Source organism: Oryctolagus cuniculus, chromosome 1 (assembly GCF_964237555.1).
Source record: "Oryctolagus cuniculus chromosome 1, mOryCun1.1, whole genome shotgun sequence".
In the NCBI taxonomy this organism is placed as follows: Eukaryota; Metazoa; Chordata; class Mammalia; order Lagomorpha; family Leporidae; genus Oryctolagus; species Oryctolagus cuniculus.
The window spans coordinates 145,075,055-145,219,233 of NC_091432.1; the positions used below are offsets into that span (position 1 = coordinate 145,075,055).

The 144,179-nt window shown below is 44.1% G+C and overlaps 1 protein-coding gene and 1 long non-coding RNA gene across 9 annotated transcripts; one reads left to right on the plus strand and one right to left on the minus strand.

Moving 5' to 3' along the window:
• Nucleotides 1–18,257: 18,257 nt before the first annotated feature.
• On the minus strand, nt 18,258–116,676 carry PTPDC1 (protein tyrosine phosphatase domain containing 1). 8 transcript variants are annotated; one of them, XM_051859324.2, is made up of 13 exons: nt 116,397–116,676; nt 93,295–93,442; nt 84,977–85,082; nt 80,168–80,255; nt 49,314–49,377; nt 48,657–48,828; nt 46,311–46,391; nt 46,006–46,124; nt 44,610–44,747; nt 39,254–40,509; nt 30,145–30,330; nt 27,850–27,960; nt 18,258–20,584 (listed from the first exon to the last, which is right to left on the minus strand). In XM_051859324.2, the coding sequence occupies exons 4-13, from the start codon at nt 80,183–80,185 to the stop codon at nt 20,459–20,461; spliced, it is 2,271 nt and encodes a 756-aa protein (XP_051715284.1). In that variant the 5' UTR covers nt 80,186–80,255; nt 84,977–85,082; nt 93,295–93,442; nt 116,397–116,676; the 3' UTR covers nt 18,258–20,458. The 8 variants fall into 8 exon arrangements, with proteins under 8 accessions (XP_051715284.1, XP_051715246.2, XP_051715274.1 ...); XM_051859286.2 differs by lacking the exon at nt 49,314–49,377; XM_051859314.2 differs by lacking the exons at nt 84,977–85,082; nt 93,295–93,442.
• Nucleotides 116,677–116,845: 169 nt separating this feature from the next.
• Nucleotides 116,846–120,140, plus strand: LOC138843967 (uncharacterized). The gene is made up of 2 exons (XR_011379221.1): nt 116,846–117,030; nt 119,664–120,140. It is a non-coding gene; the product is annotated as an uncharacterized lncRNA (long non-coding RNA).
• Nucleotides 120,141–144,179: the final 24,039 nt, after the last annotated feature.

Below are 144,179 nucleotides of genomic sequence, written 5' to 3' on the forward strand. Positions count from 1 at the left end.
CAAGGGTGGGCCAGGCTGAAGCCAGAAACCCAAAACTCCATCTGAGCTTGGCAGTAACCCAAGTACTTGAGCGATCATCTGTAGCCTCCCAAGCACATTAGCAGGAAGATGGATCAGAAGTGGAGCAGCCAGGACTCAAAGAGGCCATCTGATGGGGTAGTCTAAATGGCAACTGAATCCACTGTGCCACATTGCCTGCCCTGCCTTTGATTCTATTAAAAGGGCTTCAACAATTTAAGTCGAGCCCACAGCAGGGCTCAGAATAAGCTAGGCATATTTTCACGTGGAAGGGACCAGGAAGCACCACCTCCCTCCGTTCTTTCTTGAGCATTTGCCCCCTCCTCTCTCTCCCATTCTCTACTCAGCTCAAGAGCAGCCTAGGATTGAACATCCTCATCTCGGGGAGGGGGTGTGGCCAGCAGAAGATGAAGACAGAAGATGAAGATGAGAGAATCATTGAGGATGGGTGACAAACTAAACCAATTTTCAAGGGCAGAGTCCGAGGAGAGAGAGTTCTCATCCTCTGGTTTCAACTTTGAAGGTTACTGAGTAATTTGATAGATTGGGCAGCAAGGAAGCATAAAATAAAATAAAAAATGTAATTTAATGCCAGATTCTTGATTTTTCCATATTTTCTACACATTTGAGGGAGCTGGTTTTGCTAAAAACAACAACAACAACAACAACTTAAATGCTTCCTTAAACTTTTCTGATATATTTTCTGCCAAGATGTTCCTCTACCATCCATTCTTTCCCCTTGCAAATAAATGGCCTAAAATGCAAGACGGTACGAGTCTGTGACACATTTCTCACAGCTTACTGCTGCCGCCTCACCTAGATGGGAGATTGAGACTCCCTTCCTGAGCCATCAACACCTCCCAGGGAAAGGGAAATGACTCACGCTGTGTGTGTGGATTATCAACTGTCAAGAAAGTCTACAAACTCAGCCGGTGAGGACTGGGCATTTGACACAGCAGCCAAGATGCCAGCTGGAGTGCGGGAGTTGGAGTGCAGCTTTGCTCCCCATTCTAACTTCTTGCTGATGCATCCCCTAGGAGGCAGCCGGCGATGGGTCCCTGCCACCCACCTGGCTGGTCCAGGTCGAATCCAGGCTCCTGGCTTTGGCCTGGCCCAGTTCTAGCTGCTGTTGCCATTTGGGGAGTGAACCGACAGAAGATCTCTCTGTCTGTGTCTCTCTTCCTTTCAAATAAAATTTTAAAAAAATAACACAAGAAACACTCCTCCAGGTGAAGAGGGAACCTGCTTCCCTGTGCTACAGGAATTTTGGATAGCACCTACCTACCCTGTCTCCCAGAGGAACCCCACCCAGCGGGGAAGACCAATGCTCACAGTCGAGCTGTGTACAGCTGGGGTTGCCGGAAGAGCACAGAGAAGCAGGACTAAGTCTTGCTGGGGTGGTGGACGAGGTCAGGGCCAGAGTCTCCGGAAGATGACAAAGTTGTGTTAAGTGTGTGTTATCTGATGCTTCGATGTCTGGGCCTTGCTGACTCCCACCCCACCCCCACCCCCAGGACTGGCCAATTCCTCAAGAAGGTAGAGGACTCACCATGAACACAGCTTTCACATGCGAAACCATCAGTTCAGAGCCTGCACCCCACCTCCCCACCCTGTATCGCCCCAGGCCAGGTACCAGAGTGCAAGGCACAGCCTCTCTGCCTCAGAGCCCACTGAAAACGGAAATGGCCAGTCCTAAGCCTGTGGCCCTGCCTCACCTGCTCCTGTGGAAACTAGAACAACTCAGCCCTGGAGCTTCCCAGAGGGCGCCCCGCCCCACGGAGGTGCCCACTCCTTTTGGGATCAGTGAGCAATAAACTATCTTTACAGTGGTGGTCACCTCCTGATCTGCTGGCTTCAACATAAGGAGAACAGGACAATATTTCCTTCTCAACCCTTCTCAGAACTGCCCTGGCCCCTCTGAACTGAGAAAAGAGCATGTCTTAAAAGGAGGAAGACCTGGCTTTGAATCCCAGCCTAGCACTCACCACCAAGGGCTCCTGTTGTGGAAATCTCCGGAACTCAGTAGAATGACTACTCCGGGGACAACGTGGCCAGGCCCCCAGTACCGGCATCTGGGATCTGGGCCTGTTTTCTTTTCAAAGAGAGTGTCCCACGGGGTCCACTTGCAGAACTGACCCTGTCAGATGTCTTCCACCCTCCTCTCTTATTCTCTCCTCAACTCAATCATTCCCAAACTCTTTCTCACCTCCGGGAGCCGCAGGTGCAGCCATGGCTCTGCCAGTGTTCTGTGTCCGGTCGCGGTGAGACTTGCCTGGCTGCACCTGCTCAATGCCACCTCTTCCTCTTGGGGCCGCACCTGCACGGCCCCTTCCGCCTGAAATCCTAGTTCCACAAAACCAAAGCAAAGACACCCGTACATCTGTGTGCTCCACAGATTCCTTGTGGGCTCTCAGAGTTGGAGGGGCATCATGTCAATCACCTGGGAGGAGAAAGCCGGAGAGCAGGGGAGGGGATGAGGGCAGCCACACTTGACAAAGTGCAGAGTCAGAGGTCTCTGTGGCCCCCAGTGCTGGGGGAAGTACAGTCACGACTTAAAATCACAACTGAGAAACTAAAGGTCACCCAGGCCTGCTCGGGGAGGGCAGAGGGTGTGAGCCGGGAGGAGATGCCAGCAGCGCCTAACGCTGATGGGTAAAGAAGTCAGTAAGAGGGGCAGGCACTGCACAGGAGTTACAATGCCCAAGTCCCACATCAGAGTATCTGGGTTAAATTCCTGTCTCTGGTTCTGGCTGTTGACTCCTGCGACTTTTGACTCCTGACTCCAGCTTCTTGCTAATGCAGACCCTGGGAGGCACTGGCTATAGCCCAAGTGGTTGGGTTCCTGCCACCCATGCAGGAGACCTGGATTGAGCTCCTGGTTCCTGGCTTTGTTCCCCCACCCCACCCCCCAAGGGAGGGGCGCTGCAGGCATTTGGGGAGGGAACTAGAGTTTGAGAGCTCTTTCTCTTCTCTCGGACAACCACACAAAATTTTTAAATGATGGCGGTAATCCAGGAAAGAACTGGAAAAGGCTGTCTTGGGACAGGAAGAGGCAGGACAGACAACACTGTTTTTCATTATAAAGCCATTTCTTCAATTTACCCTTTAAATTTCTGTGTGTATTATTTTGATGTGATTTTTAAATAAATACACAAATAAGGAAAAATTCCAAACTGAGAACCAAAATAATCCATCCAAGCATCTAGTGTTTTAAAAAAAGTTTATTTTTATTTGCTTATATTTGAAAGAGAGAGAGAGAGAGAGAGAGAGAGAGAGAGAGAGAGAGACGACTTCCATCTGCTGGTTCATTCCCCAAATGCCCCAAACAGAGTTCCATCCCTGGGTCTGCTCTCAGCCCCTGGCTGCCTGGGGAGCGGGCCTGTGTGCGCTTTGGAGGAGCCAGCCCCCAGGAGCAATTCTGTACCTGAGGGAGAAAATATGCTGGATCTCCAGCCTCGAGGGAGGTCTCTGCGGAGCCCAGGGAGGCAGCGAGGGCAGCTTTGGGGAAGGGCTGGCAAGGACCTACCCCAAATCCAGTCCTCCACAGGGTCCCTGACCCTTGGCACAAAGGCGGAGGCCTGGCAGGCCTGGCATCAGACACTGCACCGGCCTGCGGAGAGAGGGGCTTGGAGTCAGCACTGGGTCGCGGTAAAGGAGAGGGGCCGGCATTGTGGCGCAGCTGGTTCAGTCTGGGATAGGCACCTAACTAGATTAGGAAGCCATACCTCCCCCACCCTATGTAATCCTATCTGCCTACCTGTCAAATAACCCTTTCCCAGGATGCACCTCCCCTCACCTGGAGGTCCAGGTATCACCTACCCATGACCCCTCCCAAACTCCGAAGAGGCCGGCAGTTGGGAGGGGTGCGCAGAGCAGTTACACCCCTCTTCTCTCTTCCCTCCCCCATCCTTCCCCCCCCCCACTGTATTCCTGCACAATGCCCGTGTGTGTGTGTGTGTGTGTGTGTGTGTGTGTCCTCTTAAGGCCTGGGGCTGGGGAGGGCGCTCGGCAGATGCAGGCTGAATGAAAGCGGGCTAGCCTGTGGCCCGCTCCGGCCCTCTCTGCGGAAGGCCGCTTTTCCTCGCAGGCTTTCTGCATGACTCAGCCGCTGGGCCGCGGCCAGGAGGCGCTCGGTCAGGATTCCTGCGGAGGCGGCCTGGGCCCGCGCCGGACCCCTCTCAGCTCTCTCGTCGCCTCGCGAGCGACTGGAGCCTTCCAATTAGCCTGTCAGTGCTGACTGTCAGAAAGTCACCTTGTCGACAGCCGATAAAACGGTGGCGGTGGCAGCTGCCTCGCCTCTGTAACTTTTAAATATACAAAGCCGGAAGCCAAACATCTGGTGAGAGAGGTTGTGTTCTGAATGGGCGGTGGCCAAAAACACCCCGGGGGGGGGAAAGAAAGCATTAGTCAGAGTCTAGAGAAACAGTGTTTTACTTTTACCAAGTAATATTTAGAGACAGACCTGAGGACAGAATGTAAGACATCCCTTAAACGCAGCTCTCTCCCCCACGCACTCTTCCCTGTATAAATTCTCCGGAAAAAAAAAAAATTCAATTCACTTAACAGAGATTTTGGATTGCAAAAACAAAGCTCCCAGCCGTAAACTATTACAACTCATGAGGTTTGCTCAGATTCAGAATCACCAAACATCAGAGCTCAACTGTAAGCTAGACTTTCTCTTTTAACTATAAAAAACAGCACAGGTCCTCTCTGGGCACACTTGGGTCATAAAGATGCCAGTAATGCAGTCAGAACACAAGTGCCCCTTGGAAGTAATTGCCCGTCTCAATCCCGGCCCAGAGAAAATCGCCAGGGCTACTTAAATGTTCCTCCCTCCAGAATGCTATAATCTCACAAGCATAGTTAATTTTCTTTATTTTAACCGTGTTACTGAGGTAAAATTGACATGACTGAGGTAAACATGAATATGTATATGAAGTGTACAGCTTGCTAAGTTTTGACATTTGCTTGCATACATGAAAATAAGACCACACTCAGTGCAGTAAATGTCTCCATTATCTCCCTAGTCTTTCTGGAAAGCCTCTCTCTTGTCCCTCCACGCACCTCCAGGCCACCACATAATTGCTTTCTGCCACTTACCGACTGTTTTGTATTTCCTGGAGTTTTATATTAATGTAACCATACAGTACATTCTCTCCCTCTGGCTTTTTTCATTCAGAACCAATAGGTTGAGCTTTGTTCTTCTCTTTGTATGTATCCATAGCCTATTCCTTTGCATTGCTGAATAGGATGCCACACATGGATATAACCCTGCTGTTTATCCCTTTACCTAGCCGCGGTCACTGGTGCTGTTTCTAGGTTTTGGCTATTCCACTAAAGCTGCTGCGAACATTGGTGTCCAGGTCTTTGCAGGGACTAGCATATTTTTTTTCTCTTGGGTAAATGCCTAGATGACTGGATTGCAGAGTAGGTGCATATTTTACTTTTGAAGTTATTGCCACACTGTTCTCCAAATAGACTGGATCATTTTATTCTCCCACTGGCAATATAAAGGAGTTTCAGTTTCTTTTCCTTCTCACCAATACTTGGTATTGTTGGTCTTTTGAATTTTAACCATGATAATGGTATGCAGTGGTATTTCATTGTGGTCTTAATGTGCACGTCTCTTAATGACTAACAGTATTTTTCATGTGCTAACTCTCCAACTGTGTATCTTTGGTGGTCTATTCATTTGCACTTTTTAAAGTTTAGGCTTTTACATTTCTTATTGTTGAGTTTTGAGAGGTTTTATATAGTCTGGATGCATGTCCTTTACTAGATGTAGTCTTTGCAAAGATTCTCACCTAGTCTGGTTTGTCTTTTCATTCTTTTAACAGTGTCTATTGAAGAACAAAAGGTTTTCGTTTAGTGTAATCCAATTTATCAGCCTATTCTTTCACGGGTTACACTGTTGGTGTTGTAGCTAACAAATCTCTGGTTATCCTAAGGTCACACATGTTTTCTCTTAGAAATTTTATAGTGTTAGATTTTATATTTAGCTGCCCATATGGGATGCCAGCGCTACAGGCTGTGGCTTTAACCCATTGCACCACAGCACCAGCCCCGGGTTGCTTTTTTATATTATACAAGATATGGACACAGGGTGGTTTTTTTTTTTTTTTTTGCATACAAAAATCTTCACTTTTTATTACTGCAGCTTTAGGAGGATACCTCAAAAAGTCTGTGGAAAAATAATATTAAAGGATAAATTTATTTTGGTGAAAATATTTTTTTAAATCTACGCATAGTTTCCTCCCACTATGCACCTTCTATGACCATGATGAAGCAGCTTCTGTAGCAGCTCTTTTTCTTTTTTGTACTCCTAATTATATTTTTTAAACTTTTATTTAATATACATTTCAAAAGTACAACTTTTGGGTTATAGCAGCTTTTCCCCCCATAACCTCCCTCCCACCCACAACTATCCCATCTCCCACTCCATCTCCCATCCCATTCTTCATCAAGATTCATTTTCAATTAGCTTTATATACAAAAGATCAACTTAGTATATACTAAGTAAAGATTTCAACAGTTTGCACCCACACGGACACACAAAGTATAAAGTACTATTTGAGTAGTAGTTTTACCATTGATTGGCATGGTACAACACATTAAGGACAGAGATCCTACATGGGGAATAAGTGCACAGTGACTCTTGTTGATTTAACAATTGACACTCTTATTTATGACATCAGTAATCACCCCAGGCTCTTGTCATGAGATGCCAAGGCTAGAGAAGCCTCTTGAGTTCACAAACTCAAGTCTTGTTTAGACAAGGCCATAATCAAAGTGGACGTTCTCTCCTCCTTTCAGAGAAAGGTACTGCCTTCTTTGATGGCCTGTTCTTCTTCCCACTGGGATCTCACTCACAGAGATCATTCATTTAGGTTTGTGGGTTTGTTTTTTTTTTTTTTCCACAGTGTCTTGGCTTTCTGTGCCTGAGAAACTTTCATGGGATTTTTAGCTGGATCCGAATGCCTTAAGGGCTGGTTCTGAGGCCAGAGTGCTGTTTAGAGCATCTGTAGCAGCTCTTAAAGTCAGGTAGTGTTAGCACTCCCCCCTGTTCTTTTTTGAAGTTGTTTTGGCTGTTCTGGGGCCATTGCTTTTCCACCTGAATTTTAGAATCAACTTGTCGATTTCTTCCACGTGGGTGCAGGGGCCCAAGCACCTGGGCCATCTTCCACTGCTTTCCCAGGCCATAGCAGAGAGCTGGATCGGAATTGGAGCAGCTGGGTTTGGAACTGGCATCCATATGGAATGCCGATGCTTCAGGGGCCAGGGTGTTAACCCACTGCCAGCACCAGCCCCTCAATTTTAATTTTGTACTTTTCTTTGTTAGTGTATATTTTCCCCTTGTAATTTACTTATTGAAGAAAATGGGCACGTTGTCTGGTATCATTTCCAAGAGAATGGCCATCCCTGGTTGCATCTCCTTGTTATCTTCAACAAGATTCTCTGTTCCCTGTTAAACAGTTCAGTGTGGTTCAGGTTCTAGTTTTTGACAAATTTTTCAGCAGTTCTGGCATATAGTATCATCAGAAATTCCTACTGTCTTATTGTCTTACTCTGTGGTGTTCTGGTAGCATCTGGCACCCCCACCACTGTACAACCACGTATGTCGTACTAGACAGCCAGAGCAAACGCCGCAGGTCTGGAGGCTGGGAGCCCCAGATTAAGGTCTGGCAGGACTGGTTCCTGGTGAGGGCCCTCTTCTTGGTTGCCTTCTTGGTGTGTCCTCACGTGGTGGAGGAAGCATGTGGATGTCTCTTCCTCTTCTTGCAAAGGCAGCATCTCTATTAGATTAACTTACACCCTTTGTGAGCCCATTTAACTCTTTTTTTTTTTTTTAATTTATTTGACAGGTAGAGTTATAGACAGTGAGAGAGAGAGAGACAGAGAGAAAGGTCTTCCTTCCATTGGTTTGCTCCCCAGATGGCCTCCACAGCCAGTGCTGTGCCGATCCGAAGCCAGGAGCCAGGTGCTTTTTCCTGATCTCCCACGCGGGTACAGGAGCCCAAGCACTTGGGCCATCCTCCACTGCACTCCCTGGCCACAGCAGAGAGCTGGACTGGAAGAAGAGCAACTGGAACTAAAACCCGGCGGCCATATGGGATGCCAGTGCTTCAGGCAGAGGATTAACCAAGTGAGCCACAGCACCGGCCTTGAGCCCATTTAACTTCTATAGCCCCTCATGGGCTGTATTTCCAAATATAGTGGTTAGGACCTTAATATACAAATTTTGGGGAAACATATATTCAGTCCATAACACACATTAAAATTGTCTTTCTTAAATACAGGGCTTTTAAAGAACAGTTTTAGGTTAACAGAAGGGTTACCAAGATAGCACAGAGAATCCCTGTAGGCTCCTGACCCAGTTCCCCTATTGCCAATAATGTGTATCACCATGATACTTTTGTCACAACTAAAACAATCAACATTCATACATTGCTGTTAACTAAAGTTGACACTTTTGTTTGATTTCCCCCAAGCTTTTATTGCTGTCCTTTTTCTTTTCTAAAAATTTCAAATGAAGGGCAGCATTGTGGCTCAGTAGATTACCACTTGGGGTGCCAGCATCCCAGATCACAATGCCATTTTACATCCCTGCTACTCCAGTTTCCCACTAATGCTCACCTTGGGAGGCAGCAAATGATGTCCTAAGTACTTGGAATCCAGTCTTCCATGTGGGAGACCTGGAATGAGTTCCAGTCTCCTGGCTTCAGCCTGGCCTAGCCTTGGCTATTGTAGGCAATAGGGAATGAACTAGTGATTGATAGATCACTGAGTCTCCTTCTCTGTCCTTTGTCTTTCAAATAAATAAATTTTTAAAAAATAAAAATAGGAGTTATTCTTTTTAAAATGTTTCTTTTCATTTTTTACTTGGAAGGCAGAGGGGTATCTTCTATCTGATGGTCTACTCCCTAAATGTGAGCCCAGGAGCCCAGCACTCAACCCATGTCTCTCACGTGGCTGCCAGGGACCTAACTACGTGAGCCATCACACCTCGCAGGGTGTGCATTAGCAGGAAGCTGGATAGGAAGCGGAGGAGCTGGAACTCAAACTAGCACTCTGACATGGGAGGTGGGTGTCCCAAGAAGCAATATAACCGCTGTGCCAAACACCCTTCCCATCACTTTTTTTGGTTCCAGGATGACACATTACATTTATACATGTCTCCTTTGCCACCTCTGGTCTGTGACAGTTTCTTAGCCTTCCCTTGTCCTACTCACCTTGATAGTTTTGAGAAGCACTTCCCAGGTTTTTTTCAAAATGCCCTTCCATTTGGATCTTCCTGGATGTTTCCTTTGTGTTTGGTCTGAGTTTATGGGTTTTTGGAAGACCGCAGAGGTAAAGTATCACTTGCATGGCATCATGTAATGGATATGGGCTATCAACACGGCTTCTCACTGATGATGTCAACTTCCATCAGCTGGCTGAGGTAGAGCTGGTAGGGTTGCCACCCCACCCACGACCCCTGCCAAGCTCACTTCCAGACTCTGCTTTCTGGAAGCAAGTTACTAAGTACATCCCATATTTAAGAGGGGAAGACCGGAGTATTTACTTAATTTGGAATTATTCTGGACAGAAGCTTTGTCTCATCTTCCCCGTTTATTTATTATTCAAGCATTAATTTATGTCAAAATGTACTCATGGATATTTACTTAGCTTTTGTATGACTCATATGCCACAAAAGGAATTGGGCCTGTATTTGCTGGGTTTGGCCTGGAGGCCAAACTTTCCTATCCTTGGTATGGAAGATTCCTCAGGAAGGACTTGGATCAGTTCTGAGACTGTTCTATGTTCATATGTTCATATAGCTTGTGGCCTTTTTATATAAAATGGAGAACCTTTTTTTTTTTTTTTGACAGGCAGAATTAGACAGTGAGAGAGAGACAGAGAGAAAGGTCTTCCTTTCCATTGGTTCACTCCCCAAATGGCCGCTACAGCGGCCATGCGCTGCGCCAGTCCGAAGCCAGGAGCCAGGTGCTTCCTCTTGGTCTCCCATGCAGGTGGCACTTGGGCCATCCTCCACTGCACTCCTGGGCCACAGCAGAGAGCTGGACTGGAAGAGGAGCAATGGGGACAGAATCCGGCGCCCCAACTGGGACTAGAACCCGGGGTGCTGGCACCACAGGTGGAGGATTAGCCAAGTGAGCCATGGCACCGGCCAAAATGGAGAAACTTTTTACCATCTCTGTAAGGAAAGATTGTACTTTCTAGTGGCTGCTCTAGCTCTTACATATATCCAGATGTAACGTAGCGTGGCCTATTGGTATTGATGTTTTATTGCTTTGAGTTAAATGGAGAAGCCTTACTTCCCTAATGTCCTTAGTTCTTAAATATAACTGCCCTATGTATTTCTTCTGTATACGTTAGACATATCAGATGGTGCTATAATTTTTGCTTCATCCAATTATATGATTTAATTCATTCATGAGAATAAGTTATATATGGTCATTCCAAAGTTTTTTTTTTTCTTTCTGAAGTTCCAAATCTTCTGCTATCATTTGGTTCTTACAGAATTCCCTCCAGTCATTCTTTGCTCAAGCAGTTCATTGTGACCATTTATTTAAGAAAAAGTTATTGATTTATTTATTTGCAAGGTAGAGTTACAGAGAGAGAGAGAGAGAGAGAGAGAGAGAGAGAGACAGAGAATCTTCCATCTGCTGCTTCACTCCCCAAATGGTTGGAGCTGAGTCGATCTGAAGCCAGGAGCCAGGGGTCTTCTCCAGGTCTCTCACACAGGCACAGGGGCCCACATACTTGGGCCACTTTACACTGCCTTCCAAGGCCATAAGCAAAGAGCTGGATCAGAAGAGGAGCAGCTGGGACATGATCCAGTGCCCATATGCGATGCTGGTGCCACAGGCGGAGGCCGGCCTACTATGCTACAGTGACAGCCCCTTATAAAGAATATCTTAACATTAACTACTAGCAAACCAAATTCAGTAACATTTAAAAAGTATTATTCAACATAAACAAATAGGATTTATTCCAGAAATGCAAGGATAGTTCAATAGAGGAAAATAAATCCATGTATTATACCACTTTACAGAACGAAGAGGAAAAACTACATAATCATCTTAACTGATTAAGAAGCAGCATTTGACAAGTCAATACCTTTTCATGAATAAAAACAAAAACATAACAAACTAGGGATAGAAGGAACTACTTCAGCAAAATAAAAGCCATATAAGAAAAATGCAAAGCAAACTAAGATCAGGAACAAGATGAGGAAGTTAGCTTAGTTTGCCACTAGAAATTCTAGGCATAGCAATTAGGCAAGAAAATGAAATAAAAGACGTCTAAATTGGGAAGGAAGAAGTAAAGTTATCTCTGTGCAGATAACATGATTTTATATGTAGAAAACTTTAAAGATTCTATAAAAATGTATTAGAACTACTACATGAATCCAGCAAATATCAGGGTATAGTCATCATGCCAAAAAAAAAAAAAAACAATTGCATTTCAATATAGTTAACAATGAACAATTTGAAAAAGAAATTATAAAAATAATTCCATATACAACAGCATCAAAAGAGCAAAACACAATTAAAGACGTGAAAGTCTTCTATAGTTGAAACCACAAAACTATACTGAAATGAAAAATGACATAAATAAATGGAAACATAACCCGTGCTCATATTGTTAAAATGTCAGTACCACCCAAAGTGATCCAGATCCAGATTCAATGCAGTCTCTATCAGAATCTCAATATTTGAACAGAAAAATCCATCCTGAAATTAATATGAAACCTCAAGTGACCACGAATAGCCAAGACCATCTTGAAAAAGAAGAGCAAAGCTGGGGGACACAGAATTCCTCATTTCAAAACTCCCTACAGAGCTGCATTATTCAAAACACTGGCATGGAGACAGGTATTATCCAGACTAATGGATAAGACCACGAGGCACAGAAATGCAATTTGGCTTACACAGATGACTTTGGAAAAGACTGCTGAGACCATCTGACGGGCATCATACAGTCTTTTCATCAACACTGGGTGCTGGGAAAACAGGACACTTACACGCAAAAGAACGACACCGGCTCCTTACCTGCCACTCTGAGTCAAAATGGATCAAAGACTTAATGAAACAACAGCACTCTTAGAAGAAAACATACAGACACCACTTCGATACAGTGGATTTGGCAGTGATTTCTTGGCTATGACACCGCAGGCACTGGCAACAAGAGAAGAAACAGACAGATTGGACTACATGAAACGAAAATTCTGTGCATCAAAAGACACTGTCAACCAAATAAAATGTAACCCAAAGAAACAGGAGAAATGTGTATCATATCAGGGTCCCTCAAAAAGTTTGTACAAAAATGGAATTAAATTAAAAGGTAAGTTTATTTTTGGTGCAAAACATTTTTAAGCTCTATATATAGTTTTTTTCATAATATACATTTTCTATGAACTTCCTGAAATATCCTCATAGATCTACTTAGAGATTAATATCCAAAAAATATTGATACCTCCTAAATCTCAGCAACAAAGAGAAAAACATCCTGACTCTAAAATAGCAAAGGAGAGATACAGACACTTCTCCAAAGAAAATAGACAAACAGGGGGCAGGGGCAGCACTGTGGTGTAGCAGGTAAAGCTGCTACCTGAGACACCAGCACCCCCTATGAGCACCGGTTCATATCCTGGCTGCTCCACTTCTGCTCCAGCTTCCTGCTAATACACCTGGAAAAGAAGCAGAAGATGGGCCAAGTGCTTGGGTCCTTGCACCCATGTAGGAGACCTGGAAAAGCTCTTGGCTTTGGTCTGGTCCAGCCCTGGTCATTGCAGCCATTTGAGGAGTGAACCAGCAGATGGAAGACCTTTCTCTCTCTGTCTAACTCTACCTTTCAAATAATAAAATAAATCTTTATTTAAAAAAAGAAAATACACAAACTGACCATAAGCACATAGAGACTCAGTATCACTAATCATTAGGGAAATGTAAATCAAAACTACAACAAGATAACGCTTTATACCCACAGGGAGGCTACCATCAAATCAAACCACAGCAAGTGTTGGTAAACGTGGAGGAATCAGAACCCCTGTGTGCTGCTGGTGGGAATGTAAAATGGCATAGGTGCTGTGGAAAGTAATACGGAAATCCCTCAAAAAGTTAAACAAAATTACCGTCTGATTCGGCCACAGCACTAGCAGTAGGATCCTAACAATTCACAGCAGGGTCTTGAAGAGACAGTGGTACATCCTTGTCCACAGCAGCATTATTCACAGCAGCTGAAACATGGAAGTAACCAAAATATCCCTCAGCAGATGAACGGACAGGCAACACGTGCTACAGAACACAATGGAGGGTTAATCAGACTTAAAAGGGAAGGAAATTCTAGAATATACTACAACACACATGAGCCTTGAGGGCATAATGCTAAGTAAAAAAGCCAGTCGCAAGAAGACAAATATTTGCGATTCCATTTATGTGAGGTATTTAGAATAGTCAAACTCACAGAGACAGAAGTAGAATCACCGCTGCCAGGGGCTGAGGTGTAGGAGGAATGGGAGCTAATGTTGAATGGGAATTGAGTTTCAGTTTTGCAAAATGGTAAGTTATGTAAAGCGATGATGGTGATGGTCGTAAAACATTACCAAGTATTGGGGCTGGTGCTGTGGTGCAGCGAGTTAAAGCCCCAGCCTTCAGGGCCGGCATCCCATGTGGGTGCTGGTTCAAGTCCTGGCTGCTCCTCTTCCAGTCCCGCTCTCTGCTGTGGCCTGGGAAAGCAGCAGCAGATGGCCCAACTCATTGGGCCCCTGCACCTGCATGGGACACCCAGAAGAAGCCCCTGGCTCCTGGCTTCAGATCAGCTCAGTTCTGGCCATTGTGGTCATTTGGGGAGTGAACCAGCGGAATGGAAAACCTTTCTCTCTCTCTAACTCCTCTGTCTTTCAAAATAAATAAAATAATTCTTTTACAAAAAAAATTATCAAGTATTTAATAGCACTAAATGCACATTTAAGTATGGTTAAGATAGTGACTTTTGTTACGTGTATTTTATCAGAATAAAAAAAATTTTAGAAGACACATAAATGACCAAGAAAAAACCCAAATGCCCCAAAAACTTTTAAGATAACACACTGAGATACTATCTCATACTAACTGAATCTGGGAAAAATCAAGAAGTCAGACAATGTTAACTGTCGGTCAAGCTTGTAGGGCATTGGAAACTTATTTGCTGCTGCTGGGAGTGTGAACTGGGACAATAATTTTGAGAAATAATTTGTCATCCCATAGGAAATTGAACCTGTTCGTACCCCTAAGCTCATAAATTCTTCTTAGCTAGAGAAACTTGCCTGTGGGCACCCAGAGACAAATGCAAACACAACTCAAATTTCCAACACTAATAAAAGTGATAAAGTGTGGAATATCCACACAATGGAATGCTATACAACAGTGAACACAAATCTCACATGTCAATATGGATAGATGCAAGGAACATGCCAAGAAAAACAGCAAGTCATGGGGCTGGCATTGTGGTACAGCGGGCTAAGCTGCTGCCTGTGATGCCGGCATCCCATATGAGTGCCAGTTTGAGTCTTGGCTGCTTCACTTTCAACCCAGCTCCTGGCTAATGTACCCTCAACTAGGGCCAGGCCAAAGGCAGAAGTCCAATAATTCCATCTGGGTCTGCAATATGGGTGACAGGAAACCAAATCTTTGTGCCATCACCTACTATCTCCCAGATGCATTAGTAGGAAGCTGGATTGGAAGAAGAAAACCAGGTGCTCTGATATGGCTGTGGTGTGCCAAGTGGCAACTTAAACACTGTACCAATTGCCTCCCCCTGAAAGAGAACTTTAAAAAATGGTTAATTCTTTCAATTATATAATTCTTTATTCCAAGGTTAGGCACTAAAAGTTTCTCGTTAGAAAGAGTTATATTGTATTTACCTTTATGGTCCTGATTTATACTCTGGGCGCACAGACCATGCATTTATCTGCCCTGGCTGCTGCAGACCTGGTGCTCAGGGTAGAGGGCAGGACTGGGTTGTCATTAGGGGTTAAATCCCATCTAGAGATAATGACATGCAAAGTCAAGTCTATCTGTAAGTTTTGTAAGCGAATGACTGTATAACAGAGAAAAGCAGAGTCCCAAAGTATGAGGGAAGGTTTAAAGTTCAGGAGCAACAGGAAAAATACAAGCCAAGTTTTAAGAAGGAAACGAGCATACATTATTGCACTTCAAGAAAGCACAAAAAGCAGCGTCAGGTAACGGGAGGCCAGAGCCACTGGATTTGGTGACTAGACAAATGATTATAGACAGTCACCAAAGAACCCAAATTGACATTTCCGTGTAAGACGTGTGGCAAGGCCATGGAGACAATGAGCAGCAGCCACTCATCAAGACAGCATCCAGGTTCTCTTGTACTGGAACTCCACTGCGGGCATACAGGACATGCGTAGAAAATCACTGATCATCTAATCTGGACCCTGCCAAAATTGACTCAGGAAATGTCACCTACCACTCCCAGGAACATTAAGTCTAATATCAGCTGGAACCGTAGGACATGGCCAGTATTTGATTTCTCACTCACAAAAACAGTTACTTCATATGGCCCGTTTTGTTAAAGATTTATTTATTTGAAAGGCAGAGTGACAGAGAAAGAGAGAGAGACAGAGAGGGAGAGACAGGGAGAATGCCAGGCCAGGCCAAAGCCAGGAGACAGGGACTCCACCCTGGTGTCCTACATGGGAGGCATAGGCCCAAGCATTTGGGCCATCTTCCTCCGCCTTCTCAGGTGCATTACCAGGAAGCTGGATCAGAAGCAGAGTAGCCAGACTTAAACTGCTGTTTCAAGAAGTGGCCTCGCCCACTGTACAACCGTGTCAGCCCAGTCAGCTTTGAATTTTTAAGAGAGACAATGGTAAAGCAATTCACTACAGCAACACCCGAGGGTACAGGCGGACTGCAACCTAATGGTCAGGGATGTAGGAACATACCCCACAGATGTGATGTCCTCCCCCAACAGGCACTCTTAGAGCAAAACACCTTTTTATTTTGATCAAGAAAGCCAGGGCGCAGGGGCTTAATGATCTCTTGTGAATACATAAAACTTGTGCTTTCATCGTGAAAGGCTCATGACAGCACTCTTACTGAGATGTCGATTTCAGGGACCCGATGGCTTAGGACGGAGGCTCATCAAGCTCCCCCGCTGAATAGCTGCTCTGTGATTCCTTACAAACCAGTCTATTGTCACTCTTGTGCGACTCAGAGATCAGCTCAAGCCTAAAAGCACAACCAAACAATAATAATAACAACGTTCCTGAGGAACACACCTATGTTGACTTTTTCTCCTGTCACTTTACCTGTAAACAGCTCAACCAGCTCGCACTCCAAAGGGCTACCTTAAGTAATGTATTATTATTTTGGGTCACATTCCTAAAAATAAAAGCACCAAAGGGAATGTCCTTTTTTATTTACCTGAACTGAAAGGATATTAATGTTTATTAACTTTGAAACAATAGGGGCTGGCCCTCTGGTGTAGTAGGTTAAGCCTCCACCTGTGGTGCTGGTATCCCATATGGGTGCCAGTTCGAGTCCTGGCTGATCCACTTTTTAATTTTTTTTTAAAGATTTTATTTACTTGAGAGGTAGAGTTACAGACAGTGAGAGGGAGAGACAGAGAGAAAGGTCTTCCTTCCGTTGGTTCACCCCCCAAATGGCCACAATGGCCGGAGCTGTGCCGACCCGAAGCCAGGAGCCAGGAGCTTCTTCTCAGTCTCCCATGTGGGTGAAGGGGCCCAAGGACTCGGGCCATCTTCCACTGCTTTCCCAGGCCACAGCAGAGAGCTGGACTGGAAGAGGAGCAGCTGGGACTAGAATCAGCACCCATATGGGATGCCAGCGCCACAGGCGGAGGATTAACCTACTGTGCTATGGCAGTAGGAAGAAGCTGCTGGCTCCAGGCTTCTGATCAGCCCAGCTCCGGCCATTGCAGCATTTGGGGAATGAACCAGCGGATGGAAGACTTCTGTCTCTCCCTCTTTCGGTAACTCTGTCTCTCAAATCAATAAATCTTTTTTTAAATAAAATCCAAAAAATTATTTTTAAAAAGAGACAGTAACAGTCTTATGAGTGATTTGTCACTTTGAATTACCACCCAACATTATTTGGGGGCCTTTTCATATCAAGAACTTGGGCATACATTCTTGCTACTTTTCAGACATCTAGAGAATGTCTGAAATAACATCTTAGCTTATCAGGAAGAACTTCCCAGTCCAGAGAAAATAAAGAAACATTATCCCACTTGAATTATATTATTTTATGGACTCCAGAGTGATGAAGCACTCAGAAAAAAAAACAGAAAGCTGGTTGAAATTATGATTCAGTAGATCAGCATAGTTTGAGTTATGCAAATGGAATAAGCAAGTGCTACAGCACCAGCAATTTGTCTCCAAGAGCATTAGCAAGTTCTCTGAAGTGGCAACACCCACAAGTGGCAAGAAAGCAGGCACTTCCTCTAAGTGTGACATGCTAGCGATGGTGGTGTGGCAGCAGACAGAGCCAGTTCAGCCTTTCCAGGAGACAGAAGGTTTGGACAATATGCTGCTCCCTAATGCGATCATGGAATCACGTCCAAAGGGATCCTGAGGTCTCCAAGAATGCTGCAGGCTGGGCAGCTCCACATGGCTGAGAGTCCACAGGCAGCAGCGAGGGTGCAGAATAGTTTGTAAGATGTGGTGTCCTTTGCCCCGCTGATATGAATAGTGTATCTTGGTCAGTCTGTCGAAAGAATTAAGCGAGGTAACAGGTGCAGCTGGCTCATAAGAAATTAGTACACGTGTTCTTGATCTTCTGGCTTCAGCTGACCCAATTTTTGCAAACTTCTCCCAATACATACGATTTCTGTTCTCTGAGCTACAAAGAACTCCTCATCCATTCAAATGTAGGAGAGCAGGAATCTTACAGGCCTGGGGATTTTCCTCAACCATTCCCTGTCCAGGGAGACTTCTGTATGTTCATGGAAAATGTGTGCTGTCTTTTAATGACCTATTTCCTCAAACAGTCTGAGCCCCACTCCCAGACCTAGCCTCTCCCCACCCTCACATCCCCAACTCATTCGGACCAAGATGGAGTCAGGACAAGCTAGGGTCCGACACGCTGACCACTCAGGCTACAACTCAATCTGCCCATCAGGGTAACTGGAGAGCCCCACTTGGCCTGTATCTGCAGGGTGTGCACGACGCAAGGGCATCAAGGCAAAGAAGTGCAAGACTAGGGTTATGGGTTACTCTTCACTTTTATTCAGACAAATACAGCAGTTGTATGTAGCCTGACTAATTTCCCCGTCACATCCCCCTTTCAGGCTGGTGTACTTGGAGTTTTCGACATGCACTGGTGGTCACATCAGGATGGTAGAATTTGAAACAGGCAAACAGCTGGCTCCTCAGAACAGAACAGTGCACCTGCCCATGTGAGGCCAGCTGAGATGAGGACAAACATCTGTTTTGTTACCAACTCTGTTTTTTTTTTTTTTTTTTTTTTGGACAGGCAGAGTGGACAGTGAGAGAGAGAGACAGAGAGAAAGGTCTTCCTTTGCCGTTGGTTCACCCTCCAATGGCCGCCGCGGCCGGCGCGCTGCGGCCGGCGCACCGCACTGATCCGATGGCAGGAGCCAGGAGCCAGGTGCTTTTCCTGGTCTCCCATGAGGTGCAGGGCCCAAGCACCTGGGCCATCCTCCACTGCACTCCCAGGCCACAGCAGAGAGCTGGCCTGGAAGAGGGGCAACCGGGACAGAATCCGGCGCCCCGACTGGGACTAGAACCCGGTGTGCCGGCGCCGCTAGGCGGAGGATTAGCCTAGTGAGCCACGGCGCCGGCCCACCAACTCTGTTTTTATAATGTACTTCTGCACAAAATGCAATTGTTCCCTCTGCTTCCTCGCGCCAGGCACTTGGAAAATAAGATATTTCAGGAGACAAGACAGCTCACTAACATCCACTGAATGATTGCCCAAGAAAATTTAAATGGTATGGAGGAAAACTGCATTTAGCATTTGCCACTAGAGTTAATGAGACCAATAATGACTAAAATATTCTTGATGTATAAGAGTTTAAATCAGGGACGTTGGAGTAATTTCATTTGTTCTAAATTAGTCTTGTTTCCCCTGAAACTCTGTCTTTAAGTAGTAGTTTCTTTAGTCTGGAAGTGGTCTGGTTAATATTCCCTTTCTTCGGAAACCTTCCTCTCTATGGCTTGGCCTCTACTATTCCCATATGTTAATTTAAAGAAACGGTATGGCTTCCATTGTTGATTGACAAGTTGGTCTTCAAGGAACTAGTTCAGGTAGTCACTTTTTCTTATCTGAAGCCTCCTAGTGTGAATACAACCTGAATGGGTCAAATTCAATTTAAAAACCATAATCCTCATAACAAGCAGCCAACAACAGAGCCCTGAGATAAATGGGTATGTGGACCTACAGATTTAGAAATACGGGGCCTGGGCCAGGCTTCTTGGCTAAGACCCCGTCAGCAGACAGGGGCCTGATCCTGACTCCCTCCAGCTGCCCCAGTCTGCAATGTGCCAGAGAGTGCAGGGCTGGCGCAGGACCTCCATCCTGCACAGCTGCCCCTTCTGTGGAGTCCCCGGCAGGACAGAGGCAGGTCCTCCTCTGAGCAATGTCCCCCACTGCCTGCCTCTGATCCACATCCTGGGCTCAGCAGCGGCCCGAGGCAGAGGGAAACAAGGCCTGCTGTGTCGAGAACTGCTCCTGTGACAGCCCAGGCTGCTGGTCATCTGGCAGCCTGGCAAAAAGCAACTCTGCTTTCTACAAGTAAAATTCCCCAACCGCTTCACAGTCAGTCCATGAAGAGAAAGCGGGATCACTCTAGAAAACAACACACTTTGGAAATCTCGGTCACAATTACACAAAGAAAAGCAAAAACCAGAAATTTTCAAACAGTTTTTAAAAACCCTTTAAAAATGTTATATCAATAGCCTTCTTAGTAACAAATATAAAATGGTTTAAGACACTTGGTGACTTTCTTAGGTCATGTTTTGCGGGGGGGTGGGGAGGGATGAATACACAGTGAGGTTTTGCTACCAAAATCATCTATTTGGTAAAATATCTAGGAAGCATTTGATCAAGAAAATAACTATTTTGGAAAGAAGAGCTACGACTTCTTCCAAAATGTCAAAAAGAATAAGAATGTAAACACCACATACTTGAAATGTTAATAATATTCATTCAGTCAAATAAATAAAACAAAGTGGCACCAACTCGATGGCAAGTTTTCAAAACAAAAATGTAGCTCAAAGATATTTTTAAATAAATAAATGCTCCAAACAGGAATGATCACTCTCAGCACAAACCAACAGCATTCAAAATAAAGTGCTATGAGAGAAAGTAGCTCCACAGACTTCAGCTTATTCTCATATGAACAGAAAGGTCGTCTGGTCTGAAATACTCATCACGAGAGAAAGTTAGTTTCCTTGGAGGCCAGGCTTTGGGCTATCTTTTGTCATTTTTCTTTTTTCTTCCAATGTATGCTTAAATATTTTCTTCAGGGTGTTGTAAACTACTGGTCCATTTTCAGAATCAAAATTAACCTAGAAACAAAGCAAATTTATATTTAGGACACTGTAACAAGAATTCTAACCAGGTGCTGGCACTGTGGTGTAGCAAGTAAAGCCACCACCTGAGACACTGGCATCCCACATGGGCATTGGTTTGTGTCCTGACTACTCCACTTCCTTTTCCCCACCCCGGCCTGGTTTTTTAAAGATTTATTTATTTGAAGGTCAGAGTTACAGGGAGAGAGAGAAAGAGAAATCTTCCATCTGCTTTGCTCATTCCCCAGATGTGATGGTCAAGTCTGGGCCTGGGGCCAGAGCTGGAAGCCAGGAACTCAGCTCAGGTCTCACATGTGGGTAGCAAGGACCCAAGTACTTGGGCCTGGCTGCTCCCGTTCTGATCCAACTCCCTGTTAATGCATCTGGGAAAGCAGTAAAAGATGCCCCAACTGCTTGGGTCCTTGCACCCATGTGGGAAACCTGGAAGAAGCTCCTGGCTCCTGGCTTTGGTCTGGCCCAGCCCTGGCTGTTGTGGCCATTTGGGGAGTGGACCAACGATGGAAGACCTCTCTTTGTGTGTCCCTCTCCCTCTCTCTCTGTAACTCTGCCTTTCAAATAAATGAAATATATCTAAAAACAACAACAAAAAAGAGGTTCCAACATGGTGGAATAGTGACAGCATGGTCTCATCTAGGCTAAGTGAAATTAATATTAAGTAAGTGGAGAAAGTGCAGTGTCAGGCAAACCTGCAGGGGACGTGCAGTGGGAGGTCCTGCGAAGGCGGTGGAAATGGCCTGGACCTGTGTTAAGGCGCAGACACGCACAACAAGCAAGACCCAAGGACCCAGAGCCGCTGGATCTGGCAAACAAGGTGGAGGCAGACTGCAGGGCCCACACCACTCTTGATAGAGTGGAGGGAGAGCCTAGTGGACTGCACCGTTTCAGTCTGGCCTGGATCCCTCAGGGCAGTAGGACAACTGCTTACCCAGAGAGAGGAAGCAAAGAAAAAAAAAACAAAAACCAGTGGTGTCTGTCTGTCTGTCTGTCTGTCTCTCTCTGTCTCTCTCTCTCTCTCTCCTTCTTCCCCCACAACAGTGACCTGCAGCCAGTGGTGGAAGTGCTGGCACCATTTTTGGACATTAGCAGGTAGCAGCTGCTCCAGCTCTGCATGCACCCAGCAACTATCAGGACCACCCTCCGCCCAGTCAGCAGGGTCAACCATAGCAGTTTAAGAGCAGCTGACAGGGTTGGTCTCCACCACACCAACTGCATTCAGCCATGATGGGTGGGGAGGCGGAGCCATCCCTACAGAAGAGAAGTGCCACCTGCAGAACTCTCCTACGCACCCAGCAGAACTGCGAAGCAAGTGGGGCTGCAGCTGGTGGGTACAGAGCATGCCTGTGTTCCAGAGATCTTACCAGACAGAAAAATCCTCATTTCCCACTGACACTGAGTCCGGCTGCGAGGACTGGGCTCAATCCAGTGGGCTGGAACACACACGAACAGCAGCTCTGGAAACGCCTCAGTTTCCCTGCAGGCAGGATGGGGTAGCGGGGCAGACTGGCCCCACTTGCACTCCTTGGCCCTGAGAGCCCTGGGTGCTGAGACTGAGAAAACACTGTGATCGGGTGAGAGGAGGCAGAGTGTAGCTAGGCTCTGGGCGATCACAGCTCCTCGGCTGCCTAGAGCAGCTCACAGCAGAGGGAACCGTGCTCACAGGAGGGGCTGCGCAGATTATATGAGCAGTTTATACAGTGGTGCGGGTCAGTGTTGAACATGCTGGGGCTAACACCTGAGCATTCCTCAGCTTGGAGGAGACGTGGTGGTCATATCAACATAGGTGACCATTCCTCTCCATCTAGTTAACCAAAGGGGGACTACCACGCCCAACCTGAATGTAAGCCTGGATTCTCGCCCCATCCTGCAGCACTGACCAGAGCTCCCTGACAATACCCACTACACACCTCTTGGTATTCACTGAAAGTGTAGACAATACACTAAGCCACAGAGGCATATCTCAAGGATAAAAGCCATCAGAGGAAAAGAATGTCTAAAAATAAATGCATAAATTCAAGAAACAAGAATAAGGAAGACACTATGACCCCCCATAGAAACACAACATTTCAATATTAGAATGTGAAGATGAAGAGATTGAGAACGTTCAGAAATGGCATTTAAAAGTTCAATCATAGGATAACTCAAAAGCAATCAGAACCAAATCCATGAACTAAAGAAAACCATATGTGATATGAATGAAATTTTTTCCCATGACATTAAGATTTTAAAGAGAAGTCAAAAAGAACTAATAGAAATGAAGAATTCAATAGATCAAATAAAAAAATGCAGTGGAAAATCTTAACTGAGTTGGTGAGGCAGAAGAAAGAATACCTGAGCTAGATAAATCTGTGGAAATTTTAGTCACCCCCCCCCCCAAAAAAAAGGTAAGAAATTAGAAAACTTAAAAACAGTGCTGGAGATCTATGGGGTACTATCAAACGACCCAACATATGAGTCTTAGGAACGCCTGAAGGTGTGGAAATAGAGAAGGGACTAGAAGACCTACTTAGTGAAATAATTACAGAAAACTTCCCTAATTTGGAGAAAGAAAGGAATGTCAAAGCACAAGAAGCACACAGAACTCTTAACAGATATGATCAGAAAATATCTTCACCATGACACACTGTAGTCAAACACTCCACAGTAATGCATAAAGAAAAAGATTCTAAAATATGAATGAGAGAAACACCAGATTAATTTCAGAGGATCTCCAATTAGACTCATAGCTGACTTTTCATCAGAAATCCTACAGACTAGAAGGCATTGACAAGGTAAAGTCCAAATCTCAAGAGAAAAAAACTGTCAACAGTACAGAATACTGTACCCTGAAAAGCTCTCATTTATGAATGAAAGTGAAATAAAGACCTTCCATAACAAACAGAAATTGAAAGAATTTGTCACCACTTGTCCAGCCTTACGAAAGATGCTAAAGGAGGTGCTACACACAGAGACACAGAAAGAAAGCCATCATCAGAAAATCCTTCAGTAAAAGTTCAAAAGACATGCAAAGTAAATGACAGGAATATTCACAGAAAAATGACAGGGCCAAGTAGTTACTTATCAATAATTACCTTGGGGGCTGGCACTGTGGTGTGGCAGGCAGAGCCGCAGCCTGTAGTGCTGGCATCCCATGTGAGCACCAGCTCGAGTTCCGGCTACTCCACTTCCAATCCAGCTCTCTACTATGGCCTGGGGAAGCAGTAGAAGATGGCCCAAGTGCTTGGGGCCCTGCATCCATGTGGGAGACCCAGAAGAAGCTCCTGGCTCCTGGCTTTTCATTGTGCAGCTCTGGCCATTGCAGCTATTGGGGGAATGAACCAGCAGATGGAAAACCTCCCTCTCTCTCTCCCCACCTCTTTCTCTCTCTCTCTGCCTCTGCCTTTCTAAATAGTTACCTTGAATGTAAATGGATTCAACTCTCCGGTGAAGAAATATAGACCGGCCATCTATTTGCTGCCCACAAGAAACACACTAACCAATAAGGATACAGGTAGTACCAACAAGGACACACATAGACTAAAAGTGAAAGGATGGAAAACAGATATTTCACACTAATGGGAAGAAAAAAAGAAAAAAGAAAAAGTCAGACAAAATAGACTTTAACACAAAAACTGCTAAAAGAGACAGAGAAGGACACTAAGTAATGATTAAGGGATCAATACAATAGGAAGATGTGACTATAATAAATGTATATGTACCAAATTACAGGGCGCCTGGCTATTTAAAAGGACTGTTAACAGATCTAAAGAGAGATACAGACTCCAGTACAATAGAAATGCAGGACTTCAACAGCCCAGTTTCATCAATGGATATATCAACCAGACAGAAAATCAACAAAGAAACATCAGAGCTAATCGACACTATGGACCAAACGGACCTGACTGATATCTATAGAACTTTTCACCCCACAGTGGCAGAATACACATTCTTCTCAGCAGTGCACAAAACTTTTTCTTGGACAGGCCATACACTAGGCCACAAAGCATGCCTTAGCAAATTCAAAAAAATCAAAATCATATCATGCACCTTCTCTAATCACAATAAATTGAAGCTTGAAACCAACAACTCAAGAATCTCAAGAACATACACATATGCAAACACATGGAGACTGAACAACATGCTCCTAAATGAACAGTGTGTCACAGAAGAAATAAAAAAAATTCTGGAAACAAATGAAGGTGACAATAACTCATATCAAAACTTATGGGATACCACAAAAGCAGTGTTAAGGAAGAAGTTTATAGCAATTAGTGCCTACATCAAGAAACAGGAAAGTCACCATCTAAATGAGCTGTCAGTGCATCTCAAGGATCTAGAAAAACAACAACAATGACAACAGACAAAATCCCAAATTAGTAGGAGGAAAGAAATAACTAAAACTAAGGAAGAAATAAACAAAATTGAAACCAAAAAACAATACAAAAGATCAGTGAAATGAAGAGCTGTTGTTTTGAAAAAATAAACAAAACTGACACACCATTGGCACAACTAAACAAAAAAAAAAAAAAAAAAGAGGGAGAAGACCCAAATCAATAAAATCAGAGATTAAAAGGGAAATGTTAACAACAAATATCACAGAAATAAAAAGAATCATCAAGAATCATTACAAAGACTGTATGCCAACAAACCAGGAAACCTAGAAGAAATGGATAGATTCCTGAACACATACAACCTACCTAAATTGAGTCATGAAGACACAGAACACTTATACGGCTTCATAACCAAGACAGAGATTGAATCAGTAATAAAGATCTTCCCAAAAAAGAAAAGCCCAGGACTGGATGGCTTCACTGCTGAATTCTACCAGACATTTAAAGAAAAACTAATTCCAATTCTTCTCAAGCTATTAAACACAACTTACCTAGCAAATAAACAAATAAAATCTAAGAACCTCAGTAAAGTGAAAACTCCTTCCCCTTGCTGGGAATGCCCAAGCTCCCTATACTCTGGGTTGAGAGTGATGGTAGGACAGAGCAGCAGAGCAAGCATCACTGGGAAGAATCAGGATCTGGTGGTGGGGCGGTGTGGGGGCTGCAGGGGAGTCTCTCCTCTGATAAACTGACAATGAAAAGGTTGCTCTCCTTCTCAACAACTGTGAAGGATGATTTTGCCTTACTTGCAGGCTAACCTGTGAGCCTGCCAGTGTTATGGACACTGGCAGAAGACATGAGGCTCCTGGGTCAGAGATAACTTTAGTCTTCATAGCACTGTGCACTTGGTATTCATCTGGGTTCCCCTTTCCCCTCAAGTCCCATGGGGCACTCAGGGGGCCTGGTGGAGGCTGTCCAAGCAGGAGGTTTGCTTCACAGCTGAGGAGCTCTAAGGGTAGGAAGTCTGACTAGTTCTACATAGCGGCTCCAAGTTAAACTGCCAATTTTTGACCTGGAGGGAAATATCTCTCCAAGGGAAGGTAGAAAGATGCACCTTCTGCCCTGTAGGTGGAGCTGGTCCCAAACACGATCTGGCAGTGCCTTTGCTCATCACACTGTGCAAGGACGCGACACCCAAGAAGAGCTGTCTTCTACTATTTTTTAAGACAAATTTTGAAAAATGGATATTTGACTTTGCTTTAGTGTCCCCTTAAAAGGCCAAGAGAAGTGGTAAAGAACACCTATTGTTTTAGAGACAATATTAAGATTTATTTTTTCAAATTCAGGAAATTTAATTTTATGTTAACCACTATATTGTATATTTGCAAAAGCTCCTCATTAACATTAACAATGGTTGCAATCGTTTACTTTTTTAAACAATCCTCCTCTTACGCCGGTGGCCTCTAAGTCTATGAGAGCATGTAACTGGGATTGGAGACCACTGTCTCTAGAGAACAGACTGAAAGGCTACCGAATACTTAGTGCCATAAAACGCCGATTAGCAACAGTGAAGCCTGCAAGGAGGACATTGCTTTGCAGAGTGGAGGGAAGGAGACAGGATAAAAACAAAAAAGGAAGACTCTTCAGGACGTGGGAATGAGTACAAAGGGTTGCTATTATCATTAACATTAACCACAGATGTTGTCATTAAAAAGCTGCGTTCTCTGTTTAGTGTCATTTTTGCAGCATATATAAGGACACTTCAAAGAATTCATGAAATAAGAATTAAAAGGTGTTTATTTTAGAATTAAAAATTGAAATCCATAAAATTTTTCATAAATTTTTGATGACCTTTTTATATGCATGGATTTAAAAAATTTTCGACACCAAAATAAATTTATCCTTTTATTCCATTTTCCATAAACTGTTTAAAGTTCCCTTGTATGAAAGATATCATGCAAATTAACTCAAAGGGTAAGGGGAAACTTTTCTCTTAGCATGATCCTGGCTTCTTTCCTTAGCCAGGAAAACTGCAAGCCAAATTGATGTGCACAGAAAAGAGAGATTTTTTTTTAAGTCGCTGCTTAGGATTCCAACCAGGACACAATACTAAACCAGCAATGTGGGATGTTTTATTCTCCATAGAGGGCTTCTTGTTTAAACTCAAGGTGGAGCTAGTCTGACGAGGAAAGAGTCTCTGATTCCCACTAGGCATGCGACTTAAACATACTTCTCAGCACCCAATTGTTTCTCTCTTCTCTTGTACAAAAGCTCTTTGTTCTCTCTCTCTCTCTCTCTCTTTTTTTTTTTTTTTTTTTTTTTTTTTTTTTTTTTTTGACAGGCAGAGTGGACAGTGAGAGAGAGAGACAGAGAGAAAGGTCTTCTTTTGCCGTTGGTTCACCCTCCAATGGCCGCCAAGGCCAGCGCGCTCTGGCCGGCGCATCGCACTGATCCGAAGCCAGGAGCCAGGTGCCTCTCCTGGTCTCCCATGGGGTGCAGGGCCCAAGTACTTGGGCCATCCTCCACTACACTCCCGGGCCACAGCAGAGAGCTGGCCTGGAAGAGGGGGCAACCGGGACAGAATCTGGCACCCCAACCGGGACTAGAACCCGGGGTGCTGGCACCACAGGCGGAGGATTAGCCTAGTGAGCCACGGTGCCAGCCTCATGTTCTCTTTCAAAAAAAAAAAAATACAACCACCCAAGACCACAGTTGAGATTTTCCTAATATAACTGTTTGGAAACAGTGATTTTTTTGGGGCGGGGGGGCAAAAATCTGCAACCACTTTCAAGAACTGTCAGATGCATTTCCAATGAGGGGAAACACAACTACAAGTTTTATTGCAGAGGCAGAGTGAACTCTGGATTCTGATTTACAGTGACGATGACCTGTGTTGTGGAAGCGCAGCAGGAAGGGAGGAATGGTACAACTCACCTTAGTAAATGCTTTAATGGCATGGGCAAGGCAAGCTTCCTCCACCTCCGCGGGAATTGTCTTCAGGTTCACTATGCAATGTAAGATGCAAAGGATAGTCTGGTGCTGTCCCTGTGTTTGCAGAAATTAGAAAAAAAAGTTCTTTGAAGAATGCCTCAAGACATCAACTCAAAATAGCTATAGCTTTAGAGTCAAAGTAAGGAACTAATTTGTGACCGGGTACTCATCATCTCAAATGCTATAATGTCTACCAAGAGCCCTACCAGATATTTTTTTTCACATTTTCCCAAGTTTTATTTAGCAATGATGCCTCGGTAACTTAAGACACTGAGATATTAATGAATACCACACCATTATTTTTAAGGCCAAAATTATATTTCCATGTTTTTAAATAACTGATAATTGAACAGCAAACACAGGCACTAGTGTATGTTAACAACTTTGAAAATATCTTTTTCCTTCCTATCGGATGTTTACTGTGTAATAACATAATTTGGAAAGTTTTCAGGAGATAGAATCAGTTAGTTATTGCACAAAGCACAACTTGAATTGTAGATGGGTCTAAATTAAAACTCAAAGTTTCTCTTGCAGTGAACTAAACAGACTTTTCCATTCTACTTGTTTCTGGATATAATCAAGTCAGTTTGGCTAGTAGATAGAGACAGTCATGGTAATACGTGCACTAACCAGTTAGGCACCTGTTAGCCCAGCCTACTGCAGATGCTGCATAGGTAGGCAGAGGAAGGGAAAGACAACCAGCTCACGAAAGCAGTACTATGCTTAAGGGGTGAAGACCCCTTAAGAACATGTTGTTCACTGATCTGACCTCTAGGGCCATCCACATCAGCAAAGGGAAATTCTATCACTGTGAGCAGTACGTATCCAGCATACAATGTATTCAGACCAGCTAATCTCCCTGCTGGAAACCTCTTCCAAGAGCACATTCTGAAATACAGGAAAACCTGCAAATACAGGTAATTATTGCATTATAAAAGCAAGAACCTGAAACAGTATAAATGCCCCATCCTTGGGAGTTGGGGTGAATTAGGATAAAATAGAGTTCACGACATGATAGAGTGCATGAGCTGGTACGAGAGCACTCCATTCGAATCCTGCTATGTCATGTGCTTGCTTGGGAGAGCTGCTTCACCTTGCCTTGGCCTGTGACACCATCTTCTACCTCACCAAGCCTTACCATAACCAAGGTTAATCTCTCCCTATCACCCTCTCCTGATTTATCTGGGTAATTTAATTGCTGAAAAAAATATATATGAAAAGAATTCTAGATACAGGAAAAACCTCATCTTAAAAGGTGTGCAGTGGATAACTGTGTGTGGGCTCCATGCGTGTGGTTGTCCATGTGTACTGTTTCCATGTGCACACGTGAGTATGTGTGCAAGCAAGTGGGGTGTGTGTTTGTAGTTATAAAAGACTTCTAATGAATTGGAATCCCCTGGTATGTTTCTAACTCTACTGTTTGAGGTAAGTCAGCTTGAGCATGTCCCGAATTGCACATCTCTTCCCTCTGTTATGCCCACTCTTATATCTAATGAAGCTCTGGAAACAATGGAGAGATGCTTCTACTGTAGCACAGTCGCTAACTCGAAGTAGGAAACACTCTTCCTAAGCACATTGCGTGAAAGGATCTACAATTAGAAGTAAGTTCCTCTTCCTTCCCAGATCCACTGACTCCTACTCTCCTTCCCTGAAGGCAATCACCATTCCCAGATTACTATTTTTCCCATCTATGTTCTTCTGTACTTCACGTATACAGATTATCTACACATATGTATGTAAGTGACACACATCTCTTTTTAAGAATACAAATAGAGTGCGTATTCTAATGGGCCTCACAGTTTCTCACCTAGGTATACTCATGGTAAATAAGTAGAAACAAAGAGCTAATTATGGCACATGCCCACATTAGAGCAGCCCACACCTGTTACAGTAATTATGAAAAGCTACACTACTCATGGGAAAATACCCACATTATGCTTTTATGAAATATAAAGTTGTATACATTAAAATGATTTTTACTATTTAATACACAAATTGGGAAGATGAAAAGATTTAAAAAGATTAAAAAATTTAAAGTGGCTCTCCCAGGATTATGGTTAGCTTCCCTTTTTAGATTTGTATTTTCTAAATGTCTATATTGGATATCATTTTCTTCTCTCATCTTAGAGAAATTATTAAATTAGACCTAGATATGGGATTCTGTAGAAATTCCTGCTTTTGTCCTGGATTATTTTGGTACGTGAGACTGACTTGGAGGGCCTTGGTTAACTTCATTACCTTCTCTAGTAAGAACAGTGCTTCTGTGGCGTCCGCCTGGCTGTCAGCCAACATGTCCACATCTTCTTTGGTGAGCACAGGCTCTTTCAGTTGCTCTACCCAAGACCACATTAAGCTGCACAGGATGAAAGGGTCTCTCTCGCCACATATTCTTTCCCAAGCTCCATCTCGGGAATTTAGTTCTTTCTAAAAGGGAAGAGAAAGAAAGAGGGAGAAGAGAGATGTCTAGATGACACTGGATGACCCTTAAACCATCCATGATGGTCAAAGGCCCAGGGCCCCTCCCGGTCCTAGTACTTTTAGCAAGACCTAGGCTAAGACAGAACTTCTCTATGGCTCCATCTGCCACTGTGAAGTTCATTGCCTGCCTCCTGATGTGCTAAGTCATCTTAGTAAGAAGAGTTTTTAAAGCTCTAGCCTGGAGAAGGGAGTTAGTCAACCCAAGTTCTCCACTTCATTCAGAAACCATACTAACAGTTCAGGAAGAGGGAATCTTCATTTTCAGGTTTATGGCGAGCAAAACAGAAATACTGACTTCAATGAAGTAGAATGGCCGATCAAAAAGTGTAATAAGGAAATGTTTATAAATTAATCCAGGAGGGAGTCCCAAGATGGTGGTATAGCAACAGGACGATCTGAGTCACAGTGAGCAAAACAGATAGTTAAAAAAGGAGAGAAGACACACGCCGGAGATAGAGCCATGGGAAATTCGCGATCGAAGTTCAGAAGTCCAACAGAGACTGGGCAGGTCCATGCCAAAAGAGCAAATAAGAAAGGGAAGCGGCGGAGGCTTGGACTGGGGAGGTTGGCGCCAGCCCCCAGTGGACCAGGTGAGATGGGAAATCACAGGTCCATGGAGCTGCAAATAGCAGCAGGAGGGAGAGCTTGGCGAACTGTGTTTGAAGTTCCATGCTGGGGGGGTGGGGTGGGGAGAGAAGGTATAGAGGACCAAACAGTGAGGTCGGGCACCTCCCTGCCCACCCACCTCCCGCCCTCCCCGAGACCTGCAGCTGGCTGGGAGAAGCCATTTTGCTTATTTACATTTTCAAACATAAGCAGGGGACTGCTGCCTTTGCCTCCTGTGCTCATGCCCATCAACTGCGGGAGCCACCACATCACACCCCCTAACCAGGAATGAGGCCAGCATTTCAGAAGAATTTCTTCCCCACCACACAAGCTGTACAAGGAGAAGCCCTGAATATCGAAAACTCGAGCCTGCTCATCTACCACTGAGAAGTGAGCCAGGCTCCAGTAGGTGTGCACGGGAGCGCGTATCTATCTCCCCCACAACTGAGAAGCGAGCTAGGCCCCAGCAGGCTGGGCTCCATGCTTCCACTTGCAACACACACACAGCAGTTCATAAGAGAGGGAAACCTCACGATAAGAAAATCTCCAAAGATTACAGGTGCAGTTCATTAAGCAGGGTGATATAACCCTGAACACACCAGAGACTAACACCGGTGTGTCCCACAACTGTGAGGAAAAGAGTGGATCACACCAACAGAAGTGAACAACCTCTTCTAACCAAAAATCCAGAGGAAAGATACAAAGCCCCATGGGGGTTCTTACATTGGCTACCTCCTCCACCCAGAATACTGAACAGAGCTCCCAGGCCATATCCAGCACACACCTCTTGGAACTCACTGAAAAGTATAGACATCCCACTAAATCACAAAGACACAAATTAAAGAGAAAAGCAACCAGACAAAAAAAGAAAAAAATACACAATTTCTAAAAAACAAAGGAAAAACCCTAAATAAGGATAAGGAAGACACTATGAGCCCCCTAAAAAAACACTACAACTCTTCAATAATAGAAGGTGAAGATGACGAGATCGAGGATATGCCAGAAATGGAATACAGAAAATTAATTGTCAGATTACTTAGAAGCAATCAGAAGAAAATTCACGATCTAAATGAAAAGTTCTCCCAAGAAACTGAGACACTAAAGAGAAGTCAGAATGAAATAACAGACATGAAGAATTCAATAGATCAAATTAAAATATGCAATAGAAATCCTTAACAACAGAATAGGTGAGACAGAAGAAAGAATATCAGAACTAGAAAATAAATTTCTTGAAATATTACAGTCAGGACCCCCCCCCCCCCCAAGAATGAGAAAAAAAATAGATAACTAAAAAACACTGTAGGAGATCTACAAGATACTATCAAATGACCCAACATACGGATCCTAGGGGTTCCAGAAGGTGTGGAAAGAGAGAAATAACTAGAAGGCCTTCCTAATGAAATAATAACAGAAAACTTCACCAGTATGGAGAAAGAGAGAGACATCCAAGTAAAGGAAATACACAGAACTCCCAATAGACACAACCAGAAAAGGTCTTCACCACAACATATTGTAGCAAAACTCTCCACAATATAAAACATAAAGAAAAGTTCTTAAAATATGCGAGAGAAATGTCAAACATTCAGAGGAACCCCAATTAGATTCACTGCAGACTTCTCACCGCAAACTCTACAGACAAGGAGAGAATGGTGAAATACAGTTCAAATCCTAAGAGAAAAAGGCTGTCAACTCAGAATACTGGACCCTGCAAAGCTCTCATTTATGAACAAAGGAGAAATAAAGATCTTCCACAGCAAACAGAAATTGAAAGTATTTATAACTACCAACCCAGCCCTACAAAAGATGCTCAAGGATGTGCTACACACAGAAACAGAGAAACAGAAACATCACTACAAAAGAAGATGAATGTAGAAAATAACCCAGTAAAAGTACAAAGGAAACCCAAAGTAAAAACTTAGGACTATTAATGGAAATATGGCAGGGCAAAGTCACTACTTAACAACAGTCACCCAGAATGTAAATGATCTCAGCTCTCCAGCTAAAAGACAGACTGGCTGCTGAATGGATTAAAAAATAAAACCCATCTATCTGCTGCCTACAAGAAACACAAGAAACACCTCCGCCAACAAAGATGCATGCACTGAACGTGACAGGATGGAAAAAAGCTATTCCATGCCAACAGAAACCAAAAAAGAGCTAGTGTGGCCATCCTAATATCAGACAAAATAGACCCTAACACAAAAACTGTTAAGAGAGACAAAGAAGGACACTATGCAATGATTAAAGGATCAGTTCAACAGGAATGTGACTATTATACATGTCTATGCACCTAATTACAGGGTACCTGGCTATCTAAAAGAAACATTAATGGATTTAAAGAGAGAGACAGACTCAAATACAACAGTAATGGGGACTTCATAACACATTTTCATCAATGGACAGTTCAACCAGACAGAAAATCAACAAGGAAACAACAGAGTTAATTGACACTATTGACCAAATGGACCTAACAGATATCTACAGAGCCTTCCACCTACAGCCACAGAATACACATTTTTCTCACCAGTGCATGGAACTTTCTCTAGGACTGACCACATGCTAAGCCATAGGTAAGTCTCAGCAAATTAAAAAAAAATCAATATCATTCCATGCATCTTCTCAGACCACAATGCAACGAAGCTGGATATCAGCAACTCAGGAATCTCTAGAACATATTCAAATACATGGAGACTGAACAACATGCTCCTGAATAAACAGTAGGTCATAGAAGAAATCAAAAGAAATAAAAAATTTCTGGAAACAAATGAAGATGACAATACAACATATCAAAAATTATGGGATACCACAAAAGCAGTGTTAAGAGGAAAGTTTATAGCAATTGGTGCCTCCATCAAGAAATTGGAAAGGCTTCCAAGTGATCAATTTCAGTTCACAATTGATCATAATGAAAGGACTAAGAGTCAAAGGGAGCACATAAACAAGTCTAGTACCTGCTAACACTAACCGATAGAATAAATAAAGGGGAGAGTGATCCAACATGGGAAGTGAGACACTCAGCAGACTCATAGAATGGCAGATGTCCTAAATAGCACTCTGGCCTCAGAATCAGCCCTAAAGGCATTCAGATCTGGCTGAAAAGCCCATGAGAGTATTTCAGGCATGGAAAGCCAAGACACTCTGGCAAAAGATCTCTGTGAGTGAGATCCCAGTGGAAAGAACAGGTCTTCAAAGAAGGAGGTACCTTTCTCTGAAGGGAAGAGAGAGCCTCCACTTTGACTATGACCTTGTCTAAACAAGATAAGAATCGGAGAACTCAGAGGGCTTCCATAGCCTTGGAAACTCATGACTGGAGCATAGGGAGATTACTGATGCCATAGACAGGAGTGTCAATTGGTAAAGTCAACAACAGGAGTCACTGTGCACTTACTCCTCATGTAGGATCTCTGTCCTTAATGTGCTGTGCATTGAGATTTAATGCTATAACGAGTACTCAAACAATATATTTCACTTTGTGTTTCTATGGGGGTGCAAACTGTTGAAAGCTTTACTTAATGTATACTAAACTGATCCTCTGTTAAAAAAAAAAAAAAAAAAAAAAAAGAAATTATCAACTCCCAACTTGACTCTCACTGGAATTAAACATGACAATAGGTCTGATCTGATTTCATCATCATTTAAAAAAATCATCTATTATTTTTCACTTTATGTTTCTGTGTGGGAGCAAACTGTTGAAATCCTTACTTAATGTATACTAAGCTGATCTTCTGTATATTAAGATAATCGAAAATGAATCTTGATGTGAATGGAAGGGGAGAGGGAGTGGGAAAGGGGAGGGTAGTGGATGGGAGGGACGGTATGTGGGGGAAGCCATTGTAATCCATAAATCGTACTTTGGAAATTTATATTCATTAAATAAAAGTTAAAAAAAAAGAAAAAGAAATTGGAAAGGCACCAAATAAATGAGCTATCAATGCATCTCAAGGGTCTAGAAAAACAATAGCAAATCAAGCCCAAAACTAGTAGGATAAAAGAAATATTTAAAATTAGAGAAGAAATCAACAAAACTGAAACAAAAAATTAGCAAAATGAAAAGCTGTTTTTTTTTAAAATAAGCTAATTTGACACATCATTGGCCCAACTAACCAAAAGAAGACCCAAATCAATAAAATCAGAGATAAAAGGAAACATAACAACATACACCAAAGACATAAAAAGAATCATCAGAAACTACCAAAGAGCTGTATGCCAACAAACAGAAACTTAGAAGAAATGGATAGATTCCTGGACACATACAACCTTCCCTAAATTGAGCCATAAAGATATAGATAACCTAAACAGACCCATTACCAAGACAGAAACTGAATCAGTAATAAAGATCCTTCCAATAAAGAAAAGCCCAGGACCAAATGGATTCAACCCTGAATTCTACCAGACATTTAAAGAAGAACTAACTCCAATTTTTCTCAAGTTATACAAAACAACTGAAAGAGAGGGAGTCCTCTCAAATTCTTTCTATGAAGCCAGTGTCACCTTAATTCCTAAAGCCAGAAAAGATGCAACAGAGAAGGAGAACTACAGATCAATTTCCCTGATGAACACAGACGCAAAAATACTCAACAAAATTCTGGCCAATCGAATCCAGCAACACATCAGAAAGATCATTCACCCAAATCAAGTCGGATTTATCCCTGGTATGCAGAGATGGTTCAACATTTGCAAATAAATCAATGTGATACATCGCATTAAAAACTGAAGAACAAAAACCATATGATTATCTCAATAGATGCAGAGAGAGCATTTGATAAAATACACCACCATTTCATGATAAAAACTCTAAGCAAATTGGGTATAAAAGGAACATTCCTTAATATGATCAAGGCAATTTGTGACAAACCCATGGCCAGTGTCCTACTGAATTGGGGAAAAGTTGGAAGCATTCCCACTTAGATCCAGAACTAGACAAGGATGCCCACTCTCACCACTGCCATTCAATAGACACAGAAGTTTTAGCCAGAGCCAGTAGGCAAGAAAAAGAAATCAAAGGAATTCAAACTGAGAAAGAGGAAGTCAAACTACCCCTATTTGAATATGACATGATTCTATACACAGGGGATCCAAAAGACTCCACCAAGAGAGGAGTGAATCTTAATGGAGAATGAGACTGCGAATGAGAGAGGGAGGAGGAAGAGGTAGAAGGGCGGGAATGGGGGCGGGAGGGCAGGTATGGTGGGGAGAATCACTATATTCCTAAAGTTGTACTTATGAAATTTGTACTCATTAAATAAAAGGTTTCCTTGGGAAAAAAATAAAGAGGATGGTAATGCATTGATAAAGTGGACACGTAAAAAAATTAGCTGGACCTCAACGAACTGTTCAAGGCTGACACTGCCAGTGATTAACCATGTCAATATTACGTATCCCTTGATGTAACTTGAGTAACATGAGCCCTTTACCACCTTGGTATTCTTCGCCAAACCTCTGTCTAATCATGAAAAAAATATCAGACAGACCCAAACCAATCAACAATCAACAAAATACCTGACCTGTATTCTTCCAAAGTGTTGAGCTCATGAGAAACGAGAAGACAGAAAAGCTGTCACCAGTAACAGAGAACTAAGGCATACAATAAGTAAATACAATATCATATCCTGGATTGACTTTGAAACAGAAAAAGGATACTGATGGGAAAAAAATAAAATTTGAATAAACATTTTAAAATTAATTAATCCAGAATCTCAGGAAAAGCTTTTAATTGAAACTGGTTTATACACACACACACCCACACTCACACCCACAAAATGCCTGAAAGTTGGTAATGCTTCTTTCAAAAGACTTTTTTGGAACTGTATGTAGAAGTTCATAAACAATCCACCTGCAACCTGAAAATCTGCTAGAGCGAAAATAAGTATGAAGTGTTAACACTCCAAATTCCTGAAACAAAAGCTTTTAAATCTTTAGCTCACTGGGGTGGGAGTCTGGTGCAGCAGGTAAGATGCTAGTTGGGATGCTGGATCCTCCCTGGGAGTATGGGGGAGTTCATGCTCCAGCTCTGTTTTTGATTCTAACTTTCTGATAATGTGGACCATGAGAGACCCACAGGTCATGGCTAAGTAGTTGAGTACCTAAGACCCACATGGGAGACCTGGACTGAGTTTCTGGATTCTGGCTTCAGCTCAGCACAACACTGCCCTAGCCACTGCAGGTGTCTGGGGAGTCAATCAGTGGATGGGAGCTATCCCTGTGTATCTCTCAAATAAGTTAATGTGTGTGTGTGTGTGTGTGCTTGTGTAAGATAAAGAGGGCAGGGGATGTGAGACATGAATTTTCATTTTCTGACAGGGTTCATATTTATGTTTTAACAAATCAAATGCATTTTTGCAATAGTAGTAATCATAACTGCTACCACTACTTCACACCCACTTAACATTTACAGCACGCTGATAGTGAGGCAGAAATGAACACAGGACTTCTCTCTGAATTCCTAAGATTAAAAAAGAATCTCTATGAATGACATCATCTTACTTATGGAGTAAAACATATGAAACAACATGTATGAAAGGGCCTAGTAGAGGCACAAGAGGTATTACACTGTTCAAAAACGTTCATTTTACTCTTTTCCAGAATTCAACTGATTTTTTTCATTACTCAAAGGACTAAAATAAAATCTAGAAAGTAAAAAACAAAGGTAAACCTATCCTAATGAAAGGTTTGTATTTGCCTCAAGAAAATGCCTTCATATATACTACATGTTGCAACAGCCAGGACCAAATCAAGTTCTGCCCTCATCAGCACAAGTCCAGCTCACGTAGGCTGACCTAGCAGTGAGGACGTGAGATTCTTGGCCTCAAACAGAAGATCCTCTTGCTTGCTAACTACGTTTTAAGATTTATTTATTTATTTACTTAGAAGACAGAGTGACAGGAGTGATGGAGAAAGAAGAGAGTGAGCCAACTTCCATTCACAGATTCACTTCCCAAATGGCAAGCCTGAGTTGGACCAGACCAACGTCCATCCTGGTCTCTCACGTGGGTGGTAGTGGCCTGAGTACTTGGGCCATCCTCTGCTGCCTTCTCAGGTGCATTAGTAGGGAGCTGGATGGGAAACAGACCATTTGGGACTCCAATTGGCACCCCAATGTGAGATGCCAGCTTAACCTGCTGCACCACAACACTGGCCCTGCTTGCTAACTCCTGAAACATAGTATTGCACAGGAAATATTTAGAAAGATTTTTCCAGTTTGGAGTAGGAAATAAAGAAAACAATGTTTTAAGAAAATAATATATTTTGACTATTCATTAGACACAACTATAAGCCTGATGGATAAAACTTGTATCTAAAGTTCTCTACTCTAAGTTGATGTAAAGCTCCACATTTAATTTTCAAAGGTCTGTATGTGGATAGACACTGGCACTCAGAAAGTTTATACACAGTGTTCATCAACAGTGCAATATAAAAGAGCAGCTATATAGTAATTCCCAGATTATGGGCTGACAAGCTAAGCTTTCACTGTGTCAGGACTCTCCATTATCACTCCTACTCTGGGGCAGTTCACCTGCTTCTAATAATTAGGTTTAAAAGGCTTGTCTTTTCTCCAGACCACCTGCTCACTCAGGGCAGAGTGTCTAGACTTAACACTGTCTTTCTAGTAACTGTAAAACAAAAGGGGACTGAAATTCAAATCTCACTTTCTGATGTACATCAAAATCAAGAGGTGGACCCTAAGGACCTACTCTGACATGAAAATGAAGGCACAAGGGGAGCATGTGCCACTCCCACTTGCTTTCATGAATCCCAAGAATTAGACTATCGGAGCAGGATGGGCAAGTCAGCAGGAGGAGACAGAGAAGACAGCATCCCTTTATTTCTAACCTCATTCAACACTAATGCTCATGAGCTATGGAAAACGATTAGTGGTTCTCAGAGTGTGGCTGGCTATTCTTCGTCAGCCTCAAGTCAGCAATACTTCACATCAGTTGCTAGCTCCTCTGCTGGGGGCTAGTTGCCCCACAAACCTGGCAAGAAAGGAAGAAACTGCCAGCATCAATGCATTGTCTGAGTCAAGCGTCAAGCATCAAGGCACACGTTCTTTTTTTGTACACAGGCACTAAAATGAAACCTCACAACCACCCTGCACCCTCTCTCTAACAACAGGTTCACACTGTAGCTGGGAAAACTGAAGTTAGAAAGTTAAGCATCATGCAAACATATCATCACGTTCCACAACAATTAAGTTTGGGAAATGTGTTCTGTTTTTGCTGACACAAATACTTCTTACATACACAGTTAAATGAAATACAAATACCTGCCACATTTCTACCTTCCTTTTCACTTCTTCCTTTTCTACAAACTCATTTAAATTGGCCAGGGCTTTGGCTGCCAGTATTCTCCTTGCTTCAACACTCAATTCAGATGGCAGAGCAGTGTGTGGTGCTGCTTCAGACAGGTCTTTGCTGTCCTGGGTTTCACGTCCAGCTGGGAACTGTGCCAGGGAACTGGAGCCACAGTATGGAGGGCTACGGTAAGGCACGCCCTCCGTGGCAGAGCTGGGGTCCCAGCCACTGTGAGGTTCACACTGATAGTGGGCCAACTGTTGGTGAGAAGAGTTTGAGTTCTTCTGGACATTTGCAAAGTTGGGTGTGACTGGTTCCCCAGGTTCATGTGAACCTGAGACGCCCACAGAGAAGGTTCTACTCCGCTGCACCTCCTTGGCAGTGCTCCTTCTAGGGAAAAGTGGCAACCGGTCCTCTCTGAGCTCTTCCAAGTCACCACACTTAGACTGACTCCAGAAAGAAAATGTACTGTGGACCGAAGCTTCCTTACTGAAGTCGAGCTCTGGAGACTGTGGGATATAACAGTGGCCAACAGCCTTCTGCTGCTTGAGGTTGTGGCAGAGCAAGTCCTGGGCTGGTCCTGTCCACGGAGTCTCGCCTTGCTCCAGGAGAGATTCAGCCCTCTTTAAGTCTGAGTCACTGTAGCTGAGTCGCCTTTTCAGACATGTCAGGGGTTGAAGGCACTCAACATTCCTCCTCTTCCAAAGCGGGTCAAACTCTTGCTCACTGGAAAGAACCACAGGCTGATTCTCAAACTCTGCCACTCCGGCAGGGGCAGTAAATGGGTTGGACCCAACACTGTGGTGTCTCAGTAACTCTTTATCCAGTCGCATCGTGACCATCTGAGACACAGTCTTTTCAATCTCAGCAGACAGACCTGGTCCTCCCAACATATCCCTCATCACCACCGGCCTGTTCTCTGCCAGGTCCAGCAACAATTTGCACACTAGGTGGATAATTTTTGGCACGTGTTTCAGAAGTCGTGCCTCATAACCATGAAGCAGATGACGTTGGCGAATCAGATATTGGGCTAAAGTGACGGCATGTGCTTTTGGATCGCAGCAGGAGAAGATATTGCGAAGGGGAGTCAGAAATTGAGTGAATTCTCGTACACAAAGCAGTTGCCCTCGGGTCTGTATGGAATTGGGCCGCTTTGCCCGCACAAATATAATTGCTTGATCAGCAGTCATTCTCGTTGCAAAAACTAAATAACATGCTATTAAAACACCTGAACATTGAAGAAGAGATAATTAATGAATTGGTCTTTGAGGACTTAAAATTTGAACATGTGACACCTTTAAAGGACAGTTATAATGATAACACAATGGTTACGTTGTAACTTTCACACAGGTATTTATTACTGCACTCTCCTTATTGTATAGAACTTTATTTACATGTCTGAGTGGCATCCACTCCCATGGCCCAGTTATCTCTGTATCTAAACGAGCTAGCACAAGTACTATGGAGGAGACGAGGGATGGCTGAATGAACTGAATTTCTTCTGTCCATCCACCATCTTGCCAAATTCCAACATGGAAGAAGGCAAATACCACTTTTATCTCTCACTCTGAATAGCTCTTGAGAATTTCTACCCAGTCCATGCATCCACTTTGTGTATGGAACTTCCTACCCCTGCCATCTTTGCCGTCAACGGCCAGCACTCTGGCATGCTCCCTACCTGAAAAGTCTTTTTTTTGGGTATGAGTAACACTCATAACCAACTTTTCGTCCTGATAATTCTTTTCCCAGATTTGTGTATATACTTAGCTGTGTTTGTTTCCACACTATAACTTTTTTCCCATAAGCACGTGACATGAAGGAAGCCAGCCTTAACAGTGTAATCATGATGGATTCCTATTAGTTAACATCTAATTAAAACAAGTAACTAATGAAAAGGTAATAATCAATTCATTCAGATGTACTAGTCAACTAAAATTAAAGTAAAAGGCAAACCGAAAAGGATTTGCAAGATGTTCACTCTTGCTGTATGCTGACAAATCACATGCTCTTCGGCTCACGGTTGGGCACAACATACACCAGGCCAGCGCAGATCTTGAGTCTAGTGTAACACATTGCAGGGATTATCACGTGCAATGCCCAGGAGCACTGAGATTCCAGCTCTACCCTGAGAGCTCACAACCTTGAGCAGTGCTACATCCCAGATAGGGGAGAGACACCCCAGCAGATGCCCAGGTACATCAAGGACAATGCTGAGCTGCAGGTGTTTGGATGGACTGGACCAGAGGACAAGGAGAATTTCATTCCTAAGGTGCTCAGATCAGCAATGTTAATCAGAGTCTGTTGATTTTTTTTAAGTAAAATCACTTTTTTTTTTTTTTTTTGACAGGCAGAGTTAGACAGTGAGAGAGAGAGAGACAGAGAGAAAAGTCTTCCTTCCGTTGGTTCACCCTCCAAATGGCTGCTACGGCCGGCGCGCTGTGCTGATCCGAAGCCAGGAGCCAGGCACTTCCTCCCAGTCTCCCATGCGGGTGCAGGGCCCAAGCACCTGGGCCATCCTCCACTGCCTTCCCGGGCCACAGCAGAGAGTTGGACTGGAAGAGGAGCAACCGGGACAGAACCGGCACCCTAACCAGGACTAGAACCTGGGGTGCTGGCGCCGCAGGCGGAGGACCAGCCAAGTGAGCCACGGCGCCTGCCAAAATCACTTATTTTTATACAGAATTCTAGGTACAGATAAAACTCTTTCACAAATTCCTTACACTTCCCAGAGTAGAAAGCACATGGGCTTTGGAATTTGACAGCCATGGGTTTAAATCATGGTGCTGTCATCTACTAAATGTGGCAAATTACTTAACTTCTCTCAAACTTAGGTTTCTTCAACTCAGAGTTGCTGAAGATTTGAAAAGATAGCAAACATAGTGTATTCAGAACACAACATGTGAAATAATGGTTGCTTCTTTCATCGTTATTCTGGCTAGGAAGAGTTCATTTTAAAATATACTAACGTGGGGCCGGCATTGCGCCATAGTGGGTAAGGTCGCTGCCAATGACACCAGCATCCCATGTGGGCAGAGGTTCAAGTCCTGGCTGCTCCACTTCCAATCCAGCTCCCTGCTAATACACCTGCAGGAGGGCAGTGGAAGATGGCCCAAGTACTTCGGGCCCTACACCCAAGTGGGAGATCTAGAGGGAGACCCAAGTGGGAGAACCAGAGGAAGCTCCTAGCTTCTAGCTTTGGTCCAGCCCAGCCCCTGATGTTGTGGCCATTTGGGGAGTAAACCAGCAGATGGAAGACTTCTCTCCCTCCCGCCCCTATAAACTGTGCTTTTCAAATAACTAGAGATGACTTTTAAATATATACATATATTTTATATATATATACTAATATATTAAAATGAGGTATTGAGTATAGATTTAAAATAAAATGTTGTTTGTAATTCTATATTTGATGTTTGCTAAAATGTACAATTTCAGTTACTCATCTCTTGGGCATTTAGATTTAATTGTGCTTGTGTTGTCCTGGAACCTGTAACACAATGGCCTACCCTAATCAAAGTAACACAGTTACTGAAATTCCTGGATGTTCCTAAATGTGCATTGTGTATACCATTTTATGTAAAATTCCTTGTTGACATTCTTCTATGAAGAGCTGACCTCTTGAAATGTAGAACTGCCATTTGTGTGATTTGTTATCTGCAGCTTTGTTTATAATTTATGTTTAAAAATATGAATGCCACATTTATTCACAAAATGTCAAGATTTTCTAGATTTAGATAATTAGAATAAAGCTGCAGACATTTTGAAGCACATGTTATATGTAGTAAAATACTGTGAAAACACTGGTGAACAGTATTTCAGCTATTATTTTAGAGGCCCTTTAGAATTAAATAAGATCTAGGTTCAGGCATAGCCAAGAAAATAGGAAATTAGCTAAGAATTCTGAATAAACATTTATGCAGGAAAAGCTGAGAAAAAATCATGGTTATATTTAGGTTCATGAGAACATATATATGTAAAGCCTAATCCTATGCTAGATATGAATAGTCAGTGAGCTGCAATATTTCTCATGAATGCTAATAATGTTTAAATTTCCAGATCTAAGATCTTAGCACGTGTATATATTTACAAAAACTGAATTGTATGTTTCTTCTATGGCTTGCTATATGTATCTCACCCAGCAATAGGACACTCTCTAAAACATTCACCAGCCTAGTGACTAAATTTGTTTCTGTATATGTGTGAGTGTGTATTTATGGGTATGCATGTTTATCTAACTCGGCACACTTTATCTCAGACATTTTATAAGAATATGTTACATGAGGCTGGAGCCGTGGCACAGTAGGTTAATCCTCTGCCTGTGGTGCCGGCATCCCATATGGACACCAGTTCTAGTCCCAGTTGCTTCACTTCCGATCCAGCTCTCTGCTATGGCCTGGGAAAGCAGTAGAAGATGGCCCAAGTCCTTGGACCCCTGCACCCACGTGGGAGACCTAGGAGAAGCACCTGGCTCCTGGCTTTGGATCGGCGCAGCTCCAGCCATTGCAGCCATTTGGGGAGTAAAGCAATGGAAGGAAGATCTTTCTTTCTGTCTCTCCCTCTCACTGTCTGTAACTCTACCTCTCAAATAAATAAATAAAATATTTTTAAAAAATATGATACATGGAGAACACTTTGCCTCTTTATGGCTCTTAGCTTGTGTATTTACTGCTTAAGCCACTTCATTATGCTTTCTGGATAACCAGTCTAGATTTTGTTATGTACCTGTGTCCCTGTATTCTTTTAATTTAATTTACCCTTCTTTTATTTGTTTATTTTTACTTCCCTCCTCAAAGATCACAGCACCCTGTTTCATTCAGAGACAAAGAAGCTGTAAAATTCATAAATTTCATTCTGTACAACTTTGTGCTCAGATATCTAACTCACCCTTCCAATATTTTAAGAAAATATGAATGATTTATCTTTTGATGTTTTTGTTTTAATCCCACAGATTGTCATCAGACAATAACAGAATGACTGAGAGTTGTGAACACCACTTTAACTTTTTGAGCATTTTTCAAAAATAAATAAAGGTATTGATTTTTCCCCTTTTCACGAAAATAAAAAAAAAACAGGTTATTTAGCTAGTTTTAGAAATCCACCTGTTTACCAAATATGATAGTTTTCAGTCTTAAGTTGTTTAAAAAAATACTCTTACCAACATATGGTCACTGTAAACTACCTGTTTAAGATACTGCAAATATCTTTCATTTACTTCTTCCATTTGGGTAGCATTCTGAAAAACGCTTACCCTTAGTATCAGGAAAGCTTATTTAAATAAGCATGTTTAAATACACCCACAAGGCAGTAAGACCAGCTCGTAGAATTTACCTGTTCGACCAAGCCCAGCATGACAGTGAATGGCTACTTTTCCTTCCTGTAAGGCAAATGTCATCACCTTCACCATGTCTAAGATGGTGGTAAGAGATGCCACACCATAATCCTTCCATCCAAAATTGTAGAAATAAACTAGGCAATGAAAAAGAGAAAAGGAAAAAAATCAACACACAGGAAAAATATGTGCAAAGACACTTGGGAAAAACAAATGAATTAATGAAAAGTATAAAGCTAAAAGGTACATATATCTCATTGGATATACAGGCCTAAAATAACAAGTTTATTACATTTCTACTAGGTTTATGGTTAATATTTCTCACAGCACACATTCTACACTACCTGAGACATTTCCTGCTGAAACTCAGCCAGAAAAAAGTAAAATTACAAGTTAATAAAGTATCAATGATCCACACTAAAGTTACTTAGCTAAGGTGGGAAACCATATACTCTTGTTTAAGCATGGAAATGTGTCCAGATGACTGATAAATGGCTAATGACAGCATTTACAGATTTTCTATCCAGTGTTAGAAAAAAAAAAAAAAGCTAGGGCTGGGGCTGGGGTGCTGTGGTACAGCCAACTCAGCTGCTACCTGTGATGCTGGCATCCCACAAGCCAGTTCAAGTTTTGGCTGCTCCACTTCTGACCCAGTTTTCTGCTAATGTGCCTGGGAAAGCGGCAGAAGAAGGTCCAAGTGCTTGGGCCCCTGCATCCACGTGGGAGACCTCTCTCTCTCCCTGCCTTTCAAGTAAATAAAAAAATCTTAAAAATAATAAAAGCTGGATACAACTTTCTTAAAAAGAAGTTCCAAGAGTTCATGATTATCCTTTCTAGCCTGGTTTGAATGACAGGTGTGGGCAGATTCCATCCCAAAGATCTTGGGAGTGAGTTGACCCTGGGGCTTTCTCAAGAATCCTGGGGTGCCTTTTGGAGGCAAGGCTAGCTGTAGTAAAAGCACGACACGTCTAGGTTCCAACCCAATCCTGCCACCTCTGAGCAGTGGGACCTGTGACGAGTCAGTATCTCTCTGAGCCGTGGTGGCCTCATGAATAAACCAGAAGTAACAACCACATATGTCACTAACTGCTTCAAGGACAAGCAAGACAACAGTGTCCCACAAACTGCATGCAATAGCTGAACGTGAGCTATTATTACTCCAGGGTCTCTTCCAACATCCCCCTTCCAGGAAAACAGAACACCTGTGCCTGAAGAGTCATGCTAAAGAAGAATGGCAGCATTATTTAGAGTCAGAGCTAACTCATCTTCAGTTTTATGAGCCCTCGCTATGCACTGGGTGTCTATTTCTATAGCCTTTAAAACCTAAGAGCTAGGCAGACCCAAGTCTCTGAGTGCTATCTTGATAATCCTCAGACGGGCTGGGAAGGAGCTTACTGCCGGCCTCCATGAAGGCTTCAGGAAGGTATGTGAAGCCGCTTTCCTGCTCCAGAGAACTTCCGCAGCTCGCATGCTCTCCTGGGCGCTGCAGGTTGATTATTGTTTTTATGCCATGGCTTAAAGGAAGAAGAGCAATGAGTCATACTGGGAGCTGAGAAACCAATCATCTTTGGCATTAACAATCATTACTGAGTATTCTCAAAACGGCTACTTCTTAGTTGCATAAGTTCTTCAGTTGAAGTCAAAAGCAAAGAAAGAGACACATGAGTCTGTCTCTCCAGTGTGTGGTGACAGGCACTCACCTGAGGAACTGCTCGATGATCTGATACTTCTCAAGGAGCTCCGAGGATGGGCGGGCCATGGCTAGGATGCTGTCAGTGACCCTGTAGGGGGAGGGCCGGGTGAGGACCATAGAACCTATTCCAGCTACCAGCACTGAGAACCAATTTTTCTAGGAGTTTAACAACTCTGTAATAATATTCCCCAGTTTCTTAAATCTCTGGAAAAAAAATCAGGACATTGAAGTATTTGTGGACTCTCAAGAGAATCTGGCAGACATGATGATTTAAAAAGCTTAGCTGCAGGGCTGGCATTATGCTGCAGAGTGTTAAGCTGCCACCTGTGACATTGGCATCCCACATGAACACTGGTTTGAGGCCCAGCTGCTCCACATCTGATCCAGCTCCCTGCTAACGCAACTGAGAAAGCAGTGGAAGCCAGCTCCCGTCCTTGGGCCCCTGCCACCCATGTGGGGAGACCTGGATGAAGTTCCTGGCTCCTGACTTTGTCCTGGCCCAGCCCTGGCCACTGTGGCCATTTTCGGGGAGTGAATCAGCAGATGGAGGATCTCTCTTTGTCTCTCCCTCTATGTGTAACTCTGCCTTTCAAATAAATAAATCAATCTTTTAAAAAGGAAAAGAAGGGACCGGCTCCGTGGTGCAGTGGGTTAATCCTCCGCCTGCGGTGCCGGCATCCCATATGGGTGCTGGTTATAGTCCCGGCTGCTCCTCTTCCAATCCAGCTCTCTGCTGTGACCTGGGAAAGCAGTAGAAGATGGCCCAAGTCCTTGGACCCCTGCACCCACATGGGAGACCAGGAGGAAGCACCTGGGTCCTGGATTCAGATCAGCACAGCTCCAGCTGTAGCTGCCATTAGGAGAGTGAACCAATGGAAGGAAGACCTTTCTTTCTGTCTCTCCCTCTCACTGTCTGTAACTCTACCTCTCAAATAAAAAAATAAAATCTTTAAGAAAAAAAAAAGGAAAAGAAAGCTCAGGTGGTGGCAAAGGTAATAGTCTGGATTAGTCATCTAACAGCGCGACCAAAGGAAAAGGCCAAAGGTGCACTTCTAATTACTCAACTAACTGCATCTGTTACCGGTGGTATTAAATGGGGATACTACTGCCGCCTCCCAGGGTGGGTGTGACAATTCGATACAATGTAAAAGGAAAGTGCTTCAAATGCTGCTTTCTAGAAACTCTGCAAATTGCTTTCTCTAGAACTCAATTCCTTCACCAATAACATGGCAGTAACAACTCCTATGAATTTTATGAAGAGGAGAGATAATAATTTGAAAGCAGCTGGTACAGTGCCCAGCTGATAGCCAAAGGGATGTTTACCAAGCTAATGACAGAGGCCCAATAAAGGGCTGCCATTCTCACTAGGCCTCTGGGCTCTGGCTGCACTTTGGTTAAGTTTCTAACCAGTAGTCTGGAGAAAGAAATGGAAGGTGGTCTACAGGAAGTTGTGGGTCACCCAATCTCAGAGGAATAATGGAGACATCAGGTTAGCATGGCAGACCACAAAAGACACCTCCCCCTCATGAAATTTAGTACGGACTGACCTGAAAGGTTTGGGACCCCCCAAACTAAATAGTACTTAGCTTAAGATGAGGAGGGTATGATATGAAGCAGCAGAGGTGAAAAGGACTCTGTACACACTTTGGTCAACAATAAAGCAGAAAGATTAATGTGATCTTGAGTGACATTGTTTGAAATGTACTTGTCTAATTATGTCTCAGGAATAATATCTGCTTCTTTACACCGTTGCTGTAACAGTGATAGACCAGAATATGATCTGTGGAGAACAGTAATGAAGGCAGATTCCAGACTGCACCCCTGCAGATATATCCAGCAAATCCAATATGAAAAAGTACAAGTTACAAGCTAATAAACTGACCAAGAAACATCTCCAACAAAAGCTGGCAACTTGTACAAAGGCAAACTGAAGCATAATGGGTGAAGATGTGCCCTTTCGTACAGAACACAGGAACACTATAGAAGTAAGGCTAAAGCTCACCCGAATGTAACTGGAAAACTATACGTATACCTTATCGTTCCCTTTAACTTGCATCACAAAAGTTTTACTATTTCTAGCAATTTTTGAAACTTAAGAGCTATGTAATTGTACATTTAAGATATTTGCACATTTCACTTAACTAAAAAAACCTTTAGTTTTGGTTTCATTATTTCCATTTCACAGATAAGGAAACTGGGGCTCAGTAGTTCAGGATCACATGGCTGGTTGGCGGCAAAGTCAGGGATGGAGGCGGGACCCCTGACTCCAAAGGCCTGCCTGGCTCTTCCCACACTCCTCCCTCACCTCCTTTATCGCGTGTGGCTGCAGGCACCCACATGACCACTCACTCACCAGGATGAGTACACCCCCTTAATGGCTTGCTCCTGCTCGCTCCAACGGGCTGGGTTCTCATACTTGCACGCTCTGCCGCCACATGCCATGGAACACGCCATATGTCCGGGGATGACATGCCGTAAACGTTCGCCCACTTTCGTGTACTTTGGTGTTGGGCGTCCTGAATTTCCTAGAACATACAAGGAAGGAAAGATTCCAAATTCCACTCTCCAAATGTAATGGCAACATGGGAAACAGCTTCCATTTTATCTCAGGATTGAAGATGATCAGCCAGTGGTAAGTCCCTTTCATCAAATCAAGAAAAGAAAACTGTTTCCTTTTCACCTAAGCGCATTATCTATTAAAAAAAAAAAAAAAGCTTTCACTAAATAATCTCCAAACATTACACTGGTGGTGAGAAGGAAGAAGCTGTGAAGGAAATCTTTTAAAAGAGGATATTTTGTTCAAAAATTACATTTCTAATGAGAAAACAGAAAACAATCATTTTACCTCCTTTTATATATTCACTAAAATTCTTAGCACAACAGAAAGTAAGAAGTATACAATAGAATCACCTGTCAATTTTTAGAAAGGCAAAAACAACACAGCCCAGTCCCATTCCCTTAAATTTAGACACAAAGGTGTGACAATGTAAAAGAAGAAAGACGGCTTTACTTTTTCTCTCCGGGAAAGTTGGGTTCCCTTCACCACGGCTCACAGAGGACACAGCCACCATCACCTGCAGAGAGGACGAGGACAGCAGCTTCGTGGCAGAGCCGGAGCCCCGCCGGGCCTGCTGCAGCCGCACAACTGGGTCTGAGGTAGAGTGGCGGCGACCCTGCAAAAAGGCACTGAGGAAGTGCACAGCTGAGGGCCGCCGTGGTGCCTCCTGTACCTGCATGGCGCTGGCCCCGGGGAGGGGAGAGCTGGAGGCAGGGAGAAGACAGCCCCGGCTGCTCAGCGAGGAAGTGTGTGGAGACACGGGCATCGCTCTGTATGATCTAAGAGCTATTCAGGATAGGCTGACTCGTTTCCATAGTGACAAACAAAGAAAGTACTGATTCCCACTTAGATCTGAACAGGCAAAATTCTACACCAACGGATTGTGTTTTGGACAAATTGTTCAAATATACGGAAGAGTAATGTGTATTCTAAGTAGATTATCCCAAATCTAGACTACTTTATTTTCTTTCTCAAACATACTTAAAGAGTTCTGACCACTCAGAATTACCTCCAAAAGACTGTAATGAAATAAGAAATGTTTTCATGACGCAATCACTGCCTTTTACACCTATGAATAGGTTTAAATTCTGTTATTCCTTTCCTAGCTATTCTCTGGATAGTTTTGAAAGATTCTTCCTAGTCCTCCCTGGGATAGAGTGGACAAAAAGTTAATTCTAATAAAGTGGGATATGCTTGATGCCTTACAACATTAGGAAAAAATAGAATTTTCATAACCAAATACACTCTATATTTTCTTGATAGAACTCCTAAAGAAACACTTGGGTAGAACAAGGACATTTTAGAGGGCATGCATTAGCAGAAGACGTTTAATTTCATATTTTTATTTTCGGAGCATGAAAACCCAATTCCTGGTAATGTCTCTGCCGGATGACAGCTACTAGTTGTGAGTCTGAGTAACTGAGAGCAGTCAGCCTCTCACAAACTCAAGCACAACTTCCTGTCTTTTTTTGCTATGAGGCAAGAAGCTGCTTCCATAATGCCTTGGCGGATGTATATGAACAAAACTCACTAAGGATCACATTTTTTAAGGAACTAGATGAGGGGGAGGTTGCAAATTGAGTATAAAGGATATAAAGAAAACAGAAACTGCAACAACCGCCAATGCATTCATTGTCCGCCTCCTCCCTGGTTAATGTCAGGCTGCGCCCGCGCTTGCTCTCACTCACTCCTTCTCTGAACAAACGGTATTTTAGTCGTGTGCGGATGGAACAAACTACTGCCATAGATAAAGCCCTCTTCTGTTTTAACAATTACTAATGCGATAAGCAAGCCTTTTAAAATGCCACCCCCGTGTCCCCAACAATATATACTTTTGTCAAACAAGGCAGAAACACAGAAGCCCAAGTTGGTGCCCAAATTCCTACTCCATGTGTAGTATTATGCCCTTGTTATTTGGTACACAGCAACGGAAGAAGAGTTCCTTTCTTTTCTTTTCTTTTCTTTTTTTTTAATATCACCAATTCAGAAAGCTTCTCTGCCTGGAGGAATGCTCTGAGCAGTATTCTAGGCAGGGCCCCTAAGGGCCACATGGGAACAGCAGCTCACAGAGGTTTGAGTGGTGCAGAGAGCACAGTGGCACCTGATGGCAACAGCACCAAATGCTCAGCTAGGAAGCTGTGCACTGCCCTGTGGCGATGGAAGTCTGAGCCTCCTGGGCACATCTCAGTGCCTCTGAGAGGGTGCTGTTTGGACAGCACTGCAGACACAAAGGCAGGGGGCCTGATGAGGACAGTGGCCACAGGGATGGGGAACACGTCAGCCGTGAACTGCCATGGTGCTGGAGCTGATGCTAGGACCTGTTCACATTGGACCTCACACAGAGGGTGAGAGCAATCGACAGCTCCGTGGCAGACCAAGGCAGTTAAAGCAGTAACAAGGAACCCTTTTGGTCAATGAGTGATGTCCAGAGAACTGGCATAGAATGATGTCACAGAGGGAAGTTCTAAATGGCTCTCTTTCCACTTGTACTGACAGGTAAGATGTTTTTGGACTAAGCTAAGAAGGGATGGTTACGTATTACCTCAAGAATAGTTTCAGCCAGCGCTGTGGCTCACTAGGCTAATCCTCCACCTTGCGGCGCCGGCACCCCGGGTTTTAGTCCCGGTTGGGGTACCAGGTACTAGTCCCAGTTGCTCCTCTTCCAGTCCAGCTCTCTGCTGTGGCCTGGGAAGGCGGTGGAGGATGGCCCAAGTGCTTGGGCCCTGCACCCATGGGAGACTGGGAGGAGGCACCTGGCTCCTGGCTTCGGATCAGCGCAGTGCGCCGGCTGTAGCTGCCTTTTGGGGGGTGAACCAATGGAAAGGAAGACCTTTCTCTCTGTCTCTCTCTCTCACTGTCTAACTCTGCCTGTAAAAAAAAAAAATTAGTTTCTACTGTGAAATATGGAGAACTAGGCTGATCTCAAATAAAGAGAGAACTGAGCTGACCCAGTTACTACACAGTCAGTGACCCTGTGTCAGAGCTGAGCAAGTGGAGCCCAACACAAACAGGAATCTGTCAGGTGAAAGCACTGGGAATAAAACTCTTACCCATCTGGCAGACAAAGTGTGACTTTGTCCATCTCTGGGCCTGACAGACAGGCACAGAATTCCCCATTGCCTGTGTCTGAAGGGCTCCAAAACAAATGTTGCCTAAATGACCAAATCGCAGAACAATCCATTTTTAAATTAATTACTTGGGGCAGGCGCTGTGCTGTAGTAGGTTAAGCCTTCACCTGCAGTGCTGGCTGGCATCCCATATGGGTACCAGTTTGAGTCCCAGGTGCTCCACTTTTTTTTTTTTTTTTTTTTTTTTTTTTTTTTTTTTTTTTGGTGACAGGCAGAGTGGACAGTGAGAGAGAGAGACAGAGAGAAAGGTCTTCCTTTGCCGTTGGTTCACCCTCCAATGGCCGCCGCGGCCGGCGCGCTGCGGCCGGCGCACCACGCTGATCCGATGGCAGGAGCCAGGAGCCAGGTGCCTCTCCTGGTCTCCCATGGGGTGCAGGGCCCAAGCACCTGGGCCATCCTCCACTGCACTCCCTGGCCACAGCAGAGAGCTGGCCTGGAAGAGGGGCAACCGGGACAGAATCCGGCGCCCCAACCGGGACTAGAACCCGGTGTGCCGGCGCCGCTAGGCGGAGGATTAGCCTAGTGAGCCGCGGCGCCAGCCCCAGGTGCTCCACTTCTGATGCAGCTCCCTGCCAATGACCTGGGAAAGCAGTGGAAGATGGCCCTAGAGCTTGGGCCCCTGAATCCATGTGTGACACCTGGAAGGAGCACCTGGCTCCTGGCTTTGGATCGGCCCACCTCTGGCCATTGCGGCCACTTGAGGAGTGAACCAGTGGATTGAAGATCTCTCTATGTCTCTCTGTGTAATTCTGCCTTTAAAATAAGTTTAAAAACTTTTTAAAAATTAATTGAGAGGCAGAGAAACAGAGACAGAATCAGAAAGAGCTCCTACCCATTGGTTCACTCCCCAAATGCCCACATTTGGGAATGGCTAGGGCTGGTACAGGGCTGAAGCTAGGATCTAGGAACTCAATCCAGGTCTCCCATAAGGGTGGCAATTACCTGAGCCATCACTGCTGCCTCCGAGAGTCTGCATTCTCAGAAAACTAACTAGGAGCTGGGGCTGGGAATCAAACCGAGGGAACCTGATGTGATGCAAGGGAGTCTGAATCAGTGTTTTAACCATGCTGTCAAACACTCACCCCCACAATTCATTTTTAAAAAACTGGTTTTTAATTTGTGCCACAAAAAAGCTTTACAGTAGGAAAATCTGCCTTCAGTCCCACCAAAACTCTACAGTAGTTCCCCTCTTGTCCTTGTCTATTTATTTTTGGACTTTCTATACATTGGTAATCATATTGCAAATAGATTTTTCCTGATTTTTCCAGTCACTATAGTAACATTTTCCCATTCTCTTTTGTCTTCTCATAATTTTCATTTAATAGAAGCACAATTAGGACACATAAAGCTGATATATCCTAACCTACTCATTTCTTAGCTGCTGAACATTTAGACTAATATCAATCTTTTTATTTAAAAAGGTCAAGTTGCTTCTTACTACGCTGGCTTCCCATATCACAGCACTGGTTCAAGTCTCAGCTGCTCTGCTTCCAGTTCAGCTCCCTGAAAAATGTGTTTGGGGAAGGCAGCAGAAGATGGCCCAGGTGCTTGGGACCCTGCCATCCATGTGGGAGAATGGACTGAGTTCCTGGCTCCTGGCTTGAACTTGGCCAGCCTTGGCCTGTTGCAGCCATTTATTTGGGGAATGAACCAGTGGATGCTGAGCCAAACACCTGCCCTAGAGGCCTTTTACAGAGGCCACAGAAAACATCTTTAGAACTGTCAGTAGGCCGGCACCGTGGCTCATTAGGCTAATCCTCCGCCTGCGGTGCCAGCACACCAGGTTCTAGTCCCGGTCGGGGCGCCGGATTCTGTCCCGGTTGCCCCTCTTCCAGGCCAGCTCTCTGCTGTGGCCAGGGAGTGCAGTGGAGGATGGCCCAAGTACTTGGGCCCTGCACCCCATGGGAGACCAGGATAAGTACCTGGCTCCTGCCATTGATCAGCGTGGTGCGCCGGCCACAGCACGCCAGCCGCGGCGGCCATTGGAGGGCGAACCAACGGCAAAGGAAGACCTTTCTCTCTGTCTCTCTCTCACTGTCCACTCTGCCTGTCCAAAAAAAAAAAAAAAAAAAAAAAAGAAGAAGAAGAAGAACTGTCAGTAACTATGTTCACTATCTGGTTTCTCCTCCTTCCTCCAGGTAGAACTTACCTATAGGTCCCTAGAACCAACACCACTGCTATTTTACCATTTACCTTCTAAGAACTGATCTATCATTTTCATCCTATGACCATATTTTTCTAAACACACACAAGGGGCTGGTGCTGTGGCACAGCAGGTTAAGCTGCTGTCTGCTGTGCCAGCATCCCATATAGGTGCTGGTTCAAGTCCCAGCTGCTTCACTTCCAATCCAACTCCCTGCTAATGCTCCTGGCAAAGCAGCGGAGAATGGCCCAAGTGCTTGGGCCCCTGAACTCACATGGGAGACCCAGAAGCTCCTGGCTCTATTGCAGCCGTTTGGGAAGTGAACCAATGGATGGAAGATTTCTTTCTCTGTTTCTCCCTCTCTTTGTAATTCTTTCAAATAAATACATCCATTTTTTTAAAAAATTAAGAAACATACAAACAAAAACTCAGTTTTCTATATTTCATGGACATAAAATCATGGAGTTAGGGTTCCTATCTTACTCTCTTCTCCCCATCTCTAAACACGCTGTCTCTATAAAAAGTGCATGCTCCAAGAAAAGTAGGAAAATAATATGCAGGCACTTTAAAAAGCTTGTGAGAAAAATGGAATTAAAAGATAAGTTTGTTTTGGTGCAAACAATTTTGATCCACACATAGTTTTCTCATAATCTTTTTTCATAATAATTTTTTGAAGGCCACACAAGGTAATATGCACACAAAGCCTATACTCCCTGGGCTTCCGTAATCACTGCATTTGAAATGTCAATTTGATGGGTACTGAGCTTTTCCATAGACACAACACCTTTGGGGCCACTGGCCTGTTTGCAGAAGAACAATCAAACAGGACCAAATTCAGAATAATATTTAAGGAACCAAATGAGACACCAATCACTACAAATGTGAGATTACCCATACTTGTAATAAACACCATAAACACAGCAAAGAAGTCCACTGAAATGTATCTGTGAGAATTCAGCTTTTTCCCCTTTCACTTCTATAACTGAACTGTTCAAACACTGAAATCCTAAGCAGACAAGGAACATCACAAATGGGAAATTTCCTTCTATACCCAAGATTTCAGAAAGGGCTATTACTGCCTATTCAGACAAACTCATACACAACAGACCCAAGAATGCAGTGGGAATTGGGGCCCACCAACTGGCATTCTGAAGTCTGCAAGGAGCCATTTCTGGAACCTGGTTTTTCAGTTTCACGATTTCCACTTTTTGTCACAGGATGCTCACTTCTCACAAGGCAATAGTTATTCCACTGTTAGAGTGCTCAACGTGTTCTTGTTTTCTCTCTCTCTCTCTCTCTCTCTAAGATTTATTTATTTATTTGAAAGCCAGAGTTACAGAGAGAGAAGGAGAGGTAGAGAGAGAGAGAGAGAGGTCTTCCATCCACTGGTTCACCCCCCAATTGGCCACAATGGCCAGAGCTGCGCCCATCCGAAACCAGGAGCCAGGAGCTTCTTCTGGGTCTCCCATATAAGTACAGGGGCCCAAGGACTTGGGCCATCTTCTACTGCTTTCCCAGGCCATAGCAGAGAGCCGGATCGGAAGAGGAGCAGCCAGATCCTGAACCAGCACCCATATGGGATGCTGGTGCTTCAGGCCAGGGCATTAACCCGCTGCACCACAGCACCAGTCCTCTTTCTTTTTTTAAAAGATATTTGTTTGGGAAGTAGAGTTAGAGAGAGACAGAGAGAAAGGTCTTTCATCCGCTGGTTCACCCCCCAAATGGCTGCAATGGCTAGAACTGGGCAGATCCAAAGCCAGGAGCCAGGAACTTCTTCTGGCTGGGTCTCCCACGTGGGTACAGGGGCCTAAGCACTCAGGCCATCTTCTACTGCTTTCCCAGGCCATAGCAGAGAGCTGGATCAGAAGAGGAGCAGCTGGGACACAAACCGACACCCATAAGGGATGCTGGTGCTGCAGGCAGAGGCTTAGCCTACTGTACCACAGTGCCATGTGGTACATCCTGCTCAACATGTTCTCTGTCTCTCTCTTTTTTTTTTTTAAGATTTATTTATTTTACTTGAAAGAGTTACACAGAGAGAGGAAAGGCAGAGAGAGAGCAAGAGTGAGAGAGAGAGAGGTCTTCCATCCGATGGTTCACTTCCCAATTGGCCACAGCTGCACCAATCCAAAGCCAGGAGCCAGGAGCTTCCTCCAATCTCTCACACCGGTGCAGGAGCCCAAGGACTTGGGCCATTTTCTACTGCTTTCCCAGGCCACAGCAGAGAGCTGGATTGGAAGTGGAGCAGCTGGATCTCAAACCAGGCACATATGGGATGCCGGCGCTTCAGGCCAGGGCGTTAACCCAGTGCGCCACAGCACCTGCCCCTGCTCAACATGTTTTCTAATGGTGACTCAAAATCCATTTCTTTACACATAATGGTTCTAGTTTCTCCCTCTGAAAATGTAACATAAAGCATCTCTTTGACTTATGAGTTTTTCAAATACTGGTGGAACTTCTCCAAGATGTTCCTTATTTGAACTAAATCTTCCTTACTGGAAAAAAAAAATATTTTCTTAGAAGGCAGAGAGAGGGAATGAGGGTGAGGGAAAGAACAGGTGTGAGAGTGGTCCCATCCACTGATCCAGTTCCTAAATGTCTGCAATGGCTGTAGCTGGTCCAAGCCAAAGTTGGGAATTCAATCCAGGTAACACATGAATGGCAGGGTCCCAACCACTAGAATCAGAAGCAGAGTTAGGGCTCAAACCCAGATACTTTGATATGGAATGTGGTTGTCTTTTAAAGGGAAATGCCTACTTAAGTCAACTGCCCATTTTTGAGTTGGGCTTTTTTTTTTTTTCTGGTTATTGATTTTTAGGCATTTTATATATTATATATAGTGTATAATATCTAATATATATTAACCTCATTAGATATAATTTGCAAATAATTTCTCCCATTCTGTAGGTTGCCTTGTCATTTTACTGATATAGAATTGAGTGTCCGTTGATGCAGTTTTTTAATTTTGATAAAACCCAATTTATCTGTTCTTTCTTTGGTTTCACGTTCCAGAAATCACTGCCAAATCCAGTATTATGAAGCTATCCCCCTAGATTGCTTGGATCTTTGGAAGCCCTCTGAGATTCCTTATAAATCCTGGAATGGCCGGCGCCGCGGCTCACTAGGCTAATCCTCCGCCTAGCGGCGCCGGCACACCGGGTTCTAGTCCCGGTTGGGGCGCCGGATTCTGTCCCGGTTGCCCCTCTTCCAGGCCAGCTCTCTGCTGTGGCCAGGGAGTGCAGTGGAGGATGGCCCAGGTGCTTGGGCCCTGCACCCCATGGGAGACCAGGAAAAGCACCTGGCTCCTGGCTCCTGCCATCGGATCAGCGCGGTGTGCCGGCCGCAGCGCGCTGGCCGCGGTGGCCATTGGAGGGTGAACCAACGGCAAAGGAAGACCTTTCTCTCTGTCTCTCTCTCTCACTGTCCACTCTGCCTGTCAAAAAAATAAAAAAAAATAAAATAAAATAAATAAATAAAAAAAAATAATTAAAAAAAAAAATCCTGGAATGGATTATTTCCTATTTCTGCAAAAACCATTGCTGAAGTTTAAACAAGGATTGCATTGAATCTGAATATCATGTTGGGTTGTACTGACATCCAAACAACATCTTCCAATCCATGAACATGGGGTTATTTTTATTTATTTAGATTTATTTATTTAGATCTTTGATTTCCTTCAGCAATGACCTGGAGTTTCAGATAGTAAGCTGAAAATAGTAAGGCCCCAAGTGCCCTCGCTTCACTTCATTTGCAGGTCAGAGGCTCCACATTTGGGCAAGCAGATACTCAGCTAGCAAAGCAAAAATATCAATCAGAGAAGTGGGCTGGTATCCCTGACTCAAAGTCCTGAGCCATGGCTAGGAAATTTTGCCCACAGGGAGAAGCAGACCTTAAAAACTAATTTCTGCCCAAAGAAATTCTTTACCTGAAACACAGTAGGGGAACCTCAAGCCTAAAGATGCTTTCAAAACCAACAGAGGCTTTGGTGTCAAGCAATTGAGAGGATTCTTGATCGCTTCAAGAGAGCCACAAGGCAACCCGTGGGCCAGCTGGCTTCCCAGAGACCCAGAGAAAGACAATGAGAGTGACTCTCAGGGAGTAAGACAAACCTCAGAGTGACTTCAAAACCATTAGCACCCAGACTTCATTGGATCAGACTATGGAGCAATAGATGCTAGAGGGCTTTGTCCAGCACAACAGAGAGACCCGAAGGCAATTAGTAGCATACAATGGGTTATGTGCTGAGAACTGAAGGAGACAGCTTAACAGACAGATTATTAGTAAAAGACTCCAGATGACCATGTCGACTTGACCGAGGCCAGGGTCACATTGAGGTTTCAAACTATGGAGTGTAAACAGACTTTTCTGATATGGTCTAGTTAGGTCTCTAAACAAACAACAAGTCTGGGTAGGGAGGGCATCAGTAAGTACCTAGAGCTACAAACACATTACCTAAAATATCCAGTTTTCTTAAAAAAAAAAAAAGATTTATTTTACTTATTCGAGAGGGAGAGGGGGAGAGTGGGAAAGGGGGAGAGGGAGAGTGGGGAGGGGGATACAGTCTTATCTACTGGTTTACTCTCCAAATGGCCATAATGGCTGAGGTTGGGGCAGAACAGTCAGAAGCCTACAACACTGTTCAAGACCCCCATGCAAGTGACAAAGGCCCAAGCATGTGGGTCATCTTCTGATGTTTTCACAGGTGCATTAACAGTGAGATGGATTGGAAGCAGAGCAGCTGAACTCAAATTAGTGCTCAAATATGGGATGTTGGTGTCTAGGTAGTGGGTTAACCTGTTGCACTACAACACTGGCCCAAAACAGCCAGCTTTCAACAAAAAATTACACAGAAACAGGAAAATGAGACAAATACTCAGGAAAGACAGCACAAATAGAAACTATCTGTGAGAGGAACCAGGCATTCATTATATCAAACACTTCAAAGCAGCCATTATAAATACGCTCAAAGTAGTAAAGGAAGCTGTGATAATAACACCTCATTGGACAGAGATCAATAAAGAGGAAGAAGCAATAAAATAAGGAAACAAATGAAAATTCTGAAGTTGAAAAGTAGAAAAACAATGAAAAATTCACTTGAGGAACTGAACAGCAGATGTGAAGTGGCAGGAAAAAGAATTATAGAAATCGGATAGAGTTTACATACTGTCGCTCCCCCTCTTCGTGGAGGAACGACACAGGACCCTGCGCTGTTCTTTCGTCTGCTCGGCCCTCCCCGGGTTTGCTGCTGGTTCTTCCCGGGTTGGCTACTATCCCTTCCACCTCCGTGGAAGGGCAGTTCCCCCTGGCCACATTCCCCACTTCCGCAGGGGAGCGGCACACCGCAGGCCGGCTTTCTTGGGGGCTGCACAGGTGTTCCCTCAGATATTCCCCTTAGATGTTCCCCATAGATGTTCCTGGTGCATGCCATCTCTCTCCTCCTTTATAGTCCTCCTCCGCCAATCCTAACTCGGCTGCCCACACGCCGAGTACGCTGCTCTCCAATCAGGAGCAAGTCCTACAGTTTATTGGTTGAACTGGAGGCAGCTGTGCGGAAGCTGTTTACTTCTCTCCCAGCACCATATTGTGGGAGAGCAGATGCATAGAATAAGTCTTAATTCCAGTAACTCAGTATAGTCCGGATTGCTCCCCACAGATCCCCCTTTCTTTTTATTTTTGGCGTTGATACGCGCCTGTCTTCGGTGTCCCGCGGCACACACTCTGCTCTGCTTGCTAGAGTTGCCACAGGTTCTTACAAGTCCTATCAATCAGGCAAACCGAATCCGGGTCCTCTCTTCGCCATGTTGTGAGGAGGTTTTTAGGCGCTGATGCGTGCCTGTATTCGGTGCCCTGCAGCGCATGCTCTGCTCTGCCCGCAGGGGCTTACAAGCCCTAACAATCAGGCAAACCGAATCCAAGCCTTCTCATTGCCGTATTGTGGGGGAGACTTATTAGTGTTGGTTCGTGCCTATCTTCGGTGACCTGCAGCTCATACTCTGGTCGAGCTGCTTGCTGGTGCTTACCGCCTTAATCAGGCAGACCGAATCCAAGCCTCCTAATTGTTGTATTGTGGGGAGGCCTTACTGATGTTAATTCGTGCCTGTCTTCGGTGACCTGCAGCGCATAAGCTGCTAGCCGCCCGCAGGTGCTCATCGCCTCACTTAATCAGGCAGACCGAATCCAAGCTTTCTCATTGCCATGTTGAGGGGAGGCCTTTCTATTTCTCTATTTCTCTATCTCCGGGCATTCCTATCTCTCCCATTTTACTTCTGTCTGCCAACATTCCTATTTCTCTTTTACTTCTAAACTTCTGTTTCTCTTATCCCTGCGGCTTCCCGGCGCCTCGCCCTGCCGGCAGGCTCCACCCCGAGGCTATTTCTCGGTGGCTTTCCGGCTGACCTGCTTCAGCCTGCGTCTCTCTCATCTGCGCGGCTCGGCTTTGCGCGCACACTCCGCGGTCTCGCACTTAACCCTTTCGCGTCTGAACCACGGCCTCGCGCCAGCCCCGTTCCCTATCTATTCACGCCCCGTGCTCTCTCTGCACGCGGCGGCTTCCGCGAGTCACACAGCGTAGCTTGCGTCTCCACCACTAGCATTCAATCCAAGTTCCCCGGGCTAGCCTGGCGAATTCAACCCAGCATACGTCTCCGCCCCACGGTTTGGCTTCCCGTCCTTTGCTCCCCGGGCTAATCAGACGGATCCCAACCAGGCTTACGTTTCAGCTTCTGGTTTCAACTTTTCGCCCCTTATTCCCAGGCTAACTTGAGAATCCCAAAGTGGCTTTCGTTTCCGCCTTGGCCTGCCCCCCGCGGCTTCAATTTCCCTAACATTTTTCTCTACCCGGTATGTTTCCCCAAACTTTCCTCCAACAATACTCCTCCCTCATTTCTCCTGGCCTCTCCCCACAGTCCGCATCCGAGCCTGTTTGTTCTAGGTTTCACTTTCGCTTTCGACCTTAGATTTCTCCCAGCTTCCCCCCGTAGTCCGTAGTCTGTATCTGAGTCTATGCCTAGGCTTTCAACAGCTTCCTCCGGCACCTCTTTCGTCCGGCTTTTCCCTAGGCTGTTTGCTAGTCTCTCTCTCCGGTATTTTCCCAGTTCTTCCCGTTTCTTCCCTCCTAAGTTTCCTTTCCGTCCTAAGTTTCCTATCCGAGTCACGGCACCATTATGTCGCTCCCCCTCTTCGTGGAGGAACGACACAGGACCCTGCGCTGTTCTTTCATCTGCTCGGCCCTCCCCGGGTTTGCTGCTGGTTCTTCCCGGGTTGGCTACTATCCCTTCCACCTCCGTGGAAGGGCAGTTCCCCCTGGCCACATTCCCCACTTCCGCAGGGGAGCGGCACACCGCAGGCCGGCTTTCTTGGGGGCTGCACAGGTGTTCCCTCAGATATTCCCCTTAGATGTTCCCCATAGATGTTCCTGGTGCATGCCGTCTCTCTCCTCCTTTATAGTCCTCCTCCGCCAATCCTAACTCGGCTGCCCACACGCCGAGTACGCTGCTCTCCAATCAGGAGCAAGTCCTACAGTTTATTGGTTGAACTGGAGGCAGCTGTGCGGAAGCTGTTTACTTCTCTCCCAGCACCATATTGTGGGAGAGCAGATGCATAGAATAAGTCTTAATTCCAGTAACTCAGTATAGTCCGGATTGCTCCCCACAACATACTCATGCACAGAGAGAATAAAGAATGATGAAAATTGAACACTGTCTCAGAGATATACATGTGTCACACCACTAAGTGGACCAACATACACATAATGAATGTACCAAGAGAGTAAAAGAAGGGGTAGAAAACTATTAGGAGAATAAATGGCTTAAAGCTTCCCAAATGAGAAATATAAATCTACATATCTACAGACTTAAACTCCAAGTAGGATAAACAAAAAAGAAACCCAAACCATGATACACATAGTAAAAAAAAAACTCCCAAAGAGAAAAATGACTCCTCATGTACAAGGGAACCTCAATAAGATTAACAGATTTTTCCTCAGAACACCACAGACCAAAAAGCAGAGAGAGATGACATATTCAAATTGCTTAAAATAGACGCTGTCAATCAAGAATCCTAAATTCAGCAAGATTATCTTTCAAAAATTAAGGAGAATTAAAGGCATTTCCAGATTAAAAAAAAAAAAGGAATTCATTGCTAGTAGGTCCACTTTATAAGAAACACTAAAGGCAGTCTTTCAGGTTGAAAGCAAGTTTCCCAAGATGATAATGTGAATTCATAAGAGGAAAAAAAAATGGTAGATCACATCACTAGTGGTATAATATAAAATATAAAATGTAGTAATTATATAAAACAGTATAAATGTGTATTCTTTTTTCTTTTTTTTTTTTTTTTTTGACAGCAGAGTTAGACAGTGAGAGAGATACAGAGAGAGAAAGGTCTTCCTTCTGTTGGTTTACCCCTCAAATGGCTGATACGGCCAGAACGCTGTGCCGATCTGAAGCCAGGAGCCATGTGCTTCCTCCTGGTCTCCCATGCCGGTACAGGGCCCAAGGACTTGGGCCATCCACCACTGCCTTCCCGGGCCACAGCAGAGAGCTGGCCTGGAAGAGGAGCAACCAGGAAAGAATCCGGCACCCCAACCGGGACTAGAACCCGGGGTGCCGGTGCCGCAGGCAGAGGATTAGCCTAGTGAGCCATGGCGCCAGCTGTGTATTCTTTTTTAATTTTTTTTCTTTAGAGATTTATTTATTTATTTGAAGGCAGAGTTACAGAGAGGCAGAGGCAGGGAGAGAGAAAGAGGTCTTCCATCCGTTGGTCTTCCATCCCCAGATGGCCACAATGGCTGGAGCCGCGCCCATCTGAAGCCAGGAGCCAGAAGCTTCTCCTGGGTCTCCCACACAGGTACAGCGGCCCACGTACTTGGGTGATCTTCTACTGCTTTCCCAGGCCATAGCAGAGACCTGGATCATAAGTGGAGCAGCCGGGACTCAAACCAGCACCCACATGGGATGCTCGCACTATAGGAGGCGGCTTTACCCACTATGCCACAGTGCTGGCCCCTTAATGTTATTTTTAAAAGACTGTACAGAACAATATGCATGTCATTGTACTACTGGGCCTATGACATGTAAAATATCATCTATATGACAGTAAGTACAAAAGAGGTACATGAGAATGTAGTCATACCAGATTAAGGAAGAAACACAAATGACTCAAATTTACAAGAACAAATTTAGAAAACCAGGAATAGCAATAAGCATATTAATATAATAAATTTACATTTAGAGTATATAGAAAACTCCTAAAACAACAACAAAAAAATAGTCCAATTTAAAAAAGGGTAAGGGCCGGCGCTGTGGCGCAGTGGGTTAAAGCCCTGGACCGAAGCGCCAGCATTCCATATGGGCGCCGGTTCTAGTCCTGGCTGCTCCTCTTCTGATCCAGCTCTCTGCTATGACCTGGAAAAGCAGTAGAAGATGGCCCAAGTCCTTGGGTCCCTGCACCCACGTGGGAGACTCAGAAGAAGCCCCTGGCTCCTGGCTTTGGATTGGTGCAGCTCTGGCCATTGTGGCCATCTGGGGACTGAACCAGCAGAAAGAAGACCTCTCTCTGTGTCTTTACCTCTCTCTCTAACTCAGTATTTCAAATAAATAAAATAAACCTTTAAAAATAAATAAATAAATAAAAAGGGTGAATATTTGAATAAATTTATTTTTCAAGAAGATGTACAAATGACCATCAGATACATGAAGAGATACTCAATATCACTGGTAATTAGGGAAATGAAAAATCAAAGCCAGAAGCTTCTTCTGGGTCTCCCACGTGGGGGCAGGGGCCCAAGGACTTGGGCCATCTTCAGCTGCTTTCCCAGGCCATAGCAGAGATCTGGATTGGAAATGGAGCAGTTGGGACTAGAACCGGCAGCCACATGGGATGCTGGCAGTTTCTTAAAATGTTACACATAGAATTACCACATGACCTAGCAACTGCACTCCTAAGTGTATGCCCAAGAGCAATTAAAAATACACCAACGGAGGCTGGCGCTGTGGTGCAGTGGGTAAAGCCGCAACCTGTGACGCCTGTATTCCATATGGTCAGCAATTGGAGCCCAGCTGCTCCACTTCCAATCCAGCTCTCTGCTAATGGGCTGGGAAAAGCAGCTGAAACATGCTCGAGTGTTTGGGCCCGGCTACACATGTGGGAGACCCAGATGAAATTCCTGGTTCCTGTTTTCAACTTGGCTCAGCATTGGCTGTTTCAGCCATTGGGGGGGGGGTGGGACTAGCAGATGGAAGATATCTCTCTCTGTCTCTGTCTCTCTCCCTCTCTATAACTCTTTCAAGTAAATAAATTAAACTTTTAAATATTTAAAAAATGTATTTATTTGAAAATCAGAGTTACACAGAGGCAGAGAGAGAGAGAGAGAGAGAAAGTCTTCCATCTGCTGGTTCACTCTCCAAATGGCCTTGATGGCCAGAGCTGGGCCAACTGGAAGCCAGAAGCCAGAAGCTTCTTCTGAGTCTCCCATGTGGGGGCAGGGGCACAAGGACTTGGGCCATCTTCCACTGCTTTCCCAGGCCATAGCAGAGATCTGGATTGGAAATGGAGCAGCTGGGACTAGAACCGGCAGCCATGTGGGATGCTGGCACTGCAGGCAGCAGCTTTACCCACTATGCCACAGTGCCAGCCCCAATAATTAAATCTTTAAAAAAAAGTATGTGAATGTTCACAACCATATTGTTCATAATATCCAAAAGCAGAGACAATTCAAGTGTACACCAATCCAAAAAGATGAACCAAATGTGTTGTAGCCATACAATGGAATATTATTCAGCAATAAAACAGATGAAGTATTGATACGTGCTAAAACATGGATGAGCCTTGGAGCCGGTGCTGTGGTGCACAGGTTAAGCCATCATTTGCCATGCCAGCATCCCATGTGAGAGCCAGTTTGAGTCCCAGCTTCTCTGCTTCAGATCTAGTTCCATGCTTAAAGCATCTAAGAAACCAGTGGGAGATGGCCCAATACTTAGGCCCCTACCGCCCATGTTGGAGACCCAGGCTCCTGGCCTTGGCCGGGACCAGCCTCAGCCTTTGTGGACATTTGGGGAGTGAACCAGCAGATAGATCTCTCTCTCTCTCTGAGTGTCATTTTGCCTTTCAAATAAATAGATCATTAAATAAGTAAACACGGATGAACCCTGAAAACATTATAACACTATGCTATGTAAGGCAAAGTTGACACAAGGCCCCACACAGTATTATTCTATTATATTAAATGTCCGAATAGGCCAATTCAGAGGTACAGAAAGTAGACCAGTGATTGCTAGGGACTAGGCAGAGGGTGGAAGGGGAATTGGCTGCTAATTGGTACAGGACTTCTTTTTGTCTGATAAAAATGTTCTAGATTTAGATAGCAGTGATGATTACACAGTTGTGTGTACACCACTAAAAGCCACTGACTACTTTGAAAAGATGAGTTTTGTGGTATATAGATTATAACTCAATAATTTTAAAATGGGCAAGTTATTTGAATGAGCATTTCTCCAAAAACAGATATAAAAATGATCTATAAACACATGAAATGATGCTCAACATCACTAGTTATTAGAGAAAAGCATATTAAAACCACATAGGGGTCGGCGCCGCAGCTCAATAGGCTAATCCTCCACCTTGCGGCGCTGGCACACCGGGTTCTAGTCCCGGTCGGGGCACCGGATTCTGTCCCGGTTGCCCCTCTTCCAGGCCAGCTCTCTGCTGTGGCCAGGGAGTGCAGTGGAGGATGGCCCAAGTGCTTGGGCCCTGCACCCCATGGGAGACCAGGAGAGGCACCTGGCTCCTGCCATCGGATCAGCGCGGTGTGCCGGCTGCAGCGCCGGCCCGGCCATTGGAGGGTGAACCAACGGCAAAGGAAGACCTTTCTCTCTCTCTCTCTCTCACTGTCCACTCTGTCAAAACAAAACAAAACAAAACAAACAAACAAAAAAAGACCACATAGGGACCAGTGCTGTGGCACAGCGGGTAAAGCCGCTGCCTGCAATGCCGGCACCCTATATGGGCACTGGTTCAAGTCCCAGCTGCTCCACTTCTGATCCAGGTCTCTGCTATAACCTGGGAAAGCAGTAGAAGTTGTCCCAAGTCCTTGGGTCCCTGTACCTGCAAGGGAGACCCAGAAGAAGCTCCAGGCTCCTGGCTTCAGATCAGTCCAGCCATTGTGGCCATCTGGGGAGTAAACCAGCAGATGGAAGACCTCTCTCTTTCTTTCTCTCTCTACCTCTGACTCTCTCTACTTCTGACTTCAAATAAATAAATCTTAAAAAAAAATACCACTTAATATCTATTAGATGGTTACAGTCAAAGAGTCAGATAATACCAAGTGTTGGCCTCACACACTACTGCTAGGAATGTAAACTTGTGCAGCTACTTTGGAGAAGCCTCAAAGGATTAAACAAAGAGTTGCCATACCACCCAATGTTCTACTCCCAGGTAACTAACCAAGAAATATTCAACGTATATCCACACAAAAACTTGGATACAAATGTTCAAAGCAACACTATTCATAAGAACCAAAAAGTGGAAACAACCCAAATATCTATCAATTGATAAATGTATTGAAAATGTGGACTATCCATATAATGTAAAAGTTCTACCATAAAAAGTACTGCCACATTATACAACATGAGTGAACCTTGAAAAGATTATACTAGGTCCAGTGTTGTGGCACAGTGGGTTAAGCCTCCACCTGTAATGCTGGCATCCCATAGGAGCACAGGTCCAAGTGCCAGCTGCTCCACTTCTGACCCAGCTTCCTGATAATGTACCTGGGAAAGCAGCTGAAGATAGCTCAAGTACCTGGGCCTCTGTCACCCATATGGGAGACCCAGATGGAGTTCCAGGCTCTTAGCTTTGGCCTAGACCAGCTCCAGGCTGTTGTGGCCATTTGGGGAGTGAACCAGTGAATGGAAGATTCTCTCTCTGTCTGTCTCTGTCTCTTCCTCTCTCTGCTTAATTCTGACTTGCAAATAAATAAATATATCTCTCTTTAAAAAAAGGCAGAGTTATAGAGAGAGGGAAAGAGGGAGGGAGATGTCTTCCATCTGCTGGTTCACTCCCCAAATGGCCACAATGGCAAAGATAGGGCCAGGCCAAAGCCAGGGGCCAGGAGCTTCCCCCAGGTCTCCCACGTGGGTGCAGGAGCCCAAGCACTTGAGCCATTTTCCACTGCTTTCCTAGGCACATTAGCAGGGAGCTGGATTGGAAGTGGAGCAGACAAGTCTGGAACTGGTGCCCATATGGGATGCCAGCATTGTAGGCAGTGGCTTTACCAACTATGCCACAATACTGGTCCCAGCATGCCTTTCAAATACATAAAAAAATCTCAAAAAAAGATTATGCTAAGCAAAGAAGCTAGACACAAAAAAGCACCTACTGCATGACTCAATTTATATGGAATGTCTAGATAAAGGAAATCTTTACAGAGACAAAGCAGACTACAGGTTCTTAGGGCTAATGGGGAGGGGGAGGACACACAGGGGCTTTCTGGGGTGGTAACTGTGTTCTAAAATTGATTATGGAGGCAGTCATCTGGCACAGTGGCTGAAATGCTGCTTGGGACACCCACACCAGAGTGCCTGTGTTTGTGTTCTGGCTCCCTTGCTCCTTAGTTTCCTGCTAATATGCATCCTGCGGGGCAGTAGGTGACGGCTCAAGTAGTTGATTCCCAGACACCCATACAGAAAACCTGGAAAGAGTTCTTGACTTCTGGCTTCAGGCTAGTCTAGCCACAGGCTGCTGAGGGCATTTGTGGGAGTGAACCAGTGGATGGAAGATCTCTCTCCCACTCTCTGTAACTCGGACTTTCAAATAAATAAATAACTCTCAAAAAATAAACTGTGGAGTTGCTTCTATAACTCTATAAACATATTTAAAGACAGTGGGTTGTAACCTCTAAGTGGCAAATCAAAATGAATTATACCACCAAGTAATGAAATGAAATTTTCCCTCCTTTCTTTCCTGTTCTCTTTTCCTTAATAAATACATCAAAAAACCACTGGATATATTTCTCATTCAGTCAAGACAAAGTAGCCCTCTGTTCCTCCCAGGTTTAACTTCTTTAAAAAAAAAAAAAAGATTTGTTTTTATTTATTTGAAAAACAGAGTTACAAAGAGGCAGAGACAGAGAAACTGATCTTCCATCTGCTGGTTCACTCCCCAAATGGCCACATCAGCTGGAGCTGGGACAACCTGAAGCCAGGAGCTTGGAGCTTCTTCTGGGTCTCCCACATGGGTGTAGGGGCTAAAGGACTTGGGCTTTCCCAGGCCATAGCAGAGAGCTGGATCAGAAGTGGAGCAGCTGTGGCTTGAATCAGTGGCTATATGGGACACCAAAACTGCAGGTGGCAGCTTTACCTGCTATGCCCCTGCATTGACCCCAGCTTTAACTTCTTACAACTAAAATACTCTGAACACAACAGAACAGACAAACACAGGAGGACTTTCAAGGGGCCAGCATCTAGAGCAGGGATGGGGAACATCTGGCCTGTGGGAAGTATAAGGCATGCAAATCATTTGGTCCCGCCCTGCCAAAGTAACAGCAGGCGGGAGTCAAAATTCAATAAATCCAATGGCAGGCTAATATTTAACTTGGTAATTCTGTATGGCCTGCAAATGATGTTATAAATATCCACATGGCAGTTGAGAGAAAAAAGGTTCACCACTGCTGGTCTGGAGACCTCAGGACTGGAAGAACAATGAGGTTGTGAGCTCCCTGGGATTCCTGACAGCCTTCCGTATACCCCAAGTAGGGTGCTACAGAAGATTCAACCCAGAGCAAGCTACAAGAAAAGCCTTCTCCCCTAGCCAAAGGTCTGGGGAAAAAGGTGATTATGACCTAATAACGTAAAATAATTTTGGCAATACCCACGCTGCTGCAGTCAAGTACCAATGCAAATGTCATATCTTTTCCACCCATGGTTTCAGGGGGTTTGAACAGAACCGATCTCCCAAATGCTTCTACTCTGCAGAAGAGAAAGTGGATTCTACTCTCATCAGATGGTGCCAGAGGTAAAGGCAGGGAGCTAACCTTCCCATCTCTGCCTAGAAGTAGCCTATGGTGTCCTGATTCCCCCCCTGCACAGCACCGGTGGGGCTGATCAGGAGTCAATTCCTCCCCATCTGGAAGAAGCAGGCGGGCTGATTCCTGCAGAGGGTGGTGTCGGTGGGCAGAGCAGAGGATGGCTGCCCATTTCCCGAGGTGGAAGTGAGCAGTGCTGCAACTCCCATGCCAGGAGAGTGTCATGGGGCCCAGCTGTGACCTAAGCCTCCACATTCTCCTGGCAGTCATAGGTCTTAATATGGCTATCAACACTGCCTTCTCCTACATCAGAGGGGACCAGAACCTCCATCTCTACCTAGCATCAAGAAGATTGAACCAGGGCCTGCGCTGTGGCACTGCTGATTAAGCCACCAAGTGATACGAGTGCCAGCATCTGACGAGGGCCAGTTCGAGTTGTCCTGGTGCTCTGTGTAACCCTGCTTTTCAAATAACGAAAGAGTGAACAAGGCAGGGCAGGTCGTGGCTAGCAGGCACTCTACTCCCCCATGCTTTGGTCTCAGTGAGACAGGGTGGGGGCAGACACCTCCATATCCAGCTGGCAGCAATGAGGCTGAACAAGGCAGCATGTGAGGCAGGGCTAGCAGACTCTCATCTCCCCCAGATGTCCTCAGTATCAGAGGAGCCCAGAGGTGTTGGCCCCGACACCTACTTGCCCTCAATGAAACACAAAAAGCCACATGCCCCCAGCCATGGACTGGTGTTACCAGAGCCCATGAGGAAGGAGGTGGCAGGAAGAACAGCTGGCATTATGCTTCCCACCTGCTCTTCCCCTGAGGTGGGCAGAGCCCAGCAGGGAAATGAGGTTCAGCCGTACCTTGCAACAACAAGGAGGTATGAGTCAACCTCTACCTCCCCTTCCCAGGTGTCACTGGGCCCAGATCATTTTCCTTCTCAGGGAGCTGACCTTACACTCCCACTCAACGGCTCATGACAGTGTACAGCAACGCCCCACTTTCACCATGACAGTCAACAGAGCTGGGGGAAGAGCTGACATTCCATCCTGCCCATATGCAATGAGGCAGAATAAGCACCCACTTTTGCTGGATGCCGTCAGTAAGGCTGAGGGGGAAGGTGAGCATACACACTCACCTGGTTCTCCAGCTACACTGCAACATCTGCTAAATAAGAAAAAACAGAATCTAAAAATGTAGAGAATACAGAGAAAATCATGTGTTTCACCAAAAACTAATAAAATTACAATTTCAATGAGAAAAAACAATCAACAGTCATTAAAATAGAAATCAAATGTTGAAATTACATAATAAGAATCTTAAATATAATGTTTTGGCACTGTTTCTAGAAGAATTGGAACGAGAAAGCTCTTCAGTCATAATGGAATCAAACCAGAAATCAGTAGCAGAAAGAGAACAGGAAAGACTTCCAAAGACTTGAAAATTAAACATCAAACTTATAAATAATTCATGAATTGAAGAAGTCTCAAAGAAAATTATGAAATCCATAGAAGTGAATCAAAATAAAACATACATAAAATACACGGAAAAGCAGACATGTGAATGAAATGTATACCACTTCATGCTATGTTAGAGAAAAGAAAATGCCTTATGCCAGTAATGTAAGTTTCAACCTAAGTAAACTAGGAAAATAATGAGAAAATAAAAAATAAGAATAAGCTCTGGAAGGATAAAAATAAGAACACAAATCAGTAAAATTAAAAACAGAAAAATTACAGTAAAGGTCAGTTAAATAAAAAACTGGCTCTATGAAAAGTAACAATAAAACTAACTTCTAACAATACTGGCAAAAACTTTAAAAAAGACAAATCACCAATATCAGAGATGAAACAGGGAGTATCACTACTTTATTATTAAAGTATTATTTAAAGTTTGAGGCCGGCGCCGTGGCTCAATAGGCTAATCCTCTGCCTTGCGGCGCCGGCACCCCGGTTCTAGTCCCGGTCAGGGCACCAGATTCTGTCCCAGTTGCTCCTCTTCCAGTCCAGCTCTCTGCTGTGGCCCGGGAGTGCAGTGGAGGATGGCCCAAGTACTTGGGCCCTGCACCCACATGGGAGACCAGGAAAAGCACTTGGCTCCCGGCTTCGGATGGGCACAGTGCGCCAGCCGTGGCGGCCACTGGAGGGTGAACCAACAGCAAAGGAAGACCTTTCTCTCTGTATCTCTCTCTCACTGTCCACTCTGCCTGTCACAATAAAATAAATAAATTTTAAAAAGTATTATTTAAAGTTTGAACAATTTTATGCTTGTAAGTTTGACAAGTTAGAAGAAATGGACAAATTCCTTGAACCAAGACTCAACCAAGATGAATGGCATAATCTGAATAGTCCTATAAAAATAAAAGGAGCCAGCATTGTGGTGCAGCAGGCTAAGCTGCCACCTGGAACACTGGCATCCCATATCAGAGCACTGGTTCAAGTCCCACCTGCTCTGCTTCTGATCCAGCTCCCTGCTAATGTGCCTCAGAAAGCAGTGGAAAACGACCCAAGGGCTTGAGCCCCTGCCACCCATGTGGGAGACCCAGAGGATGTTCCTGGCTCCTGGCTTCAGACTGGATCAGCCATGGCTGGGGCAGCCATTTGGGAAGTAAACCAGCAAATAATGGTCTCTCTCTGTCTCTCCTTCCCTCTGTAACTCTGCCTTTCAAATAAATAAATAAATAAATTTTAAAAATAGAAATGAAGAGCTGTCATGATCATAGATTTGAAAATTTTAAATTTATTTATTTTAATTTTACTTGAAAAGCAAAGAGATACACAAAGATAGACAAGAAAGAACTTCTATTCTCTGGTTACTCCCCAGATGCCCACAATAGCCAGGGTTGGGTTAGGCTGAAGCCAAGAGCCCAGAACTTAACCTAGGTCTCCCACATGCATAGCAGGGACCCAAGTACTCAGGCCATCATCTGCTGCCTCTCAGAGTGCACATCAGGAGGGAGCTGGATCAGAATTAAGGAACAAGAATCTGAACCCAGGGACTCCAGTATGGGATGTGGGCATCCCAAGCGCATCTTAACTATTGTGCCAAACACCCACTCCAGGTTTAATTCTTATCAAAAACCCCAGCAAGGTTGCTTGTGGATATAGTTAAGCTTATTCTAAGATTTATATGGAAAGCCTTAGGTCCTAGCTAAAATAATCTTGAAAAATAATTAAGTGGTAAGAATCACTCTGATACTAAGGCCTATTCCATACCTACAGTAATCACATTGGGGGTATTGGTGGAGGGACAGACATATACAGATCAATGAAAGGGAACAGAGAAACTACAAAAGTCCCCACAGAACTTCCAGACATTGGTACATGTGAAGTTCTTAAGACTTGACACTAAAAGTATAATCTATAAAAGGAAAATTGAGCCTGAAGACAATTAAAAACTTTCTCAAAAAAGGTCATGAAGAGTATAGAAAGGAAAGCTACAGGCTAAGAGGATATATCTGTAAACCTCACATCGGAGAAAAAACTAACATACAGACTATATAAAGAAATATAAAGAACTGCTTAAAAAAAAAAAAGTCCAACCAACCAGAGTGGAAAAGAGATATGCAGACACATATAAAAAGAGAATATAGAGACACTTTCAAGGCAAATAAGCAAATGAAAAGCTGACTATCATCATTAGCCATTAGAGAAATGCCTATTACAACCACAAAGAGATACCATTACACACTTGCTAGAAAGGCTAAAAATACATAATGACAATACTAATGGTGGTGAGGATGCAGACAAACTTGATCACTCATATGCTGCTGGTAGTAATGAAAAATGGCAAAACCACTCTGGAAAAGTCTGGCAGTTTCATATAGAACTAAACATGTAACTATCATATGATCTAGGAAATACACTGATAGGCATTTATCCCACAGTAATAAAAACTTAACTGTACATGAATGTTCAGAGAAGCTTTACTCATAACAGTGCCAATACCCTGGTATGTCCTTGACCATGGAATGCTTTCACTCAGCACCTGAAAGGAATACACCATTGATATGCACCACAACCTGGACAGAACTGAAAGGAACTATGCCGACTGAAAGAAGCCAACTCTAGAAGGTTACATACTATAAAATTTCATTACACAACTCTCTTGAAATGACAAAATTACATCCGGGGAACACATTTATGACCAGAGTCACAGCTGCAGGTGGGCTTGGAAATGGGAAGGACCTTGTGCTGACAGAACCGTTCTGCATTTGGCCCATAAAAATGTTAATATATTCTAGCTGCGATGTTACTATTATTATATAGTTTTTCAGGTTGTTATTTTTGATAGAAACCAGGTAAAGATAAATAGGATCCCTCTGTATTATTTCTTACAACTCCCTGTGAAAGCATAATAATCTCAACATTTTAACTAAAAATGTAAATATAATCAAAGAAAAAAGCTGCTAGGCAGGCCTGAGCCAAGGCCACCTACTGGAGGTCAAGGCCAAGGAAGAGAAAGCAACTAGGGGTACATGATGTTTGTCTCGCAGGGTACAGGCCCCATGGGGAAAAACACTGAGCTGAGTGATGGCTGGGAAGCATGGGGAAGATTGGTTAAGAAAAAGAGGACTGGGTAAATAGGTAAACATACTAAGAATGGTAAGAGCCAAATTTCTTATTCCTGGAGATTATAAATGTAAGACTGGGAAAATCTGGAATTATAGTAAAATAATGTTGGATTAGAATTGGAAATATGAACATGAACTCAGGGTTTTCTTTTTCTTTTAAAGTTTATTTATTTATTTGAAAGGCAGAGATACAGAGAGAGAGAGAGAGATCGCTCTTCCATCCACTGGTTCACTCCCCAAATGGGTACAATAGCTGGGGCTGGGCCAGGCCAAAGCCAGGAGCCTAGAACTCCATCCAGGTCTTAGCAGGGAGCTGGATTGGAACTAGGGTAGCCAGGACTTGAACCAGTGCCCATATGGGATGCCAGCACTGCAGGCAGAACTTAACCTGCTAGGCCACAACACTGGCCCCAAACTCAGGGTCTTTGATGTAAACTGACAGAGAAATAAATACACATGTGAAAGTGGACAGATACATATGAACAAGCTGGGAATACTCATCTGAAATGTTTAAGATCAAAAGTGTTTCCAACTTCAGAGTTGTTTTGGATTTTGGAATATTTGCATAGAATTCACGGGCTGAGTATCCCTAATCTGAAAATTCAAAATCTGAAATGCTCTGAAATCCAAAACTTTTGGACTATCACATCAATACAGATGTATAATATTCATTTCCTAGATTTGTTCCCTGAGAGGACTTGGAACATGACAGTCTGGAGTACTGAATATGCCCAAATCTTAGTTCCTAAGTACCATTTGTTCCCCCATTAAAAACAATCAGAGCTCCTTGGAGAAAGCGCTGATTTCAGGGTCGGGCAGGGAAAGAACAAGATGAGGTGGAAGACTTGGCTGTACAAGAAAGTGGAGAATGCAGGAATGGGGCAAGAGGACACTGCAAATAGCCTAAAGGGGTTCTTACTAGCCAAATATGGGAAGCTTCAAAATAAATGACAGTGGGAAAATTACATTCCACTGGATAAAACAGGAGTCCACACTGGAATAAATAATTGAACAAATGAGTAGAAAATACTTCTGTATAGTAGGATGCCAACTAATAAATGCAGAGGGAATGATGGAATTAGAAAACTTCCACTTAGTTATCTATCATAGTAATAATTAATTTGGGCAAGAAACATCAATGGATGCTAAAATCACTAGGTGGCTGGGGGCCGGCACTGTGGCACAGCAGGTAAAGCCGCCATTTGCAGTACCAGCATCCCATATGGACACCAGTTCGAGTCTGGCTGCTCCACTTTTAATCCAGCTCTCTGCTATGGCCTGGGAAAGCAGTAGAAGATGGCCCAAGTCCTTGGGCCCCTGCACCTGTGTGGGAGACTGGGAAGAAGCTCCTGGCTTTGGATCGGTGCAGCTCCGGCCGATGCGGCCATCTGGGAGTGAACCAACAGATGGAAGACCTCTCTCTCTCTCTCTGCCTCTCCTCTCTGTGTAACTCTGACTTTCAAATAAATAAATAAATCTTTTTAAAAAATAAAAAATAAAATCACTAGGTGGAAGTTGGCTGCGGAACAGGATATCAACAGAACTTCAAAACATATCTCCATAAAATATTAATTATGAAGAGAAAAATAATAATTTATAATGGATAACTTTTGGCAGATACACTTTGCTGAAGTGGTCAAACCTCACGTTTCCACTGATGGGGCAAAATGACATCTTGGGTCACCTGATGTGATACAGACAGAAAAGCATGGTCATTTCTGTGACATTTTTACCAGAAATGTATAACCTCAGTCTTATCATGAGGAAACAGCAGACAGACCCAAAATGAGGAACATGCTACAAAATAACTAGCCTGTAAACTTAAAAACTGGCAGTCATTAAGGTCAAGAAAGGACCAATCAAGGTCCTTGAAAGAGACTGAAAAATCTTTATGAGAATTCTTTGCTAATAAAGCATATTATTAAGAGAGCTGTCAAAACTTGAATGGGATGGCCGGCGCTGCGGCTCACTAGGCTAATCCTCCACCTGTGGCGCCGGCACCCTGGGTTCTAGTCCCGGTTGGGGCGCCGGTTCTGTCCCAGTTGTTCCTCTTCCAGTCCAGCTCTCTGCTGTGGTCTGGGAGTGCAGTGGAGGATGGCCCAGGTCCTAGGGCCCTACACTCACATGGGACACCAGAAGAGGTACCTGGCTCCTGGCTTCGGATCGGCGTGGTGTGCCGGCCACAGCGCACCGGCCGTAGCAGCCATTGGGAGGTGAACCAATGGAAAAGGAAAGGCCGGCGCCGCGGCTCACTAGGCTAATCCTCCACCTTGCGGCGCCGGCACACCGGGTTCTAGTCCCGGTTGGGGCGCCGGATTCTGTCCCGGTTGCCCCTCTTCCAGGCCAGCTCTCTGCTATGGCCAGGGAGTGCAGTGGAGGATGGCCCAGGTGCTTGGGGCCCTGCACCCCATGGGAGACCAGGAAAAAGCACCTGGCTCCTGGCTCCTGCCATTGGATCAGCGCGGTGCGCCGGCCACAGCGCACCAGCTGCGGCGGCCATTGGAGGGTGAACCAACGGCAAAGGAAGACCTTTCTCTCTGTCTCTCTCTCACTGTCCACTCTGCCTGTCAAAAAAAAAAAAAAAAGAAAGAAAAGAAAAGGAAGACCTTTCTCTCTGTCTCGCTCTCTCACTGTCCCACTCTGTCAAAAAAACAAAACAAAAAAACTTGAATGGGAGTCTCTGGCTGAATGACCTATAGGTTTTTTGTGTGTGTGTGCACTGTGTTTTTCTTCTAATTTTTCTGTAAGTTCAAAAAATCATTTCAGAACAAGAAGTTCACATCCCAAAAACGAGAAAGCCAGACAGCAGGGGCATCCTGATGGGATAATATGGCGCCACCCACAAAATATTTTTGTTAATTAAAAAAACCCAACAGTCTGACTAGACTCCACATCTGTCTACCAATTTATAGGAAATGCCACATGGATATAATCAGTAAAACAGATCCTGGCAAACTGTACAGGGCAAAAACACCTTAATTTCTTCAACAAATAAAGTGTAAGAAAAAAAGAGAGGGGGAAATCTAAGTTTAAGAGATTTACGCTATACAGCAACCACTTACAGTATACTGGCCTCTTTTGGATCCCAATTCAGACACACAAGGGTATTTCAAAAAGTTAACAGAAAACATGTATTATGAAAAAATTGTTGCACTAAAACTTTTCATTCCATGTGTCCATGAACTTTTTGAAGTATTCTGTGTGTGTGTGTGTAAATACACCATATATAAACTAGGCCTATGATATATAACTACGAAATAATTAGCAATTTGAACACCGTGCAGGTACTTGATATTAATCATTCATTATTATTTTAGTTGTTATAATGATTATGTAACCATTTAACAAATAAAATGACACAAAGCCTTGAATTTGCTTCAAAATATGGATGGTAGGGAAGTGAGTGGAGAAGCAAGTGACTGAGATGCTAAAGCAGACTGATGGCACATTTTAGTGGAATGATATGTACACAGGGATCTTTATTTTACTCTGTATACTTCAGTAACATTTGAAATTGCCCTATGAAAAATGTTTTTTAAGCAGTAGAACCATTATTTAAATCTATGTCTGTCTCATTCTAAAACTTGATAAATTTCCTATTTTCTGCCCCAATTACATTTCCCCATTAGCCAACATTAAAAAAACACTGTCTTGGGCCAACGCCGTGGCTCACTTGGTCAATCCTCCACCTGTGGTGCTGGCATCCCATATGTGTGCTGGGTTCTAGTCCTGGTTGTTCCTCTTCCAGCCCCGCTCTCTGCTGTGGCCTGGGAAGGCAGTGGAGGATGGCCCAAGTGCTTGGGACCCTGCGACTGCATAAGAGACCAGGAGGAAGCACCTGACTCCTGGCTTCAGATCGGCGCAGTGCCAGCCGTTGCAGCCAGTTGGGGAGTGAACCAACAGAAGGAAGACCTCTCTCTCTGCCTTTCTTCTCTCTGTGTAACTCTGACTTTCAAATAAATAAATAAAATCTTCAAAAAAACAAAACAAAACAAAAACAAAAACTACCGTCTAGCCTCAAACCTAATAAAGCATAAATGACTATCTTTGTAGATGAAATATATTTTAAGAAAGTAAGATACAAAGTAAATTTTATTTTTCCAAGTTCCCTAGTTAAAAGTCAGCTATAGTTATACTGTGAAAAAATTTTAATTAAGATTTTTGGAAAGGTAAAAAAAATCAGCTTTTCTAGTGGATCACAATGGAAGAAGTGGTACAACCTTCCTGGGGTTATATGGAAAGGTATAAGGATTTCTGGTTGTCACTGGTACCTGGGGACACTGCTGAATTTAGTGGGTGGGGCCAGGGACAGGAATATCTTTGGTACTGAGGTCTCTGAAGTTCAGGGAAGAGCTACTCACCCCAAATACCAACAGGGTCCTGCTGAGAATCACCACCTAAGAAGGAACATCCTAACAGAAGGTACAAGAGGGAAAAAGTCTGGAGTGTTACTCAGGGGGAAAATGTACATTATTCTACAAGGGAAGCAGCAAGTTGACATCATTACTGTATTTGTTTTAGACAGCATTTCTTTCTGAGACCAGAAGACCAAGATAGAGTAAGTCTGGCACACAAAAGATGTACACAAATGGTAGTCATCAGCTGTATTAGCACTTTCAGAGTCAGACACAGCAAAGACAGATGAAGGACAATCTATGAGGCTCCTCAATGGGGAAACACTGGATTTCTTGAAGAAAGAGAGCTCCCTCTGGTGGGGTGGTCAGAGCCCAACAAGAACACAACTGACAACCGATGGTTCCCAGTGCTGAACTCCAATACCTCTAGTTTGACGCTTAATGCTTTACTCTTCCTTTATGATCTGATCCATACTTTAGGCAAGGAATTCTTCAAAGTTCCCTATACAGTAAAACAAAAGTGAACCTGGGTAAAGCCCAGATTGAGCGTTCAGAAGGTACTGCAAAGGGTATTGCCAAGAAAAATTACTCAATGCTGGCCGCCGGCTGCTGGTGGCAGAAAGACCAGCACTGCTCAAGTGGAATCAGGTGGCTCCCTGCTCAGACTGCAGCAGAAAAGAGGGGCAAGTGCGGCAACAGGAGTCCAAGCGTGCTTCCTTGCCTACCATGCCACAGAAAAATGAAAACAGTGGGAAGGCACCTGAGGACAGGAAAAGTAGGGCTTCAGAGGTTCTGAATGTGCTTTCTAAGTGGCACCCGCAAGTAATTTTTTTTTTTTTTTTTGACAGGCAGAGTGGACAGTGAGAGAGAGAGAGAGACAGAGAGAAAGGTCTTCCTTTGCCGTTGGTTCACCCTCCAGTGGCCGCCATGGCTGCCGCAGCCGGCGCACCGCGTTGATCCAATAGCAGGAGCCAGGTACTTATCCTGGTCTCTCATGGGGTGCAGGGCCCAAGCACTTAGGCCATCCTCCACTGCACTCCCTGGCCACAGCAGAGAGCTGGCCTGGAAGAGGGGCAACCGGGACAGAATCCAGCGCCCCGACCAGGACTAGAACCCGGTGTGCCGGCGCCGCAAGGCGGAGGATTAGCCTAGTGAGCCGCGGCGCCGGCCATCTGCAAGTAATTTAAAGAGAAAGAAATAAAAGCTGGATTCACAAATAGGTGCTTGAGGCAGAAATACATACTTCATCTCAGTCTAAAATAATGCAGGAGACAAACAGCATTGCGAACAATTCCTCTTAACAGGACAGCATCATTACTCAGGGTTTTTTTAATTTAAAAAATGTGTTTAACTGAGAGGGAGAGACAGAGATCAAGAGAGCTCCCACCTACTGACTCATTCCTCAAATAGCTGCAAAGGCCAGGGCTGGGCTGAAGCCAGAGCCAAAGCTGGGAACTAAATCCCACTTTCTCACTTGGGTGGCAGGAACCCAACCACTTGAGCCATCGCCGCTGCCTGCCAGGGTCTGCATTAGCAGGAAGCTGGAGTCAGAAGCCAAAGCTGGGACTCAAACCCACGTACTCTGATAGGGGATGTGAGCATCTTGACCGTGAGGATAAATGCCCCCTACTTTCTCAGAGATTTGAAAAGGAATTCTAACAGGTCAAAACAGGAAGGCAGAAAGAAACAAAAACCTGTAAATAATACCCACAACTTGAGATCCAGTAGGTATAGAGCCTTTCCTTTTATGTCCTTTCAGAGTTACTTTTATTAAACACCACTTTTCTTAGAGGCATAGAAAGTGTGTTGAAGAGGTTCAGTGTTGCGGTGAAGTGAGCTAAGCCTGCAGTCCCAGAGGCTCCACTTCCAATCCAGCTTCCTTCTAAAGTGCCTGAAAGGCCGTGAAGATGGCCCAATGGATTGGGACCCTGTCACTCATGTGGGAGGCCTGGCTAGAGTTTCTGTCTCCTGGCTTTCAGCTGGTCCACAGCTGGTTGTGGCATACATTTAGGTAGTAAACTGGGGAATGGAAGAGCTCTCTTCCTTTCAAATAAATAAAAATCTGTTCCAAAAAAAAATAATTAAAGAGATATTACCTTCCATGTTTGCAGCATACCCACTGTTATTCACCAACATGGAATATGGTTGTTGGTTTTGAGGTAAGACTCCTGCAGCCATGATAGCCTGTTGGGAAAAAAAAAATTATTTTTAAAGTTTGCCTTGGGATATTCTTTACAAATCACTTATAATAAACTAGATCTCTGCTGTCCATTACAGCAGTCATTAGTTAAGTGTTTACTAATAATTGAATTGTGTCTGGTTCAGGCTGAGCTGTGCTATAAGAATAAAATACAAAATTTTGAAGATTTAGCACAAAAATGTGTAAACGTCTCACTAATGATTTTTACAGATTAAACACTGAAATGTTTTTGAACACTGGGTTAAAAAAATAATAAGAAATTATTGGCCGGTGCCGTGGCTCACTTGGCTAATCCTCCGCCTGCGGTGCCGGCACCCCAGGTTCTAGTCCCGGTTGGGGCACCAGATTCTGTTCCAGTTGCTCCTCTTCCAGTACAGCTCTATGCTGTAGCCTGGGAAGGCAGTGGAGGATGGCCCAAGTGCTTGGGCCCTGCACCTGCATGGGAGACCAGGAGGAAGCACCTGGCTTCGGATAATTTCTTTTAAAATTTTAATGTTATTTTTTTAACTTACTTAATACATGACTCATATAAGCTGGATAGTAAGGACATTACAAAGAAAAGACATACTCTCTTTTATGTATGTATAGTGCCTATGGGGAAGATAAGATGTAGACATAAATAATGCTAATAAGTGCTAAGTGTCACAAGCCAGGCTGGGGCAAGGAGGAAGGCTGCGCAGCCTGAGGGTAGGCAGACAGCTTCAGGGAGGAATCAGCATTTTAACAAGGCTCAAGGAGTAATACTTATTGTAGACATGAGGGTATACTAGGCAACTGAGATGAAACCTTCACTCTACTGAGGAACAGAATTCTACCAAATGATAGTCTGCTGCATTTGAAGGACATTAATTGGTAGTTAACAGTCTTCATCAGGCTCATGCTAAATTATACATGAGTACTTTATGGGCTGGCGCTGTGGTGCAGTGGGTTAACGCCCTGGCCTGAAGCACCAGCATCCCATATGGGATGCTGTTCAAGACCCGGCTGCTCCACTTCCGACCCAGATCTCTGCTGTGGCCTGGGAGAGCAGTAGAAGATGGCCCAAGTCCTTGGGCCCCTGTACCCGTGTGGGGGACCCAGAAGGAGCTCCTGGCTTTGGATCAGCACAGCTCTGGCTATTGCAGCCAATTGGGGAGTGAACCATTAGTTGGAAACCTCTGCCTCTCCTCTTTGGTGTAACTCTTTCAAATAAATAAATATTTTTTTTTAAAAAAAAGTACTTTAAAAAGCTGTGGAAAAATGGAATTAAAAGATAAGTTTAGGGGCCAGCACTGTGGCATAGCAGGTAAAGCCACCACCTGCAGTGCCGGCATCCCATATGGGCACTGGTTCAAGTCCCAGCTGCTCCACTTCCAATCCAGCTCTCTGCTATTGCCTGAGAAAGCAGCAGAAGATGACCCAAGTCCTTAGGAGGAGGCTTGGAAGAAGCTCATGGCTTTGGATCGGCCTAACTCTGGCTGTTTCAGCCATTTAGGGAGTGAACCACCAGATGGAATACCTTCTCTCTTTCTCTCTCTTTGCCTCTCTGTAACTCTGCCTTTAAAATAAATAAATAATCTTAAAAACAAAGTTGTTTATTTTTGGTATAAAATTTTGAAACCCATACATCAGTTTTTCATAATACATTTTTCCATGAACTTTTGAAGATCCCTCATATGCATGGATTTCAATTTTTCCCAAATGAACTTTTAATTACCTTTTCCACTAACTTTTTGAAGTACCTTCATATGGCTAACTGACTGCTGCTTTGCTCAAATGATAGGGTTCCCAGTAAGGATTAAGCAAATCTTCTATATGTCCAAAAAAAAAAAAAAAACCACCAGAAATGATCATCTTCCTTCAGGTCTTACTATGTGCTAGACACAAATATTAAATTACCTTTTTATAACAGTAACTCTACAAAGTAGCTATTAGCCCTTTTTACAGAGCTGTGAAATTATTTCGTTGGGTCATTATGCACACTGAATACCAGGGTAGCAGCTGATACCATCTTTTGTTTTAGAGTTTAGTGTTTTTCACTATTACACAGTTGAAAATGAAAGGAGTTCAGGGCCAGCGCCGCGGCTCACTAGGCTAATCCTCCGCCTATGGCACTGGCACACCAGGTTCTAGTCCCGGTTGGGGCGCTGGTTCTGTCCCGGTTGTTCCTCTTCCAGTCCCGCTCTCTGCTGTGGCCCGGGAGTGCAGTGGAGGATGGCCCAAGTCCTTGGGCCCTGCACCCGCATGGGAGACCAGGAAGAAGCACCTGGCTCCTGGCTTCAGATCGGCGCAGCGTAGCAGCCAATTGGGGGGTGAACCAACAGAAGGAAGACCCTTCTCTCTCTCTCTCTCTAACTCTGCCTGTCAAAAAAAATGAAAGGAGTTCTAATAAAGATGATGCAAACATTTTGTAAACAAACACATTTTGTAAAACAATTCAGTAGTCACAGACTAACTGTAGCTCAACTTAAGTACTGAGGAAAACAATAACAAGTAAGTTGTGAAATTTTATATAGTTATTTTCATGAAGTGCAACCACATAACCCAGAGAAGTTTATAGAGTTGACCATGGTACAACAGAAAATCATACAATGCTAAGTGCTTTTTTCTAACAATAGTAACATTTCTTTTTTTATTTTTTTATTTTATTTTTTTATTTTTGACAGGCAGAGTGGACAGTGAGAGAGAGAGACAGAGAGAAAGGTCTTCCTTTGCCGTTGGTTCACCCTCCAATGGCCGCCGCTGCAGCCGGCGCACCGCGCTGATCCGATGGCAGGAGCCAGGATCCAGGTGCTTTTCCTGGTCTCCCATGGGGTGCAGGGCCCAAGCACCTGGGCCATCCTCCACTGCACTCCCTGGCCATAGCAGAGAGCTGGCCTGGAAGAGGGGCAACCGGGACAGAATCCGGCGCCCTGACCGGGACTAGAACCCGGTGTGCCGGCGCCGCAAGGTGGAGGATTAGCCTATTGAGCCACGGCGCCGGCAGTAACATTTCTTTACCAAATCATATTTATTTTTGGAGCATCAATGATTAGGGAGCCAACACTAATTTGATTGATTTATTAAATGATTTTAATTTTTTAAAAGGCTCTAAAAATCTGTTGAAACTTCTTGCACTGATAAACGAACAGTGGTTATTCAATTCAGCCCCAACTGATATTTTTCTTGGAACATCTGTTCATTTGTTAGAAAAACAATCACTTCACGAATTTCTGATTCTTTGAAAATGTCCACTAAAATTTATTTATAAAATAAAATTGTATTAAAAAGTTTCTTCATCTACTTGAAAGGCAGAGTAACAAAAAGAGCCAAGATAAAGTGATCTTCCATCTGCTGGTTCACTCCCCAAATGCAGATCTAAAAGAACAAAACTTAAAATCTAAAGTCCTATTTGAGGAAGCTGTTCTTTCAAAAGAAATATAGGAATTAAAATCATAACAGTGACCTAAAATGCCATTAAAAAGAAGAATGCTTTCTATAATTAATAATGTTGCAAATTGAGTATAATACTAATTAATGCAAAATACTATGTTGTGCCTAACATTTAAAATGAGTATTACATAAAGACAGGAAGTAAAAGGACTAATGGAACAAGTTGTTTCAGGAAACTCATTAGCGAACACTTAGCTTCAAAGAATGACCATTAAAATTACACTTAGAGGAAACATTTTCACCACAGTACTTTTTATAAAATTGGACTGTTCTCTTAAACATATTTTGATGAGCAAAACAATTATTACCATACAAGAGCAATTTTTAAAAGTCTGTGGAAAATGGAATTCAAAGATAATGTTTATGTGGTTGCAAAACATTTTGAAATTCCTACACACAGCTATTAGAATCATGGAATTTTGGAGCAGTTGGAATTCTAGCCCTGATTATTTCATAAAAGCTTTTTTAAATTTCAGAAGCAGAGAGAGAGAGAGAGAGAGAGAGAGAGAGAGAGAGAATCATTCCTACCCACTTATTCACTCCCCCAAGGCCCTCAACTGCCACCAGCTGGGGCTGAATTTGTAGCCAGAATGCAATCCAGGTCTCAGACTATCTTCAGAATTTGTCTCAGAAGCTCAAGGTCTGTGTGAACAACTGCAGGACGCCACCGCATATGTAGGCATGGTAGCTGGAGACTCCTCATAATGCTGTACTCTGGTTTCCACCCACTGCTCCCATGTCTGCCCACACAGAATACACTTCCTTCCCACACAGATCTAGAGCTGGTGACGATGGTCCCCCGAGATGGTCTTCATCAGCTCCTTTTACCAGTCTTCACCTGGAATGATTCTAGACCCTGTCACCAGCCTGGGTGCCTGATCTTATTTACACGCTAATGTCATTACTACGCTGGACCCCAGAACTGGTGGTATGGTGCAGCAGGTCGGGCTGCCAGCTGCAACACTGGCATGCTATACTGGAGTGCAGGTTGAAGTCCTGGTAGTTCCACTTCTCACCCAGCTTCCTGCTGGTGCACCTGGGAAGGCAGCCAGATGATGGTCCAACCACTTGGGCCTTGCCACCCAACTGGGAGAACAGGATATAATTCTGGACTCGTGGCTTTGGCTTGGCCCAGCCCCCGCCACTGTAGCCATTTGGGGAGCGAACCAGCAGATGAAAGATCTCTTTCTGTGTTTCTCCCCTCTGTGTCACTCTTTCCAATAAATAAAATCTTTTAAAAATATGCTAGTCCCCAGAGTTGACATCTTACCCCCATAAGAACAAAAATGGTCACCTCCTTCATCTCGCGCTCCCCTGCACAGCAGATGTGACTCGTCATCACATTAGTATTTTCAGCAGTCTCAAGACCCATCAGGATACATCAACAAAGAAAAAGCTGGCTACAAATGATTTGCAAGACACTTTAAGGTTAAGAATCAGAAATTCATTGGGGATAATTAAACATATGTGAGTTAAAAGTGAATAAACAGCACGTAATGAAAGTAAAAGCCTCCATCCCTTATCCTCCCAGCCAAAGTTTCTTCCCCAGAGGTAAATGCTCTGGTTATCCTGGGAGATACTCACTACAGCTAGGTCCCATACAACTGAATGCCTGCTATTAAAAGTAAGGAAACTGCCTAGTTTTATCCTATTTCTCACCATGCCAAACTTTCCCTTGCCCCCATTTAATATATCACAATATTTTATTTTAAAGATGTATTTATTTACCTGAAAGTATGATAAAGAGTGGGGGGAGTGGGAGGGAGGGGAAGGGATATCTCACCAGCTGGTTCACTCCCTCAAATGTCTGCAACAGCTGGCACTGGACTGGGCCAAAGCCAGGAGCCAGGAACTCTATCCAGGTCTACTACATAAGTGGCTGGAGTCCAAGGAATTGGGCCATCATCCAATGCCTCCCAAGCACATTAGCAGAAGGTGGACTGGAAGTATCAAATAGCCAGGACTTGAACTAAGCACTCCAATAAGACACGCAGGTGTCCCAAGGGGTGGCTTAACTCATTGTGCCACAAAGCTCACCCCCATCACAGTATTTTAACAACTTCTAATGTGCTTTAATCACTACTTACTCTGTCAATTTTGATTCTATGTAAAACAGATAAATCAGTTAACCTGTATCACTGTTCACTCTTCTATTATTAAGTTCTTCCAACTATATCATTTCTTTTATATTGAGATTTTAACTTTTTTAATTTAAACCTACTGTATTGTTCTAGGACATTTACAATGAGTTATTAACTTTTTTTAATGGAAAATGTTTATTGTCAGGTGGGGGAAACCCAATAGGCTGCCTCCCCAGAGCTATTAAATTTTTAAAAAAAATTATTTATTTATTTATTTGAAAGCCAGAATTACACAGAGAGGGGGAAGAGACAGAGAGAAAGAGATCTTCCATCCACTGGTTTGCTCCCCAAATGGCCACAACAGCCAGGGATATGCTAGGCCAAAGCCAGGAGCCAGGAGCTTCATCTAGGTCTCCAATATGGGTGGCAGTGTCCCAAACACTTGGGCCATCTTCCGTTGTTTTTCCCAGGCTATTAGCAGGGAGCTGGATCACAGGTGGAGCAGGGGCTGGTGCTGTGGTGTAATGGGTTATGCTACCATCTGCAGCCCATATGGGTGCTGGTTTGCGTCGTGGCCGCTCCACTTCTGATCTAGCTCACTGCCAATGTGCCTGGAAAAGCAGCAGAGGATAGCCAACAGCTTGGTCCTTGCACTCATGTGGGAGACCGGGATGAAGCTCCTGGCTCTGGCCTGGCCCAACCCCAGCCGTTACAGCAGATGGAAGACCTCTTTCTTTCTCTTTCCTTGTCTCTCCCCCCCACCCCCAACTCTGCCTTTCAAATTTAAAAACAAACAAAACAAAACAAAACAAACAAACAAAAAACAAGAAGTAGAGCAGCCTGGGACATGAACTGGAGCCCATGTGGGATGCAGGCGGCAGCTTTTACCTGCTATGCCACAACACTGGCCCCGAGACTGTCAACTTTGAAGTTTCATTTTTCAGTTTCATGTCATTTTGTCATGCTTTTACTTTAAAATTTAAGATAAAATACAATTAAATTATTGTATTCTGTACACACATTTTAAAGAAAACCAAGTACTGTGCTTGAACACAAGAAGTATAATACATTTAAATAACCATCTTGTGTCACTAAACCTACACTGCTCAAAGGAAAATACCCCAAGCTTCAGTGTCCAATGAATTCTTTTTTCCACTCATCAGCTGTTTAAAACAAGGGCAAGTCAGCCCGAGCATGTCCCAAATTATACATCTCTTCCCTCTCCCATTCCCACCACCATGTTCAACAGGGATCACATTTCAGTTAATTTTTCAACACTTAAGAATAACTGTGCATCAATTACAGATCTAAACCAGTCATATTAAGTAGAACAGATAAAAAAACTACTAGAGGGATAATGTATTAAGTTGTTCATTAACAGTCAGGGCTATGCTGATCAAGCCACCATTTCCCATAGTGTCCACCTCACTCCAACAGGTTTCCCTCTTGGTGTTCAGTCAGTCGTCACCGATCAGGGAGAACATATGGTATTTGTCCCTTTGGGACTGGCTTATTTCACTCAGCATGATGTGTTCCAGATTCCTCCATTTTGTTGCAAATGACTGGATTTCGTTGTTTCTTACTGCGGTATAGTATTCTAAAGAGTACATATCCCATAATTTCTTTATCCAGTCTATCGTAGATGGGCATTTAGGTTGGTTCCAGGTCTTAGCTATTGTGAATTGAGCTGCAATAAACATTAGGGTGCAGACCTCTTTTTTATTTGCCAATTTAAATTCCTTTGGGTAAATTCCAAGGAGTGGGATGGCTGGGTCGAACGGTAGGGTTATATTCAGGTTTCTGAGGAATCTCCAGACTGATTTCCATAGTGGCTTGACCAGTTTGCATTCCCACCAACAGTGGGTTAGTGTCCCTTTTTCCCCACATCCTCGCCAGCATCTGTTGTTGGTAGATTTCTGCATGTGAGCCATTCTAACCGGGGTGAGGTGAAACCTCATTGTGGTTTTGATTTGCATTTCCCTGATTGCTAGTGACCTTGAACATTTTTTCATGTGCCTGTTGGCCATTTGGATTTCCTCTTTTGAAAAATGTCTATTGAAGTCCTTGGCCCATCTCTTAAGTGGGTTGTTGGTTTTGTTTTTGTGGAGTTTCTTGATCTCTTTGTAGATTCTGGTTATTAACCCTTTATCTGTTGCATAGTTTGCAAATATTTTTTCCCATTCTGTTGGTTGTCTCTTCACTCTCCTGACTGTTTCTTTTGCAGTACAGAAACTTCTCAATTTGATGCAATCCCAATAGTTGATTTTGGCTTTGACTGTCTGTGCCTCCCGGGTCTTTTCCAGAAATTCTTTGCCTGTGCCAATATCTTGAAGGGTTTCTCCAATGTTCTCTAATAACTTCATGTGCCAATGCCATCTCACTATTCCAAGTGATCAATTTCAGTTCACAATTGATCATAATGAAAGGACTAAGAGTCAAAGGGAGCACATAAACAAGTCTAGTATCTGCTAACACTAACCGATAGAATAAATAAAGGGGAGAGTGATCCAACATGGAAAGTGAGATACTCAGCAGACTCATAGAATGGCGGATGTCCTAAATAGCACTCTGGCCTCAGAATCAGCCCTAAAGGCACTCGGATCTGGCTGAAAAGCCCATGAGAGTATTTCAGGCATGGAAAGCCAAGACACTCTGGCAAAAAGATCTCTGTGAGTGAGATCCCAGTGGAAAGAACAGGTCTTCAAAGAGGGAGGTGCCTTTCTCTGAAGGGAGGAGAGAACCTCCACTTTGACTATGACCTTGTCTAAACAAGATAAGAGTCGGAGAACTCAAGGGGCTTCCATAGCCTTGGAAACTCATGACTGGTGCATAGGGAGATTACTGATGCCATAAACAGGAGTGTCAATTTGTAAAGTCAACAACAGGAGTCACTGTGCACTTACTCCTCATGTAGGATCTCTGTCCTTAATGTGCTGTACACTGAGGCTTAATGCTATAACGAATACTCAAACAGTATATTTCACTTTGTGTTTCTATGGGGGTGCAAACTGTTGAAATCTTTACTTAATGTACACTAAACTGATCTTCTGTTAAAAAAAAAAAAAAAAAGAAAGAAAGAAAGAAACTATCAATTCCCAACTTGACTCTCACTGGGATTAAACATGACAATAGGTCTGATCTGATTTCATCATCATTTAAAAAAAAAAATCATCTATTATTTTCCACTTTATGTTTCTGTGTGGGAACAAACTGTTGAAATCCTTACTTAAGGTATACTAAGCTGATCTTCTGTATACTAAGATAATCGAAAATGAATCTTGATGTGAATGGAAGGGGAGAGGGAGTGGGAAAGGGGAGGGTGGTGGGTGGGAGGGACGGTATGGGGGGGAAAGCCATTGTAACCCATGAGACGTACTTTGGAAATTTATATTCATTAAATAAAAGATAAAAAAAAAAAAAAAAAAAAAAAAAAAAATAAAACAAGGGCATATTTTTGTTTTATTATAAACTTGGGAGAACGCATTTCTTCTACAGACTTTCCCTGGTTTTTAATCATATTTTTCTTGGTGACAAAAGTAACATAAATCACATGCTTACAAGCCTTAAACAGTGCCACATCATATTCCCTACCTTCTCTTTGAAGATACTTCTTTCTGAGCTCTGTGGACTGAGGACCAAAGCTTCCTAGGCCTACTAAATAGTTGTCTTCCTGGATTCTAACTACAGCCCTGTGTGGGGGCTTCTGTTGCTTGGATTCTGCTCTGGATCTGTTGATTTAAAAAGTCTTTTCATTTGAAAAAAAAAAAACACACACATTTTAAGAATTTATTTACTTAATTTATTTGAGAGGCAGAGAGGAAGTGGGGATAGAGAGACAGAAACCTCTCATCTTATGGTTCATTCCCCAAATCCAGCAACAGCTGAATTTCAGAACACAATCTAGGTCTACTATGTGGGGACAGGGATCCAACTAGTTGTTCCATCAGCTGCTGCTTTTCAGGGTGCACATTAGCAGGAAGCTGGAATTGGGAGCAGAGCTGGGACTTGCACCTAGGCATTCTGATGTGGGATGTGGGTTTCCCAACCAGTATCATAACTACTAGGCCAAAAGCCTGCACCTATCAAAAAACATGTCTATTTTATCCACATACTTAGCTGATAAGCTGGCTACCTGCAGAATTCTAGGCTGAAAGCCCTAACCATAAAAGAATTTTTAAAGTAATTTTCTATAGTGTTCTAGCAAACAATAATATTGATATGAGGCTTAATACCAATCAGAGACCAGTAAAAGGTAAGTGGTAGGATTTTTTCTTTCATGTCCCCAAATTGTGCAAAATTGTGGACTGGGAGCAAGCTTTTTAAATTTACTTTGATTAGTTTTTGTAGTATCCTTTTAGTTGATTGTGTACCTGTACCACAATTTATATTAAGTGCTTTGCTTTATCAAATCTATTCACTCTCACAGAAATACTCTGAGATGTGCACTGTTATGATCTCCATTTTCTCAGGTGGGACACCTTATCTGTGACTCCAGCCTGCAAAGCTGCTATTCTCAATACCAATCCAGTATGCACCAGCCTATTAGGTGTATCTTCTCTTACCTTCATTAATGTTGGGCATTTTAAATACTCTTAACAGAATTCTCTTTGTTTTATTCTGCATTTCTTTACTTAGTAGTTTTCCAGAGGTTTTTTTCTTATGAATTTCCTATTAACAAATGCTACAGAATTTGTCTTTTTTTCCTATTGGGACATTTGCCTCTTTCTATAAACATCTCAATTCCTTGTTTTCATATAATTAATATTATATATCAATTCTTCATCATACATGTAGCAAATTTTATTAAAATATGTATTAATTATGGTAAGTGTTCTATGTAGCAGCCTTAACTTTTTCATTATAGTCTAACTTATAAAATTTTGTTAACTTTTTAAAAATGAATTTTTAAAAATTACTTGTTATTTACCTGAAAGGCAGACCAACAGGACAGACAGAACTCCCATCTGCTGGTTCACATTTCAAATGCAAGCAAAGCCAAGGCAGCATCAAGTCACAGCCAGGAGCCAGGAACTCAATGTGGGTGGCAGGGGCCTAACTACCTGAGCTGTCACCACTGCCTCACAGGGTGCACATTAGCAGGAAGCCAGAATTAGGAGAGCTCTGATATGGGATGTGGGTATTCCAAGCACATGCTGATCACTCTGGTGAATGCCTACCCCTTGCCTTTATCTTCTCTGGTGCTAGATACACACTTAGAACGTCTTTCTCCAACTTGAAATATGAATCCCAATTTAATGTTTTCTATTTTTGGATGATAAATGTTCTCTTTGTTTCAAGTTGGTAATATTCTAAAATGTAATAGGCAATCTACAGAATTAAAGATGATCTACTGCCCAGCTCTCCTCCTAGTCCAGCCAGGTACTGGGAGTCAATGGGGGTGCTTTCCTTAAGAAGATTCACACCTCTCCTGTAATGTCTCTTCCAGTATCCTATGTGATAAGATACACAGGGGGCCGGTGCGGTGGCATAGCAAGTAAAGCCGCCATCTGCAGTACCAGCATCCCATATGGGCGTCGGTTTGAGTCCTGGCTGCTCCACTTCTGATCCAGCTCTCTGCTATGGCCTGGGAAAGCAGTGGAAGATGACCCAAGTTCTTGGGCCCCTGCACCTACATGGGAGACCTGGAAGAAGCTCCTGGCTCCTGGCTTCAGATTGGCGCAGCTCCGGCTGTTGCAGCCAATTTGGGAAGTGAATCAGCAGATGGAAGACCTCTCCCTCTCTCTCTCTTTCTCTCTCTCTCTCTCTGCCTCTCCTTCTCTCTGTGTAACTCTGACATTCAAATAAATAAATAAATCTTAAAAAAAAAAGATACACAGGTCTGAGCCTCACACATACCTCACCAGGCCTTAAAGCCTACCTGATTATTATTAAACCTAAAAACCCCCTCTTGCCAGTTCCTATTTGCCTTTAAGTGGGTTAAAAAACAGGGCTTACAGTAACAGCTAACTTGACAGTCCTACACCTATTTGGACAGGCCCTCACAGAGGACTCAAAGGATCTGTCTCTTGAGGAGGTTGCAAAATAATCCAGAATGTCGATGATCTATTAGTCTGTTCTACAACCTGAGACTTGGTCTTGTGCATTAACTAAAACTCTTAACTTCCTAGCAGGCATTGGGGGAAAAGCACAGCTAGTCCACCAGAAGCTTAATTATTCAGGGCTTGGCCTCCTCCCTGGGAAGAGAAGACTAGCCTCAGAGAGGCTGCAGGCCATGAAGCAAGTTCCTACTTCTGTAACCTTAGGACAGCCCCAGCATTTCCCTAACAAGTTACAAATTCCTAGGTGCAGGGAAATAGCAAAGTTCCTAAACCAGGCTCTCAAGAGCAAATCAAAACAGGGCCACTTCCTTTGGGGAAAAAAAAACGGAACACAGCCTCCATCCAGTGAAAGCTGCCACGACGAGGGCCCTCACCACAGAACTGCTAAACCCAGTCTTTCAAAGGAGGCAGGCCCTGGACCTGCTAAGTGCTGCCCAAGGGGGTGTCTGCTCCAAAAATGTTTATGGGTCAAACTAGACAGGTACAAAATCATGTTCATACTTTCTTGGACAAGGCCAGACAACTCCAGGATCAGGCCAAACAAGGCTGGAATATCTGGCCCAGCCCTGGTCATTGCGGCCATTTGGGAAGTGAACCAGCAGATGGAAACCTCTTTCTCTTTCTATGTAACTCTGAATTTCAAATAAATAAATAAATCTTTTTTAAAAATAACAGTTTTATAGTCATGTTAGGAAATATGGGGCATTCTTTGGACCATCTTTTTTTTTTTTTTTTTTTTTTTTTTTTTGGTAAGCAAGGTAGCAAGGTTTAATGGGGTAGGGCATCCATCAGAATGGATGGGCACCTCTCCAAACAGAATCTGCAAGAGAGTGTCCATACAGACTGGGGAAAGTAAAGTTAGATGACTTAACGGAGAGAATATATCTAACAGGCAATGTGGGCAGCTCAGGAAAGAGCTGAGAGCTGAGCTTGCAGTCTGTATTCAGACTGGGGCTTATAAGTGAATGAGATCCAGTTCTTCCTGCTGTTTTTCCATCCCCGCCACCTCTCCAGGACAAAGGGCTTGCTGAACGTGAACTGGGTAAAATTCCTCCCGACGTTTCACTACTTGGTGCTGTCAGACCGAGCAGCTCACCTGGCACCTGGCAGAAGAGCTTCCCCTAGGGTGCCTCCCTTGGGAGAAGGCTGTGAAGGTTTTATTATTGCCTAGTGTTACCAGGCTAGGTAACCAATTTGGTGCAGTAGAGAGCATTCTCCTGGGGAGATTTTCCTTGGGGGGAAGGCTGAGACCACTTGTAAAGTTACTGGGGTATGGGCTGTACATGCCTCTCTGAAGAACCTTTTGTTTTCCTCAGGCTGCCTACCCCCCATCCTCAGGCTAATTTTCTAACTTCCTACCTAACATTCCCCTCCCCAAGAGAAGTTACCCCTAATCTTATGGGGTTAGAATGGATCAAAATCTCAATTTCTGTGTCTTCATCCAGCTGACAAGTGGATATAGAGCTGCTTACGAGTATTCTTTTGCTGTATGTCCTAAGGTATTTGAGGTTGCCCTAGGAAAAAGACTGTCCTGCTCAATCCAGAGGACTAGTTATCTCATCTGATGGGACAGGCTGGAAGCCCTGCCTCAGGACCACCTGGAGCTGGATGGCTTGTATTCTGTTAGAGACAAAATGAACAGGGGCATTAAAACACATGGTATAAATAGATGCAGAAAGAGTGTGGCAACTATATGGCCAAGGATGGGCAATGACAAGCAGATGGAAGATACCCCCCCCCCCCGCTTCTCTCTGTAACTCTGAATTTCAAATAAATAAATAAAATTTTTTAACCTAGGAAAAACAGTGGAAGAATGGAAAGATTCTTTTAATGGTCTCATTACATGCCTAAAGTGCCAATTTCCAGAGACATATAATAAAACATTTAGTTTGAAAAACAAAATATTTCAAGACCTTTCCAAGTCTGCGCATTGAAACACAAAGTCAGCTCTACCTGTCTCTGCAGAGTACTAGCACTGTGAACGGAAACTCAGCTCTAACTTCACCTCTGCCGTACTAAGGAGCACACCACAGCACAGTTAATTCCCCTGGCCACGCGCCTGTGTCTGCTGATCATCTGCCTTTGTCTCAGTCTGCTTGCCTCAGCTTTCTCCTTTGCTTAACACGAGCGTTACTTTGTTCCTCTTACCTTAATTCCTTCCATTCTAGGAAATCCACATTCCTTATTTAGCAGGCCTCAACACAGGCTTCTTTTCCTTGTCTTAGCAGACAGTTACTAGGAGTCTGATGAATCTTTTCAAGGTCTGTTTTTTGAAGTGTGGTCAGGGCAGCTCCAGAGCAGCCTGTGTTGCCACTGCCAAGGCAACACCTTTCCAAGGATTCTCCCTACTGCTCTGGGGATCATGAGGCCTTGCAAATCTGGCTTGTAGGAGTACGAAGTACTGCCAGCCCTTGGAAAGCCCTGGAATTGTTCTGTTTACTCAGAAACTGTGTCTACTCAGGAAATTGTCTTTTGCAGGCCTCAGAGTTTGTGGAGATCAATAACAACACCTGACAAATCTGCTGCACACCCTGAAGCTCTGAGTGTTGCTCCCTTCTTGCCGAGACTTTATTCTGCAAATTCCACCCACCTTGACCACACTGACCACTGCCCTCTGCCCATCTCGGGTAAGCCTCTGTCTGGGGCCCCCACTTTGCACCAAGGCCTAGAAACTGCTCCCAGGGAGACAGCTGGTGCAACTGCAAGCTCGTTTGTCTTCTCCCAGAGATGGCAGTCCTGACTGCTTGCTCTCCAATCTCCAAATGCCATTTTTTAAGGAAGCAGTCCAATCCTCTAGCTGTGTAAGGCAGAAGGGTAAACCTGGTCTTTCTTACTTCCTCTTGGTGGGAAATGTGGATGCCCCCGATCATCTTCACTGTCAGCTATAGGGACAATCTGGAGTTCCATTTTCCTCTGTGAGATGAGCATTAGACTATCTACTTTCTTAGGTTGTTATGAGGATGAAGACAGACTCTGTGTGTAACTCATGAATAATATGTATGTTTCTAGTACAATAGAGAGAGACAGAGAGGGAGAGAGAATGTGTGTGTGTGTGTGTGTGTGTGTGTGTTTCTAGTACAGTGCCTGGCAGATAGGTACCCAATAAATGCCTGCTATTGTCACTGGGAAACCAGTACTGGTCATAGTTTTTTGTTTTTTTCCATTCCTAGTCTGTATTCAGTTCATTTTCCTCTTATTTTTTTAAAGATTTATTTATTTGAAAGACAGAGTTACAGAGAAGCAGAGCCAGAGAGAGGTCTTCTATTCTGCTGGTTCACTCCCCAAATGACCGCAACAGCCAGAGCTGAGCTGATCTGAAGCCAGGAGCCAGGTGCTTCCTCCTGGTCTCCCATGCCGGTGCATGGGCCCAAGTACTTGGGCCATCTTCCACTGCTCTCCCAGGCCACAACAGAGAGCCGGATTGGAAGAGGAGCAGCCAGCACTTGAACCGGCACCCATATGGGATGCCGGCACTGCAGACCACGGCTTTACATACTACATAACAGCGCCGGCCCCCTTCCTCTTATTTTTTGTAAGAATTTACAAAGGATTCTACTCACTACCTTCCCAACAGTCCTAGTAGTAGTTGAGCTTCTCAGGAAGACTTAGGAAAACATTACCATCACTCACAACCAAATTTATTTCATACACAGGGCCGTGGAGTCAGGAGAGACGGCTAGTAATCCTGTCGTTTCACTGCACAATCACGTATTATGTAATTTCACTTCCTGTTGCCAATGACAGATCCTTTGCCCACTCTATCATTCAGTTTGTTTTTATCCCTAAAAGCCCCCAAAATGACTCAGTTGTTTAGAATTAGTCATACACTAGCTAATTAGTACCTAATACTGAAACGTTAAGTGCAGCAATGTACTATTACTCACACTGTTAAGAGTAGTAGTCACGAAATAAGACTTTGACATAATGTTCTGTTTCATAAGACAGTTGTTTCACACAAGAGTCTGGGTTCTGACACAAGCTGAAGAATTCTTAGGTCACTACATTCCCTTCTATTTTCCAGACACATGGTGTTCTGCCAAAATCTCCATGTGTATTTTTTGGAGAGAATTTGTGGGGAGCTGCATTAAGCAGTGCCTGGGAGGTCAGAAGTGGTGTAATCGGCCCCAGACGCTCCCAGCACCCGCACTGACTTTGGAATGCATCATGATTACTCTGGATGCTTGCAGAAATGCAAATTCTACCCTTAAAACCTCAGTCTGTAGGAGTACAGGTCCAGTATTCTGTATCCTAATGCTGAAGACCAGAAGTGTTTCTGGACTTTGGAGTATTTGTGAATACATAATGAGATATCTTGGGCATAGGACTCAAGTCTAAACACAAAATTCATGTGGGTTCAAATACAACTTATACACATAGTCCGAAGGTAATTTTATACAATAGTTTATAAGTTTAATAGTTAATAAGTTTGTGCATGAAACAGTTTCATGATGTGGAATTTTCCACTTGTGGAATCATGTGTGTTCTCAAAAAATTTGAGATTTTACAGCATTCTGGAATTCAGATTTTCAGATTAGGGATGCTCAACCTGGAAAACAATCTGTCTTATGAATTCACATTCCAGGTCATTCTGATGCAGGAGATCCTCTATCTACACTTAAAGAAATACTGGCAAGATGACTAGATCCTAGGCAGCCGTCACAGCCAATGAATTTGAGGTTGAAGAGCTTAAGCTTGCTAGGGCAGGGAATATGGATAAAAGCCCAAGCACATGAGTAATCTGTGAAGGCCATATAAATATTTTTATGGCCATTAAGAACATGACAATGACTAAATCACATAAGTTCACTCATGTTAGGCACTGCTCCAAGTGCTTCATATCTTAACTCATCTAATCCTCACCACACACTGAAGTGCGCATCACTATTATTCCCATTTGTTTTTTTAAAGCTGGCTTTACTTCTCAGTGCAGTTTTAGGTTCACAGCAAAACTGAGTGGAAAGAACAGAATTCCCACATATCCCTGCCCTCCTCCCACCTCCCTCCCCCCAGCCTCCCCACTATCCACATCCCCTACCACATTGGTCCGTTTGTGACTACAACTGGTGGAAACTGACCCAAAGTCCAGATTCATAGTATTATTATAAACTACTCCAATGATCCCTTATAAAACAAAAGCAGAGTTCTTTTAAAATGAAATGGCTTCATCTCTAAATCTGCAACCTTCAATGAATGACAAAAACCATATAAAATATCTTTTCTTCTCAAATACACTCCACTCCCATCCCAGGTAGTTGGGCAACATTTTAAAAATGTCTTTTCCTTTTCCAGAATTTTGCAGCATTTGGCAAAGTTAGTCCTCAGAGACAGGACTAAGTGCCACCCTGAAGTTGTGCTAGCTCTGGCAGTTCACTTCTAACTTTATGGGCTTCTGTGATCTCACACCTTCAGCACACCTTAGGGAAGGCTCCAAGGTTCTCAGGAGACCAGTCACAGAAGAGGGAAAAACAACACTTCAGCAGGAATCCTATTTCATCACTTAAAGAAATATGCTCCTTGATTCAGATTTTCCAGAAACCACACATGATAAAACAGATAAAGTTGGTTTTCTTTTCTTTTTTAAAAGATTTATTTATTTTAAAGGCAGAATTACAGTGAGAGAGACAGGCAGAGGGAGAGGGATCTTTCATCTTCTGGTTCACTCCCTAAATGGCTGGCATGGCAGGGGCTGGGCCAATCTGAAGCCAGGAATTTCTTTTGGGTCTCCAATGTGGTGCAGGAGCCCAAGTACTTGGCTCATCTTCCACTGCTTTCCCAGGCACATTAGCAGAAAGTGGAGCAGTTAAGACTTGAACTGGCACCCATATGGGATGCTGGCAGCACAGGCAGTGGCTTTACCTGCTACACTACAGCACCAGCCCTGGAAGCTGATTTTTACAAAAAATATTTTCATATTTCTATCCCTTTTCTACAAGCAGCCACACCTGGCATGAACCAATCTCAAAGACACCATCACAGATACTACTGAATTGATCAATAAGTCAATAATTCCTACAACACCCATCAAAGCCACCTGAAGGGCTTTCTTAACAGCTCAGATGGTAATCCCCAGAGTACTTTTCAAAAGTTGTGAAAAACGGAATTAAGGGGTAAACTGATTCTGGTCTTAAAAACCCTTGAAATCTATGCATTCAGGGGACTATCAAATATTTGTGTAAAATGCATATTATGCAGCAGACTCATAGAATGGCAGATGCCCTAAATAGCACTCTGGCCTCAGAAACCAGCCCTTAAGGCCTTCGAATCCAGCTAAAAAGCCCATGAGAGTTTCTCAGGCATGGAAAGCCAAGAAACTCTGGCAAAACAACAACAACAACAACAACAAAAACCTAAATGAAGGATCTCTGTGAGTGAGATCCCAGCAGAAAGAACAGACCATCAAAGAAGAAGGTACCTTTTCTCTGAAGGGAGGAGAGAGAACTTCCACTTTGACTATGGCCTTGCATAAATAAGATTGGAGTTGGTGAACTCAAAATGCTTCCATAGCCTTGGCAACTCATGACAAGATCACTTGGGTGATCAATGATGTCATAAATAAGAGTGTCAATTATTAAATGAACAACATGAATCACTATGTACTTACTCCTCATGTAGGATCTCTGTCCTTAATGTGTTGTACTATGCGAATTAATGGTAAAACTACTACTCAAACAGTACTTTATACTTTGTGTATTTGTGTAGTTGCAAACTGTTGAAATCTTTACTTAGTATATACTAAGTTGATCTTCTGTATATAAAAAGATAATTGAAAATGAAAAAATGCATATTATGAAAAAGCTATAAATCAACTTCAAAAATTGTGCATCAAAATAAACTTATTTTTCTTTAAAACTTAGAGAGAGAGAGAGAGATACTACTAGTCCACTCCCCAAATGCTCATAACAGCTGAAGCTGGCCCAGGCCTAAGCCAGGAACCAGGAACTCAATCTATCATGTTGGTATCAGGATCCCACTTCCTTGAGAATCTACATTAACAGGAAACCAGAATCAGAAGCTGCAGCTGGAAACTGAATCTAGGCACTCCAACATGGGATACAGGCACCTTAACTGGTATCTTAACTGCTAAACACCTGCCTCAAGATGGTAAATTTAATATTATGTGTATTTTACCACAATTAAAAATAACTTAAAAATACAAAATAAAAATGTAGCAGCTGCAACAAGAACTGTGCTTAGAGAGAAATTTACAGTATTAAAGGCATATTTTATTTTAATTTTTATTTAACAGGTAGAGTTGTAGATAGTGAGAGAGAGAGACAGACAGAAAGGTCTTCCTTCCGTCGGTTCACTCCCCAAATGGCCACTACGGCCAGCACTGCGTTGATCCGAAGCCAGGAGCCAGGTGCTTCTTCCTGGTCTCCCATGAGGGTGCAGGGGCCCACTCACTTAGGTCATCCTCCACTGCCCTCCTGGGCCACAGCAGAGAACTAGACTGTAAGAGGAGCAACCGGGACTAGAACCCCGCACCCATATGGGATGCTGGCACTGCAGGCGGAGGATTAGCCAAATGAGCCATGGCACCGACACCTTAAAGGCATATTTTAAAAAAGAAAGAAAAAAGATCTAAAATCAATAAGCTAAGCTTCCATTTAAAAAATAAAGAAAACCAAATTAAACTAAACTTAAAGGATTCAGAAGGAAAGAAGACAAAAAAGAGAGGACACAAAATTATCAATATTAGGAATACCAGAGAGGTCACCACTACTAATCTTGAGGATATCAAAAAGATAATAGGGGCCAGTGCCGTGGCATAGCACGTAAAGCCGCTGTCTGCAGTGCCGGCAGCCCATATTATATTTTTATTTAAGAAATAAGCTAAAATGTACATGATACAAGGCCATTGGTGCCTATAAAAGTGTGTCTGTTGTATCTTTGCTGTAGGAGATAAATAGTGGTTAATGATTTTAATTTTTGAGTAAGAAATGGTTGACAGATGTCAAGACATACTACAGGGCAGTTTTAATCAAAACAGCCTGGTACTAGCACAAAAATAGACACATAGACCAATGGAAAAGAATAGGAACCCCAGAAATTAATCCATGTGGCTACAATCAACTAATCTTTTACAAATGAGCTACAATTTATCCCTGCAGAAAGGGCAATCACTTCAACAACTGGTGCTGGGAGAATTGTAACTACTGATGCAGCAGTAATGAAACAAGACCCTTACCTTACACCTTATACAAAAGTCAACTCAGAATGGAGCAAGGATCTAAAAAGCTATGACCTGGTACCATCAAAGTAGTTAGTATGGTTACCTTCTCCGAACTGTACCTATGACATGAAATCTGTTCTCTTGATATTAATAAAAATTAAAATTAAAGAAATTATTGAGCAAATTATAGGGTATATTTTTCATGGAATATAAACCAGTTATTTTTTTTAAGATTTTATTTATTTATTTGACAGGTAGAGTTACAGACAGTAAGAGAGAGACAGAGAGAAAGGTCTTCCTTCCATTGGTTCACCCCCCAAATGGCTGCTACAGCCGGCACTGTACTGACCCGAAGCCAGGAACCAGGTGCTTCTTCCTGGTCTCCCCCGCTATGGGTGCAGGGGCCCAAGCACTTGGGCCATCCTCCACTGCCTTCCCGGGCCACAGCAGAGAGCTGGACTGGAAGAGGAGCAACCCGGACTAGAACCCGGCACCCATATGGGGTGCTAGCGCAGCAGGCAGAGGATTAACCTGCTGTGCCATGGTGCCAGCCCCCACCAGTTATGTTTTTAACAAGTTAGATTTATGTGTACTGACCTGGGACACTGACTGTTATATAGGGACCACTTGACAAGCTGCAGAGTAATAATTTTAGTGTAGTCACATCTAGGTGTAAAAAATTTCAAACACACATAAAAAATGCACTTGTGTTACTAGAGGCATAGGTGAAAAACTGACAGCATATATGCCAATCTGTTATTATCACTTATTTTAGGAGATTTGGGTTCAAAGTAAGGAGAAAGAGTACATCCTAATTTATTCCCTTTATTCACTTTTTTTTTTTTTTTGACAGGCAGAGTGGACAGTGAGAGAAAGAGACTTGAGAGAAAGGTCTTCCTTTTGTCGTTGGTTCACCCTCCAATGGCCGCCGCTGCCGGCACGCTGTGGCCGGCGCACCGCGCTGATCCGATGGCAGGAGCCAGTTACTTCTCCTGGTCTCCCATGGGGTGCAGGGCCCAAGCACTTGGGCCATCCTCCACTGCACTCTCTGGCCAAAGCAGAGAGCTGGCCTGGAAGAGGGACAACCAGGACAGAATCCGGTGCCCCGACCGGGACTAGAACCCAGTGTGCCAGCACCGCAAGGCGGAGGATTAGCCTAGTGAGCCGTGGCGCCGGCCCTTATTCACTTCTGTATTATTTGTACTTTACAATCATTTTTAAATTACAAATAACACCTTGACACTAAAGCTTGATACTATATCTTTAAATTTCTACTGAAATCTTTACCAAAAAAAAAAAAATGGGCTCAAGATCTGAATACCTTACCAAAAAATTTATAAAGATAGGGGTGGCACTGTCAGCATCCCATTTAGGCATCTGTTCAAGACCTGGCCGCTCCACTTCCAGTCCAGAAGGCTGCTAATATCCTTGGGAAAGCAACATAAGATGGCTCAAGTGCTTGGGCCCGGAAGAGGTTCCAGGCTCCTGGCTTCAGCCAGGAACTCCTGGTTGTGGACATTTGGGGAGTGAACCAGTGGACAGAAGACCTCTCCACTTTGTAATTCTTTCAAATAAATAAAAAATAATTCTTAAAAGAATAAAAATATAATGATCGCAAATAAGCATATTAAAATATGCTCAGAAGAGGGGAAGTACAAACAAAAACCACAATGACACATCATTACATATCAGAATGGTTAAAAAACACTTCCTAAACAACAAACTATCAGTTGCTGAGAAGGCTAGAAAGGAACAGACATTCTCTTTGCTACTGGTGAGATTAAAGAAAAATGGCATGGCCACTTTGAAGATGCTTTGGCAGTTTCTCATAAAGCTAAACATAGCTTACCACATGAACTAGAAATTATGTTCCTAGGTATTTACCCAACTGATGTGAAAACTATGTCTACTCAAAAAGTTATATACAAGTCTGGATAGCAGCACTGTTTGGTATTCACCAAAAATTACAAGCACCAAGATGCTACATTCATACTAACAATACTGATCTATGATCCCAGGGAAAGAGCATTAATATGTGCAATCTTACATGCACCGTGCTCGAGTGAAAATATTCAGCCTGAGAAGGCTCCATGCCCTATGACTGCATTCATATGCCTTTCTGGAAAGGACCAGACTACAGAGACAACAAACATCAGTCTGTGCCAGGGTATGGGAAAGCACAGGGCTGGTTATGGAAAGCACACACTGTTTTTCAGGGCCAGGAAGCAATTGTGTTTAATGTAGTATATCTGTAGTGACAGATATATGATGTTATCGAGTTGTCAAAACCCATGGATCTTCACAACTAAGAATAGATCTTAATTTCATTTTTAAAATGCAAATTTAAAAAACTAGGAGAGTGGGCTAGATCTTATACAGAATGCAGACTATAACTAAAGGATTTAATTGTACTAATGTGGGACATGACCTCATGAGGGATAAAGATAGAGTGTAAGTAGCTTGGAAATGAACGGAAAGTAAAAGAGAAAACAAGAACTACACAAAAGCATTGTACTGTAGTTAGTAATTCTGTTTCCTATGTATGGATAGGTTAACAATTCTGATACTCTGTATCTATACACTAGGATTGAAAAAGCAAACACATAGTAGGAGCCAGGTGTCTTACGGTGGACTGGGAGGTTGCAGTTGAGTAAGAATGAGCCATGTAAGCCTCAGACACCAGGGCAAACTCCTGTTTAGATTAATGTAGGCCCTGAGGAATAAAAATGGAAACATAGTGGTTCTCCTTTATTTATAGGAGTTACGTCCCAAGACCCCAGAGGATGTGTGACACTGCATACAGTATCAAGTCCTATATCAGTTTTTCACTATACATACATGCCTATGACAAAGTTTAATTTATAAATTAGGCATAATAAAATTAATAAAAATAAGATAGAACAATTATAACAATGTACTGTAATAAAGTTATGTCAATGTGGTCTCTCTCAAAATATCTTATTGATGGCTGGCACTGTGGTGAAGCAGGTAAAGCTGCCGCCTGAGATGCCAGCATCCCATATGGGCACTGGCTTGAGTCCTGGATGCTTCACTTCTGATCCAGTTTCCTGCTAATGTGCCTGGGAAGGCAGCAGAACATGCCCCAAGTACTTGGGACTCTGTACCCTCATGGGAGACTTGGATGAAGCTTCTGGTTCCTGGCTCTGGCCTGGCCCAGCCTTCATTGTTACAGCCATTTGAGGAGTGAATCAGCAAATAGAAGATCTCTCTCTCTTTCTCTCTCTCTCCCTCTCTCTCCCCTCTCGCCCTCTCTCTGTAACTCTTTCAAAAAATAAACATTTATAAAAAAGAAACCTTACTGTACTGTACTCACCCATCTTCTCATGATGTGAGAGAATACAGTATCTACGTGATCGGCTGAAGTGAGGTGAATGATGTAAGCACTGTGATACAGGGTAAGCGTTACTTGAACAAAAGCACTGTGATACAACAACTGATTTTATAACCAAGTCAGTTAGTGAGTGACTGAGGGGTATTGTAGCACAGTGTGGTACACTGGACAACGGGCTGGTTCCCATTCCAGGAAGGGCAGAGGAGGGCTGTGTGAGTTTGCATCACACTACTCAGAACAGTAGTTTAAAACTTATAAATTCTTTATTTCTGGAATTTTTCATTTAATATTTCCAGACCACAGCTGACGACAGATAACTGAAACTGCAGAAAGTGAAACTACAGATAAAGGAGGACTACTATGATACAGATATGTATACACACACAGGATAATGTACATACATGCATTTCTTAGCCCTGGTCACGGACAAGGCCTAAAAAGCAATGACACCCTAGTAGTGATAAGCACATCAGAGCAAATTTGGTTTCTGATACCATTTTCCAATTAAGTAAATCAAGGATCCTTGTTGAAAAGGCTGATTTTAGGGCTAGAGCAGGGAATAGACAAGGTGAGCCTGTAGCATCCTATGGTCCTAGAAAGTATAGGAAATGCTCAAAATACAAACAGGTGGGAATATCACAGGGATATATACATTAAAGAGTTCCCAATGGCAAAAGCTAGAACAATATGAGTACTAAAATAGATAATGCACTATTCAGTTATAACTGGCCAGCAACAGAAACCTCTAACATATTCATAATGATAAAGTTAGCTATCCTTCATATTTTCACAACTTGTACACATATAAAATTGTGTCACTGTAAAGGCCTATTACTTCAAGGTAAGAGAACAGAATGCATCAAGAACACAGCTTAAAAGGAGCACAAACAAAAGCATGTTTAGAGGGAAGAGACCAAGTTAAGGACTCACGATTAAATGCAGTGTGAGAGGGATTAAAAAAAAATTGTGGTGGGGTGGACATTTGGCACAGCAATCAAGATGCCGCATGGGACACCAGCATCCCACACGGAGTGCCTGGGTTTCACTGCCTGCTTATGTGAACTCTGTGAGACAGCAGGTGATGGCTGAAGAACTTGGGTCCTTGCCATTCACATAGGAGACCCAGACTGAATTCTTCACTCCTGGCTTTAGGCTGGCCAAGCCCTGGCTCTTATGGGCACAAGGGGAATGAAACCAGAGGATGATGGCCGGCACCGTGGCTCAATAGGCTAATCCTCCACCTTGCGGCGCCGGCACACCGGGTTCTAGTCCCGGTCGGGGCGCCGGATTCTGTCCCGGTTGCCCCTCTTCCAGGCCAGCTCTCTGCTGTGGCCAGGGAGTGCAGTGGAGGATGGCCCAGGTGCTTGGGCCCTGCACCCCATGGGAGACCAGGAAAAGCACCTGGATCCTGGCTCCTGCCATCGGATCAGCGCGGTGCGCCGGCTGCAGCGGCGGCCATTGGAGGGTGAACCAACGGCAAAGGAAGACCTTTCTCTCTCTGTCTCTCTCTCTCTCACTGTCCACTCTGCCTGTCAAAAAAAAAAAAAAAGAAACCAGAGGATGTAATCTCTATCTCTCTGTCCCGCTCTGCCTTTCAAATAACATGAAAATAACTTTAAGTTCATGGGAAATGAACTTATGAATTCCATTTTACCATGAACTTTTTCAATCCCCCTTATAAATGTTTGAGTCCCTATTGGGTACCAAGTACTGTGGGAGGCACACAAGGATAAATAAAAGTCCCTGGCCCTTAAGAGGTTAACTTTGCCAGAAAGGATGAAAGAATACACCCAGAGAACAAAGAATACAAATATATGAAGGACTGTTGTATGGAAGAAGAATCAGATCTGTTCAGTTAGACCCAAGAGGCGGACTGAGGAGTGAAGGAAGGGTAGATTCTGTGACAGGCTGAGTTGGCCCAACATCTGGCACAAAGCAAGCAATCACTGTATTAAGATCACTTCCCCAACACAACAAGATCCACTCTGCTGAAACCAATATAATTTACATAACAGAAGGATATTACTTCCATTCTACGTTGTGATAATCTAGAAAGGTTGATTTAAAAACCTCCAAGATTTTAAAACTCTAAAATATAGAGACAAACAGTTCAACTTTATCAATGTCTTCACTAATCTGAGGGATCGAGTTCATTTGTCTATCAAGGAGTCTACCATGATCAAACAGAATTTGGAAGGTATGGGCTAAAAGTTTAATTACTCTATAATCTCTATGATAATTTAAATCATTAAGGTTATCAACATTTTACAAATCCACAAATGATTAGCTGAACTGTGTTTTTCCTGTTCTGAATTATCTAACCATTTGCATCAGATGGAACAGAAGTCAATGATCTAAATGAGAATATCTTCCCCATGTACACAAGGGAGCCCAACTAATCAGAGAAGAAAGCCTCTCCTGTGGTCCTTGCTTATCATCTCTGTTTTCAAAGAGCTTCTGCTCACAGGAAAGAAAACACTGAACTACAGTCAGGTGATTCTGCACAGCCTCCTGACGAAACAAGGCAGGCTGTTTAATGCATGGTAGGATCTTTGCAAAATGGGTACACAGAATGGAGGAAGAAGGTGTAGAGACTGGTCAGTATGGGGTAATACTAATCAGCCATGGGTACACAGAAAGAGGTAACAATCCAGTAATAATGTTCAATATGACAGAGTGAAGGTAGACCACTTACAGAAAGTACCAGCAACAAGAGAATGATCCAAGTCACTATGGTCAGCATAGGGGAGACTGCAGGTGAGAGGAGATGAGCAGGATATATGCTGGCATTAGCAGCATTACATTACGCTGGTGTTCCCTGTGTGTGTGTATGTGTCTGTGTGTAAAATATTTATTTATTTATATAAATATATAAAATTAAATATATAAAGTATATATCAATTATTACATATATCATATATAATCACACATTCTATATAATAGATTACTATATCATAGCTCATTATCATATATAATATGTAATATTGTATATCTTATATATCAAATATCAAGTATCATGTATCAATATAATATATAACAATATAATAGTAATACAATAATATGCATAATCAATATGACAATATATAACACATGACACATAGCAACATATAATAGTTTATAACACGACATATACACGTGTAACATATAACATTCACAATACATAACAGAGTGCATACCATGCAATATGTAAGATATTGCATTCACACCACATATAGGATGTGCAATATGTGGCAAATTGCACAATGCAATATATGTAATATGTTATGTATCATATGCCATGCATATATGTTATGTTATATGTAATACATTCATAGTATATATAAATGGAATGTAATATAAATGTATATATCATATTCACATTACATAGTGCATGTCATATATACTACTAAGTATTATATATATCATATGTTATATATATTATATATCATATACAAGTAACAAATATCTATACAGCATACATAGGCACATATTGGAATACTAGTTATATATGATTTATTACATAATAACATAATGCTATATAATAAGATGTGTGACATCTTATCTATAATATACATCATTCACATTGCTTCTCAGCCTTTCGGCTAAGATCAAGTGTAATATACATCATTCTCATATAACATATGATGCATAATATATGATGTATGATAAAATATATATAATATATATTACAGAATATAGAATATGTATGCCATATAATATACCATGTATAATTATGCTATATATTATATAATAATTATATATGATCTAATAATATATGTAATATAGTTAGTATTATAATATGTGCCTATATTTATATATATGCCATACAATATAAAATGTATCACATACAATCATGTTATATCAGACATGATCTATGACATATAACATATTGCATGTATTATAGGGCATGATATGCCACATATTGTACATGCTATATCTGCGATATAAGTGCAATATTTTATGTATTACATGGTGTGTGCTATATGTATATATTGCACATGTTATACGTTGCATATATTATGCACTGTATTGTATGTCATGTTATACATTGTATATTATATGTTGCTGTGTGTTAGTGTATTGTATGTCATGTTAATTATGTAGGTTATTGTATATTTTATTATATATTATTATATATTATATTGACATATATTATATTAGTATATGATTTAGTATATAAGATATTATATAGAAATATATAAAATTTATTATTTTGAAAGAGTTACAGAGAGAGAGAGGGAGATCCATCTTTTATCTGCTGTTCACCCCCCAGATGGCCACAACAGCTGGGACTGGACTAGGCTGAAGCCAGAAGCCAGGAGCTTATACTGGGTCTCCCACTTAGGTGGCAGGGGCCTAAGCACTTGGGACATGCTTTTCCCAGGCGAAACACGAGCTGGATCGGAAGTGGAGCAGCTGGGACACAAACTGGAGCCAATATGATGATGCTGGTGTTGCAGGCGGTGGCTTTCCCCACTACACCACAACACTGGCCCCATTCTGGCAATATATGAAAAATAAATTTAAAATGGTAGGGATTTCTGTAATTTAAATGAAAAATGTAAAATTGTATATACAGTATGTAAAAATATGTATAGAAAAAGACTTGAAAGAGACTGACCAAAATGCAGATAATCAGAGAATGGTTGACCTTTTTTCTTATATTTTCCATTATTATATTATTTTCTCATTTGGTTATTATTTTATGGTTATTCAGATGACTAAAACAAACTTAAACAGTTAGTTTACTCATATTTTGCCCTAAAGCACACAATGGCCCAGATGTCTATAGATATGCAGGGGCAGCCAACCTGGAATTAAAAATCTGTTTTATACATAGGATGGATAAAAGATTCTGATTTAAAAATGGGGAAGAAGACCATCTGTTCATGAAATAAGTTAAAAATACTTAATGTACACATTTTCATTTCAAATACCGAGAGTATTAAATAGAAGTTATGGGAAGCCATTATTTTGGATCAAGCTCTGACACTAGGTCCAACAGTCCCCAACTAGCATGGAGTCACCTGTCCTAGGTGCCATGTCATCAGACTGAACTCTGAAACAGGCTAGTTTTCCAAATATTAGGAGATTCACAGCAAACAATCAGAAGGGGCCCAGTTTACCTGAGCATCCATGAAAAGAAAGTCTTTGTTTTAAACCCATAGGAAAATAACTGTAATGATCAACTGCTTTTTGTTCCTTGTTTCTGCTTTCTTCCACCCTTTCTGTATGTAAAGCCAACCTCTGCTCAGCTCACAAAGCACCTTTCTCTAGCTGGGGAATTCGTGACTTGCTAACGAGAGCCAATTCCATCTTTAAACTAATTGGTGGAAATTCTGTTTTTAACAAGGGTCAGAAAACACTCACAGGAGAGCTGTTATTTTATAAAACTATTATGAACAGACTCTACCACAGAATAAGCAAGAGAAAGTAAATCAGACGACTATACTAATGGAATATTAACAGTGGTAGCCTTGTAAGTGAATGTGTTTTTTCTTTTGGCTTATTGGTATTTCCTAAATTTTCACATCCAATCTTCTATTTATATAGGGATAAAAATTCAAATTTCAAATAATTATAATTGTGCTGGTTACAATTATGTGTATTTTTAGAAATGAACTTTAATGTTACATTTTAAAATACATTCCTACCATTGTTTTTAACATCTGGTATAAACAATCTGTGGCATGAGTCACTTGTATAGAATTTCTCACAGAATATAAAAGCATTTATAATGAAGACAAAAGTATTATTTCCAAACAGGGATAATTTAATAGTCAAATATATCTTCACACTAGCAGATCATAAATTTCTAAAAAGTTTGAGGTCATAGACAAAAAGCAAGATGGAATTTAAAAGGTCTTTTACTTTGGAATATAAAAATTTAAAACATGGATATCTAATATCCAACTTTAAACATATTTATTCAGGCATCTCCCTCCTTTCCTACAATTGTGAAGAACTGAAGCATATGACTTTATTTTCCCACATTACCCCAAATCCTCATAACTTCACTCTCAATGCTTTGCCACTAGCCCCAAGAAAGTGAAAATTAAGCACTGTGACAGGTTAGATGAAAATGTCTGAAAAGAAGAGAATTTAAAGTGCTAACTGACTATAACTCTGACTAGATAAATCTTCCTTCATACGCTCCCGTGACAGAATCCTTCTGTATTAGGGTAAGGCAAGAATTAAAGAAAAGGAGCACAGAAGTGGATTTTGTTCCTGGGTCAACAGTTTAGGATCTGAATTTATCCTGTACAGTAATTTATTAACAAGATTCCTCTGGTTCCAATTCTAGCAATAAAACATTTATTTAAAAAGAAACAGAAACATGTGAGTAAAAGCATACTTATTTACCACAGATTTGGATTAAAAAGTAAAGCTACAGAAGAGTATGATATCATTTCTATGATATATATAGAGAAAGGGGGTAAGATCTTCAAAAAAGTTCATGAGAGGCCGGCGCTGTGGCATAGCAGGTAAAGCTGCTGCCTGCAGTGCCAGCATCCCATATGAGCACCGGTTCATGACCCGGCTGTTCCACCTCCAATCCGGTTCTCTGCTATGGCCTTGGAAAGTAGTGGAAGATGGCCCAAGTCCTTGGGCCCCTGCACCCATGTGGGAGACCCAGAAGAAACTCCTGGCTCCTGGCTTCAGATTGGCACAGCTCCGATTGTTGTGGCCAGTTGGGGAGTGAATCAATGGATGGAAGACCTCTCTCTCTCTGCCTCTCCTTCTCTCTCTGTGTAACTCTGACTTTCAAATAAATAAATAAATCTTTCTTAAAAAGTTCATGAAAAATGTGTATTATGGAAAAATTTACATGGATTCAAACAATTTTTGCGCCAAACGAAATCTGCCTTTTGATTCCATTTTCCACAAACTTTTCAAAGTACTCATATATGTAATAAAGACAAAAGACTAGAAGAATACACACTCAAATATTAATGGGTAGACTATGGGTGTTTTTTTTTTCTTTTCTATCACTATTTTCTAAATTTGACAACACTTACTACCTTTAGAAAAAAGTGTCACTTTTAAAAAGATGATTATATTTGCCTGTAAACTTCCTGGGAAACAGTACAGGAAATAGAATAAAATAAAAACAATCACAACACTTATTAAATAAACAGTAAATTTAATCCCTGTAACAGAAGAGTCAAGAGTATGGAGAAAATGCAAATTCTCTGGAATCTTTTTGACTAAAGCCTTTCCAGTCTTTATAAAGAATAAAAACAAACTATCAAGGCTGACTTTGCAAAGTCATGATTCTAAATAATAAAAAGTTTCCATGAGTAGCTAACATTACCTAGCCCTTCTTAACCATACAGGAATTTTCCAGAGAATCCTGTAGTGGATCCATTTAAATCATTACAATGCTTGGCACATAATAAGTGCTCAACATCTTTTGATGAAAGATGTCCCAGTTCATCTATGGGGCAAGGCAACTTCCCTTCTGAAGCGCAAATGCCACAAATTATCAGATGTCAGCACAATAAATGGTACTGTTTGAACTCTAATGAATAGAAATAACTCTTGGAGATCAAAAACAAGACTTTATTTGCCTCCAGTAATTCCCTGTGGGCCTTCTAGAGTGGTATAAACACTATAGCACCCAGACAGGAGTCTGATCCAGAGGCTGCCACTCATTCGGTCTCACACAGAAGAAACAAAGAGCAGCAGCCAGAATCAAGCGAGGTGACAGCCTTATGGTAAAATCTGACACTCAAAAGTGTATGGATTAAAACCATAAGGTTTACTCCCAACAGGAAAATGTTAAGTCTAAACCATGACAAAAAAAAGTAATCTAAATAAATCTATACATATATGATTAACTAATATCTGACAAGGGTACCAAGAATACATAAAGGGGAAAGGATGATATCTTCAATAAATGGAGTTGGGGAAAGTGGGTATTTATATGCAAAACCCAAAACAAGCCAACAAACAAAAACCAGGCCCTTATCTTACACCCTTAGAAAAATAACTCAAAATGGATTAAAGATTTCAATGTAATAATTGAAACTCTGAAACTTCTAAAAGAAAACAGAGAAATCTTCTTACAGTAGTCTTGGCAATGAACTTTTGGATACGATACCAAAAGCACAGGCAACAAAAGTAAAAGCAAACAGGACCTGAAAAATTGCTGCACAGCAAAGCAAACAACAAAATGAGAAAGCAACCTACAGAACAAGAGCAATATTTGCAAACCATATATGAGGGAACTTTAAAATGTTCATTAAAAAAAAAAACAAACAGAATTAAAAGGTAAGTTTATGGGGCTGGTGCTATGGTATAGCGGGTAAGGCTGCTGGTTTAGTCCTGACAGCTCCACTTCTCATCCAGCTCCCAGCTAATGTGCCCGGGAAAGCAGCAGAAGATGGCCCAAGCACTTGGTCCTCTACACCTGCATGGGAGACCTGGAGGAAGTTCCTGGATCCTGGCTTCAGATCAGCCCACCTCCGGCCACTGCAACCATACGGAGAGTGAACCAGTGGATGGAAGCTCGCTCGCTCGCTCTCTCTCTCTCTAACTCTACCTTTCAAATAAATAAATGCATCTTTTAAAAATATCTATTAAAAAGGTAAGTTTATTTTGTTCAAAAAGTTTTAAAATCCATGCATACTTTTTTTATAATATGCATTTGCCACCAACTTTTTGAAGACTGCTCCACATATCTGTTCAACAAGCAATAGCCAAAATACAACAGGAACTCATATGACTCAGGAGCAAAAAACCCAAACAAACCAATTATAAAACAGGCAAAAAGGACTTGACTAGATATTTTTCTAAATAATACAGGCACTGGGGCCGGCACTGTAGCATGGCAGGCTAAATCTCTGCCTGCAGTGCTGGCATCCCATAGAGGCCTGCTCCTCTTCCGATCCAGCTCTCTGCTACTGGCCTGGGAGGTCAGTGGAAAATGGCCCAAGTGTTTGGGCCCCTGCAGCTGTGTGTGGGACTTGGAAGAAACTCCTTGCTCCTGACTTCGGATTGGCCAAGCTCCAGTCACTGCAGTCACTTGGGAAGTGAACCAGTGGATGGAAGACCTCTCTGTCTCTCCCTCACTCTGTAATTCTGCCTCTCAAATAAATAAATCTCTTTTAAAAAAAAGGCACCTTGTCTTCTTTTTCACTGTTATATCAGCTGTATCTCCCCCAGTGCCTGGCACACAAAAGTATCCATAAATATTTCCTGAATTAACAACTGGATGATTATGGTCACAAATAGCAAAACATGATAAGGAACTTGCCATTGTGCCAGATGTTATTTTTTTTTTACACTGATGGTTCATTATGGATTTTTTTGGTATCATAAATAATATATCCTCCAAAATTCTATCTTTTTTGAAAATGAAAATTGTCTGAATACTAGCATAGAACTGTAACCCACAAATCTGCCCTAAAGAGAGTGAGAGAGAACTAGCTTCCACAGAAAAACCGCTGTGCTTAGCACTCTGCCCAGGCTTAATACACGCTTCCCCCAACATCACGACCCTGGAGGCACTGTTCCTGTCTTACAGATGAGAAGAGAAAGACAGGAGTCACAGGCCACGTCATACAACCAGAAAGTGTTGGAAATGGGATTAAAACACAGATTCTTAAACCAAAACTCACTTCATTTAGTCTACCCCACGTTGCCTCTATGGGAGCCAGAAAAAAATTTTTTTTCAGTAACAACATACTAAGTGCATTAAATGATCCAGTTAATACTTGCAAAGAAGTGTTTTGACTATTCAGCTTACATCCTTTTTGAAACAGCAAATACACAGGTAAATTAAGTAAACGTATCTTTTGTCAAGGTTGAAGTGATATGGGAAACAACAGATATAACTAGAAAAAATGATTCTGAAGAAACATGGCACTGTATATATTTTTACTCACATTGCACTTCTAATTTAAGAACTAAAAATACTCAGATATTGGGGTAGTTTTTGGTTTTGGTTTGGCAAAGAATGCAATGTGTCTTTAAGAGAACTGTGATGTAAGGTTTAACCTCAGGATACTTTTCAGATTTCCAATCGGAATTTCAAAGTTCAAATCTTTATCTCAGAATTTTCTAAATTTTGTAAACTTGAACAATTATGTGATTAGCAACAGGGATACTATTAATTAATAGCATTGGCTGGGCATCCCTAATCCAAAAACATGAAAACTTCTTGAGTACCAACATGAAACTACAAGTTGGAAATTCCACACCTGTCAAAACGCAGGTGTAGGAACGGGGGTTGTGGCATAGTGCATTAGTCATTGCTTATGATCCAACATGGGCGATGATTCAAGTCCTAGCTGCTCCACTTCCAACCAATCTCCCTGTTATTGTGTCTAGGGAAGCAGCAGAGAATGGCCTAAGTGCTTGGGCCCCTGCACCCACATGGGGGACCTGGATGAAGTTCCTGGCTCCTGGCTCAGTCTGGCCCAACCCTAGCCATTGCAGCCACTTGGGGAGTGAACCAGCGGATGGAAGATCTCTCTTCCTCTCTCTGTAACTCTACCTTTCAAGTAAATAAATAATAATAATAAAACAAACAAAAAACTCAGGGGCACTAAAATACTATATAAAATTACCTTCGGGCTACAAGTATAAGATGTATTTGAAAAATTCACAAATTTCATATTTAGACCAGGGTTCCAGTTAATAAATCTCATTATGCATAAGCAAATATTCCAAAGCTCAAAATCTGAAACACTTTCTTATCCCAAGCATTTCAGGTAAGGGATATTCAACCTTTCCAGCAATACAACAGAACATAAAAATCACTGTTAGATTGTGGGTGAACTGTGGTTTTTAAAAATGTTTAATAACTTTAAAATAAATGTCCTGTGCCTGGTTTTCTAGGAGGGAGATCCCAGTGGAAAGAACGGGCCATCAAAGAAGGTACCTTTCTCTGAAAGGAGGAGAGAACTTCCACTTTGACTATGACCTTGTCTAAATAAGATCAAAGTCAGCGAACTCAAAAGGCTTCCATAGCATTGGCAACTCATGACAAGAGCCTATGGTGATTACTGACGCCATAAACAAGAGTGTCAATTTGTTAAGTCAACAACAGAAGTCACTGTGCACTTACTCCTCATGTAGGATCTCTGTCCTTAATGTGTTGTACAATGTGAATTAATGCTATAACTAGTACTCAAACAGTACTTTACACTTTGTGTTTCTGTGTGGGTGCAAACTGTTGAAATCTTTACTTAATATATGCTAAATTGATCTTCTGTATATAGAGATAATTGAAAATGAATCTTGATGTGAATGGAATGGGAGAGGGAGGAGAGGGGAGGGTTGAGGGTAGGAGGGAAGTTGTAGGGGGGAAAAAGCCATTGTAATCCATAAGCTGTACTTTGGAAATTTATATTTATTAAATAAAAGTTAAAAAAAAAAAAAAAGTAGTGCAAGGTGCTGCCACATAAACCTAGGCTGCCTCCTAGAAAGGATTTTCTACCAAAGCTCGGATGATCACCTGACAGGAAGAGGAAATGGAATCTCGGCTTAGCTAAGGAGATTTTAGGGGGCCAGCATTGTGGCACAGAGGGTTAAGCGTCTGCCTGCAGTGCTGGCATCCCACATGGGTGCTGGCTCTGGCCTGGCTGCTCAGCTTCTGATCTGGCTCCCTGCTAATGAGCTTGGGAAAGCAGCAGAGGATGGCCCACATGCTTGGGTCCCTGCACCCTCGTGAGAGCAGCTCCGGGCTCCTGGCTCTGGCCTGTTGCAGCCCTGGTCGTTGTGGCCATTTCGGGAGTGAACCAGAGGATGGGAGATCAATCTCTCTCTCTGTATCTACACCTTTCAAATAAATAAATAAATCTTAAAAAAGAAGAAGAAGAAGGAACTTCGGTCCCCTGAATGGAATTCCATGAAGATACTGGGATTGAGTAGGAAATAAGGCTGTGCTGCAGCTGTTCTCAGAACGGTCCCTAGATCACAAATTGGGGAGTCACCCAAGTGAGGGCTGGAGACCTTTGTTTAAAAGGTCGCAAGGCAGAATTCCAGAACACAATGAGTTCTGGACACAGGCTGGTGGTCAGGGACAACACGAGTGGATTTAACTCCCAGTTCTTCTACTTAACAGCTGATCATGTGAGTCAGGCAAAGCCTCCAGGCTTCAGTCTTCTCATGAAGAAAACGGAATGACACTTTGCTGTGGATATCAAGTAAAATAATGTAGATATGCGTGTGTGTGCTAGCCAACAGTGATCAGTGGGAAGCTTCTGTGAGATGAACTCTGTTCTTCCAGCTCCTAGTCTGCGAATGCCAACTTGTTTTAATCTTTTAACACACAAAACTAAAACACGAAAATCCGCTTATCTAATTCCCTAAAGCAAGGTTTCTGGGAACTTTTTTCCTCTTCTCCCTCTCAGAAGTCTTTTTAAGACTCTTTCCTATGCTGCCGCCTTCGGAAAATGCCATAGATGCATACACAAGGGAGCTTCAAAAAAATGCATGGAAAGCGTGCATTATGAAAAACCCTTCATGTGGACTTCAAAATGTTTGCATCCAAATAAACATCTTTTAATTCAATTTCCATGAACTTTTTAAAGTCCCTGAACCCTGGGTACCCGTTCGTGTTCCGCAGCTCTCTGCACTGTAGAATGTAAGATCGTTTTGTCCCTCCAAGAGCGTTACCAAGATCGCTCTTGATGAGAATGCATACCCCTGACAGAAGCCACTTGATCAAGATCACCGGACTAATTTAAGTGACAGAATCAGGTCTAAACCAGAGGTCACAAACTGGCCGTTTGGAACCACCTGTAAATATATTTTTTTAACTAGCTGTCAACATTTAAAAATAGAGGTTCCACGTAAAAATCCAAGTATTCAGCTCGTCATGAGAAACCTGACGCCAGCAGGAGCTGAGAGGCGCTCCCCACCCGAGTGCATGGGGATTCCCCCGCGGCACCTCACTCTGCAAGGCACCTGAACATGCGACCCTCACGACCTCTGCCCTAAAAGCTCACGCCCTCCAGGATGCGCCTCCAAGCACGCCTCACTTAACCACCGGACGTTTAAAGAAATCCATCAGTACAAGCGTTCTCCGCCCGCAGCTAACCAGGGTACGGGTTCCGAACCTCTTTTCTCTTGCTGCAGATAGCGGGTCCCTCGCGCAGGCGGGTACGCGTCTCCCACGGCGGCCAGGGTCAGGAGGGCGCAGGCTGCCAGGGCGGGGCCGGCCGCAGCCACCGCCCGCGAGGGTCTGCGGGCCCCGGACGCGGCCGCCACCGTCGTCGGCCCCGCGCACCCTCACGGGCCGCCCCGGACCCCGCGGCCCTCGCCGCGCCCTGGGGCAGCACCGGTCCTGGACTCGCCGCCGGACAACGTCCTCTCTCGGCGCGTGCTCAGACCTCTTCACCGCGGCCGAGCGCCCCTACTGGGGCCGCGTCACTAGCGCATCCCTCCGCGCTCCAGCCAATGGCGGACGCCTCCAGCTTCACGTGACTGTCTCCAGCCAATAGAGATATGAGTCGTCTCGTGGCGTAGCAGGCGGCTCCCGGCGCTTTCGAACGGGCGCGGGTGGCGAGGGGAAGGCGCGGGGATAGTGGGAGAGCGGCGAGCAAAGCTGGGACTTTGGGATCCGTGCGTTGGTATAAGGGGATGACGCCGGGAACCTGTGGTGTACACGTGGGGACGCTGAAGACTGCGAGAGCCATACGCAGAGACCAAGCTGGCCATGCCTAGGATGGGAGGGCACCGGGTAGTGAGCAGGTGCGGGCCATGAGGGGCCGACGGCTGCAAGTCCGTTCTGCCGGAACGCGGGGCGCAGACTCCTGGTGCCGGCTGTCCGAGACCCCGGGGGCAGCGCTGGCCCAACCACCTTCCCTCATCGTGGTCCCCAGCACGCTGCCCGCTCTTCTCCATGTCCTCTCAGGCTAACTCCCTGGCCTCGTGCAGAGCCCCTGTGGGATGCTGCCAACGAGTGGGTGGACAGGTGACTTCTAGGCAGTCGGATTGTCAGCCAAGAGTGAGGAAGATTAGTAGGCGGTAGGGAGTTGAGAGTGTTTATTAACAGTCCCCCTAGGGAGCGGGGGAGGGTGCACTTGGACCTGTGAAGAGACTGAGATGAAAACACAAAAGTAGAGGCCATGTGTGTGATGTAAGAGCCTGAAGAAACCTGATATAAATACTGTATTCTTTGGGGCCGGTGCTGTGGCGTAGCGGGTAAAGCTGCTGCCTGCAGTGCCAGCATCCCGTATGGGCACCAGTTCTAGTCCTGGCTGCTCCACTTCCGATCCAGCTCTGTTGTGTCCTGGGAAAGCAGTAGAAGATGGCCCAAGTGCTGGGCCCCTGCACTCGCGTGGGAAGATCCAAAAGCGGCTCCTGGCTCCTGGCTTCAGATTGGCGCAGCTCCGGCTGTTGAGGCCATCTGCGGAGTGAACCACCGGATGGAAGACCTCTCTCTCTACCTCTCTCTCTAACTCTGCCTTTCAAATAATAATTTTTTAAAAAATACTGAATTCTAGTCACTTAAAAGATGTATGTTGTAGCTACTGGAATCATAACAAAAACTTAGAATTTAAGTTTTAAATCAGCACTGTTATGGGAAATCTGGATTATGTAGACATCATTAATATAATTTGATGAGTGTTTCACCAAAATGTGGGTAATATGTGCAAAAGCCTATCCAACTTTACTTTCATTCCATGTTTACTTAACTTTTTGGATAAGATGAAAGATTGAATGTATTTTTTTAAAACTACAATTTTGAGTTGTGCTTCAAAATAAGTGATGCTGTTTTGAAAAGCCTTGAAAAAAAAAAAAAAACCAGTTGTAGCTTTAACTCAATAACAGTATTCCTCAGTGAGGGAGAAAAGTGATTACTACATTGTTTAAACTCTTAACTTTCGAAATTTCTCAGTGCTTAAAACTGCTGCATTATCATGACACCATCACATATAAACTCTGCTCCCAAAGTTTTAAATAGTTGTTTTTTTGTTTGTTTGTTTTTAGAAATGAGGATAATGGGGCTGGTGCTGTGGTATAGTGGGTAAAGCTGCCACCTGCAGCACTGGCATCTCATATGGGTGCTGGTTTGAGTCCCGGCTACTCCACTTCCAATCCAGCTCCTTGCTCATGCACCTGGGAAAGCAGTGGAAGATGGCCCCGGTGCTTACTTTGGTTCTAATTCATCTTCCTGCCAATGTGTACCCTGGGTGGCAGCAGATGACAGTTCTTGTACTTGGTCCTCTGCCACCCACAAGGGAGACCTGTATGGAGTTCCAGGCTCCTGCCTTTAGCCTAGCCCAGCCCTGGCTGTGGCTGGCATTTAGGGAGTGACCCAGAGGATGGAAGTTCCCTGTCTGACTCTCACTCTCTCTTGCTCTGCCTTTCAAATAAGTGAATAGATAAAACTTTTTAAAAGAAAAGAATGGACATACATTTCTCTTTAATTATAGAATAAATATTCATGGGGCCGGTGCTGCGGTGTAGTGGGTTAAGTCACCACCTGCAAAGCCAGCATCCCATATGGGCGCTGATTTGAGTCTCAGTTGCTCCATTTCTGATCCAGCTCACTGCTGATGTGCCTGGGAAAGCAGCAGAAGATGTCCCAAATTCTTGGGCTCTTGCGCCCATGTGGGAGACCTGGAAGAAGCTCCTGGCTCCTAGCTTCAGCCTGACCCAGTCCAGGCCATTGTGACCATTTGTGGAGTGAACCAGTGGATGGAAGATCTCTGTCTCTGTCTCTCCCTCTCTCTCTAACTCTGACTTTTAAAATAAATAAGGTAAATCTTTTAAAAGTAAACTGTATGTTCATGGAAAACATCTCAAAAAAAGGCAGAAAAGGGTCTGGTGTTGTGGTGCAGCAGGTTAAGCCACTCCCTGTGATGCTGACATCCCATAATGGAACACTGGTTCTAGTCCCAGCGGCTTTGCCTCCAATCCAGCTGCTTGCTGGCCCAGGTACATGGACCCCTGCCACCCACATGAGAGACCCAAACGGAGTTCTGGGCTCCTGGCTTTGACCTGGTGCTGCCCAAGGTGTTGCAGCCATTTGGGAAGTGAACCAGCGGATGGAAGATCTGTTTTTGTCTTTCCCTCGCTGTGTCACTCTGCCTTTCAAATAAACAAATCTTTTTTTAAAAAGCAGAGAAGTATTGGTAATACATATAGTGGTTTATATCATCCAAGAAATCTGATTTTATTTATTCAAATATTTATTTTTAATGAGAGCATATCCTACTACTCCATTACCTGTTTTTTACTTAAAGTATCTTAGATACCTTTGCATAGCAAATGACTTCAAATTTAATGACTTGAAAGACCGCACATTTGTTATCTCAGTTTCTATGGGTTGGCCCCAGGCATTGAGCTGGGAATCGTACTTTATGTCCACTATGCAGAACCTCCGCTCTTTCAACCAAGTGAGAGTGACAAGCTGCTTCCTGCTGGGGCTGAGGATTATATCCGTATAAGAATTCTACACAGAAACAGCAGGAAGACCCTTACCACTGTCTGAGGGATCGCTGATGATTACAGTAAAAAGAAACCAGTGAAGGCATTTGGGAAGCAGTTTGTCTGCAAAGGTACTGTAGCGGAGCATCCAGAACATGGAGAGGTAACTCTGCGGCAGGGTGACCAGCACAAGAACGGACGCCAGCTCCTGGGAGAGACTGCACTGGCTGAAGGTTCATGGGTTTTAAGTGCCTGCGGCTCACAGAAGCCTAAGTGTGGATTCCTTGCAACGAGTAGAATTGCCTTTCTGTCCCTTGTCCCAAGTTTAAAAACCTCACAGCTTGTGTAATGTAACCATTTGGGGTTCGCTTTTAATTTGGACTAGTTTGACTCCTTCATGCAATAAACCAAAAAGAACCAAAAAATATTTTGTTTCTGTGGGTCATAAGTCCTGTCAGTTTTTGTCCCCAGACTGCAAGACCCACACTCGGGTTATTGGCAGAACTCATCTTGCAGCTCTAGATTGAGGTCCCACTTCCTTGCTGACTGTTAGCTGTGCACTGCTCTCAGCTCCAGAGGCTACTCTCAGTTCTCTGCCATGTGGCCTCTCATTAGAACCCACAGTGTGGCAGCTTGCTTTTGTTAAAGCCAAGGGAGATAAGCCAGAGAAAGATGCAGCACTGAAAGAAAATTACAGACCAATATCCCTGATGAACATAGATGCAAAAATCCTCAATAAAATTCTGGCCAATAGAATACAACAACACATCAGGAAAATCATCCACCCAGACCAAGTGGGATTCATCCCTGGTATGCAGGGATGGTTCAACATTCGCAAATCAATCAATGTGATTCACCACATTAACAGACTGCAGAAGAAAAACCATATGATTATCTCAATTGATGCAGAGAAAGCATTTGATAAAATTCAACACCCTTTCATGATGAAAACTCTAAGCAAATTGGGTATAGAAGGAACATTCCTCAATATAATCAAAGCAATTTATAAAAAACCCACAGCCAGCATCCTATTGAATGGGGAAAAGTTGGAAGCATTTCCACTGAAATCTGGCACCAGGCAGGGATGCCCACTCTCACCACTGCTATTTAACATAGTTCTGGAAGTTTTAGCCAGAGCCATCAGACAAGAAAAAGAAATCAAAGGAATACAAATCAAGAAGGAAGAAGTCAAACTATCCCTCTTTGCAGACGATATGATTATGTACTTAGAGGATCCAAAGAACTCTACTAAGAGACTATTGGAACTCATAGAGGAGTTTGGCAAAGTGGCAGGATATAAAATCAATGCACAAAAATCAACAGCCTTTGTATACACAAGCAATGCCATGACTGAGAAAGAACTGCTAAGATCAATCCCATTCACAATAGCTACAAAAACAATCAAATACCTTGGAATAAACTTAACCAAGGACATTAAAGATCTCTACGATGAAAATTACAAAACCTTAAAGAAAGAAATAGAAGAGAATACCAAAAAATGGAAAAATCTTCCATGCTCATGGATTGGAAGAATCAACATCATCAAAATGTCCATTCTCCCAAAAGCAATTTATAGATTCAATGCAATCCCAATCAAGATACCAAAGACATTCTTCGCAGATCTAGAAAAAATGATGCTGAAATTCATATGGAGGCACAAGAGACCTCGAATAGCTAAAGCAATCTTGTACAACAAAAACAAAGCTGGAGGCATCACAATACCAGATTTCAGGACATACTACAGGGCAGTTCTAATCAAAACAGCATGGTACTGGTACAGAAACAGATGGATAGACCAATGGAACAGAATTGAAACACGAGAAATCAATCCAAACATCTACAGCCAACTTATATTTGATCAAGGATCTAAAACTAATTCCTGGAGCAAGGACAGTCTATTCAATAAATGGTGCTGGGAAAACTGGATTTCCACGTGCAGAAGCATGAAGCAAGACCCCTACCTTACACCTTACACAAAAATCCACTCAACGTGGATTAAAGACCTAAATCTACGTCCTGACACCATTAAGTTATTAGAGAACATTGGAGAAACCCTTCAAGATATTGGCACAGGCAAAGAATTTCTGGAAAAGACCCGGGAGGCACAGACAGTCAAAGCCAAAATCAACTATTGGGATTGCATCAAATTGAGAAGTTTCTGTACTGCAAAAGAAACAATCAGGAGAGTGAAGAGACAACCGACAGAATGGGAAAAAATATTTGCAAACTATGCAACAGATAAAGGGTTAATAACCAGAATCTACAAAGAGATCAAGAAACTCCACAAAAACAAAACCAACAACCCACTTAAGAGATGGGCCAAGGACTTCAATAGACATTTTTCAAAAGAGGAAATCCAAATGGCCAACAGGCACATGAAAAAATGTTCAAGGTCACTAGCAATCAGGGAAATGCAAATCAAAAGCACAATGAGGTTTCACCTCACCCCGGTTAGAATGGCTCACATACAGAAATCTACCAACAACAGATGCTGGCGAGGATGTGGGGAAAAAGGGACACTAACCCACTGTTGGTGGGAATGCAAACTGGTCAAGCCACTATGGAAATCAGTCTGGAGATTCCTCAGAAACCTGAATATAACCCTACCGTTCGACCCAGCCATCCCACTCCTTGGAATTTACCCAAAGGAGTTTAAATTGATAAACAAAAAAGCGGTCTGCACCCTAATGTTTATTGCAGCACAATTCACAATAGCCAAGACCTGGAACCAACCTAAATGCCCATCAATGGTAGACTGGATAAAGAAATTATGGGATATGTATTCTTTAGAATACTATACCGCAGTAAGAAACAACGAAATCCAGTCATTTGCAACAAAATGGAGGAATCTGGAACACATCATGCTGAGTGAAGTAAGCCAGTCCCAAAGGGACAAATACCATATGTTCTCCCTGATCGGTGACAACTGACTGAACACCAAAAAGGAAACCTCCTGAAGTGAAATGGACACTATGAGAAATGGTGACTTGATCAGCATAGCCCTGACTGCTAATGGACAACTTAATACATTATCCCTCTTAGTATTTTTTTTTGCCTGTTCTACTTAATATGACTGGTTTAATTCTGTAATTATCACACAGTTATTCTTAAGTGTTGAAAATTAACTGAAATGTGATCCCTGTTAAACATAAGAGTGGGAATAAGAGAGGGAAGAGATGTATAATTTGGGGCATGCTCGGGCTGACTTGCCCCAATTGGTAGAGTTGGAAACATACCAGGGGATTCCAATTCAATCCCATCAAGGTGGCATGTGCCAATGCCATCTCACTATTCCAAGTGATCAATTTCAGTTCACAATTGATCATAATGAAAGGACTAAGAGTCAAAGGGAGCACATAAACAAGTCTAGTACCTGCTAACACTAACCGATAGAATAAATAAAGGGGAGAGTGATCCAACATGGGAAGTGAGATACTCAGCAGACTCATAGAATGGCGGATGTCCTAAATAGCACTCTGGCCTCAGAATCAGCCCTAAAGGCACTCGGATCTGGCTGAAAAGCCCATGAGAGTATTTCAGGCATGGAAAGCCAAGACACTCTGGCAAAAAGATCTCTGTGAGTGAGATCCCAGTGGAAAGAACAGGTCTTCAAAGAGGGAGGTGCCTTTCTCTGAAGGGAGGAGAGAACCTCCACTTTGACTATGACCGTATCTAAACAAGATAAGAGTCGGAGAACTCAAGGGGCTTCCATAGCCTTGGAAACTCATGACTGGTGCATAGGGAGATTACTGATGCCATAAACAGGAGTGTCAATTTGTAAAGTCAACAACAGGAGTCACTGTGCACTTACTCCTCATGTAGGATCTCTGTCCTTAATGTGCTGTACACTGAGGCTTAATGCTATAACGAGTACTCAAACAGTATATTTCACTTTGTGTTTCTATGGGGGTGCAAACGATTGAAATCTTTACATAATGTACACTTAACTGATCTTCTGTAAAAAAAAAAAAAAGAAATTATCAATTCCCAACTTGACTCTCACTGGGATTAAACATGACAATAGGTCTGATCTGATTTCATCATCATTTAAAAAAAATCATCTATTATTTTTCACTTTATGTTTCTGTGTGGGAGCAAACTGTTGAAATCCTTACTTAAGGTATACTAAGCTGATCTTCTGTATATTAAGATAATCGAAAATGAATCTTGATGTGAATGGAAGGGGAGAGGGAGTGGGAAAGGGGAGGGTTGTGGGTGGGAGGGACGGTATGGGGGGGGAAGCCATTGTAACCCATGAGTCGTACTTTGGAAATTTATATTCATTAAATAAAAGATAAAAAAAAAAGCTAAAAAAAAAAAAAAGCCAAGGGAGAGAAATTCTTTAAAAAAAAAAAAAAAAAAAAGGAGGGCTGGCACCGTGGCTCACTTGGCTAATCCTCCGCCTGCAGTGCCAGCATCCAGCATCCCATATGGGTGCCAGGTCTAGTCCCGGTTGCTCCTCTTCCAATCTAGCTCTCTGCTGTGGCCCAGGAGGGCAGTGGAGGATGGCCCAAGTGCTTGGGCCCCTGCACCCACATGGGAGACCAGGAGGAAGCACCTGACTCCTGGCTTCAGATCGGCACAGCGCCAGCCATGGCGGCCATTTGGGGAGTGAACCAACGGAAGGAAGACCTTTCTTTCTGTCTCCCCGTCTCTCTCTTTCTCACTGTCTATAACTCTACCTGTCAAAAAAAAAAAAAAAGATTTGTTTTATTTGAAAGACAGAATTAGAGAGAGGCAGAGAGTGAGGTCTTCCATCCTCTGGTTCATTCCCCAAATGGCCGCAATAGCCAAAGCTGTGCCAATCCGAAGCCAGGAGCCAGGAGCTTCTTCCTGGTCTCCCACACAGGTGCAGGAGCCTAAGGACTTGGGCCATCTCCTACTGCTTTCCCAGGCCATAGCAGAGAGGTGGATTTGAAGTGGAGCAGCTGGGACTTGAACCAGTGCCCATATGGGATGCCGGCACTGCAGGTGATGGCTTTACTGGCTATGCCACAGTGCCAGCCCCAAGAAATTCATTTTTAATGGTAACATAGTATTTCACCGCATAGCTGTGACATAATTTAACCTCTAGATGTTCATTTGCTTCTAATTTTTCTTTACAATGTTACTTTGTGACTTCCTGGGCTGTTTCCTTAGGATAATGCCCAGAAATAGAGTTGCTGAATCAAATCTATATACCTCTTTAAAAAACTTTTTTTGCATATTGCAAAATAGCCTTCCAGAAAAATAATCTCATTTGTACTAATTTTTTTAAAAAAAGTTTATTTGAGAGGCAGAGTTATGGAGAGAGCTAGAGAGAGAAAGAGAGAGAGGTCTTCCATCTGCTGGTTCACTCCCCAACAGCCAGAGCGGCACCAATCCAAAGCCAGGAGCTAAGAGCTTCTTCCAGGTCTCCCACGCAGGGGCAGGGGCCCAAGCACTTGGCCATCTTCTGCTACTTTCCCAGGCTGTCAGCAAAGAGCTGGATCAGAAGAGGAGCAGCCAGGACTACAAATGGCATCCATATGGGATGCTGTCACCAAGGGTGGAGGCTTAACCTTCTATGCCACAGTGCCAGCCCCTCATTTATACTTCTAAGAATGTATAACAATGCTAACTTGTGCACATGACTTGCCAACATTGGCAGTATCCACAATTTAATTTCTGACAAGCTTGGGTGAAAATGTATAGCATTGTTTTAATTTATATTTCTTTGATTAGTGAAGTCAAGCATATTTTCATGCTTACCAGACATTGTGTTTTGTGAATTATCTTTGCATAACTGCCCATTGTGCAATCATGAAAGCACTTTGTACGTTAAGTGCTCACATCCCAAGGAGTATACAGGATGTGTACATGGGGGTGGCAAGGCGGGGAGTTCTGGGAGATGTGGAAACACTGTCTACCACACAAATGGACTTGACATCAGTTCTAAAACTCAACATATCTGCAACTAAACAAATCACTACATTTCACTGAGCCAGTGCTTGTTCATCTATAGGATGAGGATAGCAAACACCCGAAGGGTTTGTGTAAGGGTTAATGAGAAGATGGATATGAAAGTGCTTGTAATATGCAAAATACTAACTGGCAGGGCCTAACTGAAGTGGTATGCACCGTTAGACTCTCCATTCCTTCAAGTTAGAGGCTGTGTATCTTTGGCTTTGACAAAATCAGGGGGTGTTCCCCCTGCAGTATGAGACTTTCTTTTAGTCACAATAAGATGGACTCTTAGGACACCAAGAAATAGCAGATAAAAGCTTTCAAATGGCCACGTATTTTCTATCCAAGGTAATGCTAAGCCACCTTCAGATCCCTCGGCACTGCTTCTAGCCCTTAGCTGAAGCTGGGATTTCTGCAAGTGACCGGGATGGCTCATCATGTAGAGTCAGGGCATAATTCATAACTCATATTGTGCTACGGATTACAGTAAAGCACTACAGAGGTCAGCAAGGATAGTCTATCCACCCCTTCCTCTGCTAAGCATTCCTTAGGGGAGAAATTGTGAGTTATGAGAACATCCACAACATCTGTAGCTCTTCTTCCAGAGCACTGAGGTGCAAGATCCTCTCTAGTCTGACAGTCGGCCAGCACGATCGTCTGCAGAAGCCTCGTGTTCTCTTTCCCTACGATGTCGTTTGCTTTCTGAGAAGGGAGCACACAGACCTTGCTGTAACTCACTTAAGAATGCCAACTAAAGTGTATTCACCCCGTTCCCCCCATGAGCACTAGGAATCATTATGTGATGGTCTCCCTCAAGCCTTTCTAGCTAAATACGTAGAACAGAGCACAGAGCCTGGCACATTAACAGATATTTCAAACAGCATTTCATGAATACTTTTGTTTTAAAAGTAGTGAGCTGGAACTCAGTTCTCCTCCCTCCCCATTGGCCATTCTTTCTAGTACACTATAGTTGCCTACTATATTGGCTGGCTGCCTGCCTTTTCAACAGATAATGAGTGGTTATTAAGGTTCTAACTAAACGTGCCAGTCCAACACTCCCTAGAAATTCCAAGCCCGTCTGCGGGGCCGAAACTGTCTAGAAATAGCCGTGTGGCTGAGGAAGTGAGCAGCGCGCTGACCATCTGCCGCCTTGCTTCTCTGGGGAGTAGAGCTGCAGGAATTCACGGAGGTTAATGAGCTCTCTGGCACATGTGGTCTTGCACAATCTGTGGGTCTGAGTCTCGTCGATTTGAGAAAACAAACACCCACTTGGAATACCTCGGGCGTGCACATGCCTGGTCAATGATTAGAGTACTTGTGCCGCCGGGAGTTGTGGACCTTAGAGGCCGTAAAGGAGTACTGGAAAATGACTTGGACTTTGTGGTCAGGCAGCTCGGTGTTTCATACCTTAACTGGCCCCCACTTGCTGGTTCACTCCTGAAACGGCCCAGCTTAGCAGGGAGATGGCCTGGAAGAGGAGTCATTGGGACTCAACCCGGCACTCCTGTATGGGATGCAGACGTCACCAGCACTAGGCAGCTTAACTACTTCTCCAAAGCACCTGCCCCTTCTTCCCATGTTAACTGGGTAACTCGTCCCTTTTACCTCCCTGAGCCTGCTTCTCCACATGTAAAATGGAAATACCAAGAATTATGCTTTGCAGAGCTACCACAAAGATTAAATGAACATAAGTATGGAAAGTGACTGATGTAGAACAGGTATTCAACACATGGGCGACTATAATTATTAGTATGTAACAAGACTCTCACCTGAGTTACCTGTACTTTTAGTCCTTCAAACTTGAAATCAAACGCTAAGTGCCTCACACATGCTGGTGACGGTGCTGGACAATGGGGATTGGGAGAAACCAGAGGATAAGAGAAAAGGGAAGGGAATGATCATTTACTGAGAACTCAACATTGAGCCGGCACTGGATTACAGGCTGGGAATCACAGGCAGACACGTCACAGCATTTGCATTTGTCGTCTGCCTCCAATTTTTTTTTATTTCATATATTCATCCTTTAAGGCCTAAGCCGCCTCCTTCTCCTCCCTGTCCTTATTCAGTTGTCCACTGGCACTGACTAATGACTCCACTTTGTCAACAGAAGCCTCTGTACCCTTTGCCAAATATTACTACTTTTATAAGCAATTGTGTTGCTGCAAGATCATCTTGTCTTCCTAATCCAGGGCTTTGTGGTTTGGTCCGTGTCCCATGTCCTCCCAGTCAAGCATTGTCTGTTGTCAACTTCATTGCTAAGTACTCTCATATAATGTTATTACAGCGTAAGTGACACACTTCCAAAAAATTTTAGGAAAAAGTAGACGTTGATGGGAAAGGAAAAAAAAAAGTACTTAGAGAATCACATGATGAAGAAAATTTTCCACAGTGTTAGTTTGTTCTTGAATTTCTAAAAATGCGCAGCATCAATGTGCTCATTTAAAAAAATAGCTTTAGGGGACTGTGTTGTGGTGTAGTGAGTAAAGCAGCTGCCTCCTGAAACACTGGCATCCCCTGTGGGCATCCGTCTGTGATCCAGCTTCTTGCTAATGGCTTACAAAAAGCAGCTGAAGATGCCCAAGTGGTTGGGCCCCTACCACCCATGCAGGAGACCCAAATGAAGCTCCTGGCTTTGGGCTGGCTCAGCCCTGGCCATTACAGCCACTTGGGAAATGAGCCAGCAGATGGAAGCTCACTCTCTCTGACTGTCTCTCTTTCTCTGGATCTCTCTTAAATAAATAAATAAATATTTTCAAAAATATAGCTCAGAGTTATTAATATAGAATAAATCAATTTAAAAAAACAACGCAAGAGGTAAACTCACTGCTGCAATGCTGGCATCCCATATAGGTGCCAGTTGGGAGTTCCAGCTGCTCTTCTTCTGATGCACCTTGTTAATGGCCTGGGAAAGCAGCAGAGGATGGCCCAAGTGCTTGGGCCCCTGTACTCATGTGGGAGTCCTGAAAGAAGCACCTGGCTCCTGATTCCTGGCTTTGATGTGGCCCAGCACAGGCCATTGTGGCCATCTAGGGAGTCAGAGAGAGAGAGAGAGGGAGAAACAGAGAGAGGTCTTCCATCTGCTGGCTCGCTCCCCAGATGGTCACAGTGGCCAGATGGCTGCAAAGGCTGATACCAGGCCAGGCCAAAGCCAGGAGCCAGGAGCTCTATGCAGGTCTCCCACATGGGTGCAGGGACCCAAACACTTGGTCCATCCTCCACTGCTTTCCAAGGTGCACCAGCAGGGAGCTGGATTGGAAGTAGAGCAGCTGGAACAGGAACCAGCACCCTTATGGGATGTCAGCAACACAAATGACAGCTCACCCACCATGCCTTGGCACTGGCCCCATAAATAAATCTTAAAGAAAAAAAAACTTGTCACAGCCACTAAACCAATCAATCTTACACTATAGTAATTCCAGAATAATTAATATGTAAACATAAACCTGTAAGAATTTTAGAACACAGATAGAAGAGGTTTTATACTCTTAGGTGGGAAAGGTATTGCTAAGCATGCCTCAAAATAAAAGGCATTAAGGAAATAATTAATGGAACTGGCTTCAGAAAAATGTTTTAAATTTTATATGGCCTAAAATCCTCCATAAACAAGATTATCCCCTTAAAACAATAACACAAATATCAACAAACGTAAATTAACTAGGCCTTCCACAAAGAATATTATTCTTTCATTTGTATATGAGACTGTTGCCACCATCTGGGGAGTGAACTAGCAGAGGGAGGACTTCTCTCTCTCTCTCTCTCTCTCTCTCTCTCTCTCTCTCTCTGCCACTGACTCTCTGTAATTCTGCCTTTCAAATCCATAAATACATCTTTAAAAAAATCTTTTGCATCTGGAAGAAACCTTACAGGTTATCTATGTCTCTGCTCTTTAGCATATCATTAATTTATCACTTCAACAAATGTTGAATACCCACTGTGACTCAGACACTGGACTGGCCTCTGGGTTTGAACTGCAAATAACATCAATATGATTCCATGCCCTTAAGTGAGGCTTGAAGTCTAAAAGTTAGAATTTCAGGAGTATAGAGCATTATGTTGTGCTAGGGACAGAAAACTCTGGGAGTGTGTGTTCAAGAAAGAAACATAGGTCAGGCAGGTGATATTCCTTAAGGCAATACTATTTAGGTGATACCTAAAAGTGAGTGTGAGTGCAAGGAGGGAGGGAGAACAGGGTGGAAGAGATTCCAGACCATAGACATAACCCCATTCATGGAAGCTAGTAAATTTTTTAAAAAATTATTATTTTAAGATTTATTTATTTGAAAGTCAGAGCTACACAAAGACAGGGAGAGACAGACAGAGATATCTTCCACTTGCTGGTTCATTCCCCAGATGGCTGCAACAGCCTGGTTCAGGCCAAGGCCAAAGCTAGGAGCCCGGAGCTTCTTTCGGGTCTCCCATGTGGGTGCAGGGGCCCAAGCACTTGGGTCATCTCCTGCTGCTTTCCCAGGCCACAGCAGAGAGCTGGATTGAAAGGGGAGCAGCCGGGGCACAAATAGGCGTTATGTGGGATGCCCGTGTCCAGGCAGCTGCTTTAATCACTATGCCACAATGCCGGCCCAAGCTCGTTCTCATTAGTTTCAAAAATCAGTACTGAATTTCTGGAAAAAAAAAAAAAGTGGGGGGTGGTGGTGAGATGGAGAGTACTTGAAGTGAAGTGGAGAAGACCAAAGTCCGAGATTTCAGATATTCAGATTTGGACTAACAGCGCTTCTTTTACTGAAAATTGTGCCATCTTGTGGCAACTGGCTGTCAAAGCACATCATGCCAACAGCTTATCTTAGAATCCCACCCAGTTCTTCCTGAGGTACAAGGTCCCATTTTTTGAAAATAACTATTCCATTAGATGCCAACAGTGTTAAGAGTTAATTATCTGCCTTCATCTATGGGATCGTGGTTTGAAGGCCTCTTCAAATAAAAATACATTTCCTTTCCCTTTTTTTTTTCTAACTGTATTATCTCGGTGATAATATCACTAAATTGATATAATTCCACTTAAAAATAAGGAAATTTGGTTAGCCTCATAAAACTCCAGCTCTGCCTTTCTAAATTCATCTTACCTCTCCGTGGGACTGTCACTCAAATGGCAATGGAATGGTGAGACAGGTATAACAATGCCTGCTTCATTACATCACTCTCAGCAAAACGAGCCTAGTAAATGTTTGTTGTCTTTCTAGCCTTTTTGCGAGCAGTTGTTAGATTTTATTAAGCTTACCGATCACTATTCATATCCTTAAGGGCCCATAGACCCACAGTTTGATAAACCACTGCATCTAGAGTACTTTCATACCAGCCTTGGACAGTCTGAGTCCAGTCTAGTTCAGCCTTCAGATGTTTTTTAGATAAAGAAAGGGAGACCCAAGAGGGAGGAAATGACCTGTCTCATTTCTGCCCCAATCCTAAACTGTCTGCTAACTTCCTTGCAGTCACTGTAGACAAATGGGTATGGAAAATACATCCCTGTGTCTCCTACAAACAGAAAGAAGCCCAATATGGCAGCAGAGGGATGTACAAGAGGGAGAAGGCTGGGTGATGAGACAGCAGGTCAGGCCATTTTAACTACTCTGATCCCCATTCTACGGGCATTGGAAACCAACCAGAAAGTGTTAACCAGCAGCTGCAGTTTGGAAACATCTTGCAAACAGCACTTTTTCTTTTCAACCACCATATGTCTGGAATAGCCAAATCAGCGGTTTAAAGTTGTATTGCGTAAGCTGACAGCAAGAAATTAACCTGTTTCCATTGAAGACTAAGGCCAAAAACAATTTGCTTAAGTAGACAAAAAAGATTTAGGTAGGCTGTAGAGTGAGATTCTTGCCTTCAAGTGTTGTGGGTACCAAATTACTGAGGATTCTGCCTCCTGGAAAGCTTATCCTTGCTTCTTTTTTTAGTAAGATTTATTTTATTTATTTGAAAGGCAGAGTTACAGAAAGAGAGAGAAAAAAAAATAGAGAGAGAGAGATCGTCCATCCACTGGTTCACTCATGAAATGGCTGCAACACTCGGCGCTGTGCCAGATCGAAGCCAGGAGCCAGGAGCTTCTTCCGGGTCTTCCACAAGGGCCATCTTCCATTGCCTTCTCAGGTGCATTAGCAGGGAGCTGGATTGGAAGTGGAGCAACCGAGACTCCAAGGACTTGGACCATCTTCCACTGCTTTCAGGCCATAGCAGAGAGCTGGATTGGAAGAAGCTGTGACCATATGGGATGCCACCATCACAGGCAGTGGCTTCACCTGCTACGCCACAGCATAGGCAGCAGAGTTCTTAAGACAGATCGTTATGAATCTGAGGGTTGTCCAACTGTGACGTGTGTAAGATGAAGGTGTTAGCTATCAAAAGACTCTTTAAATATGTTGTAGATATTGGGGTTTCCTGTTTGCTTTTCTTGTTAAAGAATGCAGAATGAGGGTGCAGTTTGATAAACCACTACCTCTCGGGTACCTTCCATCCCAGCTATAAGTCAGCGATCTCAATAATGTGACAGTGCTCTCTTCTGTTTACCTTACATTTACTCATTCCACATCTCTCCCATGCTCTCCAGAACCCTGTCTATTTTTAAAAATTTTTTAAAAAACATTTATCTATTTACTTGAAAGGCAGTTACAGAGATAGAGGCAGAGGCAGAGAGAGAGAGAGAGAGGTCTTCCATTCACAGGTTCACTTTCTAAATGACCATGATAGCTGGAGCTGGGCCAGTCCAAAGCCAGGAGCCAGGAGCTTCTTCCAGGTCTCCTGGGTGGGTGTAGGGGCCCAAGCACTTGGGCATTAGCAGGGAGCTGGATCAAAAGTGGAGTAGCTGGGACTCTAACTGGTGCCTATATGGGATGCCTGCACTGCAGGTGGCAGCTTTACCTACTACACCACAGTGCTGGTACCCCTTAATTTTTAACGATTTATTTAAAAGGTGGAGTTACAGAGAGGCAGAGGCAGAGGCAGAAGCAGAAAGAGAGAGAGAGAGATCGTCCATCCACTGGTTCACTCCCCCAAATGGCTGCAATGACTGGAGCTGGGCCAATCTGAAGCCAGGAGCATCTTCTGGGTCTCGCAAGTGGGTGCAGGGGTCCAAGGACTTGGGCCATCTTCCACTGCTTTCCTTAGACCATATCAGAGAGCTGCATAGGACGTGGAGAAGCCTAGACTTGAACCAGTGCCCATATGGGATGCCGGCACTGCAGGCAGCAGCTTTACCTGCTACGCCACAGCACCACCCCTTCCCACCTCCCTTCATTCTTAAACCCAGCTGTGCGAACTTCAGGCACTTCATCAGATACGCCACACGTCTCTCACCTTTGCCACACTGCCCTCTTGGCCCAGAAAGTTCTGCCTTTTCTTTTCTCATCCTCTATGATTCAGCTCCGTGGTTACTTCTTCCAGGAAGCCTTCCCCATCCTCTGGATCCCAGCCCGAGTTAGGTGTGCCCACCTATGGAAAGAATGTATAATTGCAATTTTTTTTTAAGATTTATTTTTATTTATTTGAAAGACAGAGTTACAGAGAGGCAGAGTCAGAGATAGAGAGAGAAGTCTTCCATCCGCTGGTTCACTCCCCAGATGGCTGCAATGGCTGGAGCTGCGCAGATCCGAAGCCAGGAGCCAGGAGCTTCTTCCGGGTCTCCCATGTGGGTGCAGGGGCCCAAGGACTTGGACCATCTTCCACTGCTTTCAGGCCATAGCAGAGAGCTGGATTGGAAGAGGAGCAGCCTTGACTAGAACCAGCGCCCATATGGGATGCGGCACTTCAGGCTAGGGCGTTAACCCCCTGCGCCATAGCGCCAGCCCCTATAATTGCACTTTTACAAAGGACTCACATGATCATTTCATTCTTTTCAAAAGACTAGATCAGATTGATTTAGGCCACTTTTATCGGTTAAATACATAATTGTTTAATTATCTTCAAGAAGCTAGATTGGCTTGATCTATATGCAGTTTATTAATGAGATTCAGGGGATTGAAATCCAAGGTGAGGCCACTGGTTCATGACTCAGCTGGGTGACAGGCACAGATCTTGGCTTGGTCTTCTAACTTCTAGTGTGTGTGCAATTTCCCTTCTACCCACCGAAACAGAATCAGGGGAGAGAGCAGAAGGTGTACCCTCTAAACCACGAGACTGGCACAAAAACAGAGTGGTCCCTCCCCCTTTTCACTGTGACCCATCCTAGCTGGAAGCCTTCCTGGGTAACCCAGCCACTGTCCCCCTGCTGGAGAAGACATCTCCAAACTCTGAAAAATATAACTTGCCTGACATTTCTGGAAGTACGTTCAGAAATGAAAGCCAGTTAACTGGCAGCTCTGTTGATTAATTCACTACCTAATTAGTGTTGGGAGAACTCAGTGAGACAGTCAGATTAAAGCACTGGATTGTGAGAGCAGAACGGGTCCCTGCTGTTCCAGACCCCGTGGCTGGTGGTACAGGAACAGTGTATACCCCGAACAGAAGCTGAGGGTGAGAGTTTTTCTCTGCACGCTGATAGCAATGTTCTGACTGAGCTGACCACACGCAAGGACCAGAGAACTCAGCCTCTCCAAGGCTCTCCTATGGGCTGAGGCTTTGTCCCCCTTTCCCCAACTCGTACAGCGAAGCCCTGTGTGTGACTGCACTGGAGATAGGACTTGGGAGGTAATTAAGGTTCAGTGAGGGCCGGCGCCCCAGCTCACTAGGCTAATCCTCCGCCTTGCGGCGCCGGCACACCGGGTTCTAGTCCCGGTCGGGGCACCAGATTCTGTCCCGGTTGCCCCTCTTCCAGGCCAGCTCTCTGCTGTGGCCAGGGAGTGCAGTGGAGGATGGCCTGAGTACTTGGGGCCTGCACCCCATGGGAGACCAGGATAAGTACCTGGCTCCTGCCATCTGATCGGCGCGGTGCGCTGGTTGCAGCGCGCCGGCCGCGGCGGCCATTGGAGGGTGAACCAACGGCAAAGGATGACCTTTCTCTCTGTCTCTCTCTCTCTCACTGTCCACTCTGCCTGTCAAAAAAATAAAAAAAAAAAAAATAAGGTTCAGTGAGGTCTTAAGGGCAGGGTCCTAATCTGTTAGGATCACTGGCCTTATAAGAGGAAGGGAGATTTCTCACCATCACAGGTGCCAGAGAAGGGCCATGTGAGCACACAGTAAGTGGTGGCCATTTGCAACTGAGAAAGAAACCCCTTGCCAGGAACCTAAGCAACTGGACCTTAATCTTGGACGTTTAGCTTCAGAAAAATGAAAAAAAATTTTTTTTTGCTGTTTAAGCCACTTAGCGTATGCTATTTTGCTATGGCAGCCTAGGTAGGCTAAAAGAATTTCGACGACCACTCTACTCTGGCACTCTAAGAACCTAGTTAGGTGTTGGGCCTGAATAGTAAAGCTACAGGCTTTGGTCTACATTTGCTTTGCTGCCAACTTTTTAGAAATTCTATTTACTTATCTTAACAATGTATTTGCAAAGGACAGAGTGAGCGAGAAGGTGCTCCCATTTGCTGATTTGCTCCCCCACCAATTCATAGGTGAAGCCCTAACCACAAACATGACCGTATCTGCAGTGAGGACTGAAGTGGCGGACAGGATTAGCGTCCTTACAGCAGGAGGCACCAGACGGATCGGTCTGCACCCAGTCAGGACACAGGGAGAAGGCAGCTGCCCACAACCAGCAAGAGAGCCCTCTCCGTGATCAGGCTGGGTGGGCACTTTAACCTCCAGAACCGTGAGAAATAAACTTTAGTCTATTCCTGAACCGTGGCAGCCTCAGATGACCAAGCCAACCGATACCACTGTGTCTGGGACTCCCTCCCATTTCAAGTATTCACAGATTTCTGTCTACACTACACTTGCAGTTAATCTAGTGACTGCCATCTGTTGATACTTGTCCCTTGTTCTGAGGGTTGCTAGGTTTTTGTAAATGTTTACACCTTTATTTTAGTTGGTTCTGGGAGATAAGGAAATTAAACAAATGTTTTCCGTCTGCCACCTTGACCAGATCACAGTTTTTGATATTAGAGGCTGTTATTAGCTCTGATCAGCAAAAAAAAAAAAAAAAAAAAAAAAAAAAAAAAAAAAAAAAACCACACTCGGGAATCCAGAGCCATAGCCTGGTCTATGCTGCAGGTGCCAAGTTCACCTCACCATTGCCTGGGCCACGGGAGTTCAGTGATGCTCCATCCCACTGCCACAGTGGATTGCTTACTATTACAGGCACGAGCAGAAATGTTTATCTTCCTTAAATCTCATCTCCCCCTGGTACCTCCCAGTATCAGGATCTGCTGCAAGGTTGGCTGTAGACTTCAGACTCCTCACTCCCATAGCAGAAAACAATAAAGAGGCAGACGTGGAACTAGGTCACAGCATGTAAATAACCCATGCAGTCTCCTCTTCTAATGACTTGACACCTCACACACCTCCCTGCCTGTATTCAAAACTAGAAACAAAAATGTCGTACTTCTTTAATGTGATGCAGCCATACTTTGGGAGGTGGGGTACTCCTCACCTCCAAAAGGGAAAACACTAATTCCTGTTAATTCCTACTAGTCACCATAGTAACATCTGGATGATACTAATTCCTTTTCCAGGTGGAATTTCTGTAGACCGAAAAGTAATGAAAATTGCTACCAAAATTGTTTAATAAAAAGTAAGGAAGAACAGGAAGGAAAACTTGGTTTATACACACACACACATACTTCGGAAAAACAAGAAAGTACAGTTTGGGCAGTTTTCATTTCTACAGCTGCTCCTTCCCTTCACCTCCACTTTCCATGTTTTCTGCTATCAGTTGGACCTCAGCTGGCTGCAAGACTAAGGCCAGTAGTGACTCAAACCTTCAGTGTCAAAGGGTTTGAACTCTGAATCGTTGTACTAACATTAAGAGGCAGCCGTGTTCCATTAACACTGAAAACACGCACTTACAGACCACAGCACAGGCTGGGAAGGGGTAAGGGGGAGAGAGACACCGTCCCTTAGGCCAGGGCAAGGAAATTCTGGGAGGTAGACTAGGGACCATGGTCAGGGAGTGAGTGGGGGCCAGTGGGGGACGAGGTGATGGCCACACTGCCTGAGGCAGGAGTTGGCAGGGGGAGCATCCCGGGGGGCCCGGTGGATGCCCAGGAGGCACTGGGCCAGTGGTCACCGCTTGTGATACCTCTGGTGCCAATGCACTGGGCTCTGGTCCAGGACTGACCCTTACACAAGGAGTTCCTCCAGCTGGCTGTGCACCTGGCATCAGAGGAGCCCCCTGCCCACTGCACCCACCCTTCAGCACCACATGGGGTGGCCTCCAGGAGGCCAGGCTCCATGTGCATTGTGGGGAGGGCCTTCTTATCCTATGGGGACACCCCTTATTATTCTTCCCGGCATGAGCACCACTGTGTAAACATCACTGCAGCCACTTGCTTGCATGTCCTGGTGCCAGTAGATAAGACATATGAATGACTGGATGCACACATGAGTGAATGAATGACTGCCCATAGAAGCACGTCCTTCAGGGTAGAGTGAGGAAGTGAGGTGGGCACAGTGGGCTAGGAACAGGAGAGGCTGGGCCAGGTGGGCGCTGCCAGGAGCAAGGTCACAAATATCGGGACCTGCAGAAGCCTACGGCCACATTACTCGGACTTGCGACAGGACCATTTGGCATTGGGGCAGGGGCGGGGGTTGGGGGGTTGGCAGGGAAGCCCTGGGATAGAGCAGCACGTCCTGAGAGGATGAGGAGAACATTCCAGGTGAAGACGTGCAGAAGGGGCAGCCCCCAGCCCATGGAACCACCTGGGAGAAGTTCAGAGGAGGGAAGGAAGGGGCTGGCATATTTAGGAAGCCACGGCTTGCCTGTCGTGTTAAGACCAGAACCCTCTCCCACCTCCCCACCTAATTTTTTTTTTACTTTTACTTTTCATTATAAAAATTTTCAGACAGAAAAGTGAAAAAAAATCATGGCCATTCGTAGACACCTGGGTTCAACAACTAATTGTTCATAGTCTGCTTCAAAATAAATTATAGACATGGGATTCTCATTCTAATTAACAATAAAACCTGAACATCACTCTTACCCAGTCCATCGGGGGGCTTGTCAGTGGACGAGAGAGGAAGGGATAGCAGCCAGGACAGGCAGAATCAGGCAGGTAGCTGTCCCTAGCCTTGGGACGGCAGGGACAGGAGAAAGCCAGCTGAAACCCAGAGAAGTGTCTCCGTGGAGCAGATCACCTGCCCGGAGCAGACGCACAAACCCACCTGAGCATCTAAGAGCACAAGGGAACGCACTCCTCATCCTCTCCCTCTCCCTGCCACCGCCTCCTCCGAGTTCACCTGCTGGCCAATCCTGCTGGATACCAGGGCTTTTGCTAACTCAGGTTGTGATGACCAAGAATCCCAGCCTCTCGGTGGCTCCCCACAGCACCGGTCTATTTCCGCTCTGCTTTCCTGTTGGCTGTGGGCCGAAACAGCCACCCAGTCTGGGACCTGCCCATCTCATACTGAAAGGCTTGCAGGTCTCTGCTGGGAAGCAGGATCAGTCATTCCCACTCATAGTCCATGCTCAGAGCAAGTCTGTGACCAAGCAGACAGCAGGGCCAGCAGTAGGACTTTGCCCAGGAAAACAGTTCAAGATGTGAATGGGTATTTGAAAACAGCACAATTTCTGTATGGAGGGGAGGGAGTCAGCCCCAGGCTGAGCAGAAGGAAACAGGAGGAGGCAAGGCTGAGGGCCAGCAGGAGGTCCAGCACAGCGATGCAAATTCAACTCCCTACAGCCCCGTGTATCTTTTTCAGCCAGCTTTTTAAAGCCAGGCTCCACGGGCCTCTATTGTGGTATGGTGGTGCAGTGGGTTAAGCAGCTGCCTGCAAAGCTAGCATCCCATATGTCTACTGCCCCACTTCTGATCCAGCTCCCTGCTAATGCACCTGGAAAAGCAATGGATGATCGCTCATCCATTGTGTTTGGGCCCCTGTCACCCGTGTGGGAGACCCAGATGGAGTTCCTGGCTTCCGCAGCTATTTGGAGAGTGAATCAGTGGATGGAAGATCTCTGTGTCTCTTTCTCTCTGTAACTCTACCTTTCAAGTAAGTAAATAAATAGATAAATCTTAAAAAACAACACAACACAAAACACCAGGCTCTGGTGACAGACTCTGCCACACCTGCAGCTGACCCTGTACAATATGGCAGCACTGTGACCTCCTGAGGCAGCTGGGGGCACACAAGGCGTTCAGTCTCACCAGTGCACCTGCTAGGAAATTCTTCTAACAGTGTGGAGGTTACTCAAAAACACTAAAAATAGGGGCCAGCATAATTGCCCAGCCTGTTAAGCCACTGTCTGCAGCACCAGCATCCTATATGGGCACCAGTTTGAGCCCCAGCCACTCCTCCGCCCATCCAGCTCCTTCTCATGCGCCTGGGAAGGCAGTGGAAGATGGTCCAAGAGCTTGGGCCCCTGCCGTCCATGTGAGAGACCTGGACAGCTGCAGTGGGTCAATTTTCCACCCTCTCCAGCGCACAACAGAATCATTTTCAATAATAATCATGGGGCTGGCACTGTGGCATAGCAGGTAAAGCCACTGCCCGCAGTGCTGACATCCCATAAGGACACTGGTTCGAGTCCTGCCTGCTCTGCTTCCCATCCAGCTCTCTATTGTGGCTTGGGAAAGCAGTGGAGAACGGCACAAGTCCTTGGGCCCCTGCACCCATGTGGGAGACCTGGAAGAAGCTCCTGGCTCCTGGCTTCGAATTGGCTCAGCTCTGGCTGTTGCGGCCATCTGGGGCATGAACCAGAGGATGGAAGACCTCTCTCTTTCTCTCTCTCTCTCTCTCTCTCTCTCTCTCTCTCTTTCTCTCTCTCTCTAACTCTGCCTCTCTGTAACTCTGCCTTTCAAACAAATAAATAAATCTTTAAATATAATAATAATGATCGTGACATGACATGAATAATCATAAAAATGGCAAGCAAGGCACATAGACAGTGACCTTTTACTGAACTCCATGCCAGTAAAGTAAGTAAATACATGGAATTATTAGAGAACAAAAAGGAAAAAGCCTATTGGGTTAATGCCTTAAATTTCATTCATGTACTTTTTCAAGAGAGAAAGCCTTTGGCCTTCATACAGGTCCATTTTGATTCAGTAACAATTAAATAAAAATTAAATATGCAGCATAATTTTGAAAGAACCATAAATATCAAAGATGTTCAAATGCAGTAAAGCATTTCACATACAAAACAAATTTGTACTCATAAACAAAACGATTACATCCTGTACCATCTCACTCTTTGGCCTTGGGGGGTTATCCTCGTCCACTGGGCTTTTTTGGATATTTTCAGTTTGAGGTAATGAGTGGTGCCCAAGGAGCTGCAGAGGTAGCAGAGTGAGGTGCCCTGCACCCTGTGCCCCAGTTCCACCCTGAGGCATCTCGGGTTGATTGGCCACAGGTAATCAAAGTCGAGAGCAGGAGGGCGGCATTGGCACCTGTGTGCTGGTCAAGGCCATCTGATCATGCCAGGATCCGGGTCAGCATCACGCATTCAAGACAGAGAACGATGCGCGTTCCGCTGTCGGACATTCGCACACAGAGGAAAGCTCCCAGGGCCCTCACGGCACGCCTGCGGTCTGTCTCCGTGGCTGCAATCGCTATGCCCTCGGGACTGACCCAGGATCTAGGGCAGACTGATCTCAGGCAGCTGGGGTGAGAACTACGCCTGCTGTGACAATGATGTGCAGCCCCGCACACAGTCTCAAGTTGAACTCAGGAGCTCTCTGAGTAACTTCGGGAAGAGCGCGGTATGAATGAAGAGATAGTGGCCCTGCACCCATCTGCAGCCTGCACACATGCTGCGAAGCTCTGTGATAACCGTGGCCGTTGTTTAGAACTTCGACCAACAACAGATTTGAGGGGAGTGTTTCAAGACTGACATTGTTTAGAATAATGGGTGCACGGTGATAATAAAAAGCAGACCAAAGTTGAGTCAGTTCAGTCAATGTTTTAAAATTCTGTGCAGAAAATGTACCCCTAATGGACTTCCCCACCCCAGGACCTGCCACTGTCCCATCCTTGGGGCACCACAGGGAAAGATGTTCCTGCTGGGCTTTGCACGTTTGCCTGCTGGGCTCGAATTGCAACTCCAGCCCGGACTTTTTCCACCGGATGAATGCTAAGCTTATAAGCAGAGAGAGGCTCCTCTCAGCTCTCAGGTGTGGCGGTAGCTCACTCTGCATGGCTGGCTCAGGAGGTACAGGGGGCTGTGGGCGGTTCGAATCTCACCTGCACTCTGCTGCTACAGCTGTGCCTGTGCCAGGAGGGGACACCTTTATCTAATTGGTACAAAGCTGCCACACAGGCAGTATCGTGGGTGAATTCTGCCCCCTTCCCCAAAGATAAGTTGAAGTCCTGCCCACAGAACCCATGAGCATGGCTTTAACTGTGATGAGGATCCTTGCAGATGTAATGGGTTGAAATGTAGTCAGGCTTGATTAGGGTAATGATGGTGTCTCATCAGGAGAGGCAGATTCAGAGACACAGACCCAACGGGAGGAAGTTCTTGGGACGGTGGAACGATGTGGTCACAAGCCAAGGGCACCCACGGACTGCGGGCCACCAGCAGAAGTCACAAGAGCTAAGCGAGGACCTTGATCTGTGATCCAGTGCTCTGAGCTGCCTGTCCGTGGTGCCTTTTTTTTTTTTTTTTTTTTTTTTGACAGGCAGAGTGGGCAGTGAGAGAGAGAGACAGAGAGAAAGGTCTTCCTTTTGCCGTTGGTTCACCCTCCAATGGCCGCCGCGGCTAGCGCACTGCGCTGATCTGAAGGCAGGAGCCAGGTATTCATCCTGGTCTCCCATGTGGGTGCAGGGCCCAAGGACCTGGGCCATCCTCCACTGCACTCCCTGGCCACAGCAGAGAGCTGGCCTGGAAGAGGGGCAACCGGGACAGAATCCGGCACCCCAACCGGGACTAGAACCCGGTGTGCCAGTGCCGCAAGGCGGAGGATTAGCCTAGTGAGCCGCGGCGCCGGCCCGTGGTGCTTTCCTAGAGCAGCTCCAAAGAACTACGCAGGCAGACAGCCCCGTTCTCAAACCCTCGTCTTCCGTGTTTCCAGTCATCACGACTGTTCCCCCGCTCCCCAGATACTTCTCAGCGCTGGAGAGGAGGTGGGCATTGGTGGGAGGGCGGGCCTTATTCTCAAGAAACTGAAAGAACTAGTGGCAGAGACAAAACAATAAAGCAAGAAATAGAAATGAGTGAGTACCTGGAGACTTCACGGCCGGCCCCGTCTCATCCGTCAGCGAGCGGAAGCAGTGAACGTCCTTCCGGCCTCTGAGGCAGGACTGCAGGGAGAGCAGGGAGGTGCTCGGAATGCCCGAGTGTCCCTGGGGGCTGGCTGTGCAGGACGGGAGCAGAGCAAGGCACCCACACCGCCCGGCCACTGGCGGGAACCAGCAACAAAGGCCAGACTCCGGTGTGTCTGTCCTGCACAAAGCCCCCAGCCTCCAACCTCCAAGCGCGCTCTGGCTTCTCAAGTGTCAACTTTCAGCCTGGCAAGAGGGTGGGAGGCAGCCCCACTTGGAAGGGGGATCGATCAAGGTGTCATTGCTGAGGCCGGAGAAGGCTCGCCAGGCTCCCAGCACCCAGTGCGCGCGCTAAGGCAAACAGACCTGACTTAACAATGATTACCTTCACGATGGTGGGAGAGCAACATACTTTCGGCAAACACCTTAGTTTGCACTTGGAATCCATGCCAGCAGCAGCAATGAGCCCGGCTTCAGGTCAGCCCCACAGACACAAGGAGAGCACTCGGAGCTCAACAGGGCACTGCAGATCCACAGATCCCGGGTGGGCGGGAGGCCAGGGGGACTTAAAGTGTTGTCCACTTAGGCTATCTCCAACTTCCGGTGCGTTTATTGAGACAGACCCCATCTACAACAGCTGGGCACCACCCGTCTTCTCCCCTGGCTGCATTCCACCCCCCAGGGCCAGCGGTGGCATCTGCAGCTCCAGCAGATGCAGGCAGGCCTCAGAAGCCCTCCCCCCGCCACCTGGGAGGTCAGGCTCTGCCCAGCTGGGCTGTGGCCATCTAGCTCTGGCCGATGGACCCTGGCTCACTCTGTTGCCGGCTGACGCTGGGTGCACTTTGCTGTCCCTGCTCTTGGCATGCGGGCCTCTGCAGCTGCCCCTCCTCGCCTCTGCCCTGGGTCATCTTCAGATGGCATGGCTCCCATGAACTACCAGGGAAGCTGAGGGCTCTCCCTGTGGCTGGCAAGATGCACGCAGACTCCTGCACCAGTTCAGATCCCAGGCATCAGGAGCGGCGTCATCGGAGCCCTCCTGGAGGCTGCGTGCATCCACCTCCTCCCCTCTGGCAGCACTGGCTGAGGACGGCTCCAGCCAGCACAGTCGCGTCTTCCCACCACAAGCTCAGAGCCCTAGTGGAGAGACAAGCAGAGCGAAGGCTGACAGAAGTCCGGGCAGCACACCTCAGTTCTGGGCTGCGGCCAGAGCGCCCTGGAGGAGCGGCTGTCAGCCAGGGAGGGTGGTCAGGGCGGGGCTCTGAGTGCTGGCTGGGGTGGGTGGGATGGAGGCAGCGGGGGAGAGCATGCCGTATCTCTGGCCCGTGGCACGGAGACTGTACAAACATGCACCAGTCAGCCCTCGCTTATCCATCACTCTGAGACATCAGTGCTAGTAGGAGCCTGGGAGAAACCGAGGCACACAGAGAAATGTGCGCCTGGTCACTAAGCAGGACACAGCCGCGCCAGCTCTGAAGCCAGGATGCTACTCGCGCCCTACCATTGCCTCCTGTATTGCCGGCACTCCTCCCAGGGCTTTTTCTTTAAATGACGATGTGGTTCTTATAAATGTATTGGAAAGTGATCTGGACGCTAGACAATAATTAATAATAATTATAAAGATCACTTGGCAGAAGTGGCCATGGGTCACTGTAGAGCTGCATGTACCTGCTCCCCCCGGGAGGGGTCACCCTTCAAGCACAGCCGCCCCTCCTGCTCCAAAGCCCAGGCCTGGGCTGACCGCTGAGGCAGAACCGCGGGCTGTGAGCAGAGAGGTCACATGGGCGCCAACCTGAATCAGAAAGTTGAGTGTATAAACGACAGAGAGTGACTCTCCCATTGTGTCCACAGAGGCCTGACAGCCAGTGTAGGGGCTGCCAGGTGGGCTCGCCCCCAGCACCCCATCTTTCCTTGAACTTGGGGGAAGTGAGGGGACAGGGAGGGCTAGAGCAGTAGTCAGAGCCTCTCCTGGCTTCCAGGTGACATCATGCTGGCATGGGACCCAGGCCCTAATGCCAAGGGCCTCTGAGAGCCACCTGGGGGCCAGCAAACCCAGGCTTGGATGCACCCTTGATGGCTGCCCCGGGGGAAGGGAGAGGCGGTCTCCCAGCATGCATCAGCAGGAAGCTGGTGGGAAGCAGAGCGGCCAATGTGGAACGTGGGCACGGCAAGTGGCAGCTTAACCCCCTGTGCCGCAATAGGCACCCGGAAAACACACTCCTATTACCTCAGGGCCTCCTGGGTCAGAGCCTGGCACGGCTTAGTGGGACTCTGCTCGGGGTCCCACAGGACAGCAGCCA

Excerpts from the sequence above, each read along its gene's own strand:
- PTPDC1 (XM_002708293.5), bottom strand. The coding sequence starts at position 49,626 with ATGCCCGTGTCTCCACACACTTCCTCGCTGAGCAGCCGGGGCTGTCTT. Across the intron at positions 46,392-48,656 it reads AAGGGGGTGTACTCATCCTG|GGTCACTGACAGCATCCTAG; the intron begins GTGAGTGAGTGG and ends CTCCCCCTACAG. Across the intron at positions 40,510-44,609 it reads TGCTGGGCTTGGTCGAACAG|GTGTTTTAATAGCATGTTAT; the intron begins GTAAATTCTACG and ends TTCAATGTTCAG.